Below are 144,179 nucleotides of genomic sequence, written 5' to 3'. Positions count from 1 at the left end.
GAACCGTCATGTGCAGAGATCACATAGCAAGAGAGGAAGAAAGAGAGAGAGAAAGGAGGGAGGCCCTGGGCTGTTTTACATAATCAGCTCTTACAGAAACTCACTGATTAGTATGAGGATGGCACCAAGCCATTTATACCCTCATGGAATCTGCTCCCATGACCCAAACACTTCTCAGTAGACCCCACCTCCAACATTGGGGATAAAATTTCAGCATAAGACTTGGAGGGATTCTATATCCAGATTATAGCAATAGTAATAGATATATGTGATACAAAAGTGGTATAGAAATAAAAACAAATTTAAACAAAAGTAGATCTTTTGAAGTCATTTGGTCTGTTATTTTCATGATTTTTTGTAATTGAATTGCTAATTACCTTCATCTAAGACTACTTAGCTCATGCTTCTTGTCCTACCATGTAAGTGTTTCTGGTTGTAATTCAGCAGATGCTCTTTTGACTTCACTTGGAAAACTGACTATCCTTTTTTCTGACAGTTGAAAACTTATACTGTAAATTTGAACTATTTAAACTTGAATTAATTTAATTACAAAACTATGGCATCAAATTTCTCTCCAAGTGAAAAATTTCTCTCAAAAGGAATTTGTAATTTGCCTGTTTTCCACAATTCCATTGATTTCAAATACTAAATTACACTTAATGCTAATCTGACACAAGGTAGTTCTCTTAACTGGAAAAGTAAAGTAAAATTAACATTGTGATTTTTAAATTTTAGACCTATAAGAATCTAAATTTATTACGAAAATATGAGTTTGGACAATAGACTTAGCTGGGAGGTATATGCAGGATGTGTTATGCCAAATGACTATGAGTGCTTATTCAGCCCTTTCTTTGCAATAATACCCATGTCTTGGGATTTTTAAATGTTCCTATAATTTTAATGCTAGAAAGACACCATAATTCATTGTTTTGTATATTATCCACTGGAGTATAAAAGTACTTTCACTTATTATTTTTTCCTCCCATATTGCTTTGTAAAACATGCACTATAATATATAAGTTTCATCATTTTAATGTACTTTTCACTGATTCTTGTACTAAACTAAAAAAAAAAAGACATGAGATGAATAAAGATAAAGGTGGGATAAATATACCAAAAAAGAGAAAGCTATTGTTGTCACTTTAGCATAAGAAAAAATAGAATTCAAATGGAATTTAATAGAAATTAAAAGGTTATTTTATAATGACAAAAGGAAAAGTACCACAAGATTTAATAGTTATTAATATTTATTTACCCAATAATATAGCTTCAAAATATATAAAACAAGAAAAAACGATAGAACTTCAAGGAGAAATTGTTGAGTCCACAATTCTGGTAGGAAACTTGAATTTTAAAATCAACGATCTTAATAAGATCATTGTTAAGCTTAACTAATGTATATGCAGTATTTTTTCAACCACTCATGTAAATTTCATCATGTGCTAAACTAGAAAGGAAGTCTCAGCAAATCCAAAATCTAATACAATTAGAAGCTCTGGTGGTGCAGTCAGTTAGCACATGGTACTGATACAAAATCTACTGCAATTAGAAATGAAAACAAAAGTCCATCCCCTGCTAACACATGCACACTTGCACACACCACAGAGGGAGCACTTATACTTTGAAATTTTAAAATTCACTTCTAAAAATTAACAAACTAAAGAGAAAACTAAAACAAAATGTATAAAATAGTTATGACAAAATTAGAATTAAAATACTTCATATCAAACCTATGGAAAAGGAATTTCTGTTTGAAGATAATAGCATAGTTTTCTCTACTTGCTCTCTTAAAGCACTCAAAAAGTGATAAAGAGTACATGAAAGAGGGATCCCATTTTTTGTGAACCTAATAGACAGTGGAAATTCAAATCATAATACCAATGTAAAGGCTACCAAAAGCAGTGACAACCAAGGAAGAGGACAAGAGCATGAGGAAAGTGGATGTCTGTGCTGTAACTCTCAGAACGCTGGTCCCAAAGGACATTTCTCCAAGCTGGAATATATATCCACTAAGCTGCAAGGGCAGAATCCAGTTTTTTGTAATAGAAGGAAACAGGTATATGGGATCGTGACAGGAGCATCCCTGGACCTGATTTAGTACCAAGAAGTGGAGGAGATAAGGCTGAATAAATGATCAATTAGATAAATCAAATGTATAGGAAGCAGTCTGTATTCATCTATTCTCATATTTCTATAAGGAACTACATGAGACTGGGTAATTTATAAAGAAAGGAGGTTTAATCAGCCCATGGTTCTGTGGGCTGTACAGGCTTCTGCTTCTGGGGAGACCTCACGAAACCTACAATCATGACAGAAGGTGAAGGGGAAGCAGGCACATCTTCACATGGCTGGCAGGAGAGACAGAGAGATAAGGGGAAAGTGCTACATACCTTCGAACAACCCCAGATCTCATGGGAACTCACTCACTATCACGAGAACAGCAAGGGGAAAATCCGCCCCCATGATCCAATCACCTCTCACCCAGTCCCTCCCCCAACATTGAGAATTACAATTCAACATGAGATTTGGGTGGGGACACAGAGCCGAACTATCTCACAGTCTCATAGCCTTTTATATCCCTTTCTCTTCATTGGCTGTCTAGGAAGGAAATGGACAAAATAACTCAAATTGAGAACTTCGGCTTACTATGAAAATTTCTTCTAGTTTATAACGCAGCTCTTTATTTATTTTCCCATACACAAAATTTCCATAAAAAATAATCCAAGAGATTCAAAAAAAATCAGGATTAATGTTAAGATAATAAAACATGAGGATGGAGGAGAGAAAAAGAAAAGGGGAAAAAATGTTAGATAAAGCTAAAAAAAAAAAAAAAAGCCACAGATAAAATTTTGTGACCCATAACTTTGCACGAATTAAAATAGTAAATAATGATTTTTAAAAACATCTATTTATAAAGTGATATAGCACACAGCAGAGGTGCAAAAGCTTAGGAAAGAGATGATAAAACAAGAGCTGGCAGAACCCAGAAATAAAGTGAAAGAAAATCACAGAAACAAACTGGAAGCATCGCTAAGGAGAACAGACCCATCTAAAATTTCAGTAAGGGATATAATGAATCAAAATGAGAAAGGTGAGAAACTAAATTTAACTAGTAAAAAGGTGCTGAAGAAAGAGGAGGAGGAGGGGAGGAGGTGGAGGGGAGGAGGAGGAGAACATACTTTACTGATTGAAAGGGCACATCATATCTCAAAGGGAAAAATCATACAAAATTGTCAAATTGGGTCATATTCTAGCAAAATTACTGAACTTGAAACATAAATTTTATTTTGATAGCCAAGAAATAACATGAAATCACTCAAATATAGGCTGAATATATCATGTAACTTCCAACCTTTTGAGAATAGATGTTACAGATAAGTATGCCTAAACATAAAGGCATAAATTGAGCCTGCCCTACAAAAGCCATTAAGGGAGAAATTCAAGATCAGACTAGTCTCAAACCTTCCAAGTCAACACTCAGCACAAGAAAGTAGTTGACCATTGCCTATAAATTATGAAAGGAAAGAAAGTGCCACTTAAGAAAAGATTATACCTGGCTGTTCTGCAATAGACATTTTTAAACAAAAATATTGTTCGTATAACCATGTTTGAAAAAGAAGAAACAATTAGATTAAGACTTTATCCAAGTAAGAATGAATGGCAAAAATATGTGCGCAATATTGATTGAATGTAACCATAAGCTTGAGACTAACACAAATGTGCGGTTATGGTTACAGAAACACGTGAAAAGGCTACCATCCTTCACAATATTGGAATGAGCTCTCTCACTAAAATTGGGAAGTGAATTGGTTGAAAATTTGGAGAAAAAAATTGAAGCATACTGATAACTTCATCTCATTTAGCTGGAATGTAAGATATATTACATTAGAGAAATGCAAATTAAAACCACAATGAGATACCATCTCATGCCAGTTAGAATGGCGATCATTTAAAAAGTCAGGAAACAACAGATGCTGGAGAGGATGTGGAGAAATAGAAACACTTTTACACTGTTGGTGGGAGTGTAAATTAGTTCAACCATTGTGGACGACAGTGTGGCGATTCCTCAAGGATCTAGAACTAGAAATACCACTTGACCCAACAATCCCATTACAGGGTATATACCCAAAGGATTATAAATCATTCTACGATAAAGACACATGCACATGCACGTTTATTGCAGCACTGTTCACAATAGCAAAGAATTGGAACCAACCCAAATGTCCATCAATGATAGACTGGATAAAGAAAACGTGGCACAGGCCAGGCGCAGTGGCTCACGCCGGTAATCCCAGCACTTTGGGAGACCGAGGCAGGTGGATCATGAGGTCAGGAGATCGAGACCATCCTGGCTAACACGGTGCAACCCCGTCTCTACTAAAAATACAAAAAATTAGCCGGGCGTGGTGGCGGGCCCCTGTAGCCCCAGCTACTCCGGAGGCTGAGGCAGGAGAATGGCGTGAACCCGGGAGGCGAGGTGGAGCTTGCAGTGCACCAAGATGGCGCCACTGCACTCCAGTCTGGGCGACAAAGCTAGACTCCGTCTCAAAAAAGAAAAAAAAAAAGTGGCACATATACACCATGGAATACTGTGCAACCATAAATAAAGAATGAGTTCATGTCCTTTGTAGGGACATGGATGAAGATGGAAACCATCATTCTCAGCAAACTAACACAAGAACAGAAAACCAAACACCTCATGTTCTCACTCATAAGTGGGAACTGAACAACGAGAACATGCGGGCACAGGGAGTGGAACATCACCCACTGGAGTCTGTAGGGGGGTGGGGTCTAGGGGAGGGATAGTATTAGGAGAAATACCTAATGTAGATGATGGGTTGATGGGTGCAGCAAACCACCACAGTACACGCATACCTATGTAACAAACCTGCACGTTCTGCACATGTGCCCCAGAACTTAAAGTATAATAACAAATAATAAAATAAAGTAAAATAATAATATCATAGAGTAACAAGAACTTGCAAGGGTAAAAGTTAAACACCAAGAAAGATATTATAACCTATAAAAATTGAAAAGGAAAAAGAATGGGTAAAAGGATGGAAAGAAAGAAGAAATAATTGTATTTGCTATTCACAGATACTGTTTAAAGAAGTAGGGGGTTAGAGCATTATGTAAAGTTACAGCTATCAATGTCACAAATAGAACACAAATACAAACCTTCCAAATGCAGACACATATAATCAAAAGAATGAAAACACACCAAAAAAAATTTAAAGCCACAAAAACATTTTAAGGCATAATGGATTATAAAAGTATGACCTCAAAATATCTGTCATTTCAACAAAAGTCTAAATTAATCTGCTACAAGAAGAAAAATACTTTCACGTTTATTTGTCTCTGGATTTCTACTTCTTACCTTGGGTCATTCCTCGATTATATGTCCTTTAAAAAAAAGTCTTGCAAAGGCAGTGTGGACATGGCATGCCAGGAGCTGTGAAAGTATCTGCAAATGAAAGTATCTGTATGCACTTCTGACTGTGTGTCTTTCTGTGGGTACATAAGGCCTTGCTTAGCATGCGATATTATCTGTTTTGTACTATTGCTTTTGTACACAACTAAATCTCACTTTATAGCCATATATATCTTTATGTTAGAGGGGGTAGGCTTTGTTAAACATGATTGGACCTCTAAAATGTCTTAATTCCGTTAAAAAGGAGTCCTTTTTCACACTCCACATTTCTATACAATTATTTCTATCAGCAAAACACATATTCCAAAAACGGGTAGTATTAATTATTGGTCATCAGTAAAACTTTGGCAACTAGTTCTTTTAGTATGTGGTAATATTGATCTGGAAATCCACTGAAGTGTCTAAATCCATATTTGGTCTGTATGATTTGCCCTGAGTTTCAAACTGACTTTCATCATGTGAATCACCTTGGCCTATCCTTCCTAACATCCTTTATTAAATCTTTAATATTAGTTCTCACGGGTGACTGAACACAGTCAAATGGCTCTGACTTCAAGGCTTTAATGGAGGTCAGCTTGTTAATATGAAGTATCAATCAAAACAAAAATTCCAAGCATATCTTAAAGGGGTTGAACTACATTAAAAAATCTTGGAGAGGCTCTGAATTAATTTGCTCAGAATATTTATTTCTTTTCCATTAACAAGGTTGGGCCAACACTACGTGGGTGGTAAATTTTGTTTTTTTTCTTAATGGATCACTGATCCTTCATAGTCTTTTAAAATCCACTCCACAAGTCAACTTTGCAAAAATACTAGGTTCTGAAGACATCTGCATACACTTGCAAATGTGGACCTCCAAAGGAAAAGAGACAACTACAGAATGAATGTCATGTCTAAAATGAGGCACAGGATTTAGGAACTATAAACTGCAAATTGAACTTCATGTCCAGGACTCATTTCATCCACAGGATTGTTTTAAAAGGTAATGTTTGAAGTTGCAAGCATTTTTTAAAGAGTTCTTATTCTGAAGAAAGAAAGAATAATAATAAAGATGTCTAATATTAACATTTTGAGCCCATGTTTACCACATTAAAGAACAGTATTTTACGGTTTTCTTGGAGTATGTACAAGAGGGGTAGGTCATTAATATGAACAATTTAACCATATTATATATGATTATTTTTCTGTCACTGATAAAATTATAAGCACACTAGTAAACAAAATGTCACATATTGACTGTTTCATTAAATTTCTCTATCCTTTTAACTTTGAAACTTACAGTTTTCTAACCTGGATTAATAATTTATATTTGTGCTCTTTAGAATTTTTAAATAATTGCTATCTTTTATCTCATTTATTTCTCACACAGTCTTGTAAGGTAGTCAGAGCCAATATTTTCCCCATCTTACCAGTGAGGAAGTGGAGTCTCTCACTGCTGAGAAGATAAGATCTTGCTCCCCAAGTATAACTGGTCTGGGAGCTTTTTGCTACCAAGACCTGTCTCTCTTAAAGCTCACAAACCTGCTACCTTCTATCCAGGAAGTTCATGCATTGCACATGTTTGAAACAATTCTTAGGTACCTTGGGAAAAAGCAGAAGAGATGAAAAGTAAAATAAAGTCTTGTTCCCCACCCAGGAGGAAATTTAGTACAAAAAATATTTGGAAACGCAGACTCTCACAAACACAACCACTTCTAACCTTGTTATACATGGCATGCAGTCTAATTCTTGCTAAAAACCCATCCACAGAGGGCAAATCATTGCAGATTTCCCAAGGGCTGAAGCATCGTTTGGCTGTTCTGAACTCCATTCCGAAGGTTAAAAGAACAATCTAACCAGTAAGAAAAGTATATTTAACCACAGAATATAAGTGCTTGCTGAAGTTTTCTTGCACATATTTCAATATATACATAAAACCGGGATATGAGTTGCACTTTCTACCTAGCATAAATTTGTTATAAATTTGTCTATTTTCAATTCCAATTCCAATGTTAATTTCAAAGTGGGAAAGTGAGATTTTTCTGTCAAATCATTATATTTAAATAGTAATTCTGTATTTCTCTACTTTTACTTCCATATGGACTGTCAGAAATTGCCTCAAGTTTATAATACTGTCTAAATTTGAGTAACAGAATGCCTGTTAAGGTGAAGGTTATATCACGTGCCAGTTGAGGGAAAAATTTAAAACTTAAGGTACCTTCTCCTGTGCCTAGAGATGAGAACTGCAGTTTGCATTTGACCAGACTGTCTTTGTTCTGGGTTGAGTCCCTTGAATGGCCCTACTGAGTTATGCAAAGGTAATGTGAGCTGCAGCCTTTGTTGTCAAGGAAGTTGTAACCAGACTATTTATTTATTTGTTTGTATGTTTGTTTCGTGGATTAGCAAAAGCAACCTCAGTAGAACCAGTTACTGGGGAAAGGCGGATAAACTTGTATGAGAAAAATTCATCTTTTTTGAAGAAAAAAGTGAAAGTTACCATCCCGACTGTTCCTACTTCTCAAAATTCAGCATTTGGAAGTCTTGTTGATATAGAGGAGACCACAGTGACAGGAGTAAGGCCCAGGTGTAGAACAGATTAAGTAATCAAGTAAATTAAAATTGCCAGTAGAAAATGAGGATTCTGGGCTAAAAACTGGAGTTCAGAAACAGAACCAAAGATTTTGTCGAGGAAGGCTATCATGGTACCAGAAGTTTCACTGGATAGCATCCGTCTAGCATGGTTGCTGGGCAGTGCAGAGCAATGGCTGACTGTGGGAACATGAAACAGGGAGTGTTGTAACACAGGAGCTCAATGAGGCAACCACAGCCTGAATAAGACCTGGATCAGAAGGACCACCCAACAGGAGTGGACCAACACCTATTCTAACCCATGGCCACTCCTCGGCAGGGAGAAGCAAAAGCAATAGTAGACTGAAGAGGCTCCATGTATTTTTTTCTTTCCATAGCATTTGGAAAAAGACTAACCCCTGATTGATTGTAAAAGGCCTTGGAATTATTGAACAATTCAAAAATTAATGGATTTTCAAGAGAATATAAACCACCTGATAATAAGTAAGTGAAATTGAAAAAAAATACAGTTTATTGAAAAAAAAAATAAAAGAAAAAGCAATGTGAAATTATTCTACTCAAGTTTAAGACATACATGATCTATTTTGAAGTGCTGCCACATATAAAAATATCCCAGTTATGATTCAATAAATACTTTATAAATAGTATTTGTAGGTCTTCAGTAAATAAGTTTTTTTGAGAGCAAAATACATTTTTAATTTATTTACATGGGTGATTCTTACATGGAGGGGAGTTGTGTCATAGAGCCCTTTACAAAAATCTTAAGAAAACCATGGACTTCTATACGAAAGTATATCTACAAATAGCATATGTACCAATTTTGCATGTAATTTAAGGATTTCATGGATTCCCTGAAGCCCATATGTTGATCATGTAGGAAAATGCTCCTCAAAGTTTGGACTAAGGACCACTGTTGTAAAAAATCACTTGGATTGATGGTTAAAAGTGAAGTGGTGTACAGAGTGGTTGAGACAACAGACTCCAGGCCTGGTCTGCCTGGCTTAAAAGCCTGGCATTACCACTCACTAGCTCTTAGCCCTCTCTGTGTCTGTTTCCTTCTCCTCTTTGTACTAAGGATTAAGTTAGTAACTATTTGTAAATTAGTGCCTGGCATATAGCAAGTACTATAAAATTATTAGCTTAAAAAATTAAAATATCTGGATTTCACCCTATAACTACTATATCAGAACCTTCAGGCAAAAAGCCCTGGAATCAGCATTTTAAACAAGCTCCCTTGGTGACCTTATGTACTTTCATGTTTATACACTTCTTTGGCACTTTTATCCAAAGCCATGTAAACTCCAAAAATATCTATCAAGAACTTGTTCTTCATATGGCAACCATATGGTATTGCCGTCTTTCTTGTCTAAATTTACAGATTTACCATCACAGATTAAAAATTGGTTAAGAATGCTTTGTATCACTTATTTCTATTGTCAATAAAATAAGTAAACTTACTATATATTACCCAGAATGTTTTTGTTTTCACTGTTTTTTAGAGGTGGGGGTCTCCCTGTGTTGCCCAGCCTAGTCTGGCTATGTTGCCCAGGCTGGTCTGGAACTCCTGGCCTCATGTGATGTTCCTGTGTTAGCTTTCCAAGTAGCTGAAATTATAGGCCCAAGGCAGTATGCCCGGCACCAGTATGTTTTAAAATACAAAACTTCTCCAGCTTGAACGCAGCAGGTGGAAGTTGCAGTGAGCCAAGATTACACCATTGCACTCGAGCCTGGGCAATAGAACAGACTCCATCTTCAAAAAATAAAAAATAATAAAAAATAAATTAAAAACTTCTCCAAAATATCTGGGCCACGTAGCAAAACCCTGTCTCAAAACAAACCAAACAAAAAACCTCTTCAAAATGGATGAAATAGTTAAGGAATTTTATGTTATGCTCCTCCCTTCCTCTGCTCTGTTGTTGTGGGCTGAAGTTCATAAGTGCCATTGTGGTTACCCTCATCACACCACATTTCAAGCCATCATTGTTAGCACAATGGTCCCTGTGGCTGAAAGGACTAGTGGTATCCTGACACGCCATCAGTATTCAGCTAGTGAGAACTCAGATCATCTCATTCAAAACAAATACCTATGGAGCACTTCAACATACCAGACATGAGGGATTCCTCAGTGAATAAAACATATTATTCTGATAAGAAGTAAAAAAAAAAAAAAAGTCGTTTTCTTTAAGAGGTGTGACTTCAGATTGGAAGAGACTAAGGATTATCTGAAAACTAAACACAATGTGGGATCCTGGAATAGATACAGGAACCAAGAAAGTCTGTTGATGAAAAAACTGAGGGCATTTGAATAAGGTTTTTAGTTCAGTTAACAGTATTGTACTGATGTTACTTTCTTGTGTTTAACCATTGTACTACAGTTATGTAAGATGTTCACATGTTAGGGAAAGCTGAGCAAAAATTATATAGGGATTCTGTACTACTTTTATAACTTTGCCTAAAATTATTTCTAAATACAATATTTTAAATTTAAAATATTATGTATTTTTATTTAAAAAAATACAAATTTTTTAATTTTTTTAAAATTTATTTTTGAGACAGGGTTTTGCTCTGTTGCCCAGACTGGAGTGCAGTGGCATGATCACAGCTTACTCTAACCTCGAACTCCTGGGTTCAAACAATCTTCCTGCCTCAGCCTCCTGAGTAGCTAGGACTATAGGTATGTGCCACCACCCCTGGCTAATTTTTTATATTTTGTAGAGACAGGGTTCTGCTATGTTACCCAGGCTGCGACGCATATATTTGTTTAAAAAAATTATCGTCTGGAAAAGAGTGAATATGTCAAATACTAATCCCTAAATAACACTGCAATGGTTAGGGAAAAAATACCTGTAGAAATACTTCTGTGATGTCACATACCATTTCCACGGCAGGCATGTTGTTAACAGTTTTAGACTGCCCGTGACTTGACTGTCTGCCTGGCGTTTCAAATAGCCCTATAGCCTACACACATGGAGAGTGGCTGTATTACTCCATTTTAGTCTCCTCTTATTGATTGTTGGCCTGGATCAGGTGCAGACACGGGCAATAGCTCTTGAACACTGTGACTGTGTATTCTACTCTAACTTTTGCCGTAGATCTGTCCCTAAGCACCTCTTTCACCCTAATAGGAGTAGCTAGCTGAGTCTGTCTGATTTCACATACATAACACTCTGAGGGCTAACACTTTCCCTCTTGGATTCTCCACACCATGATTAGTCAAATCTCTTTGCTATAACATTGGTATTTGCTACCCCTATGTCTTCAATCATTTAACATATATTTATTGAACACCTATAACATTATATGTCATGCACTGGCAAAACAATGAGAACACAGAAAGTAGACATGATAGACATGGATCTTACACTTATGGAGCGTGGTGAATAAATAGTTGGCTCTGTTTTCTTTCCATTTTCTTCCTTTCATTCCCCTTTATTTCAGATCCTGAATGATGACTTCTCTCTGGTTCCTAAAAAGGTTTTTGAAAAAACTTACTTCAAATCTTAGGTTATTGTGTAAAAGAATCCTGATTGTATGTGATTGGCTCAACTCTGCTATATTGACATCTGTGACTTTTGTTTTTGAAAAATATTGCATTTCGGCAAGCGTCACTGTACACATCTTCCCATCTGAAACCACAGTTTGTGTATTTTTGAGTCTGGACATAAACACGCAAAGACTTGGAGGCTTTGGTTATTGCCCTTTCAACAGCCTGCTTCCATGGCAACAAGGCCTATTAGAGAGAAGCAGCCTTGTCACCACAAATTTAGGTCCAAATAATTTTACAGAAAAGATAAAAAGGTATGTGGCAACTCTATCTTCCTCCATCTTTTACATGAAGTAATTTCTCAGAAATATGATCAGCATTTGAGAAAGAAGTGATTAAAAATTAAAAGGCCCTGGGAGAGAGAAAAAGTCTATTCATATCAAGGATTTTGAAAGCTTAATGAAAGGTGAAAGAAAACATGATAGGACTGCAATCTTTGACATTTTTGCACAGTGAACAATTGATCCAAAGAATCAATTGAAGATGTAAATCATCATTAGGAGACTCAAATGTTCATCTTTAAGAGTTTGTAGTTTGAGGCCTAAGAAGAGCAAAAAAAAATTATCCATTAAGATTGAAAAAGTCTGATATTTATAATGTCATTTATTACTTGAGCTAGAAAGCAAAATATGACTACAAATACTTCATTAAGTTCTTTGAACTTTTAATGTTAGAGCACTTTCTCCAAAACCACTGTACTAACTTACTGGTGGGCAAACAAAGGTAGAGTGCCTAGTAAGACACAGAGGTAGTGCAGAATTGTCAACCCAATACTTTTATTCCTAGTTCACTTGCTTCCCACATCTCTATGCTATAAAACAGTCTATTTTAATTTTGTTGGATGTGGTTGATCAGAGAATCTTCTAATAAGACTAAGGGCATAGAATTAAATTCTATATTAAGTGTTATGACCACAGACAGCAACAAAAGTTCTCCATGAATCACAAGAAATATTGGATCAGGAAGCAAAACTCAAGAACTGCAACTTCATAACTGGTTATTGAAGCTATCATAACGATTAAATATAATCAAGTGCATGTTACCTTATTTGGACTTAGTTTTATTAGGGAATTTGACTTGTGTTATGTGATTATTTGTTTTGCCAGTCTATCCCCTTCAGAGATAACAATAATTTTTATTGATACATAATAGTTGTACATGTTTATGGGGTATGTGTGATATTTTGAGACAAGTATACAATATGCAATGATCAAATCAGAACAATTGAGATACCTATCACCTCAATTATCAATTTTTGGGTTGAGAATATTCCAGATTTTCTCTTCTAGTTATTTTGAAACATACAACAAATTATTGCTAACTATAGCTGGCCCTGCTATGCTATCAAACACTGGAATTTATTCCCTCTATCCAAAAGTATGTTTGCACCCACTAACCAATCTCTCCCCATGATCCTCTTCCCCCTGTCTTCCCCACCCTCTAGTAACCACCATTCTACCCTCTACCTCCATAAGACCATTTTTTTTTAGCTCCCACACATGAATGAAAATATGCAATATTTGTCTTGCTGTGCCTAGTTTATTTCACTTAAAATAATCTCCTCCAGCTCCATCTATGTTGCTGCAAATGATATAACTGCATTCTTTTTCTAATGGCTGAATAATATTTTTCTTTAGCCACTAATCCATTGCTAAATACTTATGTTGATTCCATTTCTTGGCTATTGTGAACAGTGCTGCAATAATGCAATGAGAGTGCAGATATCTTTTTTGTTTTGTTTTGTTTTGTTTTTGAGACAGAATCTCACTGTGTCACCCAGGCTGGAGTGCAGTGGAGCTATCTCGGCTGACTGCAACCTCCACTTCCCAGGTTCACGTGAATCTCCAGCCTCAGCCTCCCGAGTAGCTGGGACTACAGGTGCTCACCACCAGGCTCAGCTAATTTTTTGTATTTTTAGTAGAGATGGGGTTTCACCATGTTGGTCAGGTTGGTCTCAAACTCCTGACCTTAAGTGATCTGACCTCCTCAGTCTCCCAAGGTTCTGGGATTACAGGCATGAACCACCTTGTCCAGCCAGATATCTCTTTGATATACCGATTTTCCTTCTTCTGGATATATGTCCAACAGTGGAATTGCTGGATTATATGGTAGTATAAGAATACAATAGTTTCTGTAAAGAATAATACACATGGCCTAGTCACTGAATATTCATTTTTTTACTTATAATGTAAAATAGATAGAATATAGATATATATATGCAATCGACATCTAATATTGTCTGATGTCCCCAGCAATATATACACACATGCAAATTTGTGATTTGTGTTTCTTATTTTGAAAGCTTTCTATTTATTTTGTGGAGACTTTAGGACTCTGTTTTACCATTTTGTGAATTTCAAAATTCATGTACAAATTTCAAGCAGTTAAATGAAACTTAAGAAACAAGTATTTATTTGACATTTATTGAATACTGGACACAAAGACCCGGGAAGATGCAGAGACCAAAGAGCAAGTTAATTTCATCTTTTATTGCCTGTTTGGGGAGATGCCCTTGCCCCACAAAAATAAGGTGAATATGGGATGATGAATAAGTGCTGAATATAGACTGAATCTGGTAGGTAGACTTAGGGCTTAAAATCAGAGTATTAGGATTTAATTTACAGTGTTCGAATCAAAGTTATGGTGCTTTTATTTATTTTTTTAATGTATATATTTTTTCTTTTTTCAGAGACAGAGTCTGGCTCTGTCACCCAGGCTGGGGTGCAGTGGTGCAATCATAGCTCACTGCAGGCTCAAACTCCTAAGTTGAGGCAATCCTCCCACCTCAGCTTCCCAAGTAGTTAGGACTACAGGTGTCTGCGACCATGCCTACCTAATATTTTTAAAATTTTTTTGTAGAGTCGAGGTCTCACTGTGTTGCTCAGGCTGGTCTCAATCTACTGGCGTCAAGCAATCCTCCTGCCTTTGCTTCCCAGAGCACTTAGATTACAGGTGTGAGCCATCATACCCAGCCCCAGGTGCTTTCAAATCTTGCCCCAGCATCTTAGTCTGTGGTAAAGAACCTTAATGGCAAAAAAGCAATCTACATTCTTGTAAATTTTTATTTAATTAATGTTTTCCCCCTTCAGAATAAATGCTCCAGGAACAAAGAGGCTGGATCTTCTTCCAACTCAGCATAATAACTAGCAGATAGCAAACATCCCGTAACAATTGCAGGCTGGCGTAAGTCAAGCGCAAGAGCTACTTTTTTGCTTAATCCTTTTAATTTCTCAATTTGAGATTTTTAAACGTTTTATTTTGAATAATATCAGACGTACAAACAAGTTGCAAAAATAGTACAAAGAATTCCCATATACCCTTCACCCACACGCCACACATTATCTTGCCTAACCTCAGTGCCATCATCAAAATCAAGAAATTAATATTAAAAATTAGCCTTAACAGTAAATAATACTTTTATCTAATTTATAGACCTTATTCAAATTCTGTCAATTACCCACTAATGTCATTTTTCTGGCTCAGGATCTAGTCCACTATCACATAATGCACCTAGTTGTCATATCTCTTTATTCTCTTGTAATCTGGAACAGTTCCTTAACCTTTCATTGTCTTTTAAGACCTTGACACTTTTAAGAATACCAGCCAGCTATTTTTCAGAATGTTGCTTAACTGGGGTTTATCTAATGTTTCCTTGTGATCCAATTTCTGTCATTCATTACTAGGAAGAATACCATAGTGGTGATGATGTTGTATCCTTCTCAGTGCATCATATTAGGAGGTATACAATGTCAATTTATCCCATCATGGCTGATATTAACTTTGATCCCTTGGTGAAAGGAGCTAACAGTTACTTTTAAATATTATTCTAGCAAAATTGGAGAGTCTTACCTAGGTCTAAAGGCATAGTATGCTTAATTAATTTTTCAGATTCTTCAACAAACCTTCAAAGTCCTGTGTTTGGCTTTAGGGAATACCAGAATAAATAAAGACATAGTGCTTACCATGTGGTGATAGACTCATAAGTATTTGCAGCAGGCTGTGAAAAGTGCAATGGCAAATATCTACAAGTGATATAGAAGTAAAAGCAACTATTTGTACCTTGACAGGGATGATGATTAAGCAGCACATCACAAAAAGTGTTGATAATCCAAGTCAGGCCTACAAGGAACAAATAAGCTTTGGCCTTGTTGAGGAGGGAATAGAAGCTTATGGGCTTTGATAAGCAAGAACCAAGCAAGGTAAGCATGAAGATAGTTGGTGTAATTAAGGAATAATGAGAAGTTCAATGTAACAAGTACATGTGGCAAAGCAACTAAAAACAAGATAGAGTGAGGCCAAGATATGGAGGGTATTTTGTCATAATTACCAATTTGTAGTTTACCACATAGATGCTATGTGGACCCATGAAAGGATTTTCACAGCAGAGAACAAAATATTGTCTCTCTCTCAAACATGCACAGGAAAGGCAATTACGGTGGCAATGGAGAAAATATACTATGGTGGAGGCAAATGAATATTTGAGAACTTCTGAAGTGTGGACTGATTGTAATGGTCTGGGTCAAAGATAAAGAAGTTCTAATCTGAAAAAGAAGTACACTATAATTTAAGGCAAAACTATAAAGAGATAATTTTTCAAATGGCATTGGTGCTCAATTTAACATCATCTCAGTTCCTAAAAACTGAATTAATTGGATAAATTGGTGCCAAGAACTGGCATAGTCAGAAATTAGAAATTCAGGAAAGAATAAATTTCAACAAAAATGTATGTGAGTTTCTGTGTTAGTGAGGACCATTCAAAGACAGAGTCTTTACAGACAGAGCTCAATTTTTCTTTTTTTTTTTTTTTTTTTTTTTTTTTTTTTTTTTTTTTGAGACAGAGTCTCGCTCTGCTGCCCAGGCTGGAGTGCAGTGGCCGGATCTCAGCTCACTGCAAGCTCCGCCTCCCGGGTTTACGCCATTCTCCTGCCTCAGCCTCCCGAGTAGCTGGGACTACAGGAGCCCGCCACGTCGCCCGGCTAGTTTTTTGTATTTTTTTAGTAGAGACGGGGTTTCATCGTGTTAGCCAGGATGGTCTCGATCTCCCGACCTTGTGATCCACCCGTCTCGGCCTCCCAAAGTGCTGGGATTACAGGCTTGAGCCACCGCGCCGGGCCCCAGAGCTCAATTTTTCATGACTAACACCGTGATAGCAATTAACCCAGTGCATCAAATATATCATGCAGATAGGTAAGCAAGGATAGCAAGGACGAGTCCTATAATTAGCCACAATATCCAAATCACCAGATTATTTATATTGAATAATATTGTCAGCTAACATAACTAATGTAAGGTGGTTTTGGTTATTGTTGATATTGTTTGTAAGAAACTGTGCTTAAGTTACAAATTGATTTTCTGATAGTTAATTATTGTGTATCCATTTTGGTTTTGCAAAATACAAATTGGTGGCAAAAAGAAAGCAATCCATTCTGTTTTATGATATTCTGGCAATGCTAAATGTATTTTTCACCTAAATCTGGTCATGGAAACATAACATTATTTGTAAAAGAGAGACAATAGAGAAACCATCCTGTTAGGCTTGAGAAGTAAACTGCCATGTTGTGGAAGGGCCTACAGAGATAGCCAGAGGGCCAAGAACTGCAGGCAGCCTCTAGACACTGAGAGAAGCCTCCCAGCCAACAGACAGCAGGAAAACACGGATATCAGTCCCACGAGCACGAGGACAAGAACTCTGCCAACAACCTGAGGGAGCTTGGAAGTAGATCTTTTTTTAGTTGAGCCTCTGGTGAGACTGCAGCACTGGCTAACACCAGGATTTCAGCCTGATGAGACCCTGGAGCAGAGAATTCAACTATGCTGCACCTGGACTTCTAACTCATGGATGCTGGCTGTAAGATACCCAATATGTTGTTTTAGACTGTAAATTTGTGGCAATTTGTTATGCAATATAGAGAACTGATATCTGGAAGTATGATGCTGCTGTAACAAGTACCTAAAATGGCAGAGCATCTTTGGAACTTAGCAGTGGGTAGAGGCTGGAGGAATTTTGAGGAGCATGATAGAGAAAGCCTACCTCACCCTGAAGAGTGTTAATAGAAATATGGACTTCAAGGAGGCCAGGCGCAGTGGCTCCCGCCGGTAATCCCAGCACTTTGGGAGGCTGAGGTGGGTGAATCACTTGAGGCCAGGAGTTCAAGACCAGCCTGGACAACGTGGTGATGCCGTCTCCACTAAAATTACAAAAAAAATTCGCCAGGTGTGGTGGCATATGCCTCTAATCCCAGCTACTCAGAGGCTGAGGTGGGAGGATCGCTTGAGTTCAGGAGGTGGAGGCTGCAGTGAGCCAAGATATCACCAATGCACTCCAGCCTAGGGCGAGACACTGCCTCAAAATACAAACAAACAAAAAAAGAAATATGAACTGCAAGAATGCTGCCACAGAGGGCCCAGTGGAAGTGCAAAACATATTATTAGGAACTAGAGAAAGGGAGATAAGGGCTGTGTAGTGGTGGGATGTTTAGTGACATTATCTCTGCAGTTATGTGGAAAGCAGAACTTTTAAGTTATAAGTTTGATTATGTTGCTAGAGAGATCTCCAAACAAAGTATGGTAAATTGCAAGAGGAAAGAGAAAGATTGAGGGATAAGGCATAAAACAAATAGCAACCAAGACTGAATGATTTCAGAAATTCTTCATCTCTTCACATAGCAAAAGATGCTATAATTAAGAGATTTATGGTCAGGAAAGTATACTCTAGGGGAAAAAAATTGCTAAGGTTGTGACTGTAAAACTCTGCTTAAACCACAGATTTTTTTAAAAATCAGCATATTCAGTCACACAAAAGACTATTTCAAGAAATTAAGGGTCTTCCATACAGATTCTCTCAATGTGACCATAGGGCCCCTAGGAAGCTTAAGGACATTGTCCTTTAGCCCCATCAGCAGCAGGTAGCAAGGGCAGAAAGAGATTTTCTCCAAAATATCTGTAGGGATAACTTTTGTTTAATGGAGAGAACACCTTTGAGATTCAGAGAGGACCCATGAAGTTCTTGAGAAGATTATTTAAGCAGAAAGGTTTCCAGCCTGGAAGAGTTTCTGAAGTTATATTTTTTTGTTAAATTTGTTTTATTAAACACAGGGAAGAAATCTGAAAATGAGGACATTTCACACTCTCTTTCTTTCCCCCTAAGGACAGAGAACGCAAAAGAAAAGGAGGCTGTTGGACCCCCAAACTTCTACCGGCACAAAGTAGGACGATGAAAGTACTCAGTGGCATACCCGTGCTGCCATGCGTAAGAAGAGCATTACTCAAGGGCAGGACCAAGAGACCAGAGGATGGAGACAGACCCATAAAGAATTAAATCAAGACCCTTGAAACCTAATAAGGGAACTCTGGCTGGAGTTTTACCAGCTGGATTTGATAACTGTGTTGTACCAATGATCCTTTTTTATCTTCTACTCCCCCATGTTTTGAACTAGAATGTCTTTTGCTGTTATCCTATGTCTGCCCCACCATCGGATGTTAGGTGTGTTAGAAGCAGCTAGTAGTTTCAGAGATCACACATAGAGAAGAATTATGCCCTAGGAAGTGTACTTATTGCATTACAATGGAACCTTATCTACACTTGGGTCTGGTATAAATGGTGACCCTTGGACCTTGAGCTGATACTGAAATGGGATGGGATTCTTGGGAATATTGGAAGGGAACAAATGTGTTTTGAATCTGGGAGGAATATGAATCACTGGTGGCCAGAGGACCATTATAGCATACAGATCCTAAGGTGATCCCCATGTTGAAACCCCACAAATTACCTCTCCTAGAGTGTGAATGGGACCTGTGGCTTGTTTCTAACCAATAGACTACGACAAAGACAACAGGGGAAAAGAAAGAGAAAGAGGAATGTCCTCACTTTCAGATTTCTTCCCTGTGTTAAATAAAACAAATTTAAGAAAAAAAATATATAACTTCAGAAAGCTTTACTATTCATTGGCTATTTATTTTGCCCTCACTTAAACACTTATTATTGCCCTCTCTAAATTACAGAGCCTAGGTTCTTCATTTTTCCTCCTCTCATCCTTGCATTCAATGGGAGCCCCCAAACTCTCTGTCTTTAAAGAGTAAAAGTGTTGAATAGTATTTTACTAACATATATTTCTTGACCTAAGACAATCATATAGGTGTAAAGGTATCTATAAACCCAATTCAATGGAAAGGGCCATATAGCTATTGTTCTGCACACTGTAATGCTAAGCCAGAGAATGTCAAAACCTGGTAGGACATTCTAATCTGATTCCATATCATCTCTTCCTTTTTGCCTATGCTGATAGAAAGTTACTTAGAATCTTGTATCTTTAACTGAACCTTTTCTTCAGCTATATCTTTTATCTTATTGCTTAGTCTCCTAGTTTTAAAATATAGTCTATCAGTTTTGCATCTTTTTTTCCTGATTGTCCTACAAGCATCCAGGCCCAAGCCCAGGGCAGACATTAATTTATCAACAATCTGAAAAAGACAAAAACTGACTTCATTCAAAAGAGGGGTATCTGGGGGACACAAAGTCCCCAAATATCTATGTATAGGAAATCCATGTAAAGTGTTAAATAAACAATAAAAATAAGTATAGCAAGAGAAACAAATTTGCTTTGGTATACTCTGAAAAACACATCTTAGCTCTTATTTCATATGTGATAAGGTGTTAGAGAGAGAAATTTCTACTATATCCAAGCTTTGTATTTCTTTCTCTTCTGCCATTTTAAAATCTGAATCATTCTTTTATATTTTGCCTTCTTTTTAGGGCAATATTATCATATCCTCCATCATCCCTCATTCAAATATTTCTTTGCAGGCTGCTGGTGGTGGCTCACACCTGTAATCCCAATGCTTTGGGAGGCAGAAGCAGGAAGATTGCTTGAAGTCAGAAGTTCAAGACCAGCCTGGGCAGCATAGTGAGACTCTGTCTCTAAAAAATAAAACTAGCCAGGATGCTAGGGTAGGAGGATTGTTTGAGCCTAGGAGTTTCAGGTTACAGTGAGCTACGATTGTGCCACTGCACTCCAGCCTAGGCAAAAGAGTGAGACCCTATCTCAAAACAAAACAAAACAAAACAAAACAAAAACCCACAAATATTTCTTTGCAAAATGCATATAATAGCAATGTGATACACTTCATCATCCCAGATTTCTTACTCCAGAACCAAACTCTGTTCCTGCTAAAGAAAGACCTCAAGTCTTTATGTGAAATAAAATGTGACCTCTAGATACAAGGTTCTAGAACTCTCACAAAAAGTTGGTATTCTTAGGCAGATCTGATTTCTGTGACTATTTTTAGAGTACACCAAAAAGCTATGGTAAAAAAAAAAAAATTATCATTATTATTATTATTAAGCACCTTTGTAAGTAGGAAACATTTGTTCATATAATTTGCATACATGGAACATTCATAAAGAACATCTGAAACAGGTAATAATGATAAAAACAAATTAAAATAGGGTATAAAATACCAACAGAAACCCCAGATGTTTTGATATTTTATTACTGTTATTGCAGATGCCTCAAAATAGCATTTACACTCATCACCACTTTGAAATAATGATAGTTATTAGATCCACCAATAGATCTTACTACTTAACGTGTTACTAAAGAAGCGAATAGGCCGGGCGCGGTGGCCCAAGCCTGTAATCCCAGCACTTTGGGAGGCTGAGACGGGCGGATCAAGAGATCAGGAGATCGAGACCATCCTGGCTAACACGGTGAAACCCCGTCTCTATTAAAAAATACAAAAAACTAACCGGGCGAGGTGGCCGGCGCCTGTAGTCCCAGCTACTCGGGAGGCTGAGGCAGGAGAATGGCGTGAACCCGGGAGGCGGAGCTTGCAGTGAGCTGAGATCCGGCCACCCCACTCCAGCCTGGGCGACCGAGCGAGACTCTAATCCCAGCACTTTGGGAGGCCGAGACGGGCGGATCACGAGGTCAGGAGATCGAGACCATCCTGGCTAACACGGTGAAACACCGTCTCTACTAAAAAATACAAAAAACTAGCCGGGCGAGGTGGCGGGCGCCTATAGTCCCAGCCACTCGGGAGGCTGAGGCAGGAGAATGGCGTGAACCCGGGAGGCGGAGCTTGCAGTGAGCTGAGATCCCGCCACTGCACTCCAGCCTGGGTGACAGAGCGAGACTCCGTCTCAAAAAAAAAAAAAAAAAATAATAATAATAATAATAATAATAATAATAAAAAGAGGCAAATAAAGTACCATATATTTTTGGTAACTGTATTTTAATGTAATAATTTTCTTTTGTAATCATGTGTATTTTTATTATGCATGAATAAATTTTCATGCATTATTTTGAGAGTAATCACTTGACTGTTAAAGAAGGGGTCAATGGCAGACACAAAATACATTGACAACCTGTTGTATAAAACCAGGTAAAAGGTTTTAAAAAGAGGGAAAAGTTAATTTTCTAATCAACTGATAAATGTATAACAGTATAGGACTCTTCAAATTTTCTGTTATATCTTGTGTCAATTTGGGCATGCTGTATTTTTCAAATAATTTATCTATGTCATCTAACTTGTTAGATTTATTGGCATACAGTTGTCCACATTTTCTCTTATTATCCTTTTAATAGTTATAACATCTCTAGTGATATTCTCTAATTCCTGATATAGGTATAATTTATGTTCCCTCTCTTTATTTCTTAATCATTCTAACTAGGAGTTTATCAATTTTATTGATCTTTTAAAACAACCAGCTTTTGCTTTCGTTATATTTCTCAAGTGATTTTCTGCTTTTCATTGGTATCACACCTTTCTGCTTTTCTAATACAGGTATTTGAAAGCTACACATTTCCCTCTAAGCACTACTTTAGCTGCATTACACAGATTTTTATAATTCTTTGTTTTCACTGTTAGTTAAAATATCTAAATTCATTAGTGAGTTCTTTCACTCATGATAATTTAGAAGTATATTATTTACTTTCCAACATCTGAGGAATTTTCTTTTTTTTTTTCAGGTCTTTTTTTATACTTTAAGTTTTAGGGTACATGTGCACAACATGCAGGTTTGTTACATATGTATACATGTGCCATACTGGTGTACTGCACCCATTAACTCATCATTTACATTAGGTATATCTCCTAATGCTGTCCCTCCCCCCTCTCCCCACCCCACGACAGGCCCTAGTGTGTGATGTTCCCCACCCTGTATCCAAGTGATCTCATTGTTCAATTCCCACCTACGTGTGAGAACATGCAGTGTTTGGTTTTCTGTCCTTGAGGTAGTTTGCTCAGAATGATGGTTTCCAGCTTCATCCATGTCCCTACAAAGGACACAAACTCATCCTTTTTTTATGGCTGCATAGTATTCCACGGTGTATATGTGCCACATTTTCTTAATCCAATCTATCATTGATGGGCATTTGGGTTAGTTCCAAGTCTTTGCTATTGTGAATAGTGCCACAATAAACAACAAGTGCACGTGTCTTTATAGCAGCATGATTTGTAATCCTTTGGGTATATACCCCGTAATGGGATGGCTGGGTCAAATGGTATTTCTAGTTCTAGATCCTTGAGGAATTGCCACATTGTCTTCTACAATGGTTGAGCTAGTTTACAGTCCCACCAACAGTGTAAAAGTGTTCCTATTTCTCCACATCCTCTCCAGCACCTGTTGTTTCCTGACTTTTTAATGATTGCCATTCTAACTGGTGTGAGATGGTATCTCATTGCGGTTTTGATTTGCATTTGTCTGATGGCCAGTGATGATGAGGTATTTTTCATGTGCCGTTGGCTGCATGATTGTCTTCTTTTGAGAAGTGTCTGTTCATACCCTTTGCCCACTTTTTGATGGGGTTGTTTGATTTTTTCTTGTAAATTTGTTTAAGTTCTTTGTAGATTCTGGATATTAGCCCTTTGTCAGATGAGTATATTGCAAAAATTTTCTCCCGTTCTGTAGGTTGCCTGTTCACTCTGATGGTAGTTTCTTTTGCTGTGCAGAAGCTCTTTAGTTTAATTAGATCCCATTTGTCAGTTTTGGCTTTTGTTGCCATTACTTTTGGTGTTTTAGACGTGAAGTCCTTGCCCATGCCTATGTCCTGAATGGTATTGCCTAGGTTTTCTTCTAGGGTTTTTATGGTTTTAGGTCTAACATTTAAGTTTTTAATCCATCTTGAATTAATTTTTGTATAAGGTGTAAGGAAGGGATCCAGTTTCAGCTTTCTACATATGACTAGCCAGTTTTCCCAGCACCATTTATTAAATAGGGAATCCTTTCCCCATTTCTTGTTTTTGCCAGGTTTGTCAAAGATAAATGGTTGTAGATGTGTGGTATCATTTCCAAGGGCTGTATGCTGTTCCATTGGTCTGTATCTCTGTTTTGGTACCAGTACAATGCTGTTTTGGTTACTGTAGCCTTGTAGTATAGTTTGAAGTCAGGTAGTGTGATGCCTCCAGCTTTGTTCTTTTGACTTAGGATTGTCTTGGCAATGCGGGCTCTTTTTTGGTTCCATATGAACTTTAAAGTAGTTTTTTCCAATTCTGTGAAGAAAGTCATTGGTAGTTTGATGGCAATGGCATTGAATCTATAAATTACCTTGGGCAGTATGGCCATTTTCACAATATTGATTCTTCCTCTCCATGAGCATAGAATGTTCTTCCATTTGTTTGTGTCCTCTTTTATTTTGTTGAGCAGTGGTTTGTAGTTCTCCTTGAAGAGGTCCTTCACATCCCTTTTAAGTTGGATTCCTACGTATTTTATTCCATTTAAGAAATTTTCTAAATACCTGATATTTTCACTGAACATAGAAGTCTGAGTTGACCATTTTCTTTCAGTGTCTTAAAAATGATATACCACTGCTTTTGTATACCATTGTTTTTGATAATAAATCATTTATAATCTTGTTCCCCTGTATTCCATATGTATTTTGGCTCTCTTAATATTTGTTATCTTTAATTTTTAGCAGTTTGAGTATAATGTATCTAGGTGTGTGGTTTTATGTTTTTTCAGCAGTGAGACTTTTAAATGTATAAATAAGATCTATAGATTTATAAGATTTATAGACTTTTAAATTTATAAATTAAGATCTTTTGAGCCATTATTTGTAATATATTTTACACTCTAATTAACGATCTGTTAGACTGTTTGATATTGTCCCACAGATATTGAGATTTTATTTTTTTAATCTTTATTCAATCTTCAGATTGAATAATTTCTATTGCTCTACTTTCAAATTCAGTGATAATTTATCATCTCTGATCTTCCTTCATGCTCTCAGTATTTCTTTAAATATGTTTATTTCAGTTTAATAATTTCCAATTGGTTTTTTTTCATAGTTTCTATTTCTTGGCTGAAATTTCCTATTTGTTAACTCATTGCAGCCATATTTTGTTTTACATCCTTGAACATAGTTATAATAATTGCTTTAAAATCCTTATATGGCTGGCTGCAGTGGCTCACACCTGTAATCCCAGCACTTTGGAAGCCCAAGGCAATGAACTGCTTGAGCCCAGGAGTTCGAGACCAGCCTGAGCAACATGGTGAAACCCCATTCTACAAAAAAATAAAAACTAAATTAGCCATGCTTGTGGTGCACATCTGTAGTCCCAGTTATTTGGGAGGCTGATGTGGGAGGATCACTTGAGCCCAGGAGGTGGAGGTTGCCCGGAGGCAGAGGTTGCAGTGAGCCAAGATTGTGACACTACACCCCAGCCTAGGCAACAGAGCAAGACCCTGCCTCAAAAAAACAAACCTTATTCAACGATTTCAGTATCTGAATCACCTAAGAGACAAATTATTACCTTTTCTCATAAGTAAGGATTGCATTTTCCTGTTGTTTCATTTGTCTAGTAATTTGGAATTGCATCCTCTGAGTGATATATTATGAATATTTATTGTATCATTTCAATGAAATATTATAAAGACTCGGGATTCTCTTACATTCCTCCAGATAATATTGTGGGGGTTTTTGATGAGTTTGTTGTTATGTTAACTGGCAGTTAATTTGGCTGAACTCAAACTTTAAACTCTCTATCCTTTGTGGAGTGATGCAGCTGAAATCCTGTTAAATTATTTAGCCTTAGCTACTCCATGCATATGTAATTCATGGGTCAGCCAGAGACAGTAGCATATTTTATACTCAGAATTTGGCATGCCCCTCTCCTTTCCTGTATTTTCTGCCTGTATTAGTTTTTTAGAGCTGCCATAACAAAGTATAACAAGCTGGGTGCTTTAAAACAAGAAATTTATTCTCTTGTAATTCTGGAAGCTAGAAATCCAAAATGAAGGTACTAGTAAGGTTGATTTCTGCTAGAGGATCTGGAGGAGATTCAGTTCTATGGTTCTCTCCCAGCTTCTGGCCATTGCCAGTAATACTTGGCATTCCTTGGTTTACAGCTGCATCCTCCAATCTCTGCCCCCTTCTTCACATAGCCATCTTCCCTCTGTGTATCTGTGTCTGCATTTCCTTCTTCCTATAAGGCTAGATTAGGACCAATCCTAATCTAGTATGACCTTATTTTAACTTTACTACATCTGCAAAGATTCTATTTTCAAATAAGGTCACATTCACAGATTCAGAGTAGACATGAATTTTCAGTGGACACTATTAACCCAGTATGTTACCTCACTTCCCAGGGGCTGTGGCAGCCTCAAATTCTGTCCTGAGTCTTTGAGTCATTAAGATTGCAGATTTCCATCCAAATTTTAGCTGCCACTTGCATCACTGAGTGAGCCTGCCCTTGGGAAAATTAAAAAAAAAAAAAAGAAAAAACCCATAAACCAGAAATTCATGGCTGTTCCCTTCCTCCAAAAACCAAGCTCTCTTCAGATTTTTCTGCTTTTATTTACTCTACCATGTCTCTGGTGGTTGTTTTTTTGAATCTTGCTTATTAGTTAATAGTTACTCTTAGTGAGAGGGTTGGTCTCATAAGAGTTACTTCATCATAACCAGATGATATGATTTGGAGATTTGTGTCTCCACCCAAATCTCACCTTGAATTATAATTCCCACAATTCCCACATGTTGTGGGAGGAACCCAGTGGGAGGTAACTGAATTATGGAGGCGGGTCTGTCCTGCACTGTTCTCGTGATAGTGAATGAGTCTCACGAGATCTGAGGGAGTTTCCCTCCACAGGCCCTCTTCTCTTGTCTGCCACCATGTGAGACATGCCTTCACCTTCCACCATGATTATGAGGCCTCCTCAGTCACATGGAACTGTAAGTCCAATAAACCTCTTTCTTTTGTAAATTGCCCAGTCTCAGGTACGTCTTTATCAGCAACGTGAAACAGACTAATACAATGAATTGGTACCAGTAGAGTGGGGCGTCGCTGAAAAGATACCCCAAAATGTGGAAGTGACTTTGGAACTGGGTAATAGGCAGAGGTTGGAATAGTTTGGAGGGCTCAGAAAAAGACAGGAAGATGTGGGAAAGTTTGGAATTTCCTAGAGACTGTTGAATGGCTTTGACAAAAATGCTGATAGTGACATGAACAATAAGGTCCAGGCTAAGGTAGTCTCAGATGGAGATGAGGAACTTCTTGGGAACTGGAGCAAAGGTGACTCTTGTTATGTTTTAGCAAAGAAACTGGCGGCATTTTACCCCTGCCCTAGAGATTTGTGGAACTTTGAACTTGAGAGAGATGATTTAGGGTATCAGGTAGAAAGAAATGTCTAAGCAGCAAAGCATTCAAGAGGTGACGTGGGTGCTGTTAAAGGCATTCAGTTTTAAAAGGGAAACATAGTACAAAAGTTTGGAAAATTTGCAGCCTGACAATATGATAGAAAAGAAAATCCTATTTTCTGAGGTGAAATTCAAGCTGGCTGCAGAAATTTGCATATGTAACAAGGAGCCAAAGGTTAATCCTCAAGACAATGGGGAAAATGTCTCCAAGACATGTCAGAGGTCTTCACAGCACCCCTCCCATCACAGGCCTGGACGCCTAGGAGAAAAAAAGTGGCTTCATGGGCCAAGCTCAGGGTCCCCATGCTGTGTGCAGCCCAGGGACTTGGTTTCCTGTATCCCAGCCACTGTATCCCAGCCACTCCAGCCATGGCCGTAAGGGCCAATGTAGTTCTCAGGCTATGGCTTCAGAGAGTGCAAGCCCCAACCTTGGCAGCTTCCGTGTGGTGTTGAGCCTGCTAGTACACAGAAGTCAAGAATTGGGGTTTGGGAACCTCTGCCTAGATTTCAGAAGATGTATGGAAACACCTGGATGCCCAGGCAGAAGTTTGCTGAAGGGGCAGGGATCTCATGGAGAACATTTGCTAGGGCAGTACAGAATGGAAATGTGGGGTGGGAGCCCCACACAGTCCCTACTGGGACACTGCCTAATGGAGCTATAAGAAGAGGGCCACCATCCTCCAGCCCCAGAATGGTAGATCCACTGACAGCTTGTACAGTGTGCCTGGAAAAGCAGCAGACACTCAATGCCAGCCCATGAAAGCAGCTAGGAGGGAGGCTCTACCTTGCAAAGCAACAGGGGGAGGAGCTGCCCAAGACCATGGGAACCCATATCTTGCATCAGCATGACCCAGATGTGAGACATGGATTCAAAGGAGATCATTTTGGACCTTTAAGATTTGACTGCCCTGCTGGATTTTGGACTTGCATGGGGCCTGTAGCCCCTTTGTTTTGGCCAATTTCTCTCATTTGGAATGACTGTATTTACCCAATGTCTGTACCTCCATTGTATTTAGAAAGTAACTAACTTGCTTTTGATTTTACAGGCTCATAGGCAGAAGGGACTTTCCTTGTCTCAGATGTTGACTGTGGACTTTTGAGTTAATGCTGAAATGAGTTAAGACTTTGGGGGACTGTTGGGAAGGTGTAATTGTTTTTGAAATGTGAGGACATGAGATTTGGGAGGGACCAGGGGCAGAATGATATAGTGTGACTGTGTCCCTACCCAAATCTCTTCTTGAATTATAACTCCCACAATTCCCATATATTGTGGGAGGAACCCAGTGGGAGGTGAATGAATCATGGGAGCAGATCTCTCCTGCACTGTTCTCATGATATGGAATGAGTCTCACAGGATCTGATGGTTTTAAAAAGGGGAGTTTCCCTACACAAGCTCTCTTCTCTTATCTGCTGCCATGTGAGATGCGCCTTTTACCTTCTGCCATTATTATGAGGCCTCCCCAGCCATGTGGAACTGTAAGTCCAATAAACCTCTTACTTTTGTAAATTGCCCAGTCTCAGGTGTGTCCTTATCAGCAAAGTGAAAACAGACTAATACACCAGAATAGAGTTAACTGTTTCTCTAACGAATTGAATAGGGGGAAAAATGATACAAAGAATTAACATTTTGCTGCATATTGATGAATATGAGTTATGTTACATTTCAAAACCATTATTTTAACTCTAACAAATTAAATTGTTTTTCCACGTTATACAGCCAAATATTTAGCTAACAGTGGGCATGGTTGTGTGATTAGTAAAATATCAATAGTAGTAACACATGTATATTTAATGTTTCAATTGCTCTTCTAAGAACTCTTTTATGTGTATTATCTCAGTAAATCGTCACATTAACACTACAATTTAAGTGGAAGTTTTATGGATGAGTAATTCTCATTCTACAAGTGACTAAACTGAGGCCCAGAGATTAAGTAATTGTTAAAGCTACACTGTTAGTACATGGTAGAATGAAAAAGTCCATGAATATAACCACTATGTGTACTGCTTCCTAAGAACGTAAATCTTTCTGTCTCTTGTACTACCTGAAATCATTATTTGTAAGGCTGCATTTGTCTACTGTTTCCTAATTTTTTTTTTTTTTTTTTTGGAGACAGAGTCTCGCTCTGTTGCCCAGGCTGGAATGCAGTGGTACGATCTCAGCTCACTGCAAGCTCCACCTCCCAAGTTCACGCCGTTCTCCTGCCTCAGCCTCCCTAGTAGCTGGGACTACAGGCACCCGCCAACACGCCAGGCTAATTCTCTGTACTTTTAGTAGAGACAGGTTTCACCGTGTTAGCCAGGATGGTCTCGATCTGGTGACCTCACGATCTGCCCACCTTGGCCTCCCAAAGTGCTAGGATTACAGGCGTGAGTCACCATGCCCGGCCTAATTTTTCTTAATTTTTAACATGTGTGAAGTAAATAAAACGTAAATAGAAGTATATGCACTTTTTTTATTCAACATAATAGCTGGATTTCAGAATCCATTTATTTCATAATTTGTGATTTTTTTAGTGTCTATGATTGGCATATTAGAAATTCTTTCTGCATTAAAGTAAGCTCCAGAAATCTCAGGCTCATACATTCTTTTAAATTTCTTATCTGCAAGTCAAGAAGTTATTAGTGCCTACTCCTCAACTAGTTACATTATATTTTATGTTATAACTTTACATTTATGATTAAGCAAAGTCTCTGTGTGTGTGTGTGTGTGTGTGAGAGAGAGAGAGAGAGAGAGAGAGAGAGAGAGAGCTGTTTTCTCTTATCATAAACATGACATGATGTAAGACATGAACAAGTGTGTACTTAAGTAAAATAGTTATTTCCTTAAGTTGACTCACCATGGCACCCTAGAGATTAGTACTGTTACTGATTTCACAGGTCTCTTGTGCATGTGAATTTCCATGAGAGTCTATTCAACTGGAGTAACTAAGAAGAAAGAACAATGTCCCTCTATACAAGGTGGGTTTTGCATTGTCCCACACATAGCCTGCTGATGGCCGTGGGATGGCAAAGTCATCTTCATTAGACGGAATTTAATAGTGAATCAAAGTTCTTGTGGAGAATAGACTGATCTAAACTTTAGCCTCCCTTGGGTCCTGCTGAAAGATTAGAGGGAAAGAGTAGGGCCTTAGTAACTTGAATGTATCAGATTGTTTTTCACTAATAGTTCTCTTGTAAAACTCTGAAAAACACCCAGTTTAACCCTTTAAAAATGGATAGAGAGAAAGGGGTAGGACAGGGGGAGGGAAAACAACTCAGGTAGTATACCACGGGCATAGATTTCATTGATTTTTGAGATGTGCTATTATCCTTGTAGCAAGTTTCACAGATTGAGTATGTACGCATGACCAAAATTTGTCAATCAAAAATAAAACAGTTTTCCTGCTACACATAATCATCCGTAGCAGCTGCCACAATGTTATAGCTTTCATAAAGAATTTATAAAATCAAATTACCTTTTAGTTTTGCTTTTAGTTTGTTCTATGATGGGAGAGTCTAAAACTCAATCTAAGGATGCAGTCCTTTGATAAAATCTTGTCAAAAACATTAGGAATCCAGGAAGAGTTAATGGCAGGAGAAAAAGGAGGAGCAGCACAGGTAAAATGCATCAACCGGCACCTGTACAGCAGGATCAGACATAGTTAACAAGAAAAAAGAAAGGAGAAACAAATGTGTTAGGTGATCTTTAGTCTAAAGAAATCTCTGTTGGGCAACTAGGCATTTTGCTCCTTGCCTTTGATTTCCAACTTCCTTTCAAAGAATTCGTTAAGTGAAAAGAGAGATGATGGCAGCTCAGTATATCAAAGCTCAGTTATCAGTTTGGCTTATTCTAGTATCTTTAGTCTTTTGTGGATGCCTTATGATGTGTTGTGTGGTAACACTGGAAAGTCAATCTTATACCAGCAATTGCCACATAAACGTTAAGGAATCCAAAAAAAAAAAAAATCACAAAATAGAAGTTGTTACTCTCTCGAGTATAAAGTGGCACTGATAAGAATTAATGTATCCAAAAAGATTTGGGTGGGTTTCCTTTCCTTTTGGGGAAGCAGAGTGGAGAAGGGATTGATTGGACTTTTTTAGGAGGGTGAGAAGGAAGCTGTAAGAGAAGGAAAAGGTATCCTGCAGACTTTTCCATGATCAGCTCTTTAGTATTGGCTGTGAATACGTTGTCCAAGTTAATGACCAAAAACAAACAAATAAAAAACTGACTACCACTACGAGAAAATCTGTTTCTCTTTATATAATATTTTTGTTTTTAAAAATTCATAGGAACCATAAAAAATTAAGTCTCATTTTAAAATCAAAGTACACCACCTTTTCCGGGCTAACTGCCTAATAGAAAGACTTTAGAAACCCTGGAAAGATAATGTACTAGTCCAGGCCTCCCTAGTCAGACATCCCACTCTGGGATCCTGAAAAGAGTGGAATGAAAATACTATTCTCAGAGCTGTGGGCAAGATTCAAGGAACAGAAAGAGATGAATCAAAGAGAGACTAGCTGGAGCAGGAACACGATTACCCCTAAGGCTACTGGGTAAGTGGAGGAATCAGTGTTTCTGGACCAAGTGAGAGCTCCACCATGTGAGAAGGCACAGCTACAGAGCTAAAGGCAGAGGAAACAGGGAAGAAATATCAGAAAGGAACACTTCTTTCTCCTCCCATCTGCTTATTTCCTGCCATGCCTCCCAGAGCCAAACCTACCAAAAGCCAGAATAAACGTACGCTGTCTTCACAAACAGGCGCTGTCTCTTGCACAGGCCTACTGCACAGATCAGAGCAAAGACAGAAAGAAAATTAATGATGGGGTTTCCAAACACAGAACATCCAACCAAAACAGTGAAAGATAAATCATTTCCTATCTAGAGGAGGAGAAGAAAAAAAATACAGCCGCCTGAGTCCCAGACTTCAATACATGAATGTATGAGGAGTCAATTTCCTGTAACTAAGATTTTATTCCTGACCGTAGCCTCAGTAATGTTCTCTTAACTGTGATGGATCACAGGTTTAATACAATTTACCATTATGAAAAATGTTTTAGAAAGGGAATGCAAAACAAAAAAGAGATTTCAGATTTTATTTATGCGCTACTTGTCCCGTAACAGTGACAGGTATAAACTGTTTTCTTCTATTTAACCACATTGATTCTTATTTTTATTTGCTATATCTATGTGAGGTACTGTTATTTATTTTATCATATCTGTATGAGATAGTATGATATATTTTCTTCAAAATCACTTTTATCCTCTCCTTGGAATGTTTCAAAACTGGACAGCGTTATATATTGATTTTAATCTGAAAATCTCTTAGCAGGGCAGAACACACTGCAATGAAATTAACATTTATGTGAAACGCTTCCCCAGGGTAAAGAACATAAATCATGCATTATAACACTTTAGAGCTGAAAGGGACTTTAAAGATCAATTCTAAAACCTTTATTTTATAAATGAGGACAAAAACCTAGAGATAGTTGTAGTTTTCCCATAGCAGCACATTGCTGGTTTAGAGCAAAGTTAAGACCAGAACTTGGGCTTCCTTACTCTCTATCTGGTTTCCCACCTTTCAGTGGTGTCATCCCACTTACATTCCTATTACATAGAAGTACCAATTATGTTTCAAGGAAATAATAAATTCCCTTCTAAAATTGCCAGTGCAGAAGTGTACTGAAAAGGTATAAGTATCACTTTAATATTTCTCAACTAAGGTTGAAAGACACTGTATGGGGTAGAAAGCAGCACCCTCATGGACATGTCGGAAGCTCTTCAACTGCCTGTACTCAGCATCTGTCTGTGGATGAGGACCCTTGGATCAAAGCCCATTGGCCAACTGTGCATTCAGACCTTCAGGCTCTCTTGGCCTCAAGTTTTCTCCTACAAACTCAGTTTATTATTTTGAAAAATCTACAAAAGAAAAAAATTTACATTGATGTGTTATTTTTTTTCAACACCATGAAGAAATTTTCAGGATTCATAGGGAGTTTCCTGAATTTAAATCAACTTATTTGACCGTTGGTTCTGTCTTACCCTTTCCCTGTCATCCTTTCACTTAATCTTATCAATCACTATTCCTATTTCCTTCTAAAAAATATCTGCAGTTTTTAATCCATGCTATCTTACTTTATTATATTTCCTTGTATTAAGCAAAGGCATGTAAACAGAGGGCCCAATCTTTCAGGCAGGTGTATGCTTGCTGTGTGCTTGCATATAGGTCACTGAAAGTCCATGCAAATTAGGGCATTTTGCTGAGCTACAGAATTTCATGTGGAGTAGCAGGTGTGTTGCAGAACTATAAATGACTTGGTTTGAATGATGGCTGTTGATGCTTCTCTATGCTTTATTCTTGCTGTTCACCGAATGGGTCATGTTATTGACATCTGAACTGTACAAAAATCGTCGTGGAAACCTCCCATGTCTAATGTTCCACTAGATGCGACATTGATTTTACGACAGAAGATCACCAAGTGTTCTGTTTCCAGTACTCTCAAAATAAAGATGTGTACATTTTATTAATAAAACAATGATTTAAAGAACATTGCTGTTTGGCCTCTGGTAATAAAATCTTGGAAAGTTTTAGTTTTCTACTATAGGAGATTATAAAATTAAGATAAATTAATGTGTATTAAAGCAGAGACTATTTGGCATGTAGTTAAATAAATATATCTGTAGTTAAGAATAATATTATATTTTTGAAAATACCCATAAAATCCATAAAGACTTTAAGAGTGAAATAGACACACATCTTTCTAGACTATCATAACTTTTTGCTTTTTATAAGATAGAAGGTTGGAAAATCTGCAGATTCCAAATGCTTATCTGTGGACTTAGTGTCAGTCTGAGGCAAAGATTTAACCAGCCTGTATTGAAAAGCAAAAAATAATATTGAGAACAATGTAAAGGGTGTATTTGGGTGTGTGAGTGAATGTGTGTGTGTGTGTGTTTGAGAGAGAGAGGGAGAGAGGTATCTGTAAAATTGTCAACCGTTCTTTCACGGGGATGGCCCTAATTTCCTCTGGAATTTTGCCGTTCTTACTCTTGGGGAATTAAATGATTATAGTAATAAATGGTAGCTGACTGTTTTAATGTTCTTACTTAACAGGAAGTACTTGGCAAAAGCCATGTCAGTACCCTCCCAATTTTTTTTAAATTTAGTTTACTGATCTGTGAAATGTACATATCTGGTGTCATGAACTGAAAGTCTGTGAGCTCCCCAAATTCACATGTTGAAGCCCTAATCTCCAAATACAATGGTATTTGGAAGTAAGGCCTTTCGGAAGTAATTAGTTCATGAGAATAGAGCCCTCATGAATGGGATTAGTTCCCTTATAAGAAGAGACGTGAGGCCAGGCACGATGGCTCAAGTCTGTAATCCCAGCACTTTGGGAGGCCAAGCTGGGTGCATCACTTGAGGTCAGGATTTCAAGAACAGCCTGCCCAACATGGTGAAACCCTGTCTCTACTAAAAATACAAAAAAAAAAAAAAAAAAAAATTAGCTGGGTGTGGTGGCTTAGGCCTGTAATCCTAGCTACTGGGGAGGCTGAGGCAGGAGAATCGTTTGAATCCAGGGGGGCAAAGGTTGCAGTGAGCCGAGATCACACCACTGCACTTCAGCCTGAGAGACAGAGTGAGACTCTGTCTCCAAAAAAAAAGAAAGGAAAAAAAAACAGAGAAAAAAGAGATGTGAAACAGGTGATCCCTCTTACCATGTGAAGGCACAGCGAGAAGGCAGCCATTAACAAGCCAGGAAGAGAACCCTCACCAGACACTGAGTCTGCCAGCACCTTGATCTTGGACTTCCCAGCCTCAAGAACTATAGGAAATAAACGTCTGCTGTTAAGCCACCCAGTCTAAGGTATTTGTTGTAGCAGCCCAAGCTAACTAAGACATGTAGGAAGATTCTTATGAGCTCCATGACGTGGAAGCCAGCTCTGCAGAAGTGCTAGACAGTAAAATGAAACTGAATTATTCTTAATCTGATTTGTCACAACTGTTATTACGAATTCCAAATACTGTAGCCAACAAGAGGATACAATTTCTTGTAATCCTCTTGTAAAAGTAAATTACAACTTTTAATTCTGTTTAAAAATACTCATATGAAAAAAATACTCATACCTAGCTGAATTTTCCACATTGTTCTCACTCTTATTTCATTACCTTTGTTAACTTTCTCTTTATTCCTCAACAAGCCCTCTCAGCTGTCTTTTCTAGCAAATATTGAAACTGAAATTGTCCAAATGATTTCAAATCAGTACACATTGCTTGTATTTATACTACCTAACAAAGCAATGCTTGATAACTTTAAATGATTATCCCCAAATCTCTTGCATGAGAGAATTAAAACCAATGGGGGAAGTTAACAACTCAGGGAAGCAGATGTATGAGACAAGAAAATAGCTTTGCCAATTATTAGGGGGAAAATAACTGAAGCTGAATGTAAAGAATTATCTCCAGTTTCCCAATCTGCTTAACAAAAAAAAAACTTTAGCCTTTTTACAAAATCACTGATATTCATTTGTATAAAATTATTGCTGGATGAAGAGAAGTTCAAGAAGCTCTAGTCAGAGTCAATCTGCTAGCTCCTAAACAGAGGAGTAAAGACTTTGGACTGGGTTAATTCTTTGGACTGGATGCTCTTAAAAATATATTCTATATTCTTCTCTGAGTACTTGGATACTTTAAACAGGGCCAGGGCTAAGATAGGCAAACGCTGTATGGCCCCATTTTAAAAAGGACACTCACTCTCCCGGTCCTTCAGGTGCAAGGCTGGCACTTGTGAGGCCTTGCTTCCTTAAGTTGTACACTCTAGATGCCTTGTTTGCTTCATCCTACTCCTGGCCCTACACTGATAAATTAGTCCACACACTAATAAATTTGAAAGACCAACAGAAGTGGGTGGTGGTAAGATTTCTCTCTGCTATACATAAAGGAAAGGGAAGAATGAATATAGAAGTGGTGCCTCGTGAAGAATGGGAGGACCTTCCCCACTTGTCAGTGAGGGAGAAAGTAAAAAGAAGCTATAAACTTCATAAATGTCAATATGTACACAAACTACCTTTTAAAAAATGACTCAAAATATGCCATTTTTAGAAAACATGTCCTTCTCAATCCTACACCCACCACCTTTAAGAATTGTTCATCCATAATCAGCAAGTCCCCGTTTAGCCTTACTGTCTGTGCATTTTCTGAACTTCTTTGCTTGAACTGAAGCACTTCCCCCGTAACCTATTCTTGCATTAGTCTGTTTTTTCTTAAAAACATATTTTAAGATGTGGTTATAAGCCAAAGATTTTCTTAGGGATAATGCTTGTACTATGGTTTGAATATGGTATGTCCCCACCAAAACTCATGTTGAGGGTTGGTCCCCAATGTGGCAGTGTTGGGAGGTGGTGCTATTAGGAGATTAGGTCATTAAGATGAATTAATGTATTTCTCAAGAATCTGGGTTAGTTCTCAAAAGTTGTTATAAAGTGAGGTTTCCTCTCATGTTTTACCCTTTCTGCATATACCAACTTCAATTTCCATTTTTTCTGCCATGATATGAAGCAGCACAAGGTCTTCACTAGATGCTGCCTAGTCTTGAACTTCCCAGCCTCCAGAACCATAAACTAAATAAACCTCTTTTCTTTATAAATTATCCAGTCTCAGATATTTTAATATAACAGAAAACAGACCTAAATACCTTGTGTGAGAGAAAATGAAGAGGGATCCAGCAAAGGCTAGGAGAGCCACAGGACTGTGCTGCAAGTCTGACATAGAGTGGAGGAGAGAGAAGGGGAGGGTTGGATGGAAGCATACTAGACTATTGCACAGACCAAGGTGGGGTTAACAAGGGCATCAGCAAGTCCTTGAACCAAAATTAGCCATCATGGCAGGCCCATGTCTCTCTAAAGTTGTCTTGCCTTAGTATTTCTGCTGCACTCCATCAGCACTGGCGGCATCCTATAGGAAGCCTGGCCTTGATGCCAGAGCTCAGTAGCTCAGACCCTTGGTTAATTAATCTGCCAGCAGTTGGGGTCTGCAAGGCACATTCTCATAGCCACCACAACTCTGGTTGTGGCTTTTTAATCTCTTACATCCCTCATACCTCAAAATTAGGACTGGTGTCCCCTACTTCCCTGATACAACTTTTAGACCATCACTCCTCTACTTTCTTTTTAAGAGCAATATAAAACTCATGAGCTAATCAAAGCAAACAAAACCCAGTAGCTTTCAGGTTCATGCCATTCAGCCTGTCTGTCTTCTGAGCACTCCTCATCCACTGAAGACTTCAATAGCTGGCTATTGTCTTCCTCACTCTAATCCTTTCTGATATACAAGGTAAGTTCAATACCTGAACCTCTCAGAACTTCTCCATCTTTTATGACCTTTTCCTTTACCCTCACTTCTACGTACCCTTCAAAGATCTGCTCAAAATCAAGCTATCTTGGAGCCTTCTCAGACGCCCCAGCTATATCAGATCCTCCTGATATATACTTCACAGCATCTATGCTACTAATTCAGAGCTCGATCAAGTTTTGAAAGTATATGTTTATCTATATTACTATTTGATTACTATTTTCTCTCTATCATTAGACTATAAGTTCCATGATGAGTAGTTAGGTCTGTTCTACTCATCCCTTTATTCTCAGCACGTACAAGGTAACCACCCATAGTAAGTATTCGACATATATTTTGTGCATAAGTAAATGATTAATTAACTAAGTAAATGAATGAATGATTTGATTGAATTGGGTTGAGTTGAACTGAACAGAGATATATGAATAGATGCTGTTGCCAAGGCTTATGTTTGTCTACATTCGAAACATATATCAATGTAATTAAAAACTTCTGAAGAATTAAAACTTTTCTTCATTATTTTTATCCTATAACAAAATTCATCATTAAAAAATTATGCTTAATTTTATAATATAACCCACTTTTGAACATGTTTTTCATTTTATATTAAACCGTAAACTTAAAAAAAAAAAAAAAGACAGGGTCTTGCTCTGTCACCAGGCTGTAGTGCAGTGGTGTGATCATAGCTCACTGCAACGTCGAACTCCTGGGGGATCCTCCTACCTCAGACTCCTGAGTAGCTGGGACCACAGGCACCACCACATCTGACAATTGTTTTTGTTTGTTTGTGATAGAGATGGAGTCTCACTATGTTGCCCAGGCTGGTCTAGAACTCCTGGCCTCAAGCAATTCTCTGGTCTAGGCCTCTTAAAGTACTGGGACTATAGGCATTAACTACTACACCCAAACTGAACTGGAAACTTCTTGACCTTTTCAATTCATTTGAGGCTTCCTTGAAGTTCATAACACAGATTCTTGCACATAATAAAATTACATATTACATTAATGTAGCAATGCATTAATGCAACTGCTCTAAAATCTGATATTTTGTTCTGCCCAATAAAATTAACCATTTGTCTGGTTTCTTTTTAATATTTATTTTCACCCAGAGACATCGTGAGATTGACTTTTATTTATATTTTAGGATTTTATCTTTGTAATAAGACTTTCATAGACCTTTTTTCTGATTTTCTTTCCTTTTTTATTTGTCTATGTTATTATGCTTCTATTTATTTTTCATGTTTGTTTAATTTTTAGGATTTAACTATAATTAAGTCTAAAGATTTAAATGTAGATTTTTTTTTGTTACTGCCTTAGGAGATTTTCTTTAAAGGGGTGGGGTGGAGCAGGGTGCTACTAAAAGGAGTATACCACTTTAATTACTTTTTCATATTTAATCTATATTTTATGTCTCTCTTCATTTAAAATGTTATTATGAAATAATACTTCGTGATTTTCTGAAAATTGGAAGAAAAATCTAGTTGCAGCAACTTAGATTTTCTAAGATTTTTAGTCAATTGCATTTTTCAGATATCTTGTTAGTTAGATTAAGGTAAATCAAGATGTTATTCTTCTGCTTTTAGTTCTATGTACTTAGTTTTTAATATGGTGTAGCACAGATGAACGGGAAAGGAAAAGATATTATGCCTTATGCCAATAAAATTTATGCCAATTTTATGAGGTATTCATAAATTACCTCAATTTACCAGTGGCTTTCACCATACATCCAAATTGGTTTATTATGTATTATCAGTTCTTTCTTTTTTCGAAACAACTTATTTTTACTATTCTACATGATGCTGTTTTCTTAACTTTTTTAGTTTACCTTGATAAAATTGTTGTTTAAAAAGTAAAATGAAATGACAGGCAAATCACGTTAACCAGGACAAAGCAGCATCTCACAAAAGACACACAAACCTGCACAAAACCAACCTGAATCCATTCATCTGAAAAAAGAGAGGCAGTCAAAGTATCAGATGCAGGAAATCTAGCAGGCAACAAGAATCTAGCACAATTAAAAATATAGCGGAGAAAGAGCATGCAATTGGCTGTAACTTACCATCTTTCTATAGAAGAGTTACTTTGAATTCCAGTCAAGACAGCTCTGTCTTATAGATGGGGAGCAATTTTGAAGGGTGGGCTCATGGGAGTATTACTAATTCTCTAACTCACAATAGCAGACCTCAACGTACTAACCCTTCACAATACACGGCTCTTACTAAGTTGTAGTAAATTTACTTACTGTGTTTCAGGTTGATTAAAATAAGTTTGCAGGAGCAATTTTCCTGAAATTCTAGCTAGCCTAAAGCAAAAGGAAAATTTTAATTTGTCATTTACCTTATCTACTGAGCAGGAACCAAGGCCAATTATAGATCTGTCATAGTGCTCAGTGCATTGATTACACTCCACAAAGCCAAATAACAAACATCTTTTAAATTATTTCACACAAGGAATATTGTTCATATTCACCAGATTTCACTGAAAAGAAATAAGGCAATTTTTTTTCTTCACATCTAAATCAGTAAATATTTACTAAATACCTATGATGTAGAGAACATTTTGGTAACTGTTGAATTTAAGTGAGAGGCAAGAAATATTTATAGTTTTTCATTGTACCTTTAAAATATTTTTATCATGAATATTTTTGTCAGTTAAACATAGCCTGTTATGTTTTCAAAACATTATTTATCTTGTAAACAGTTTCTTATATAAAGAGAAAATATATTCTTCTTATAACTGATCTAATGAAAATCTGTGATATCTTTTCCTTTCTCCTAAAGAAAAGCTTTTGGAGAAGATACACTTTTTTTTATTCTGGAGATATTCACTCATACCATGTTCTAGTCAGTTGTCTGATTTTAAGTATTTGACCACGACAAAGTCACAAGTAAAGTCACAACGGTACTCTGTTGGCTGTTTCCTTCTTAAAGTGTGTCAGTAGAAGTCCAATCAATCAGGTAAGTACTTAGAAAAGCAGAAACTGCTCTAGATATTTCAATCAGAAAAGTCAAGTCACTTTTAGAAAAAGTAGTTCAGAGGCTGCTGCAAAACCTCATATATACGGAAGCACACATGTCTGCCTCGCTGCTGCCAGAGAAAGAAAAGCACGGCTTCCACTTCCCTTTCACTTTGCAGATCTTGACATGAATGCATCCCCTAGCAGAATCAAACCCAGAGCAATGAACTGGCAGGGATTCTGGGAATGTACTTCCCAAAGGTCCTGTCATCCTCATATAAAGGTGAAAATAAAAGAGTATGATGCTAAATTGTGACCAGATAATGTGTAGAGAGAGAATGGGGGAATGAAGCAAATTCTTTTTCAGTGGTATTGGCCGAAGAGTTTTAAGCTGTGATTTAACAACTCATTTTACAATTCTGAGGTGAATGATAGTTATAATCTACCCTCAGTTATCCATTTAAGGATTTTGCACTTTGATCCTCCCATTTTATTTCCTTGACCACTTGGACAGAAAGTTTACATTTCAATAACTTAACAGTAAAAACCATACTTTAACTATATATGAAATTACTTTTTTATATATATACACACATGCTGTGGATTTAATTGCTCAAGATTTAGCCCCATCTTCATACAAGTAACAGCTAGTCAGATTTCCTCTCTTTAGCTTTTATAATGTCTTTCCCATTACATGTATTTATCCTCTTTCCAAATAAGAGGGGGAGAGGAAAAGGAGATATAACTGGCTTAAAATTAAAAATACAGAACAAAATGCAATTAAGTCATGCCTACCAACTATTGTGAGACATAAAAAGAGTTTTACTTGTATTTCATTCACTCCTCACAACACCTCTGTGGGTTTTGTTTCCTAAATAGACTAAAAAATTACTGGCCAGGCGCGGTGGCTCAAGCCTGTAATCCCAGCACTTTGGGAAGCCGAGACGGGCGGATCACGAGGTCAGAAGATCGAGACCATCCTGGCTAACACGGTGAAACCCCGTCTCTACTAAAAAATACAAAAAACTAGCTGGGCGAGGTGGCGGGTGCCTGTAGTCCCAGCTACTTGGGAGGCTGAGGCAGGAGAATAGCGTGAACCCGGGAGGCGGAGCTTGCAGTGAGCTGAGGTCTGGCCGCTGCACTCCAGCCTGGGCGACAGAGCAAGACTCCGTCCCAAAAAAAAAAAAAAAAAAAAAAAAAATTCCTAAGGTATAGATAAAAGATAAAAATCAAATAATAAGGAAAGCCAAGAATTATTAGATCAGAAATCTAGATTCAGGAAAGTATCCCAAGTAATCACAAAACCTGTATGGGAGCTTCTGAGCACCTAAGGCACATGAATGAAGGATGCATTATAGACTATTGATGAAAGCCTCAGGATGTCAAGGGTGGGGGAGAAACTTTCTCATGTTTTACTAATAAAGAATATAATGTTTGAGCTGGGCATGGTGGCTCACGCCTGTAATCCCAGCATTTTGGGAGACTGAGACAGTGGATCTCTTGAGGTCAGGAGTTCGAGACCAGCCTGGCCAACATGGTTAAAGCCCCTCTCTACTGAAAACACAAAAATTAGCCAGGTGTGGTGGCGTGTGCCTGTAATCCCAGCTACTTGGGAGGCTGAGGCAGGAGAATCCTTGAACCTGGGAGGCAGAAGTTGCAGTGAACCAAGATAGCACCACTGCACTCTAGCCTTGGCACAGAGAGATTCTTCTGGAAAAAAAAAAAAGAAATGCAATGTTTGGCAGAATATTTTAAACAGAAAATGGGAAGACATAAACCAGGAGTTAAAGCCTCCAGGATTCTTGTCCTCTTTCCCTTCGTGACAAACGCCAAGTTAATTCATTAAATTTAACTCCACAAACATGTTTTGAGAACTTACTAAGTACAGGGTATTGTGCTGGAAGTCACTTGTGAGTTGCAAAACTGGGCCCTGCCCTCCAAGCATTCACAACTTTTGGGGCAGCAAGATGCAAATACAATCAATATAAGTAAAGGCACATTGTGTGCAACTAACAAGGGAAGAGGCAAAATGAGAACAGGAGAGATTCCTATGAGTTGATGAGTGACTAAAAAAAGCTATGGGGGGAAAATGCTATTTGAGGTTTAAGGATTTAAGCAACAGACATGACCAAAAGGGGGGCCAGTGTGAACAAAGTGAAGAGGTAGAAGAACTTGAAGGAATTAGACTGGAAACAAATGCCATGATCTCAGATTCCAACAGTAATGAAGAGGAATGAAGTCGTCCATGTGAGGACTGTGGCCAACAGAAGAGTGCACAAGCCATCTACGGAGACATCCTTTGTGAGAATGCTGGTCCGGTGTTATCAGAGCTCCCCAAAGAAGGTGGAAATCCATATTCTAAGATAAAACTTCAATTTTTAAACGCTAGCACACGATTTAAGAAAAAGAAAACTTAAGCTTTGTGTGGATCAAATAAAAGACACGTACACCCATATATGGCCCAATGGCTATCCATTTGCAACCTCCTGGTCTGATGTGCTCTAAGATTCTATCCAACTAAGGAATTCTAGTTTTAATAATGAACCACATTTTCATTGAGCAATATATATTCATCTTGTAAAATTATACATATTAAGGAAAACCACAGAAAGTTTATTTCAATAAATTATGTCTTTGATTTTCTTCATAAATTATTGTAGAGCTCTTAGGACTTTCACTTGTAAAAGGCCTAGATCGAAGAGAGGAAATAACAAGAAGGGGAAAATGGAAAGAAGATAATCAGACATGCAAATACAATAGACGTTTGCCAGTATAACTAACGTTTATCAATCTCTGAGGATTGAAGACTGCTGATTTTTGTTGTTTTAACTAGCTGGGGAGAAAATAGTAAAAAAGTTTTTGTAGCACAGGAAATGTTGACCTTTCCAGAACAACAATTATTAGGCTACCTTAGAAGAACATACTCAATGATAGCTGGGCATGGTGGCTCACACCCGTAATCCCAGCACTTTGGGAGGCTGAGGCAGGCAGATCACATGAAGTGAGGAGTTTGAGACCAGCCTGGCCAACATGATGAAACCCTGTCTCTACCAAAAATACAAAAAAAAATTATCCAGGCATGGTGGCACATGCCTGTAGTTCCAGCTACTCAGGTGGCTGAGGCAGGAGAATCGCTTCAACCCAACCCGGGATGTGAAGGTAGAAGTGAACCTAGATTGCGCCACTGCACTCCAGCCTGGGCGGCAAAGTGAGATTCCATCTCAAAAAAAAAAAAAAAAAAAAAAAAAAAAAGAACAACAACAACAACAACAATATACTCAATGCATGTGGTTATTTAAAATCCAGTCTACTGTAACATAGTAAATATCTCCTTACATTTATGGATATTCTTATCTCAAAATTTTTGATCAACTAGTAATTGTTCCAAAACTGTGATCATATCCTTTAAAATAACAGGAAAAAAAGAATAATCAGAGGGCACATGCCAAAAAGTAAAACGAAAGCATAAGAGCTTTACAGCTACTTTGCTTCACAAGCAGTTTTAAAGTGTGAGTTGAATGCTGCTCCAGTGAAAAATACTAGATTTTTTTGCAAGAAATTTAGCAAAAGAAGCAAATAATAACTTAAGCCATTACATAAAGAACGTTTCCATTTTCAGTGAAACAGTCCAATCATCTATGCTAATACTTCTGGTCACCTAGGTCTTACCTTGTGATCTACCACCAGGGGAAATTACATTTATCTGAGTTCCAGGGCGGGCCAGGGCTCCTCAGGAGACTCTTTTAATAGTGTTGTTATGTGCTCTTAGTAAACAGCTCAAACTAGAACTTAGGTAGATTTTTGAGTTGAGGTTTTCCCAATAGTGGTGCCTTTTCAATAACATAGTAGAGTATCTAATGGAATATAAAGAAAAAGATTAACAATAAAACCGACGGTTTCAGAAAAAATACCCACCCGACAATGTTCTCTTTGCTTATGAGTTACTACTTCACAGAACAACCTCTATAGAGTGTATGTAAGCATATATACTTTCAGTTTCAGAACAAAGAATAAAAATATAAAAAGGTAAAAATGAAAATGTGTGCTATTCTGCTGCAATGTAACTGAGTGTTATAAAGGCCCTGTGAACAATATTGAGTTTGCAGTGGCACAATCACATCACGAAAGATTTACCTTCACTCTGCAAACTCAATATAGGGCAATAACAGTCTATTACAAGCTGAGCAATACAACATGAAAGGAATGTTTAAAAGAACTAGACAGAACCTTTAAATCAACACAATTGAGTTATCTTCCCCCAAAGGAAGCACCATGAGAGAGCTCATAGCAGGATTTTTCAAGAGGTATTACTAATTTACCATAAGTTATATTTAATACACTTTTAAAATGTAGTTTGTAATCTCTCTTCACTTTTTAGAACACAGAGCAATAAATTAAAAGAGAAACGATCCCCAAAGAGCAAGAGACTGGGAGGAACAAAAATGACAATAGTTTTATTCTTTGGGGGCTAACACTTCAAATAATTCTCCCACAACTTAAAAGGCTCTCTTTTCTGGATTTCAACAAACATCTCTCCTTTCCCAATTTCAATAAAATTCTTCAAATATGAACCTGGAAGAATAACATCAAAATATCAAATTAATCAATATTAAGATCTTGTTAAAAATAGCAACACATCATAAAATTTTAGAAAAACATGGTAAGAAAGTCTCTTAGTATCTCCCATAGAAAAGTAAACAATTTTATCCCGCCTTTTTATGATTAAAATGTACCTTTGAGAGGTTGAGATTCTTATCCAGACTGTGTCAGAAATGGTAATAGCATTTATTTTGGGATGGTACTGTTCATTGTTGGCAACACTTAGACATTTTCTTAGCATTTTACTATTTCCCTATACATTTTCATTTTTAATGTATTTAATATTTAAGAGTATGTTTAGTTTAATTGAGTGTTGAGACAAGACGTTACACTTATACATACATAGCTAAGACTTTGTTGTTACAAATTTTAGTCTAAATTCACATGTTTGCATTTCTTGTGAAGTGGAACTATTGAGTATCACTAAAACATTCATCATCTATTAACGTCTGATATTTGTACACACAGCGATAAATTTCTATATGACACTTATAGAACCACTCCTCCAATTATTTGCAAAGTTATACTCTTTTTCATTTTTGTGTGGCATTTTTGTTTTGACTTAGCTATCCTAATACCAGAAACATATGCAAAAGGTTTTAAATTCTAGAAAAATTGTACTTATAATGGATTTTCTATACATGAATTTTCTGCTTTAGTGATGAAAACACACCCACAACAGGTGCATGAAACCGCCTGCAACACATGGCAAATGGGGGAAGTACTAGGGTTTGTCCCTATTGATATAGAATGGTTTTATTGGTGTCATACAGTAAGATTTTATAATAAATCAGATTGTACATGGGTTTATACTTATGTATCTGGTGTTAGAAAATATTTAATTCATGTTTATAATGCTTTTAATTTTATAACCAGCTTCCGAAATTTCTTTACAATTGACCTTTATGTCAAGACTATTTTATTTGAAATTGCCCATTACCTGATAATTTTTTTCAGATATTTGAACTGTATTGTCGTTTCTCTTTTTTAAATTCTGCTCTTTTTTTTTAAGTCCATTCAACTTCTTCATGCCAATATTGTGATTTTAAAGGTAGCATTCTGATTCATATTTTTATAATCTTGACTGGGCAATAGAAAACTAATTTCATCAGTTATTACATACTTTTGGTGAGTTTCTCTGGAGTTCCATTATTTGAAACATTGGTGTGACTATCATAGAATTTTTATGTTTAATATTATGTGATCAACAACATATATTGACAGATTTATCAAGGTTTGCCTGTTTATAATTGTCATAAGTAGTTCATGCAAATCACAACTGAGAATTCTAATTTTGTTTCCTTTTCATTCAACTTAAGTTAATAATTCTATCACTAATATCTAATGTTCAACAATAAGCTGTATATCATGTGCAGTTCTAGTCTCATAAAAACAGTACATTGATGTTTGTTTAATGCCTGATGTAAACAAGTTTACATATTTTAACAGTGGTTAAAAAAATAGATACGTTGTAGTCAAACCTGGATTTGAATTACTAATCAACTATAACAGTTGTATGATTATGCCTCAGTTTTTCTTTTATGAAATAGAGATAGCAATGATAATTATAGGATTGCTGTAGGGATTGAATTAGATATTACTTATAAAATTTCTAGCACTATGGCACATAGTATTCAAGAAATGTTGGCTATGTTATTGAAAAAATATGTTCAGAAATGCTCTGATGGCTTCTAATCAGTGTCATGAATATTGTAAAGTTTTACCCAACCACGGAATCCACTGGCTGTGATAAAATAAGTTTGTTGACTCTTGTGCAGAGATTATAGAACCAACACCTGTTGCCTAACAGTAGTGGGACTCATACCAAATATCAATGAATGAGTAACTGCCCTAAACAGCTATCACAGCCATAAGGCAGTTGGTTCTATAGTCTAGACCTGTTTAAGAGTTGAATCAAGTCACCTGCCGACTATAATAGCCATCAGGAGAGTAATACAAAATTTAATCTTAGTGATTATCTGTTATAACATGACGTGATATATATATTGCCTTCCAAGTTCTTGCTTGAAGGACATTTTAGCAATGGTACCTGGGAGTGATTCAGAGTTAGGGATTGTATTAGTCAGGGTTCTCCAGAGAAACACAACCAATAGGAGAGACAGAGACAGAGAGAGAGTGGCGGGGGGGTAGATAGATAGTTCTATTTGAGAATACTGCAGCTCCTGTACTCATAAGTCCCTAATGTCCTTAACCACTTCCCATAAAGTGGCAGAAATAGATCATCTTTTCATTATTTTCAAGTGGTCCTGGAAGCAATGTTCCCTCCTAGAACAACTCTAATCCTGTCAGTGGCACAGAAATAACTATATTGGTACACTCAGAGTTTATTTAATATATATTTATTGTGTTCATTTGTGATTACATGCATTTATTTGGGCTTAGTCTGAGTCTGTTTTTTTACTTCAAATTCCCAGTAGATAGAATCTATATTTTCTACTTTTTTTCCTCTTATTTCCTAGGTATTTGGCATAGTGCTCTTCAAAAGCACTTAAGTATTGGTGAATAACAAAGGGTAGACCTGTCTAAAATGCATTAAAGGATCAATATATCTTTAATAACTGAAGTGGTTTATATTTCTACCTTTTTTATTTTAATATGGATCAAAACATTTAAAGACCTACTATGCTGACATGTTTTCAAATAGCAAATATGAATAAGTAAATCAGTAAATTAATGATTGAGAATAGACACGAGATTTTCAGTGTCCTTCTAAAACTCACAGGCAATTATTGCAAACTAATATGTTTAGTCATTAAGACTAATGATCTTGGCAGGACACACTATAATCCCAGCTACCCATGTAGCTGAGGGGTCAGGACCACTTGAGCCCAGGAATTCAGGACTGGCCTGGGCAAGACCCAGTCTAACATAGCGAGACCCAATCTGAAACAAAACTAAATTAAACTAACAGTCTTTTTGGCCTTCTCAAATATAAAATAAAGTGTAAACATTACCTTACTTTATATCTAAATGGTAGCTGATAAACAGGATGAGGTTCCCATTTGCCCCCAATGTAGAGACTATGTTGATCATAAAATAAGCACAAGGATTTAAAACTTCAGTGAAATGTAGCCAATGGCTTCAAATAATTAATTCTGAATCTATTATCCTTGGATCTGAGAGATTGCTGAGACCCTGGATGTGTTAGAGGATTACTTCAATCAGGGGATTCATCCCATCTAAAGCCCTAACATTCATCAGGATCATACTAATTCTTTGAGGTAGTTTTGGGTGGGATGCCAAAATTTTTTCAAATTAGAGGCTGACTGACTAGTGAATCTCAGGCCACCCTTACTGCTCTAACAGTCTCAGTTGCTGACCATGAAGTGGTATTAAATGGCAGATGATAGACTATCCCATTTTCCACCCATGTTTTATCTACTCTCTCCTTCTATCTCTCCTAATGAAAATCTAGGCATTCTTCCAAATCTTGTTAAAATATCACCTCTTTTCTCAATTATTTCAGGAGTTATTTCCAAACATTACAGTTCACATGCCCATCATCTCCCTCATTCATTCAGCCATTTGTTCATCCAACAGATATTTATTAATAACCTGCTACATACCAGGCACTGTTCTTGACATTTGATGTGAACCAAACAGATAAAATACCTGTCTTTGTAGTGCATAATTTCTAATGGAAGAAAAATCAATTATTATTTTTATGGCCTCATATTAGTTTATTATTGCATTTGTCATGTTTATCATAGATAGTTGTTTATATGTCTTGCTTGCTGGGTTGCAAGGATGAGATAACGTTTATCTTTTCGGTCTTTATCATCAGCACTCAGGACATTGCCTGGCACTGCCACATAGGGAAGAACCAAAACATACAGCTTGGAGCCCCTCTATTACATTTATATTTGGTCAATATTTGTTTTTGTTATATCCTATGGCTTAAGAAACTAGCCCAAGGCCAGGGGTGGTAGCTCACTCCTGTAATCCAGCAATTTGGGAGCCCAAGGCAGGAAGATTGCTTGAGGCCAGGAGTTTGAGACCAGCCTGGGCAACATAGCAAGACCCAATTGTACAAAAAAATTGAAAAAAAAAAAATAGCCAGGTGACATGCACCTGGAGTTCTAGCTATTCAGGAGGCTAAGATAAGAGGATCACTTAAACCCAGACACTCAAGGCTACAGTGAGCTCTGATCACAACACTGTACTCCAGCCTAGGTGGCAGAGTGGGACCCTGTGGAAGGGAAGGGAAGAGAACGAAGGGAGGGAAGGGGAGGGGAGGAGAAGGGAGGGGAGAAAAGAAGATAAAAGAAAAGAAAAGAAAAGAAAGAAGAGAGAATAGAAGAGAAAAGAAAGGAAAGGAAAAAAAAGAAAGGAAAGAAAAGAAAAGGAAACTAGCTCAAAACTTAGTCACTTAAAGCAACACTTTTATTTTGCTCACAATTTTGTGGAACAGAAATTTGGAAAGGGCTCTGCAGGGTAGTTTATATCTGATCCATATGGCTTCTGTTACAGCTATGGTGGTTGGGGATGGAGAATCCTCTTCCAACATGGCATCTATTTTTTCTAATAATTTCAATTTTTATTTTAGATTTCAGGGGGTATATACGCAGGTTTGTTACTTGGGTATATTGTGTGAGGCTGAGGCTTGGGGTAAGATTGATTGATCCCATAACCCAGGTACTAAGCACAGTACTCAATTACTTTTCAACCCTTTCTCTCTCCCTCCCTCTCCCCTCTAGTAATCCCTAGTGCCTATTGTTGCCACAAGATGGCATCTTTATTTACATTTTTTTGTACCTTGTAGCAACATGGTCTCTCTCTTCACATAAGTTTTCATCCTGCAGAGGCTCTCCATGTGATTTGGGCTTCACAACACAATAGCCTCAGGGTAGTCACTTCTTACATGGTAGATGGTTTTTGAAGAGGGAGAAACTGCTAGGCCACTCAAAGGCTATACCAGAAATGGGCATAGCATCATTTCTCCCATACTCTAATGCTCAAAGCAGTCATGAACACTGCCATATTTAAGGAGGCAGAGAAACACCTCTTGATAGGGGAGTGTCAGGTTGTTCAGAAGGACAGTGGAATGAGTAATACTCTTGCAACCATCTGTCCACTTGTGCTGCTATCACAAAATATGAGACTGGGTAATTCATAAATAATAGAAATGTGTTTCTCACAATTCTGGAGGCTGGGAACTCCAAGATCAAGGTGATGGCAGATTCAGCATCTGGTGAGGATTCACCCTACTTCCAAGATGATGCCTTATTGCTGGCTGCATCCTCCAGAAGAAAGAAGCACTGTGTCCTCACATGGTAGAAGGAATGGAAGGGCAAAAGAGCCTAGTTAGTTCCTTCTAGCTCTTGCATAAGGGTATTCTTGCTATTCTTGAGGGCAGAGCTTTCATATCATAAAAAGGTCTCACCTTCTAATATCATCACCTTGGTGATCAGGGTTAATATATGAATTTTGGAAGGATACATGCATTCAAATCATAGTACCATCTTTGAAAAATAGTCTCTGCCATAATATATGATAGCTTGGTAATGTATTTAATTAGTCATAGTGTGTTTAGCGGAAGCACATCTGCATTGAAGTGCAATTTAATTTGTTATTAAACAAGAAACCTGTCCTCCTACTTCAAAGATTTGATTTTAAAATGCTAAATGGGTGGTGATTAAAAACAATGAGCAAGCAAGAATCTGAAAACTTCTAATATCAATATTTTTAAGGACACACATCTATTAAAGGGCATTTATCACATTTTTAAAACTTAAAATCTTTGACATCTAAATAGTGTCTACTCTAAGACCTACACAATTTTGATTTCTCTGATATGTATTTCTCATTCACATTTAATACAACTGTACAGTTATTGGTTAAGACATTCCTTGATTCTTGGACTGATTTGAGAAATTTCCCCACATCAGTCCCAACAGGAATAAGAAGCCCATGCACAGGTCATCTCATTTTCTACACTCTTTTCATAACATGGTATGTTATATGCCTTGATTTCTCCTCCCTGATTTATAGTCCATTGGGGAACTCAACTATTTATTAAAGATTGTGTTTCCCAGGAAATGCGGGTTATGTATATTCAACTGTGGTGTGTGAATGTATTTATATTTATGGTGTTTTAATTTAGCTCATCAACTTTGCATTACGATTATATGGCAAATTGTTCATTGCTCTTTGTGTTCTAATCATGTTATAGTGCATATAAGACTAATTGATACTGCATATTTAAAGTCAACATCTATTTGCTTTTAGTAATCCAGGGTGGCATTTATAACTTTGTTATAATCTGAATTAGTATGAATTTATTATCTTAACATTAGAAGCCTACTATTAGTTACATGACTAACAGTATTCATATGAGGAAAGGCATTATCATAATGCCTAATAACTTTGGGTTATTACCTGAGGTTGAAACGGACCTTCATTTATAATTCTCAACAAAACATTCAAATTGAAAATAAGCCAGATTTCCTTAGGAAGCTACTGGAATGTCTCTCTAGAGAGGAAAATCAACTGATAAAGCAGACTTTTTAAAGAATCAAATTAAGAGCTTTGGCCAGAAAAAGGAAACGTATATTTTAAAGTCAAATTGGATCTAAGGAGTTGAGGTAATTACCTTGAAAGCAAGAATCCTGTTCACCCTCTGTATATTTGCAGCACTGTAGGATGGGCCACAGGAGTCCTGTCCTGCTGACATTCATTCCACTGCTAGGACCCACTGAAGACAGAACCCTGTGATGAGAATGACATCATTTCTAAATGTACTTGTGTTTCCTGGGTGCCAACATTAATGGACATTACCAAAACCAAATCAATAATTTGACAATACTACTTGAAAACCAAGCTTCCTAGGGGTGTCTATACCATAACAGTAAAGGAAACCTAGGCCGCTAGAGCTGAACTCTTCTTGTCCATGTTGCTTTACAAATATTAAACAAAGCAATCAAAAACATTCCAATTAACTGTCGTTTATGCCTGCCTCAATACTTTAAAATCTAATTGTTCTAAACATTCAGAATAGTCAAGCTGAAATAATTGAATAATATCTTAAGTGAAATCTCAGGATATCTTTCTTCTTGTTAGTTTTAAAAACAGCCCTCTTGGCATTCCTAGTGCCAGATCTTGGTCTCTAATACTGTTTCCCACTAAAAAGAATAAGTCCCCCTTGAAAAAAATGACAGAGTCCACAAGTGGAACAGGAAATAGACAAAATGAGCTGAAATATCTTGTTACGCCATGAAGTAAGGAAGTGCTAAATATAATAATGGAGCATGTTACAAACAGTTGGGTGATGCTTGAAGGCATTCCATGGGTCAAATCTGGGACAACTGGAGCAAAAAATAAGTATGTTCTCTAATGAATTATGAACAGTTCTAAAAAGTTGGAATTCACGAGTTCACACCCATAATAAATAGATATGAAAATAAACAGAAGAGAAAGGAGTACTGAGTACTCTAATGTACATTGCAATACTGACTCATAAATGAGGAAGAAGTGTAGAAGCTAGAAAATCAGCACTTGTAATCATCATAGTAAAGATTGGATTACTCAGGAATGATCAACGGGTAACATACCTGGGGAGAAATTTTTATGAGGAGCAGATTATTTGTATAATCTTAAATTGCCTCCCTGTAGATTGTTTATTAGTTACAAGGGAAATTGGATATTGTACAGTGGCAATATCAGACAATATACGAACAGGGTGATCAATATTAACATTACCAATGAGGAGTATATGGACATGGTGTGCCTTCAATGACATATCCTGAGAAGGCCACAATTTCACTTATGTAGTATTCTGAGCAAGAACACCTAACGAGAATCTAATCATAGGTTAACATCAGATAAATGTCATATGAGAAATAAATATCTTTAAAAACAAAAAGATAAGAGATTGCATGCTTCAAAAATGTCTGTCATAAAAGGCAAAGAAAGGTTGTGGAATTGTTCTGGATTTTAAAATGATTATAGAGATATGACAACTAAATGTAATACTAGACTCTAGAAGTGAAAGAAAATGTATTGGGTCAATTGCCAAAATTGAAAGTATATGGATGGTAGATTTAATAAAGATATTCTGTCAATGTTAAAATTACTGAAGCTGTTAAATGAAGTGTAGTTACGTAAGTGAATACCCTATTCTTAAAAAATATCTCCTGAAGTATTAAAAGGTGGCTGGGTGCGGTGGCTCATGCCTGTAATCCCAGCACTTTATAACTTCATTCTTGCATGAATGTTATCTCATTCTACCTCTATGAAGTGGGGATTATTGCGGCATCATCTTAATTGTGCAACTGAGAAACTGAGGCACAGGGAAGTGGAAAACTTGACGAAGGTCACATAGTAAGAGGTAGAGCTGGTGATTTGACTCCAGGCTGAAACTGTTTACCCTTATCCATGTTGTTACATTGCCTTCTAGGGAACATGCAACATAAATAAACAGGGAGAAGTGTTAAAAGACTGTTTAAATTAAAAGGTGGCCAGGTGAGGTGGCTCACGCCTATAACCCCAGCACTTTGGGAAGCCTAGTCGGATGGATCATTTGAGGTCAGGAGTTCGAGACCAGCCTGGCCAACACGGTGAAACCCCATCTCTACTTTAAAAAATACAAAAGTTAGCCAGGTGTGGTGGTGCACGCCTGTAGTCCCAGCTGCTCAGGAGGCCGAGGCAAGAGAATTGCTTGAACCTGGGAGGCAGAGGTTGCAGTGAGCCAAGATAGCACCAGCTACCATACTACAAGCTGGGCAACAGAGTGAGACTGTCTCAAAAAAAAAAAAAAAAGATGGTAAAGGACAATAATACATGTAACCTACCTAAAATAGTTCAAAATATATGTGTAAATGTGTGTACAAGGCAGAAACAAGAGAGACAAAAAAATGAGCCAATGAGAAACTAAGTGAGATTAAAAATTAATAAATGAATCTGGGTAAATAAACAGTATAGTATAAAGATGATATTTGAACTATACTTATTCTTGCAACTTTTCTGAAAAATTTTTTTAAGCAGCTCTGCTGAAGCAGTATGTACAAGAAGAAAACGTTACTGTTTCCCACTGGCACACTCTCCAACATGTAATGAAGCATGCCTAAAGTCATCCTGCAGAAAACTAGGAATTATTGTGTGCCCACATTTCAGGTGAATTTGATTCCAAATAATCCAGTAGGCAGCCTTGGTAGTTAACTAAACTGCCTTCAAATCAAAGGCAATGTAGTACAGGTCATGGGATTGGGTTAAATGTAAAAAGCCTCGTTCTTAAGTCCCTAGGTGATACCTGACACACTCAAGCACTAACTTTGTAGGCTTGGGTACAGAAGATAAGTGAAAAGTCACACAGTGGTTCCTTTGCATTTGGCCCAGTAGCCAGGTTTAAAAGGACAAACAGGCTGTACTGCATAGAAGGTGAAGTGCTTAAATGTCAGAGCAGCATTGTTAGGAGCTATCTGTATGCATAGCAACTATCATGTGTTCCAGAAAAAACGAGAGAGAGTACATTTCATGAAGGGAAATGAGAATAAAAGGCTGTATCCTGTTTTACCATTCCCAAAAGACCCAGGAAAATCTTTTAACAATTTAAATGTTGTTGACTTTACTGACCTATGTATTGTGTTCATCTCAAAACCAAGGGAAAATATACAAAGTGTTTACATATTTATCATCTAGGGGCACAACAGGAAAGCCAATCAGCATTAGTCTTCATTTTCTTCATTTTCAAAAGTAGCATCTAGCATCTAACAAGTTTCTATGCACTCCCAAATACAGGCTTTTGTGAAAGGCTGGTAAAAGATTTATTTTCTTTAAAAAGACATGATGTCACATGAAATTGTTGGGTATTTTTTTCTTTCTGACAAGATAATTTTACTCTTTGTTTTTTTTCTTCCAACTTTTAAAAGTATATTTCCTTTACAAATAAAATAATTTAGCTGGAATTATTTGTAAAGTAAATTGGTTATTTATTATACAATGATGAATAATTATATTTTTTCCTCAATAAATTGAGCATCTTTGGATGAGATCAAGAAGCTGTTCAAGCTCAAGTGGAAGTAACAGGGAGAAGTTTTAAATGACTGACGGCTGAAATTGTCATAAGAGAAAGGAGATAAAGAATAGCAACACTCACCTGCTTGGATCAGATGACTGGGCACCCACCACACAATCTTAGGTACCCCTCAGAGCCAGTTCCACAATACTCTCTCGCTTTATAAAGTTCTTTGTTCAAAACGGTGAACTTTGTCACCTTCTGATCTTTTGGGTTGTTTTGAGAGGTGAGAAGATGGCAGTTTGGTTAATTCAATGAAGCAGAGGTGGAATAGAGATGAAAGAAAAGTCAGGGCCTTCGTTAGCCTCAGCAAACTAACGCAGGAACAGAAAACCAATCACTGCATGTTCTCACTTATAAGTGGGAACTGAACGATGAGAACACATGGACACAGGGTGGGGAACAACACACACTGGGGCCTGTTGTAGGACAGGGGAGAGCATCAGGAAGAATAGCTAATGGATGCTAGGCTTAATACCTACGTGATGGGTTGATCTGTGAGTCAAATCACCATGACACACGTTTACCTACGTAACAATCCTGCACATCCTGCAGGTAAAGGACAGTAACACATGTAACCTACCTAAAATGGTTCATGATGTCACATAACTGCACATCCTGCAGGTTTGTCATAAAGGTAACAAACACGTACCCCAGAATTTAAGATAAAAGTTGAAGAAAAGAAAAAAAAAGAAAGAAAGAAAAGTCAAGGCCTTAAATTGCAATCTTCTCTCTCTTAAAAATGTTTTAAAAATATTTTTTCCCTATGACAAGTCACTTTATTTCTTTAGGATTGTTTATTCATATTTAACATGTGAAACCTAAAGAATATAACTGTTGAAATGATTAAAACATTTTACATGAGTTTTATTTAAATAATAAGTCAATTCTGAGGCATATAGATTTGAGTCAAAACTCCCACATTTTTAGTTAAGTTTCTCTAAGCAGGTTACTTTGCCTCAATAAGTTCCAAAGTTTCCTAGTTTATCAAATGGAGATTATTCAAATATCTATCTCATAGGTTTTCTGAGAAGACTAATTAGATCATGAAAAGGATCTGGAAAATAGTGTAAACTGACATTATTGGTTGTTTTCATGATGATATTAAGGTCATTTGTTGGTCTTCCATCAGTTATGGTGATGAGTCTGCTCACTGCACTTGAACTGTCCTTTCAAGACTCCTTGTGCCTTCATTGTGTCCTTCTTTTTTCCAGGTGCTATTAGAGAGTCTCCAATACCTTTGGGGATTAGATATTTATATGTGTGGTTCTTCTTACTTGTAGAACAAGTTCCTCCAAGGAAGGAAGGGTGTCTGTTTCATCTCTCACCCTTAGCAAAGTGCCTGGCCTGCATTCAACTCAAAACTTGTCAGTATTAATTAGGCACTAACAAACGCTAAGTCCTGTGACATATATCCAATTCTTGCATGAATGTTATCTCATTCTATCTCTAGGAGGAAGGGATTATTACAGCATCATCTTAATTTTGCAGCTGAGAAACTGAGGCAACAGGGAAGTTGAAAACTTGATGAAGGTCACATAGTAAGAGGTAGAGCTGGTGATTTGACTCCAGACTGTTTTTCCTGAAACCTTCCACCCTTATCCATGTTGTTACATTGCCTTCTAGGGAACATGCGACATAAATAAACACTCGGACATGCTCTTGTCCTGCAGGGGCAAAGGATAAGACCAAGAATATATGTTATAAAAAACAAACCAAGTGAAACTTCCTGGGGCATATATGTATACCTTGGTCTCAGAAGAATAAAACAAAAGGGTTCTCTTCCCATTAGATTAAGTAGAGAGCAATTATTAATCTTAAATGAGAAAACTGAGTCCCAATAATGCAACCATTTATCTCATATTATTCACTTGATTCAAGTTAACCATCCTCTGGTCCAGAGGCTCTCAAATTTTAATATGCATCAGAATTACACAGAAGGCTTGTTAAAACACAGACATGAAGACCCCAATGTCAGAGTTTCTCATTCAGTTTATCTGGGGTATTTGCACTTCTAGTAAGTTCTCAGATTATGGTGATTATACTGGGCTGGAGCAGTGTTCCAGTGCAAAGCTCAACCTACACACCTGTACTGCGATCCTTTGTGATTCCTTGAGTTTTGGCATGAGAGGATGACATATCAAGAGAAGGTAGTAAGTGCGGCGATCTGTGGGTTGTGCAGGGAAGAACCCTGCATTCTATTCCTGGACAGATTTCTTTGGAGTCAGAGAAGAAATGCTGCACAGAACTTTCAAGAAGGTAGGCCACAGTCTCATACATGAATTTCCACACTTTCATGGTGCTTAGAAGCAACAGAGATATTTGCACACACAGCAAATCATAGTGGAAAGTGATAGGAGTGCTGGCCAGTCTGACAGCGTTCATGGATGAGAAGTGGTTAGTAACTTGCGTGGGTGAATGGGAAGAGGCCATCACTCCACAAATGATGCCTTGATCAGGTGCACCCCACTCCAATGCCTCAGACTATGTGACCCCATCCAATTTAAACAAATCCCATGCTATATTATAGGAGACTCCAGATTGACAGAGAATAATTGTCTATCACACTAGAAATTAGTTTACACAGTTGAATTTTTGGATGGAGAATTATATTCAATAACAACCTAAAACAGGAGAGCTCTAAGCCTACATAGTTAGTAAGGAAACCTAAATGGCATTTATCATTTCAGGAGGAAACACAAAGGTTTTAGGAATTCTAGGAAATATTAGTAAGCATCAATATATGAAATATAGGTTCTTACAGGGACTCCTACTAGATGGCTTGCATTATTTGGGTCAGATACAGTTTTTCTTTCTTTATCTCCTAAAGTCTTTTCCATTTTACACCAAAATTTAAGTCTTAGAAAATCACACAGACATACCTAAAATTCTAAATGGTAATTTTTAAAATAGTTTCTTTCCGATGTTATTTCACTATTCTTCTCCATTTTCTACATTCCTTCCCCAGACAATACCAGGGTGTAGTTAGTACTACACTTAGGGAATTATAGATCCCAAAATTGGGTATAAACTCATATCAAGTTTTTAACATTTTTACTGTAAACTGCAGTGATCCAAATTCTTTACTAAGGTACTCAGTAAAGTCTTGTACAATATAACTTTGCCCGTTTAATGTTTCAAGTTTTAAAGGCTGTGAAATAAAACTTAACCAAAAGGAATTAGAGAAATATTTATTCTTCACTAAGGGTTCTTAGTATTTGGCTTTTCCTTCTTGGGTGCAAAAAGTTTTCTTCTCCAGTTTTTTAGCTAATTATTACCTGTTCCTTGCTCACTAGACAACTGAAAATACAGCTACTTCCAGGGATCTTTGACATCCAGGTAGACATCTTGGGAACACTGATTAAACTGATAACAGGCCATTTTATAAGGCCCTAAAAGCTACTCAAGAAACTAACAAGGTCCATTAGACTTTCTGTCATGCATATGATGGGAAAAAATATACCACCATAAGATCCACTCAATTGTCCTGCTGCGACAGCAGTAGCTATTGTGTGTGAGAGGTTTTTGGAAGGTGGCTCCACCTTGGTGTTTATGCTCTGCTGGCTAGTGGGAGTTTCAGGTACACCGCCATAACAGAAGGGGCTTTGTGATAGGCTATCAGTGACAAACAGGAACGACAACATGCAGCCCAGGGGTTTGACAAGGAGGAGAAACTCAACAAAGGAAGAATGACCTGCTTCAGTTTCCCATTTCAGTCTAACATTTACTTCCTCACACAAAGCTTAGCTTGGTGTGTTGGTGTTCAAATCACATTCAGACCTTGTACAGAGTGACAGGAGTCAAGCTGAGATACTTTAAGTGGATTTCTTTTCTTTCTACCTTGCTTTGAACTTCTTTTAAACCTACAGATGTTTGGCAGAGCTGTCCATACTAAGAAGCTGAAAAAGAGAAAAAATGGAAGATATGTTCCCAGGTTAATAACTTGTTTTTACATCTATGGAGTGTGCATGTGTGAGTGTGTATGTTAAATACGTTCTATAGGCCTAGGCTTTGCTATATATAAGTGAGGGTCTAGTAGGTAAGCTTCCTTTCTATCTTATTAAAAAAAGAGTGCTTTTTAAAAATCAAGAGCCATATAAACTCTTAATTTAATAAACATTTGTTGAGCACCTACTACTCAATATTATACTGCATCCTGATGGGAGAGACAGATGTAAAGGTGATTAACACATGGTATAGCAACTTGTTCTCTGGTAAGGAAACTGAGATGTGTAGCCAAATAATTATAAGGCGTGCTATTATTACGATATTGTTACCAATGCACATTTTCTATCCGGGCATTTCCAGAATTTTCTTATAGTTCTTAACTTGCCAATTTCATCTCATACCTTCTCACTTATGACACATAGCATCATCTCTTACCTGAGAAACCCTAACATGAGAAAAGGCATTTCACCTGTTATTATATAGGAGTTTAAAAAGGATAAAACTCATATAGGTGCCTGGTCAAATGGAACCCAACAGAACCATATGGAACACAGAGCTAGTCCTCAGATTTATAGGTAAAAAATGTGGGTGCTATACCAACATGTCATCTCCCTATTTTTGCCCATCAATAATTCAGACTTTTGTTTCATTTTTATGCTCTCTTAAAAGGAAAAATGAAGAAAGCTATTCACATTCTGTATGCCAGGCACTGTGCTAACATTTCAGACATTGTGTCTCATTTAAGCCAGTATTATTATCTGCACAGATGAGGACACAGGTTCAGCATGGTCTCACAGCTAGTAGGATTCAAATGTATGTCAGTCTAAATATTATATTCTTTATCCAGCACACCAACACTCTTTGTAAAGCTGGTTCCTTCCATTTTATATAGTATAAAAAAGGAATCAGGAAGGATGGTAGCTGCTTATGAAGTATTTCATGCCTTTTTCATGAACACATGCTCAAGCATTTCTTTTATTTAAAAAAAAAAAGCACTTTGGCCTATTTGTGCACTATCTTACCTCAAATCTTGCTTTTGTTGCCAAATTTTATTTTTAAAATGTTATTGATATTGTTTGGCTGTGTCCCCACACAAATCTCATCTTGAATTATAGCTTCCATAATTCTCACATGTCATGGAACGGACCCAGTGGGAGATAATCAAGTCATGGGAGCAGATTTTTCCTGTGCTGTTCTCATGATAATACATAAGTCTCAGAAGATCTAATAGTTTCATAGAGGGGAATTCCGCTTTATGCAAGTTCTTTTGCCGGCCACCATGTAAGACATACCTTTGCTCTTCCTTCATCTTCCACCATGATTGTGAGGACTCCCCAGCCATGTGGAACTGTGAGTCCATTAAATCTCTTTACTTTATAAATTACCCAGTCTCAGGTATGTCTTTACTAGCAACATGGAAATGAACTAATACAGCTGTTGACATTTTTTACTATAGTTTTAGATTCACAAAATAATTGAGCAGATAATACACGACATTTCATAAACCAACCTCCAACCCCACCATACACAATTTCCCCTGTTATTATCATCTTGCATTCGTGTGGTTCATCTGTTACAATTGATGAACCAATGTTGATACATTATTATTAACTACACTCCATAGTTTACATCAGGGTTCACTCTTTGTGTTGAACATCTATTGGTTTGATAAATGCATACTGACATGTATTCACAGTCTCATACAGAATAGTTTCACTGTCCTGAAAATCCCCTGTGCTCCACCTACTTATATCATCTTTCCTTTCTCAAATCACCTGCAGCCATTGATCTTCTTACTATCTCTACAATTTTGCCTTTTCAAAAATCTCATAAACTTGGAATCACACAGCCTTTTTATACTGGCTTCTTCCACCTAGCAATATGCATTGAAGGTTCCTTCATAGCTTTCCATGCCTTGATAGCTTATTTCTTTTTATTGTTCTAAATTTTGTTTCTTTGAAAAAATATTTGGATGCAATATGTCACACTCTGCAATGACTGCTAAGGATACAAAGATTAATAGGACACAATTCCTACCTTGCAGATCTTACTGCAAGGAGTTTAGCGTTAGGAGAAAGGAACATTTCTTAGTCCTTTTTGTGTTGCTATAACAAAATACCACAGACTGGGTAATTTATAGAGAAAATAAATTTATTTCTTACAGTTCTGGAGGCTGGGAAGTTCAAGACTGAGGGTCCAGCAGCAGTGAAGGCCTTCTTGCTGTGTCAGAACATGGCCGAGGGCATCACATGGCAAGAGGATATGATCATGCCTACTGACTTAGGTTTCTCTTTCTCGTCTTGTAAAACTACCAGTCCCATCCTGGGGGCACCACTGTGATGACCTTACCTGATCCTAATTACCTCTCCAAGGTTCCACCTTCGATCAACATAAGTGTTGTGATTAAGTTTCCAACACATGAAATTTGGGGGACACATTCAAACCATACCAGTTTGAATGAACCATAAACCAAAAAAAAGTAGTATCTTTTTATGGGTATTATAATAGAAATCTATGGGGGTAAAAAAAGGAGGACAAAGTGGGGAGAATTTCATCTTACTCCAGGTACAGAACAGTCAGGAATGACTCCCTACATGATTTAGTGTTTAAGCTGAGAGACCAACAAGAGCCAGGGTAGACACTGTGAGCCAAGCTGAAAAATTTTAGGTAGAATAGCATGACATGTTGTAAGAAAAGCAAGAAGTTCAACCAGAAGATGGTAGAAGTGGACACAAATATGCTCAACTCTCAGACTCCACCTTTATTTTTCCACAGCAATTATCAGCTTTAATACACCAAATGTGAATATGTATTTTGTTTTTGTTTTTGTTTTTAGTTGTCTTCCTCCTGCCACCGGAAGATATAGCCCTAAGGGTAGGGACTTCAGCTTTGTTCATGTCTGGCCAATAGGTAGCTCGAAATAAATATTTGTTGAGTGAATGAATACACAAAGCAAAGTTTTCTCAGTGTCCGAAGCCCTCCCTGTAGGGATAAAAAGCACCATAAAAGGATGGATTAACTCTTTCAGGTAAACAGGGGACCATTCTAATCCTAATTTATAGATTTCCAACAGCTGCTATAAAGTTTACACTACTTTCTAATTCCACACATTCTAACAGTCTTACTGATAGGGATATGCTCTGAGAAATGTGTCTTTAGGAGATTTCGTCATTGTGCATACATCATAGAGTGTACCACCACACACCCAGGCTATATGGAATAATCTATTGCTCCTAAGCTACAAACCTGTATGGCATGCTACCGTACTGAACACTGTAGGCAATAGCACCACCATGGTAAATATTTGTGTATCTAAACAGAAAAAGTACAGTAAAAATATGATATAAAAGTTAAAAAATGATAGATCTGTATGGGGCACTTACCATGAATGGAGCTTACAGGACTGGAAGTTGCTCTGGGTGAGTTAGTGAGTGGTGAGTGAATGTAAAGTTCTAGGACATCACTGTACTACTGCACACTTTATAAATGCAATACACTTAGGCTACACTAAACTTTTTTTTTTTTTTGAGACAGAGTCTCGCTCTGTCACCCTGGCTGGAGTGCAGTGGCACCATCTTGGCTCACTGCAACCTCCGCCTCCTGGGTTCAAACAATTCTCTGCCTCAGCCTCCCCAGTAGCTGGGATTACAGGTGCCCGCCACCATGCCCGGCTAATTTTTGTATTTTCAGTAGAGATGGGGTTTCACCATCCTGACCAGGCTCGTCTTGAATTCCTGACCTCGTGATTCACCTGCCTTGGCCTCCCAAAGTGCTGGTTTAACAGGTGTAAGCCACTGCACACAGCCTTATATTTTAAATAAAGTAATTATGCTATGACTTTATGACAGCTAGACATCACTAAGAAATAGGAATTTTTCAGTTCCATTATAATCTTATGAGACCACAGACATATACCCATTCCATTATTGACCAAAATATCATTATGTAGTGCATGACTATAATTGTTTTATTTCTCCAAATTATACCAGAAGACAGAAAAAGAAATCTCCAAAGCTTTCAAAAATGTCAGATAAACTTGCTGACCTTTGCACACTGTTATTTAAATAAAACTTTTTCTTCCAGTACTAATTCAAGGTTTATTCTCATAAATACCTCTTGCTATAACCTAACATAATATGGCAGGTACTCAAGATAAGGATGTATTAAGTTAAATAATTATGCTAAAGAAAAGTTGAGATAGGCACTCAATTCCTTATTTTTATACAGCACATCTTATGACATCCAGAATTTGAAATTTTAAAATTATCTCTTTTGTGGTTAGACTGGAGGGTCAACTTTTAACTGGGAATGCTGTTGTGGAGGGATGGGCATGAGGAAGTGATATTCTCTGAACATGACTGTTCTTCAAATACCACTGCTCCAGGATAAGATGAATGCCCTGAGCACTGACTGCAGTGATAGGAATGATAGAGAGAAGATTCTGTTCTGTGACCATAGTGACTGTTTTCATTTTTAGACAGAAATGCCCAGGTTATTACTTTCCCTGGGGAGCATTTTATTTCTTTTTTGTATTTTTATAAGTACATAGTACGAGTGTCTATTTATGGGGTATATGGTCTACTTTGGTACAATATGTAATAATACAAAGCCATACGATGTGTAATAATCACAGCAAGGTAAATGAAGTACCCATTATCTGAAGCATATACCCTTTGTGTTACAATCCCATAATACTCTTTTAGCTATTTTTCAATGTACAGTAAATTATTATCAACTGTATTCATGCTGTTGTGCTATCAAATACTAGATGTATTCATTCAAACTATATTTTATACCTATGAATCATCCCCCCACATCCTCCCCGACTCCCTTTGCACTACCTTCTCAGCCTCTAGTAACCATCATTCCACTCTCTATCTCCATAAGTTCAATTATTTTAATTTTCACCTCCCACAAATAAGTGAGAACATGAGAAGTTTGCCTTTCTGTGCCTGGTTTATTTCACTTAATAAAATCACCTCCAGTTCAATCGGTGTTTTTGCAAATGACAGGATCTCGTTCTTTTTTTAGGGCTAAATAGTACTCCATTGTGTATATGTACCACATTTTCTTTATCCATTCACCTGCTGACAAACACTTGGGTTGCTTACAAATCTTCGCTCTTGTGAATAGTACTGCAGTAAACATGAAAGTGCAGACGTCTCTTCAGTGTGCTGATTTCTTTCTTTTGGGTATGCACCTAGAAGTGGGATTGCTAGATCATATGGTAGCTCTATTTTTTTTTGTTTTTTTGAGGAACTTTCAAACTGTCCTCCATAGTGGTTGTAGCAATTCACATCCCCATCAACAGTGTCCCTTTCACACTCTCACCAGCATTTGTTATCACCTGCCTTTTGGATAAAAGCCAGTTTAACTGGAGTGAGATGATACCTCATTATAGCTTTGATTTGCATTTATCTGGTGATCAATGATGTTAATCATCTTTTCATATGCCTGCTTGACATGTGTATGTCTTCTTTTGAGAAATGTCTATTGATATCATTTGTCCGTTTTCAGCTGGATTACTAGATTTTTTCCTGTAGATTTGTTTCACCTCCTTATATATGCTGGTTATTAATCCCTTGTCAGATGGATAGTTTGTAAATATTTTCCCCTGCAAACATTTTATGAAAAGAACTGGTTCTCTTAATCCCTTGTCTTCTCAGTTCTTAGATTTTTCCTCAAATCCAACCTCATTCATCCGTGTTTAATGCCATAACCTTGGACCTTGACACCACTAGTAAATACACCAGAGTGAGAAAAAAAGTCTTAATGTCAAGCTCCCACCGAGATACATTATTTCTGTATTCCTCCCCTTTCCCACTTCCAATGTCAGCAATTATCCAACTATGGGGAAAGAAGTGAAATATTTTCCATTCCCATTAACTCACTCATTTATTGCCTCTCCCAGTCTAGAGTCTATGGATAATCATTATAATCAATTCATTTTAACTTCTTTGTCCTTCTCTCTCTCTCTCTTATTCTACATTATTCCCATTTAAGTAAAGCCCAACCATGGTTAAACTCAATTGTCCTTGTACTCTTCCCCTCTGCTTCAGAAGCTGAATTTTCCTGGAGAAAACAAACAACCACGTAGGTTGACCTTTCTCTAAACTCTGACCGCTAGTCTTGGAGGAGCACTCACCACTGCCCAGGAATCCTTCTATACCTTCCATTCTTTGGTTCAAGTTTCAGATCTCCTTTCTCTTCATATCTCTAATAACCCCTCCCTTCCACAGCTCATGAACTCACCTCATTCTTCCCTGAGAATAAAGTAGCGACCAGATGGGAACTCCTTCAACTTTCCACCCCAACTTTATTAACTTATCTACATCTACACTCGCATTCTCTGACTTCCTTTCACTACAACAAATTTTTTTTTAAAGTTTTCCATGTGCCTAAAAATGCCAACCCCTCCCCTTTCTTTCTAAATATCATCTCTTCCCATGTTCAAGAAATTCAAGCTGTGATTATCCTATGACGCCCCTGGTATCAGTAGCCTCTCTTTGTCTACTGGATCATTTCAATAAGCATAAAGACACAAATTATCCATTTTTTTTAAATCTCCTTTGACCTCATATTATACTCCAGTTATTACAAAATTTTTCTAACCCCTTCACAGCAAAACTTATTAGTAGATGCCTATATTTACTGAGTTCCTTTTATCATCTCTTTTACTTTCTATCCACTCCAGTGAAGTTTTTCTCCCCTTTCATTACAATCCACTAAAATGGTACTTGTCAAGATCACAATAATGTCCATAGTCTGAAACAAATGGTCACTTCTCTGTCCTCATCTGACTTGACCTTGCAGCCATTTTCCTCCTTCTTGAAGTGCTTTATTCTCTTGAATTCCATGTCACAACATTGTCTCTTTCTCTCTGCATCAAAAGGGACTCTTCACTTAGCCTCTTTTGCTCGCCGTTCTGGGCCTCTTTCACTTCTTTATTATCTAGACCAGGGTTGTTCAATATTTTGGCTTCCCTGGGCCACATTGAAAGAAGAATTGTCTTAGGTCAAACATAAAATACACTAACACTAACAATAGCTACTGAGCTAAAAAAAAAAAAAAAAAAAAAAGTGAAAAAAAAAATCTCATAATGTTTTAAGAAAGAATTTGTGTTGGACTGCATTCAAAGCTGTCCTGGGCCACATGTGGCTCATGGGGCGTGGGTTCAACAAGCTTGACCTAGACTGCCTGCTGAGATGGCTTCCAATTCCATGGCTTGATTATGTGTGTGCTGTAGACTCTCCATTTTGAACTCTCGCCATGACCTGTCCCTCTGAGCTCCTAAACGTGTTTCTCTCTCTGTCTTCTCTAGCTAATAAAGGGCATCGCCTTCAATCCACTTGTTCAGGTAAAATTTCTTGAAGTCATCCTTGACTTACTCTTACCTCTGACACCTCCTGTATCACCTACACACATACTTACTAATCAAGGATCAAGCCTGATCAGCTCTGTCACAAAAAAATATCCCTGTCCACAAATTTGTCTGTCCACCTCCCTTCAGCTCTGCTGCTACATCCTTGTCTATGCCACTGACATCTTTTTGTTGATAGTACAGCAATAACCTCTAAACATTCTCCTTGCTTTTCTTTTGGAGCCCCTAAAATCTATTCTTCATTCAGCAATCTTAGTGAACTTTCTACAATGTGAATAAGATACTGTTAAGCTCCTTCTTGAAACTTACCAATGGCTTCTCTTTGTACTTGGACTCAATTGCAAACATCTTTCTCTTTCCTAAATGGCCTTCTATGATCTATCCCAAGCTAGTTCTCTAACCTCACCATATCCTGCCACCCCTATTTTGGCCACACTGCGTGGTCTTTTTTTAGTCTTCAGGTCCACCAAACTCCTCCCCAACTCAGAGTCTTTGAAATTGCTTTTCTTTCTGCCTAGCATAATCTTCCACCCAAACCTTCCCACAACAGGCTCCTTCTAATCATTCAGATCTCAGCTCAATCAGGAGATGTCAACCCCAGGCCCCATAACGTGAACCTCCCCCCAAGTCACTATTATCAAATGACTATGTTTTATTTTCCTCATAGCATTTATTATTATCTGAAATTATATTATAGCTTTAGTTTACTGTCTGTCTCCCTCCCTTTAGAATACATATAAGTTTGAATGTAGATCTTGAGTCATCTCTTTCACTCGCATATTCAGCTTATCTAAAGCAGTTCCTACCAAACAATAGCTGATCAGAATTATTTGTTGAGTGACTAAATGAATACTGGCTCTCAATTGTTACTATCTAATATTAAATATACATTCTCTAGAGCTACAGTAGTTTACAGATAGACTCTAAAACTACAAAATGCCAGAGTTTTCACAGGAAATAACCCTCAAGACCCATAATACTACCATCGACATAGAGCTAAAGCCAAAGAAAAATATTTTGAAGCTACTAATTGCTTTAGAGTTTTAGCCTGTATCAAGGTGACTTGAAAAATATTTTTGTCTTAATGTTTCAACCCCAGTATTTGCTATATGCTCCACTAACACCACGACCACTTTAGGATTCTCTGCAAAATCAATAGTCAGAAGCATATTGAAGAATTAGTATGACATTGTAATATTCCAAATAATGGAAACAGAAAAAAAGAGAATTGCTCACAATTTTTCATGGATTAGCTAAAAATAACTACAAATTATCATTTGTTCATTTTAAATATATTCTAGAAAATGACAATAAGACCAAAACTGACCAAATCTATAGACAATAAAAATCTGACCTATACATCTTACTTTTTTTTTTTTTTTTGAGACAGAGTCTCGCTCTTTCACCCAGGCTGGAGTGTAGTGGTGCCATCTCGGCTCACTGCAAGCTCCGCCTCCCAGGTTCATGCCATTCTCCTGCTTCAGCCTCCCGAGTACGTGGGACCACAGGCGCCCGCCACCACGCCTGGCTAATTTTTTGTGTTTTTAGTAGAGACGGGGTTTCACCGTGTTAGGCAGGATGGTTTCGATCTTCTCACCTCGTGATCCACCCGCCTCGGACTCCCAAAGTGCTGGGATTACAGGCATGAACCACCACACCCGGCCACATCTTACTTTTAAAATTTTGGTACAGTTATTAAATAGAGATAGAAAGTTTATTATTAAAATTGATATCAGTTGTAAAGGTTCACAATATTGTGAATGTACTAAATGTCACTACATTGTAAAGTACTCTACTATGTAACACAAAGTAAATAGTATAAATCATAGCAAATTTTTTAATTGTACAGAAATTATTTCAGCTGAAATAATTAAATCAACTTGTCTTCTGTTCCAAGATTATTTCTAATAAAATCAACATTGATTTCTTTTTTAAACTGATATCAAAATGCAAAAAGAAAAACAATTCTTCCCTGTAAAATGTATGTAAAAAGCATTTACACTGGTGAAACTTATTTCAGTATAATAAAATTGAAATACAAAATACAGGACATAAATTAACTGCAAAAAAAAATTAACAAATAAATAATTTGGTTTTGCCATAGTCTGAATGCATCCCCTAGCCAAATATGGTGGCTCATGTCTATAATCCCAGCACTTTGGGAGGCCAAGGTGGGAGGATTGCTTGAGGCCGGGAGTTTGAGACCAGCCTGGGCAACATAGCGAGACCGCATCTCTACAAAAAAAAATTTTTTTAATTAGCTGGGTATGGTGGCATATGCCTGTAGTTCCAGCTACCCAGGAGGCTGAGGGCAGGAAGATTACTTGAGCCCAGGAGTTGGAGGCTTCAGTAAGCTATGATCACACCACTGCACACCAAGGCGGGTGGATCACCTGAGGTCAGTAGTTTGAGACCAGCCTGACCAATATGGTGAAACCCCGCCTCTACTTAAAAAATATAAAAATTAGCCACGCATGGTGGTATGTACCTGTAGTTCCAACTACTCGGGAGACTGAGGCAGGAGAATTTCTTGAAGCTGGGAGGCAGAGGCTGCAGTGGGCCGAGAACATGCCACTGCATTCCAGCCTGGGCAATAGAGTGAGATTCTGTCTCAAAAAAAAAAATGAAAAAAATGTAAATACGTTGTTTCTTAGGCCCATGATTACTTTGCAAAGACCTCTTAAATGCAGAATAAAAGCCGATTATATAATATTTGGATAGGGAGGAATGGAGAATAAACGTTCTTTGTTTTCTTTTCCCACATCTATTTCCCCTTAACCCTATACCCACTTCCTTCACTATCACCACTTTAAAGAATTCTCAGGAACAAAACTAGAGTAATAAATGAAAAGGAGAAATCTACTTTTATTCAAGATGGACTGAGGGCACTCCACCATGTCCCACCCACTAAAAGCAACTAAAACCCCTGGATGAATGCATAGAACAGCTAAAGAGAACTCAAAGGACCAGTGAACCAGATATGAGCTTAACATTTCTTTTTTCCCCTGGTATCTTTCATCCTGCATTTGCAGCCAGAAACCCAGAACCATCCCCTGGGTGCAATAAAAAGAGTTCCAAAGGAAGCTCTCATCCTTGAACTTCTAGTCCAAGGAAATGAAAGGGGACTCTCTACTGGTGACAAACTGAAGCAAATACCCTGGCAATATTTTCCCATTTATTTTCTTGGTCTAGGGAGCAGGCACAGTTATGAAAAGTATGCAGCAAAGCACATAACTAAGACCCAGTGTGCTAGCAAGATGACCAAGAAGGGAAACTCTAGGCACCAGATGTGTCAAGGAGATTGACAAGAGGCAGGAGCTCAAGAAAGCAATCTAATATATTTATTTATGAACTCCTGAACTTCATTATGAGCTGCACATATACATCTGATCCTAAACAGAATATGAAAGGCTTTGAGAAATGAACTACAGAGTAAACAACTGCCTACATTCAAGAGTCTCCTTAAAAGTAAAAGGAGAAACATTTCCCAAATGATTTATCAACCCAAAAATTACCCTGATATCAGAATCAAACAAAAACATTAGAAGAAAAGAAGACTATGAAACAATTTCCCCTATGAAGAAATTGAGAACAGAAAAATAATATAGAAAATCAATGAAACCAAAAGTTGATTATTTGAATAATTCAACAAAATTGACAAACCAGACTGAACACAATGGCTCCTACCTGCAATCCCATCACTTTGAGAAGCCAAGGTAGAAGGGAGGATCCCCTGAAGCCAGGAGTTCAAGACCAGTCTGGACAACATAGCAAGACCCCCATCTCTACAAAAAATGTAAGAAGTATCCTAGCATGGTGGCATGCACCTGTATTCCCAGCTACTCAGTAGGCTGAGGCAGGAGGATCAAACAGGGTTTTGAGGTTACAGTAAGCTATAATCACACCATTGCACTCCAGCCTGGGTGATTAGAGCAAGACCCTCTCTCTTAAAAAAGAAAAGAAAAATTAACAAAACTTCAGCTGGATGAATAAAGAGGAAAGAAGTCTCAAAATCAAAAATGAAAGCGGGGTCATTCATCAATGGTAGACTGAAAAGGAAAAAGGGTACATATACATCATGGAATACTATGCAAGCCATAAAAAGGAATGAGATCATGTCCTTTGCAGAGACATGGATGGAGCTGGAAGCCATTATCCTTAGCAAACTAACACAAGAACAGAAAACCAAACATCACATGTTCTCACTTATAAGTGGGAGGTGAACAATGTGAACACATAGACAGAGAGAGGGAACAACACACACTGGGGCCTGTCAGCGGGGCAGGGCGAGGGAAAGCATCAGGAAAATTAACTAATGCATGCTGGGCTTCATACGAAAGTAATGGGTTGATAAGTGCAGCAAATTACCATGGCACACATTCACCTATGTAACCAACCTGCCCATCCTGCACATGTACTGCAGATCTTAAAATAAATTTTAAAAAAAAATCAGCTGGACATGGTGACACAAGGCTGTAGTCCCAGCTACTCGGGAGTCTGAGATGGGTGGATTGCTTGAGCCCGGAAGATGGAGGCTGCAGTGAGCTGGGAGACAGAGCAAGACCCAAACTCAGGGAAAAAAAAAAAAAAAAAAAAAAACTGAGGTTATTAATACAGACCTTACAGAAATAAGAGAATTTTTAAAAATACTATGAATAATGGTATGCCAATAAATTAGATAACCTAGGTGAAATGAACAAATCCCTAAAAACAGACAAACCGCCTATACTGAATCAAGAAAAAATGGAAACTATGCATAGACCTATAACAAGTATAGAGATTGAACCAGTAATCAAAAAACTACTAACAAAGAAAAGCCTAGGAACAGATGGCTTTACTGGTAAATTCTACCAAACGCTTTAAGAAAAATTAATACCAATTAACATCAATCCTGCTCAAACTTGTCCAAAAGATAATAGAGGAAGGAACACTTTCTAACTCATGCCAGGAAGCCATGAGTGTTACCCTGACACCAAAGCTAAACAGAGACATCACAAGAAGAGAAACTACAGATAAATAGACCTTGTGAATATAACCCAAAAATTCTCGACAAAATACTGGTAAATCAAATCCAGCAGCATAACAAAAGGATCACACACCAGTACTAAGTAGGATTTATCCCAGAAATACCAGGTTGGTTCAACACATAAAAATCAATCACTGTAATATACTGTATTATTAGAATGAAAGAGTAAAAAGTACATGGTCATTTCAAAGGATACAGTAAAAGCATTTAACAAAATCCAACACCTTTTCGTGATAAAAAACATTCAACAAACTAGGAATTGAAAGGAACTTCCTTCCTCAATGTGATTTAAAAAATAAATAGTCTACAGAAATACCCATAGTTAATGGCATACCTAGTGGTGAAAGACTGGATGCTTTCCCATTCAGGGCAGAATGAAGCAAAGGATGTCCACTTTTGCAACTTCTGTTCAACACTGTAGTAGAGGTTCTGGCCAGAGCAATTAGGCAATATAAATAAATAAAAAAAGACCCAAATTGAAAAAGAGGAAGTAAAACTCTCTCTACTCGAAGAAGACATGATCTTATATATGAAAATCTTTTTTTAAGTCTAAAAAATAAATATTAGAATTCATAAGCAAATTCAGTAAAGTTGCAAGATTCAAGATCAGTATACAAAAACCAGTTATATTTCTATACACTAGCCATGAGTAATCTGAAAATGAAAGCAAGAAAACAATTTTATTTACACTGTCATCAAAAAGAACTTAATACAGGAAAATACATTTAATCAAGGAAGTGCACGTCTTATGCACTAAAAACTACAAAATATTATTGAAGGTAATTTTCAAAAACCAAATATATAAACAAAATATGTGTTCTTAGATTGGAAGATTTTATATTTTTTGAGATGACAATACTCCCTAAGTTGACTCACAAATTCAATGCAATGCCTATGAAAATACCAATGGCTTTGCTTTTGTTTGTTTGTTTGTTGTAGAAGTGGAAAAGCCTGTTCTCAAATTCATATATAAATGCAAGGGGCCCCAAATAGCCAAAAAATCTTGGAAAAGAAGAACAAAGTTGGAGGCCTCACACCTCCTCATTTCAAAACTTATTACAAAGCTGCAGAAGCCAAAGCAGTATGGCACTGGCATGAAGATGGACATTAAAACCAACAACAGAAAGAGTCCAGAAACAAACCCAAACATCTATAGCCAATTGATTTTTGACAATGGTGCCAAGACCATTCAATGGGGAAAGAATACTGTCGTCAACATATGGTTCTGGGATTACTGGCTAATTACATAAGAAAGAAAGAAGTTGAACTTGTTACCTTACTGCATATACAAAAATTAGCTCAAAATGAAACAAGAGCCAAAATATAAGAGATAAAGCTATAAAATTCTTAGAAGAAAACACAGGGGTAAGTTTTCATGAGCTCAGCTTTAGTAAGAATTCTTAGATTTGACACCTAATGCCTGAGCAACAAATTAAAAATAGATACATTGGATTGCATCAAAATTAAAAACTCGTTCATCAAAGGACATTATCAAGAAAGTGAAAACACAACCTACAGAATGGGAGTAATCATATACCTGATAAGTGTTTAGTATCCAAATATGTGAGAGCACTTAGAACTCAACAACAAAAAGACGAAAAACTCAACTAAAAAATAAGCAAAGAACTTGAGCAGAGTTCTTGTGTATCTTGTATATACAAGAGAACTTGTATATCTCCAAAGAAGATATACAAATAAAAACAAGCATAGGAAAAGATGTTCAATACCATTAGTCATCAGGGAAATGCAAATCAAAAGCACAATGAGATGTAACTTTATACCCATTAGGATGACTAGAATCAAAAAAAAGCAGACAGTAACAAGTGTTAGTGAGGATATGAAGATATTGAAACACTTTGCATTTTGCTGGTGGGAATGTGAAATATTTTAGCCACTGTGGAAAACAGTTTAGCAGTTCCTTGAAAAGATAAACAAAAAGTTAAACATAACCAAGCAATTTCAATCCAAAATAATGAAATAATCTGTATGACAAACCCCCACGAACATAATTTACCTATGTAAAAAACCTGCACATATACCTCTGAAACTAAAAGTTAAAAAGTAATAAAATAAAAGGTACTCAAATGCTTACAAATGAATGAGTCAGAGGCAACTTTCTTCTCTCTCTCTCTCTCTCTCTCGCTCTCTCTCTCTCTCTCTCTCTCTCACACACACACACTCTCTCTCTCTCCCTCTCTCTTTCTCTCCCCCCCGCTTTCTCTTTTCTTCCATTCATGTCTCTGGAGAATACAATTCATAGTCTGGTAGAAGTGCCAGGCATGAGAAAAATAATTGTAAAACAATTTAATAAGTGCTAAAAGAAGAGAGTTAGTTTTATAGAAGTTTTTGGTGTGTTTTCTGTGTAAACTTAGAATTGTGTTTTCCTTCTACAACATATTTAAACATAATTTCCTACACGAAGAAATGAAGAAAAGTTTAGTCCAGATAGATGTTCTTCACCAGCTTTTGTTTGTGGATATGTGAGGACAACAAAATTGGCCTCTTTCTTTTCTTCTCTTTCTTCCTTCTCATAAACAAAGGCAGTCATTTATTTTAAATTTGGATATTATTTGTTCTTAAATTTTTTTCAGTATTTCTTCATTATTATCACATATGTCATTACTGCTAAGCTTAGAGAAAAATCTCCAATAGCTAAATTTTAAAGCTTTACATCTTCATTCTGATAATTCACTTTCAACACCAGAGTTCACTCACAATCTTAATGTGTTCTTATTTGACTTGGGAAGTGTTCTTGTGGATATATGGGTACCAAAGCATAGATTCAGCTATCACATGTTAAAATTTATACTAACCCTTTAATGGGCATTGTGATATTTACTCCACACTAAAACGTACAAACATGCGAAAACTTATGAGCTATAAATTACTACCCCATTGAACAGATAAGAAAAATGGACCTTAGACAGACAAGTCGGCTCACTCCAGCAAGACTTTACTAGTAGTAAGTGGCAAGCCAGGATCCAAACCTAGATCAGGGAATTTCTATTACAGTGTTTTCTCCACTTCATCATAGCTCTTCTGTTTTCTGCATTATCAAGGCATTTCATCATTGAATGCTATAACTAATGCATTTGTTTCATTGCAAATCTGTTACCATAACAACAACAAAAAAAACTCAAAGAATATGCCTGATTGCTAATTGCCCTAAATTTAATTTTTATATAAAATATTATTGAACTTCCTTCGATATAAGGCAAACGCCATTTTTCATAGCCTAGTTGAGTATATTTACATTTATATTGTGTCCATTGGATTTAATTTTTGTGCTCATAAGTGCTTGATGAAAATATAACTGATCAAGCCAGCACACTGGTGCATGCTTATAGTCCCAGTTACTTAGGAAGCTGAGGGCTGAAGTGAGAGAATACCTTGAGCCCAGGAGTTCGAGGTCAGCCTCGTTAACATAGCCAGACCCTGTCTCTAAAAATTTTATATATATATATTTTATATATATACACATACACATATACACACATATAAATATACACATGCATATATGTATACATATATTTACACACACATATGTATATTAAAATGTTTAAAATGTAAGTATCACAGCAATAAAAACCTGTTGGCCTACAACAGGTTTGACTACACCTTAATACTGATAAAAAATGTAATAGCAATGGCTCACTCTTGTAATCCTAGGACTTTGGGAGGCCGAGGCAGTCAGATCGCTTGAGCTCAGGAGTTCCAGACAGCCTGGGCAACACGGCAAAATCTCGTCTCTACTAAAAAAAAAAAAAAAAATACAAAGATTAGCCTGGCATAGTGGCATGTGCCTGTAGTCCCAGCTATTTGGTGGGCTGAGGTGGGAAGATCACTTGAACCCAGGAGACGGAGGTTTCAGTGAGTCAAGATTGCACCGCTGCATTCCATCTTGGGCAACAGAGTGAGACCCTGTCTCAAAAAAAAAAAAAAGTAATAGCAGGAAAAGGCTTACTTTTTGTTAATGTTGAAATTTATCTCAGTAATTGAGAATTTTTTCTGTAGGCTGTCAGCATGAATTCTGAATTGTGAGTCACAACTGGAATCTTTGTAATAAATACACAGAGGAGACACTGTCTAAATTGAGAGAGAATAAAGGAATAGAAAGAGAAAGTGAGATGAAAAATTAGATATATTAGATCAAACAAAAGAAGGTATATTTTCATCCCATATTTTGAATAGCTATAACTTTGTGATCTTTTTGTTTCTTTTATTTCTTCCCAGTATTCAATCACATTTTCAATACAAATTATCGTATTATTTTGCAGAAACACTCTGTTCCTTGGTGGATTTATTCAGCTAATTAATGTTTTAAAAAGAATTACTGAAAGCAATATTGCAAGAAATAATTTCCAAACTGAAATTTATACACTTGAAAGCTGAGTCCTACAAAAATGATTTGGCTCTATAAAAAAAGAAGCAATCTATCCGCTCCACAGACCCAGACATGAGCCTGATAGGATTTCTTTTTCATAGGAAATTACTGCTATGACTGATTCTCGTTAACCCTGAGGGGGAAAATCCAGTGGCAAGGTCTAATCAGAGACTGAAATAGAACATTCTATTGTCTGAAATTGTTATCTCTGTGTATTAGTTGAAAGACAAATTAAATGTGTTAGAATCAAGTAAAATATTCACTTCCCCTCTTACCTCACCAGGCTACCTCACTTTAACTGAATTACTACTAAGTTCCTTTGCTCCCTTAATTCCCCTCACATCCTGATAATTGAATATGTATCTCATATTTCATTGCTCTTCAGATCCACAGTGGAGGAAGGATGTCTGCTGGTGAGAATTAATGTAGCCTGTCCTAGTACCCCTGCCTACTTACTCAATGCCTGAACCATTTCCTCAAACCATTCCATGCTGCTTAAAAGAATCATGACCATGAGAATAATTGTAGCTTGTCTTAGTACCCCTGTCTACTATGCTGTGTCTGAACCATTCTCTCAAACCACCCCATGCTGCTAAGGACCGTGACAGAGAGATTCCCTTTTCATGTAGTCATTTCATAGGTAGCTTTTTCCTTGAGAGCTGTTACCACAACCACCACCCCTCCTGCTGGAACACTAACCAGCTCTGGCAGCAGGGTGGAGACAACGTGAGAATATTTACATCCGGTAGCCTGTTTCGCTGATTGTGTTTTCTTGTGTTCCTATGGGTGTATGATAGCTAAGAAGCAAGTTATAGCTTTCAGTTGAAAATGCAGAAACCTAAAAATTCCTCAAAGCTAAACGTTCTCTATTTTTTTTTCTGATTTCCCAAGTTTACTAAATATGCAGATAGGGTTTTGAATGACACAAACAATTTTCCTTCATTTTCATCAGGAAGTGTTTGTCACGTAAAACAATGGTTAACCGAAATCAACACCTCTGAAGATATATTTAAACGAAAACTCATGATCCAGTGTTTTGTTTTGTTTTTTCTAGTTAGAATAAACTATGCACGGCCGGGTGCAGTGGCTCACGCATGTAATCCCAGCACTTTGGGAGGCCGAGCCAGGCAGATCACGAGGTCAGGAGTTCGAGATTGACCTGGCCAACATGGTGAAACCCCATCTCTACTAAAAATACAAAAATTAGCTGGGCGGGGGGCAGGCACCTGTAATCCCAGCTACTTGGATAGCTGAGGCAGGAAAATGGTTTGAACCCAGGAGGCAGAGTTTTCAGTGAGCCAACATCGTACCATTGCACGCCAACCTGGGCAACAGGGCAAGACTCCATCTCAAAAAAAAAAAAAAAAAAAAGAATAAACCGTCCACTTACCTGTCATATAGCAATTAAGCATGAACTTTGGAGACAGGCTGCGTGAGTTCAAAACCTGCCTTGGACTCTAATGACTGGCTATAAGACATTGAGCAAGTTACTTAAACTACCTAGACTTATTTCTTCATTCTGTAAAATGGAGATGATAATAGTACCCACGTCCCACTGCTTCCTACAATGAGAATTCAGTAAGTTAACACATGTAGAGCACGTGAAACATTACCTTTCATGGATTTAGGTTTTTACAAGTGTTACCTGTTACAATTAATAATATCGTAAGTGAAAATTTTTCCAACATGTTATTCTTTAGTTTGTAGACACTGAAGGCACAATATGAATTCCTAAATATTTTTTAATAAACACTTTGCTTATGAGTTTGTATTTACCTCAGATGGGTTCTCAAATTAGTTTTACTGATTTTTTTTCCCAGGTTATCAGATCTTACTCCTCAGAACTTGCTCTGTCGTCATATAGCTATTATGAAGGAATGAAGCTCAGGTTAAAGACTAAAAGCCTATTCAGGAATCATTAGTATTTATAGTAATAAAGCTAATAAGTAAAGCCTCCATGTTAACTAATGATGCTATTTCCCTTGTGTTTCTCAGTTAGTATTATCTCTTATGGGATAAACATACTGTTTGCACAAATAAGACATCAAGCAGTTAAGACAATGTTTAAAAGAATTCCTCCTTCTAGTCCTTATCTCCCTGCCACTACTTTTCTCTCTGTTTATCATCTTAGAAAATACAGCAGTAGCCTATTTCTTCTCACCTGATCAACTGGAAAGCCTATATGTCTAAGGACACTTTACAATTGTTAAAACATTTGCCAGTATTGTGGTGTTTTTTCAAGTTTCCTCTCCTTGTGAATGTTTCTATAATTTCTGCTTTTTGTTTTTGCTTAGAAAGTAGAATCCGAGAGCATTTTACAACAAGTAAATTTTTTGTGAATTGACCTTGATGTTTTCCATCTGTGTTTAAAGTGAATGTGGTTAGTGACATCAGGTTTTTCCTATGACATACAACATCTGTGGTACAATGTAATGTTCTGAACTCATCTTTTTAAATGTCCGCTATTTAGGTTTAGGTTTAGTCTTTGTGAAATAAGTAGCTGGTGAGATCATTGTTCCTTTTTTTATACTGGTTAAATCAACATTTTCTCATCTTACCCTTGAATACAACACTGATTACACTTTTTTTTTTTTTTTTTTTTTTTTTTTTTGAGAGTGAGTCTCACGCTGTCGCCCAGGCTGGAGTGCAGTGGCCGGATCTCAGCTCACTCTAAGCTCCGCCTCCCCAGGAGCGAGAATGGGTTCACGCCATTCTCCTGCCTCAGCCTCCCCAGTAGCTGGGACTACAGGCGCCGCCACCTCGCCCGGATAGTTTTTTGTATTTTTTTAGTAGAGACGGGGTTTCACCGTGTTAGCCAGGATGGTCTCCATCTCCTGACTTCGTGATCCGCCCGTCTCGGCCTCCCAAAGTGCTGGGATTACAGCTTGAGCCACCGCGCCCGGCCCGATTACACTTTTAAAAGACATTGCTTACAAAAATGAATGAATTCATTTTCTTCTCAATCTTAAGCCAAATCTTCATGGGAATATTGCACTTTTTTCACACCAACTGCTGCTATTCTTTATTCAACATTGCAGAGAGAATTGGCTTTAATATCATGTCTGTGCCTAATAATGAATGGCTGCTTTTTTTAAAAAAAAAAAAAAAAAAAAAAAAAAAAAGCACAGACTTCCCATCAGAGTCTTCTGTAAAACAGAAATCAAAGTTGCTCAGTTGCTGGCTGACTTGAAAACAGTTCATACTGAGTCCCATGTGCCTACATAGGATCATTTATTTTGATGTATAAACCACAGAAGTGAGATAACCGAAGCTGAAGGTGATGGTTTAAGATAAATTCTTACTTCCAAGCCCAATGGACCACAAAGTGTCAGGGCCAGTGCTAATCTTAGTAGTCCCTGTGGTAGCTGCAGCTGCCTCGAACCACGTTTTACATTTTCACTTAAGTGCTTATATCATACATGTTTTTCGCTTTCTTTCCCCCACAGTAATTCACAAATTGTGCATGGCTTTCTTTGAGACCTCAAACAGTATTTCTCCTAGAAGGACTATTCTTGTAGAAACATATATTGTGGGTTTGGGTTTCATTAATCAATAGTTCTCTAACCTCTATGCTCTTCTTTTATTTTTTAAAGGCAGTTTCTCCACTGCAATACTTAAATGTTTTGTATTTCACAGTCTCCTCTTACATAGGTAGAAGTTTTGTGCCTAAGAATTTATTGCTGTTCTGATAACCAGCCATAACAAAATAACTCTACCTGGCAGAGTTCAATACCTACATATTTATCTCAGTCACTGTTACTGTGCCTACTTTAAATAATGTTTTATTTAATATAACAAAGCATGTGATGACACAAATTAAAAACTTATAGCAGTAAATTTTCTATCTGGCAAAAACAAAAATTAAATCCTCATTCCACTGTCTTTCTTCCTGTTAAAAGTTTCCATTGAAGGAGAGTTTTTAATCTTGTTTCTTTGTATTGGTGGGGAGTAGAACTGTTTATTTTTTTAAATTTTAATATACCAAAATAGCATGTACATCATAAACATTGTATTTGTCATGTTCTACTTTTGTTTTTTTGTTTTTTGGTTTTGTTTTTGTCTTTAGCTATGAACAGCATTCAAATTGCTCCTATAAACATTTTCTCTCTGGTGGTGTCACATTTTCCCCTTAGTTCTTTGGTGCCAACAGAATTTTGTTATTCAAAATATGTGCATATGTACAATATTTAATATGAAGTATAAAACAATATACATGTTGATTCCATGTATGTTGTTCATATGTTGATTCCATGTATTTTAATGTGAAAATTGCATAGGAATATTGAAAGTACTTACATTATAAGATAGTCCCATGCTCTCAAATATTTCTTACCATAACTGTAGTTAAAATGCTCCTTAAGAAAATTCATGGAAACTTAGGGCAATATCATGCTTTCTCTATACTATGACTTTCTCCATGTCCAGGAAAAAAAAGATGAACTAAAGATCACTCTAATTTTATGTGCTGTTATTAAACATATGGCAACAGTAATATCTAATTTTGAAAATTAGTACTTTATAATAAAATAGTCCTGAACCATTTTTGTTTCTCAACAATATGTGCTATGATTTTCTAATTTTACTTACAATTAGATAAAGTGCTACCATGAATTTATATATAATTACCCTATGTGCGTTATATCTTCTTTTCTTCATCCATTCATGCTTACATTTTATTTGTCTTCTTGCATTTCCATTAAGCCAAATAAATTGAATTCTTTCTGAAACAAAGGATGGTAGTAACAAATTAAGGTGAAATAAATAATAATTTCTGAAATAAATAATCACTTTTCAAGTGGAAAATTAATAAAGTTATGAACTTAAAACAATATTGTAATAAAGTTATGAACTATAGCTTATAAAAGAAGTACATCACCTTTTTGGTTGGAATTTATGTCTGTGTTTTATAAAATGGACTATTTCCCTTGTTCAGATTCTGGCTATGCAGTGACAACCTTCACTCAAACTAAAACCCAGGGCTGTCACAAGGAAGCTTGGCCCACTACTAATTGTGTGTGAAGTTCAGTTCTAGGCATCCTCAGTTGGATCATAAGTTACAGCCACTATATTTCTGAATCCTGACACAGCAGGCAGGCAGGGAACCTGCTCTTCAGAGCAGATGCTTCTGCGCCCGCCACCCCCACAGGGAAGACAGCATAGTCACCACCAAGTGACCTCTTGCTCTAGTCATGGCTCAAAACAACCAAGAGATGTCCCAAGAACAAGCAGCAGTCACGCCCTTTTGAGCTAACAATAACATTTGGCCATGAAATTTAAGGCATATATTGAGCAAAAGTTAATGAGAAAAAATATTAAAAGTTACTAGAACTTTTGAGCACATAAAATGAGGAGATTTTAACACTTGCTCTTCTGTAAGTAAATAGTTGTGACTGAGGATCAGGTAGCTTTCTAAAACAAAACAAAACAAAAAAAGATAAACCTTGTTTCAGAAGCAACTAGTCTTAGAAAGGATATAATTTATTTTGTACACCATCAGAAGATGGTTGAAATCTTCCTTAACAACGCCAGTTTGGAAAATAATAAGCCTTTGAGGAAATATGCCTTTTTTTTCCTAACTGGTAGGATGGTGTTTCTATGCGGGGAAAAAAAAAGATACAAAAAGAAAAAGAAATGAATAATCCAACATAAATTGATCAAGATTTATTATCTAGCAAGATTGTCATTGTTGAGACAATTTGGAATTATTTTCTGAGAAACTGCAATAAGCTTTAAGTTAATAATTATATTTATCGGCAAGCCTTATTCTAAAGATATAAATCAGTCAGTTTGGTCCCAGAAAAAGGGCTGAGTTGTTCGTTTGTTTTTTTAATGCTTTCCTTTTGTTGTCAATGTATTGACAATAGATGTTTGCTTGCTGCAATTAAGAAAAAGGAAGCCCCTTTTACAGCAAAAGTTTATACTGGATTTATTTTCTACAAATAACAGTGTTAAAGTACTTTGAAATAACTGTCACCAATCACCTGAAGCCAGTGCAACATGGGTTAGTGACACCTGAAACTTCCATTGCTTATAAAATCACGATCTTCAAATGCATTGCCTCTTGGATCGCTTGTCTCTAAACGCCATCACTAAAAACAATAAGCGAGGTTCTCAACTCAAAGAGTTCTTTTCTTCTTTTGAATCTCACAGAATGAAAATCTGACCCGCTCTATAAAATGCTCACTAGTACATCTTTTAAAATGTACGTTGGATTGTATACAGTTTGGGCTTTGAGCTTTTTTTTTCTTTATCATGTCTAATAGAGATCTCTGAGAAGAGTAACTTAGCCCTTACAACACAACCATTTTCCAGGATGCCTGCCAAGTGAGTACTTAGGAGGATGGCCTTCAGGCTGGGAGGAGTGTGTTATCCCCTATCTGGGGACTAGACACAATCCAGGAGGCTCCCAGGAGAATCGGCCCTGTTATCTGATAATAGCTCTTTTCCATTTCTGACTAAAGAGATATCTGCTGTTTCCAAGGGGTTAATATTTCAAGTTATACCAATAAATACACCCCTTTGCCTGCTGCCTTGAATTTAGTATGCCATATTTTTATTATTTTTAGTTTCTTATTCTTGGAAATGTTGACTCTATACCTGATTTCTCTAATTAAAAAAGAAAATGCAGATTTTCCAACCCTTCATTGAGTCCAATTAGCAACCTCCCCAATGCTGCTCCATCTGGTTCATTAAAAAAAAAAAAAAGTGGTTTTCTTCTTCACATTGGAATTTATCATATTTACAGATTGTTTTTGGCCTTGGGGATTCTGCTTTGCCATAGAGTTTACAAACAAAATTTTAAAATAATATATTCCCTTTCTACACTTTGTCCATTTAATTTTCCCCTGGTTCATGTCCTTTTTAAAGTTACCACACAACTATTACTATCAATCAGACATTGCATGAACATCATAGTGACATTATTATTTAGACCAAACTTTTCAATCATTACTGCAATAACTTAGAGATTTTTGTTTTAATACCAATGTCAAGGCCTCATCCCTAGAGATCCTGATTTAATAAGTCTAAATTGGGGCCCCAGCATTTGCATGTTTTTAGAAATTTTAAAAATAATTGCAGTAAGTGCCCCAGGTAATTCAAACGTGCAGCCAGTGTTAAGAACTACTGATTTAGCAGCTGTGGTAGTGTGTTCTCACACTGCTTATAAAGACATACCCGAGACTGGGTAATTTATAAAGGAAAGAGGTTTAATGGACTTACAGTTCCACATCACTGGAGAGTCTTCATAATCATGGCAAAAGACAAAGGAGAAGCAAAGGCATGTCTTACATGGTGGCAGGCAGGAGAAGTTCTAAGCAAAAGGAGTAAAAATCCCTTATAAAACCATCAAATCTCATGAGAACTCACTATCAGGAGAATAGCATGAGAGTAACCACCCCTATGATTGAATTACCTCCCACCAGGTCCCTCCCATGACACATGGGGATTATGGGAACTACAATTAAAGATGAGATTTGAGTGGAGACACAGCCAAACCATATCAGGACCTAAAGAGGAGCTTGGATGCCTTTCTTGGAGTTAATAATTTCCAAAGGACAGAGAGCAAACTGAAACAATGGAGCTTCACAAGCTTTCAGAAAGAAAAATCCTACTATAAGGTTTGATGACAAGCTTCATAAAGAATTTCAAAACATACTCCTCAGCACTTTAAGTATACGCTTTCTACTTCCAGTGAGCAATGGCTCTATTATGCTCCCTTGTATTTCTTCTCTCCTTTACTCCTTATATTTGGAGAATTTCATAGCCCATTAACAGTTGAACCAACAGGTAGGAAGAAAGGAGAAAGTAAGGGAAAAGGAGAAGGGAGCTAACACTTGCTGAGCTAGACCTACCAGGCATCAGCATTGTCCTCTTCTTTGTTTCCTTCAGTCCTTTGAACCACTGTGAGATGCATGCTATTAAGTCCATTTTATGGATGAGAAAACTGCTTCAGAATGATTGTGCAGTTTATTCAAGTTTACATCACTAGTAAAGGGTGAAGGAAGAATTCCAACCTAAGATTCTCCGGCTCCCAATTCATGTTATTTCCAGCAACCCCAAGGAAAGATCAAATATTTGTTTGTTATTCTTCACTGGCAGTGGTTAATGGGGAAAGAAAAAGACAGAGGAGAGAGAACTAAAAGAAATCTTCAGCAGAAGTTTCATGATTATGGATATACTTTGAAGATATTGAAGATTCAGTTCCAGACCCCCACAGTAAAGCAAATATTGCAATAAAGTGATAAAAATTAGTCACACTGATTTTTTTTGGTTTTTCAGTTGGTGCACATAAAAGTTATGTTTACACTATACTGTAGTCTATTAAGTGTACAATAATATCATGTCTAAAAAACCAATATGTACATAACTTAATTTAAAAACAGTTTTTTGTTTTGTTTTATTTTGTTTTGTTTTGTCTTTGTGCGTGTGAGACGGAGTCACGCTCTGTCACCCAGGCTGGAGTGCAGTGGCACGATCTCGGTTCACTGCGAGCTCCAACTCTTGGGTTCACGCCATTCTCCTGCCTCAGCCTCCCGAGTAGCTAGGACTACAGGCGCCCGCCACCACGCCTGCCTAATTTTTTGTAATTTTAGTAGAGACAGGGTTTCACCGTGTTAGCCAGGAAGGTATTGATCTGACCTCGTGATCCACCCGCCTTGGCCTCCTAAAGTGCTGGGATTACAGGCCTGAGCCACTGTGCCCGGCCCAATTTAAAAACAGTTTTGATTAAAAAATAATAATGATCATTAGCCTTCAGCGAGTCATAACATTTTTGCTTATGGAGGATCTTGCCTCCATGATGATGGCAGCTGACCAATCAGGGTGGTGGTTGCTGAAGGCTGGAGTGGCTATGGCAGTTTTTTGAAATAAGACAATGAAGTCTGTGGCATCCATTGACTCTTCCTTGAACAAATGATTTCTCTGTAGCATGTGATGCTGTTTGATAGCATTTTACCCAGAGTAGGACTCCTTTCAAAATTGGAGTCAACCCTCTCGAATTCTGCCACTGCAGAATTCAGCAGTAAAACTGTTTCATTTTCTTATCATTTGTGTGTTCATTGGAGTAGCACTTTAAATTTCTTTCAAGAACTCTTCTTTTGCATCTACATGGCTAATTGTTTGATACAAGGGGCTTAGCTTTTGTCCTATCTAGTTTTTAACATGCCTTCCTCACTAAGCTAAATCATTCCCAGCTTTTGATTTCAAGTGAAAGGTGTGTGACTCTTTTTTTCACTTGAAGACTTAGAGGCCATTATAGAGTTATTAAGTGGCCTAATTTCAGTATTGTGTCTCAGGGAATATGGAGGCCCAAAAAGAGGAAGAGAAACTGGAGAATAGCTGATTGGTGGAGCAGTCAGAGTACACACATTTATCGATTAAGTTTGCTGTCCTGTATGGGCAGAGTTCATGGTGCTCCAAAGCAATTACAATAGTAACATCACATATCACTGATTACAGATAGCCATAACAGATATATAATAATAAAAAAGTTTGAAATAGTGCAAGAATTACCAAAATGTGACACAGACACAAAGTGAGATATGCTATTAGAAAAATGGTGCCAATAGACTTGCTCAATGCAGGGTTGCCATGAATCCTCAAATTGTAAAAAGGTCAATATCTGCCAAATTCAATAAAGCACAGCACAATAAAATGAGTTATGCCTGTACTTGGGGATTGGAAACCATCAAATCTTTATACCACCACACACAATGATTGCTTGATTTTACATTTGTGCAAAGGGTAAGCTGCTGCAGCACATTGCAAACCATGGAGCGTGAGGGAGTTGTGTGTGTCTGTGTTCAGACAACACAGAGAATGGGCTCTCCACCTGATGCAAAATCTCCTACAGCAGCCTCTCCATTAGTGCCATTCCCTCTCACCCCATTGCCTAGATGGAGACAGAGCCTGGAGACTGGGAGTAACAGACAGAGGAGGAAGTTCTTGTGTCATGTCACTCAACCTCAAAACCTTGGTTGCTTTTCCTCATTTTTCACCACCCTCCCATGTTCATACAGCTCTTAATTCCCCACTTTGAAGGAGATATTGGAAAGGCTGTGAATAAGTGTGTGTGTGTTTGTGTGTGTGTGTGTGTGTGTGTAATAAAAATACAAGAAGCCTCCATTAATTTCCACAATCTCATATTGAGAATATATGAAAATAGAAAAGTCTGAAATTAAACTCCCATGCAGCAGTTAGTACATATATAAATACCTAACTCTAGTAACAAGGTCTTCGAACTGGAAACTTTGAAAAGTCATGCAAGGCCATTTTTTGCACAGATAGGTTACATACCTTATCCTGATGAGAAGGTGGACAATGTCCACGCTGTCATGGAGAAAAGAAATGTCAAAAATGAACGTGCAAATATAATTTACATGTGCTTCCATGATTTGGTTTAAAATATATAGAACCTAATATGTGTTGGTCATTGTACTGAGTGCCAGGGATCTAGAAGTGATGGAACAAATACCTGCGTTCAAGAAGCTTACTGTTTAATAGGAAAGGTAAACATATAATAGGACATTTCAACAGATAGCATTAACCTCATAAAAGTGACAAGAACTAAATACCAAAATACCTCATAATGACCCTGATGAGGGAGGTTGGACCAGAGAATGCTTCACATTCTACAACTAGGTCTTGAAGATAAATGTTTCCCAGGTAGACAGGAAAACAAAGTTAATCTAGAAACAGAGAATATGTTGAAAAATAGAGAAATTAACCCACGTGGAACTTTCAAGGAACAGAAAATAATTCTATAATATCTGAGCACATATTTGATCAGATGAAACTAAGCATACTACGGGATGCTGTAGAATAATGAAATAAGCCCTAGAAGTTTGGGATTTAGGAATTAGCTCTGCTACTTTGTAGCTGTGAGCCACTGGGACGTCAATCTCTCAGAGTTTCTGTTTTCTCTGTTGTGGAGACAATAATTCCTGCACAAGACACTATGGAAGTAAATATGGGGTACACAATTGAATTTTAGGCAAAGGGTACTCTTGGGGAGGTGTGTGAGTCTGAGACCAGTAGGATGAGAAGGTGGGATAAAATGTTTAGGCTGAGACATAAGGCAAAGCTGGGAAGTGAAATAGAAAACATGGCACTTTAAAAGGGTTAAAAGATTAATTCGGCCAGGCGCGGTGGCTCACACCTGTAATCTCAGCACTGTGAGAGGCCGAGGAGAGTGGATCACCTGAGGTCAGGAGTCTGAGACCAGCCAGGCCAATCTGGTGAAACTCTATCTCTACTAAAAATACAAAAATTAGCTGGGTGTGGTGCTGGGTGCCTGTAATCACAGCTACTCAGGAGGCTGAGGCAGGAGAATCACTTAAACCCGGGAGGTAGAGGTGGCAATGAGCCAAGATAATGCCTGGGTGACAGAGCGAGGCTCTGTCTCAAAAAAAAAAAAAAGTAATATGCCTGGAGCATGAAGTAGCAATAGTGAAAATTGAAGCTGTAGTGGTTAACATGGAAAATCATGAGTTGGGACTTCAATCAATAGGTTAGTGGTAAAGTACTAAAGATTTTGTTTGTTTGTTTAGTTTTGTTTGGTTGTGTTTTGCTTTGACTTTAAAGCAGGGAAGTGATTGAATAAGATGATCCCTTTAAAGCCAATAGGTTCCAAAATGGCTGAATAGGAAGAGTTCCAGTCAGTGGCTCCCAGTGTGATCCATGCAGAAGATGGGTGATTTCTGCATTTCCAACTGAGGTACCTGGTTCATCTCATTGGAGCTGGTTGGACAGTGGGTGCAGCCCATGGAGGGTGAACCAAAGCAGGGCAGGGCATCACTGCACCCGGGGAGGGCAAGGGTCAGGGGATTTACTGTACCTGGAGAAAATGACACTCCTGACTAACTAATGCACTTTTCCAATGGTCTTAGCAAACAGCACACCAGGAGATTATACCCCGTGCCTGGCTCAGCAGGTCCCAACCGGCGGAGCCTTGCTCACTGCTAGCTCAGCAGTCTTAGATCGACCTGCGAGGCAGCAGCCTGACTGGGGGAGGGGCATCTGCCATTGCTGAGGCTTGAGTAGGTAAAGTAGCCTGGAAAGCTAGAACTGGGGAACTGGGCAGAGCCCACTGCAGGTGAGCAAGACCTACTGCCTCTGTGGACTCCGCCTCTGGGGACAGGGCATAACTGAACAAAAGGCAGCAGAAACTTCTGCAGACTTAAAGGTCCCTGTCTGACAACTCTGAAGAGAGCAGTGGTTCTCCTAGCAAGACATTTGAGTTCTGAGAAGAGACAGACTGCCTCCTCAAGTGAGTCCCTGAACCCCATGTAGCCTAACTGGGAGAACTTCGCAGTAAGGGCCAACTTACGCCTCATACAGGTGGGTGCCCCTCTGGGACGAAGCTTCCAGAGGAAGGATCAGGCAGTAATATTTGCTGTTCTGCAGCTTCCGCTAGTGATACCCAGGCAAACAGGGTCTGGAATGGACCTCTAGCAAACTCCAACAGACTTGCAACTGAGGGACCTGACTGTTAGAAGGAAAATTAACAAACAGAAAGGAATAGCATCAACATCAACAAAAAGGACATCCACACCAAAACCCCATCTGTAGGTCACCATCAAAGACCAAAACTAAATAAAACCACAAAGATGGAGAGAAACCAGAGCAGAAAAGCTGAAAATTCTAAAAACCAGGGCACCTCTTCTCCTCCAAAGGATCACAACTCCTCACTAGCAACAGAAGAAAGATGGATGCAGAATGACTTTGACGAGTTGACAGGAGTAGGCTTCAGAAGGTCAGTAATAACAAACTTCTCTAAGCTAAAGGAGGATGTACAAACCCATTGCAAGGAGACTAAAAACCCTGAAAAAAGATTAGATTAATAACTAACTAGAACAAACAGAGTAGAGAAGACCTTAAATGACCTGATGGAGTTGAAAACTATGGCATGAGAACTACGTGATGCATGCACAAACTTTAGTAGCCAATTCGATCAAGTGGAAGAAAGGATATCAGTGATTGAAGATAAAATTAATGAAATCGGCAAGGCGTAGTGGCTCCTGCCTATAATCCCAGCACTTTGGGAGGCCAAGGCCGGTGGATCACAAGTTCAGGAGATCAAGACCATCCTGGCTAACATGGTGAAACCCTGTCTCTACTACAAATACAAAAATTAGCTGGGCTTGGGGGCAGGTGTCTGTAGTCCCAGCTACTCAGGAGGCTGAGGCAGGAGAATGGCGTGAACCCAGGAGGTGGACCTTGCAGTGAGCTGAGATCGCGCCACTGCGCTCCAGCCTGGGCAACAGAGTGAGACTCCATCTCAAAAAAAAAAAAAAAAATTAATGAAATAGAGAAGTTTAAAGAAAAAAGAGTAAAAAGAAATGAACAATGCCTCCAAGAAATACAGAACTATGTGAAAAGACCAAATCTACATTTGATTGGTGTACCGGAAAATGATGGGGAGAATGGAACCAAGTTAGAAAACACTCTTCAGGATATTATGCAGAAGAACTTCCCCAACATAGCAAGGCAGGCCAACATTCAAATTCAGGAAATACAGAGAACACCACAAAGATACTCCTCGAGAAGAGCAACCCCAAGACACATAATTGTCAGATTCACCAAGGTTGAAATGAAGGAAAAAATGTGAAAGGTAGTCAGAGAGAAAGGTCAATACTCACAAAGGGAAGCCCATCAGACTAACAGCAGGTCTCTCTGCAGAAACCCTGCAAGCCAGAAGAGAGTGGGGGCCAATATTCAACATTCTTAAAGAAAAGAATTTTCAACCCAGAATTTCATATCCAGCCAAACTAAGCTCCATAAGTGAAAGGGAAATAAAATCCTTCACAGACAAGAAAATGCTGAGAGATTTTGTCACCACTAGGTCTGCCTTACAAGATCTCCTGAAGGGAGCACTAAACATGGAAAGGAACAACTGGTACCAGCCACTGCAAAAACATGCCAAATTGTAAAGACCATCAATGGTAGAAAGAAATTACATCAACTAATGAGCAAAATAACCAGCTAACATCATAATGACAGGATCAAATTCACACATAACAATATTAACCTTAAATGTAAATGGGCTAAATGCTCCAATTAAAAGACACAGACTGGCATATTGGATAAAGAGTCAAGACCCATCAGTGTGCTGTATTCAGGAGACCCATCTCACATGCAGAGAAACACATAGGCTCACAATAAAGGGATGGAGGAAGATTTACCAAGCAAATGGAAAGCGAAAAAAAAAAAAGCAGGGTTTGCAATCCTAGTCTGTGATAAAACAGACTTTAAATCAACAAAGATCAAAAGACAAAGAAGGCCACTACATAATGGTAAAGGGATCAATTCAACAAGAAGAGCTAACTATCCTAAATATATATGCACCCAACACAGGAGCACCCAGATTCATAAAGCAAGTCCTTGTAGACCTACAAAGAGACTTAGACTCCCACACAATAATAATGGGAGACTTTAATACCACACTGTCAATATTAGATGGATCAATGAGACAGAAGGTTAACAAGGATATCCAGGACTTGAACTCAGCTCTGTACCAAGCAGAGCTAATAGACATCTACAGAACTCTCACCCCAAATCAACAACTATATGTTCTTCTCAGCACCACATCACACTTATTCCAAAACTGACCACATAGTTGGAAGTAAAGCACACCTCAGCAGATGTAAAAGAACAGAAATCACAGCAAACTGTCTCTCAGACCACAGTGCAATCAAACTAGAACTGAGGATTAAGAAATTCATCCAAAACCGCTCAACTACATGGCAACTGAACAACCTGCTCCTGAATGACTACTGGCTACATAACGAAATGAGGGCAGAAATAAAGATTTTCTTTGAAACCAATGAGAACAAAGACACAATGTACCAGATTCTCTGGGACACATTTAAAGCAGTGTATAGAGGGAAATTTATAGCAGTGAATGTCCACAAGAGAAAGCAGGAAAGATCTAAAATCAACACATTAACATCATAATTAAAAGAACTAGAGAAGAGAGAGCAAACAAATTCAAAAACTAGCAGAAGGCAAGAGATAACTAAGATCAGAGCAGAACTGAAGGAGATAGAGACACAAAAAAAAAAAGAAAAAAAAAAAAAAAAAAAAAAAACCTTCAAAAAAAATCAATGAATCCAGGAGCTGGTTTTTTGAAAAGATCAACAAAATTGATAGACCACTCCCAAGACTAATAAAGAAGAAATAAACAGAGAAGAATCAAATAGATGCAATAAAAAATGATAAAGAGGATATCACCACCAATCCAACAGAAATACAAACTACCATCAGAGAATACTATAAACACCTCTGCACAAATAAACTAGAAAATCTAGAAGAAATGGATAAATTCTTGGACACATACACCCTCCCAAGACTAAACCAGGAACAAGTTGAATCTCTGAATAGACCAATAACAGATTCTGAAATTGAGGCAAAAAAATCAATAGCCTACCAAGCAAAAAGAGTCCAGGACCAGACGGATTCACAGTCGAATTCTACCAGAGGTACAAAGAGGAGCTGGTACCATTCCTTCTGAAACTATTCCAATCAATAGAAAAAGGGGGAATCTTAACTCATTTTATGAGGCCAGCATCACCCTGATACCAAAGCCCGGCAGAGACACAACAAAAAAAGGAGAATTTTAGACCAATATCCCTGATGAACATCGATGCAAAAATCCTCAAAAAAATACTGGCAAACCGAATCCAGCAGCACATCAAAAAGCTTATCCACCACGATCAAGTTGGCTTCATCCCTGGGATGCAAGGCTGGTTCAACATTCACAAATCAAAAAACGTAATCCATCACTTAAACAGAACCAACGACAAAAACCACGTGATTATCTCAATAGATGCAGAAAAGACCTTTGACAAAATTCAACCGCCCTTCATGCTAAAAACTCTCAATAAATTAGGTATTGATGGGACGTATCTCAAAACAATAAGAGCTATTTATGACAAACCCACAGCCAATATTTTATTGAATGGGCAAAAACTGGAAGCATTCTCTTTGAAAACTGGCACAAGACAGGAATGACCTCTCTCACCGTTCCTATTCAACATACAGTTGGAAGTTCTGGTAAGGGCAATCAGGCAAGAGAAAGAAATAAAGGGTATTCAATTAGGAAAAGAGGAAGTCAAATTGTCCCTGTTTGCAGATGACACGATTGTATATCTAGAAAACCCCATCGTCTCAGCTCAAAATCTCCTTAAGCTGATAAGCAACTTCAGCAAAGTCTCAGGATACAAAATCAGTGTGCAAAAATGACAAACATTCCTATACACCTATAACAGACAAACAGAGAGCCAAATCATGAGTGAACTCCCATTCACAATTGCTTCAAAGGGAATAAAATACCTAGGAATCCAACTTACAAGGGATGTGAAGGACCTCTTCAAGGAGAACTACAAATCACTGCTCAACAAAATAAAAGAGGACACAAACAAATGTAAGAACATTCCATGCTCATGGATAGGAAGAATCAATATCGTGAAAATGGCCATACTCCCCAAGGTAATTTATAGATTCAATGCCATCCCCATCAAGCTACCAATGACTTTCTTCACAGAATTGGAAAAAACTACTTAAAGTTCATATGGAACCAAAAAAGAGCCCGCATGGCCAAGACAATCCTAAGTCTAAAAATAGAACTAACTACCATATGATTCAGCAATCCTACTTGCGGGTATTTATTCAAAACAATTTAAAGCAGTATCTCAAATGGGTATCTGTAAACCTGTGTTCATAACAGCATTATTCACAACAACCAAAAGGTGGAAGCAACTAAAATGTCCATCAAATGATAAATGAATAAACAAAATGTGATAGATACATACAATGGAATTCTATGCCGCTTTAACAAGGAAGGAGATTCTGTCACGTACTGCAACATGATGAATTTTGAGGACATTACATTACATAAAATAAGCCAGGAACAAAAAGACAAATACTGTATAATTCCACTTGTATGAGTATCTAATGTAGGTATATGCTTACATGCAGAAGGTAAACAGTAGTGGTTACCAGGGATTGGAGGAGGCAGGAGAAAAGAGAGTTGCTGTTTAATGGATATTGAGTTTCAGTTCTGTAAGATTAAAAAGTTCTAGAGATCTGTTCCACAGCAATATAAATATACTTAACACAATTGAATTATACAATTAAAATGAGTAAAATGGCAAATTTTTATGAGACGAGTTTCTTACCACAATAAAAAAAAATTATCAGTCATGTAAATAAGCAGAAAAGTACAACCCATAATGGTGAAAAAACATCAATAAATAGAAACAATGCTTGTAACACAGATTAACCAACTTTGATAGACGAGCACACTTATGATAACTATATTCCATATATTCAAAAAGGTAGAAAAACAATGAGCATATTAAGAAGAGATATGAAAAATGCTAAAAAGACCCAAACTGAACTTCTAGAAATGAAAAAGGCAGTGACTATGATACAATATACATGAACAAAGCTACACCAAAATACTTTTTTGTCATATTGCTTAAAATTAGTGATTAAAAGAAAAAATTTTTAAATAGCCAGAAAATACACATTGCATACAAAGGAATAAAGTGGAGAATGGCAGTGAACTTCTTGCCTTAAAGGAGGCAAGTCAGAAGACAGAATAATGTCTTTAAAGACCTGGAAAAAAGTCAACCTAGAATATCATATCATATCGTATCATATCCAGCAAAATTATGTTTCAAAACTGAAGGCAAATATAAATGTTTTCAGATATACAAAAACTGAAACAATTCATCACCTGCAGACCTGAATAATGCTTTACCTATTTTTAAAACTGAATTCATAATAAATATCCTCCCAGCATTGAGATAAATGAGATATATTATCTACCTTCCACAAATGAACGAGCTAAGACTCTAGTTTGAGAGACAAATACATGCATAAACACTTCCAATACATGAGAAATTTTTTATAAAACTTAGAACACACGTAGAATCTTGAGAATATGGGCAGTAAAAGTAATAACTCCAACTGACAGAAAGCTTTTTTTATTTAGCTTCTTCTAACCAAGATCACCCAAATCTATCTGCATTTATCCCCATCTTTGAAAAGTTTAAAAGGCAAGAGTCCAGAGGAATTACTAGTAGATTTATGATTTTCACAAAAGACAAATTTTGTTCAGAGCAACCTTCTAATCTCAGAAACGTATCTTAAAGGAATTTAAAGGCCCTGCCTGATTCAGATCATCTGTATTTTCTTTAACATAAAAAAGAACATCTTACTTTCCCCTTTTTAGTATCATCTTGTTGATTTCTATTAGTAGAAAGTGTTGTAACCTTTTTAATCCTGTAGCTGGATCTCATTTATTGGCAACCTGCTATGATAAGTTTGAGGCTTCTCCAAACTTGATATAGTCAACATTAATGATTTCATCTAAATCACTGATTTTGAGCAATACCAGACCCTGGACATATCACTGGAGAATGTAAAGAAATGTTTATTTCCTATTGGTGAACTGCACACATGCTCTGCTTGCTATCTGGGGAAAGTTAAATCCAAATCTCTACTTAAAATTAATGATTTTTGGAGTTCTAGTAACAAATGCAGAATATTACTGTCATTAGAAAAAGTAGACAGATGAAATTCTCTCACAACTACCACAGAAGGAAAAAGTACAGTAAGAAGCATTTTAAATGATAAAAATATTATGTAAAAATGTGTTAGGCCTGGGTGGTTGCACTGGAAATGTAAAGGAAAAGACTAAAGTGTGCAAAATTCAGAAGACTTGAAGGCCAAGGCCGATGGATCACCTGAGGTCAGGAATTCAAGACCAGCCTGACCAACATATCGAAGCCCTGTCTCTACTAAAAATACAAAAAATTAGTTGGGCGTGGTTGCTTGAACCAGGGAGGTGGAGGTTGCAGTGAGCCGAGATCACACCACTGCACTCCAGTCTTGGTGACAGAGTGAGTCTAAAAAAAAAAGGGGGGGATGATTGATTTCTCAGAGTATGGTGGTGACTCATTATCTATGAGTATCACTCAGATACGGTTATCGAGGAGGATACGGAAGAAGCAGCGTACCTTCCACCTGGCCTCTCTGAAACGTGGTTTGTCATGGACAGGCTTACCGCAGGCCCTTGAAAGTACTAACAAATGGATGTGGAACATGGAACTACAATACAACGAATGTTTTTTTTAAGCACTAATATAGAGAACATCGATACGGATATAATGCCTCAAGTTTTAGGGTTCTGGGCTCCTCAGTTCCTGTGAGTGCATCCTTCTCTGGCCTTGGAACAGAATTTGCTCACTCTGTATTCTTTATCTTGTGTATCTCCTTTATACTTCCTGCCAGCTGATTTAAAATAAAATAACCTAGTCAGCATCATCACCAGACCAGCTGGACTTCAAACCCATAACAGCCTGTGTTCTGTCCCAGCTTACCAGGTTCCCCCTTCTCCAATCACGGTGCATGCTACTATTAGACTAATATGTCTAACACTATTTATGTGACACTCCCTCGTCAATAATTAGCACTTCCCAACTTATAGAATCCAACCTAAAGTCTTTGCTTATTAAGCAACATTCTCATTCAAAATTATTTCCCACTGGTTCCAGATAAAGATCCTTTACTCTGCACAGGTCCCTATCTGTAACTGTAATTGGGTCTTGCTCAGTCTTACCTCTGCTCCTGTAGTCATGCTCACCATCTTGAAGGCCTTTCCCTATTCCCTTTATTAAATTCCCTTCATCCTTCCAGGTCCAGTTTAACTTCCACTTTATTTAGAAAGAGTTTCCTTGGCAACCAGAGTGTGATTGATATCTTGTCTAAAAAATATCTACAACATTTGAAAATATTCATAATAAAAAAATGAAGAGAATATTTTTTAAAATTTACCTTTATCTAAACCATGTAACTTGATCTTGTATTCTTGCTCTTTCATATGCGATACTCAGGTCTCATCAATTAGACCACACATTTCTTTTTTTTTCTTTTTTTTTTTTTTTTTTTTTGAGACAGAGTTTCACTCTTGATGCCTGGGCTGAAGTGCAATGGTGTGATCTTGGCTCACTGCAACCTCCGCCTCCTAGGTTCAAGCAATTCTCCTGCCTCAGCCTCCCAAAGTGCTGGGATTACAGGCATGTGCCACCACATCCAGCTAATTTTGTATTTTTAGTAGAGATGGGGTTTCACCATGTTGGTCAGACTTTTCTCGACTGTTGACCTCAAGTGATCCACCTGCCTTGGCCTCCCAAAGTGCTGGGATTACAGGCGTGAGCCACCGTGCCTAGCCTCGACCATATATTTCTCTATGTGTAACTATATGTCTTCCTTCTCTGCCTCCTATAATTCTAACCATAAAACAAGAGCTCAGCAAATATATGTTGGCTGATTGGTTGATAGATTTATTATGCCACTAAAAATAATGATATTCCAAATTGATGAGAGGGAAATTTTGGCTTTGTAATGAATGTGACTCCCTTGGATCATGGTTCATTTCTGAGTTTGCCACACCATTCTTGAATGTTGCATTATGTCTACTCGAAATTGGTTTCTTGACTTTCTCTTTGTGACTTTCTCTCCTTAACATATTGGTTCCTCTGAATATGACTTTTCTTTCCTGATATCTTGACCTGTCACTTACATTGCAAGCATCCCTCATAAGTGAGACTAAAATACAATAGGTGAATAGTTCATTATTGTTAACAATGTTTAAAGGTTTAGCTATCAATACAAAACTACAAAAGTGTGATTTCTAGTAGTAGATTCTATATGCACTCCTTTATAATATTATAGATTTTATGTATTATGAAATCTTTTTCTAGTCCTCATGATGTCTTTTCAATAAGATTTGAACACTACAAAGGCAGATGTTTTTCAGCTATATCTTTTCTATTTTGTTATATTTTCATTATATTATATTTTTCTGCTCCCAGTGGATTCTTTGCAAGTAGAAATAAACTGCTAAAATATTTTAAACCACCAATTTTCTAAGGACTAGTAGTAGGACATGGGTTTATCCTATGACTGAAACTTTTACTCTTGATCACTCTCCCTTCTATTTCTATCTCTTTCTTTCTCTCTCTCTCTCTCTCTCTGTCTTTCTCCATCCCCTCCTCCCTTCCCCCCCTTTTTTCTTTCTCTTTTTTTTTCTGGAATTTTAATTATAACTACCTCATCTCATTGTTTATTTATCACATAGTAAACTTTTTATTCCTTGGCTTGATTCTCGTTTCTTTCCTTTACTTAATTCAACCTAGAGTCCATTTTTAATTTTCTTTAAAAGTCTTTCACATTAAAGTGGAAAATGATTATAAGTATTGTGCAGCTACAAGTATATTCAGAGATACATATGAGTGTATTGACAACCAAGAGAAATATATAGCATATGCCTTCACTTGCAAGTTGCAATGTCTGGTTGATTAGCTTAGAAAAGTTGCTCTCCATGTCAGTACACTTCAACAGCTATTATGCAATTTTTGCCCAAAGCAATGTTTTCATGTATATGCTCCTTCATTTATATTACAAACTTACATTTTGCATTTTTATTGCTCTTTGGGGTATAAGTCTTTACGAAACAAATACAAATTTTTCAAAACAGTAACTGTACCAGGTTTACGCTTGTGCTGGACAAGTGGAGTCATCAAGGTTATACCAAATTGCTTGATGATGGATTATCCTAGACAGCATTTCCCAAAATCTTTATACAGTATGTCACAAGCGGTCAAAGATCATGTCACTCTTCTGCTGAGAGCTCCTTCTATAGATGCTCACTCTCACTCTGAGTTATGTACCAGATAAAGGCAAGAGGGTTTATAGAGGTTTCATATAAGTCACAGGAAAAGTCCTAAGAATGCAGGCAACTAGACTGCAATTGTAATGTTCCCTACGAACCTAGCAACATACAGCAAGTCAAAGGCAAACTAAGACATAAAATAATGGAATGGCAAATATAAAACAAGGTGGGCCTCCTTGATTCAGCAAAGTGATAAGTGCTTTCAAATTGACTCATTATTTACAAAAAGCAAAATAGTTATTTTATCAAATGAGAAAATACTACTAATACAAAGTTTCCTTCATTTCTAAGAATTAATACTCTTTCTATGGTGTGCTATTTTACTGTGATATAGTATGCTCTCTCCCTCCTAACAATTCCATATGACTTAAAACACTCGCATATCAAAGTTTATGCCTTGATGTTACATAAAAGGGTTTGAAATTGAAGTAAAAATAATAATTTGACATTTATTAATCTTATTTCACTTCAAAGTTTTAAAAAATGTCCTATATTGAAACTATTTTGGTGAACTATTTTCAATATAGTTCTAATAGCAGCTATTTTGGTCATACACATTGGAAAAAAAAATCCTTGAATTATTCCGGGTAACACTTCACATATACCTACTGAATCTCATATACCTCCTGAAATACGAAGAATGCTTTATTCACTTCTCAGTGAAACTGCATCAAATAGGACCAAAAATTGCTCCTTTATCTCAATTCAGGAGGAAGTAAATTTATCTTACCTATGTTCCTAAATAATCAGCATAGTTTGCTCATAAAAATGTTTTCAAATTCTTAAATATATGTTTATATGTTGTCAGGCCTCTGAGCCCAAGCCAAGCCATCGCATCCCCTGTGACTTGCACATATACGCCCAGATGGCCTGAAGTAACTGAAGAATCACAAAAGAAGTGAAAATGCCCTGCCCCGCCTTAACTGATGACATTCCACCACAAAAGAAGTGAAAATGGCCGGTCCTTGCCTTAACTGATGACATTACCTTGTGAAAGTCCTTTTCCTGGCTCATCCTGGCTCAAAAACCTCCCCCACTGAGCACCTTGTGACCCCTACTCCTGCCTGCCAGAGAACAACCCCCCTTTGACTATAATTTTCCTTTACCTATCCAAATCCTATAAAACGGCCCCACTCTTATCTCCCTTTGCTGACTCTTTTCGGACTCAGCCCGCCTGCACCCAGGTGATTAAAAAGTTCTGTTGCTCACACAAAGCCTGTTGGTGGTCTCTTCACACGGACGTGCATGACATATGGAATCTATTTTTCTGTTATCAAAATGAAACATAGCATTAGAAAAACTTTTATTTTTACTTTGTTATTATATTTTATGCCAAAACTGAAAACGCTAGATATTTTAGAAAGACTATGTTAGTTTTGCCAATACAGAATTAGTTGTTGTGCTTTCAAATTATGAGTTTAAGTGTCATCCCTGACTTTTTAATTAAGTCTATAAAGCCATTTAAGTGTTTACTTATTTGTGTATTATTAGTCTTCACCCTATTCTTTTTAAAAAAGTTAAAACCACACTTCAAAAGGCATAAGAAACAACTCATGCTATATATTTCATTTATAGTATTTCATACTACAATCAAAACTTAAATATGTATGTGTTTTCAAGAGTAAGGAATCTCATCTTCAAGTTACTATTAGAACAGTGATTCTAAAGAAGTTGATGCCCCTGCGGTATGCCCAAGGCTGATCAACCTCCCCTAAGCTTTATACTACTGTGAGTCGACCTGCTGATATTGACAAGACACTATCCAGAACACTATACGGGGCCTGCACTGGAGTGGGTAGAGGGGTGCAGCTACTGTAAAGTTGTCAGAAGCACAGACCTGTGCTTTTTCTATCACTGCTCTACTTTTGCCATACATATGATCTACAGCATACTACCTAACCTCTCTAACATTCAGTGCCCTCAACCATCAGTCAGAGGTAATCATTGCACTTTCCTCTTGGGCTTATTGTAAACATACAATAAGATAATCCATGGCCACAAACTTGGTATAGTGCTTAGCACAAATTGTAAATAGCCCATAGGGAAGATGCAAATTAAACTAAAGATGAAGTCCAGAGTCTTTCGTGGCTGTAAAGTTCTAAAAGCTACTCACTTTGATCTCTCAGGGAACGTTAATTCTGTAGGCATAAAATGAGTAGTCCATACTGAGTGCAGCATCTGAATATATACATGCAAATTAAAAGTGTAGTTCTAATCAAAACATGTTTTTCTCTATTGCTTCAGGGAGAAACAGAGCTGGCCCATTTCAAAAATGTAGCAAGTGAAGAGAGAAAGAAGGTACTCAAAATCTCAGAGCAGATTAATGGCAAGACTGCTCCCCTAGTAATCTGCAATTACTACATTGTTCTTTGGAGAAATACTATGTAAATTCAAGTAAACAAATAATAATCCAAAGTAGGAAACTTGTTTTATTCAACTATCATTTCTGTGGGAGGATTTGGCAATTTATTCTTTATACTTGGGAGTGAAGATAATAATGGTAAGTAATTGCAACTACTTATTGTGAAGTTACTATGTCTCAGGAACTATGTTAATCACTTGGCATATATTATCTAGTATAATTTTCATTAAAATCCTACGATGAAGGCTCAGAAAAACTAACTAATTTTTTTTAATTCGCAGTTAGTAAAAGGTAGAACTGGGATTCAAATTCAGATGTGATGAATTCAAAAACCAGGCTCTTTCTACTATGCCACTTAACTCCCCCCATAATAACTGAACAACTTGCATCTGTCACATGACAAGATACTATCACAGCATTGAAGACCCAATGAGACAGGAGGTGGCATTGGGACTGCCAATGTTGTCCGTTCTGGACACATTTATGGAAGCTATTTTAATACTTTTTTTTTCTTTCTTATGATGCAGAAAAAAATAACATCAAAGGGAAGATCTGTCTTCATTTACAAAATAGAAACAAGGGAAATTTAGCTAATATCAGACAATTAGTCAACTTCATTCTTTTTACCCCAATTGTGAAGAGACAAATGATTTTTAAATGAAACAGAAATTTTGTTTCCAAGCTTGACTTACTCTCTCAAGTTTCTAATATGTTTACAGTATCAATTGTCTTCATCTGTCTTGTCATTCCTGACCACCTGTACTATAACAAATAATTTCCCTTCAAATAGGGTGCTCTAAAGCTAGAGTTACTAAAAAGACTCTGGTCATTTTTACTATTTACTAGGATCTGAGATGATAAAGTAGATAGATTTCTAGTCTGTGTCCAGTCTTCCTGTATCATTTACCACTTGCCTTTGTACTTCAGGATAAACAGAACTAGGGTGCCTCATTGAAATTCAAAAATATCAAAACTTGTCTCAACTCTTTTACAAATAGCACAGTTATCATTCTGATCCGAAACAGATAAGAAGTGCAGCTCAATTTACATTTCCTCTATCACATGAGGGCCAGCCCACAGAATCTTTAGCTTATTCTTAATCTCCAAAGTGTCATTTACTTTGAAGTATCTTGGTTTCTAAAACTAAATGGAATTGCAACCTACAAACCAAAATGTCATAACTTGATACAATTATTCCTGCATATGTTTAGATGTCATCCTTTTAAACAATAAACTAAATGTTTGTGCAATTATAGCTGATAAAAATAAAGCTGTATTAATAAACACATTAACGCCTGTACAGATAAAAATTATATCAAAGTTTATACAAGTAAATATCAAAATATTTGATTGTATTTGCCTTCCTATTAATTTGACACATATTTATTGAGCCTCTAATATGTGTCAGGCATTGAACTTGGCACTAAAGATACAGAAATGAACAAAGCTGATGTTATCTCTGCCCTCCTATTGGCCTCCTCTCTGAATGATAAAGGAGAAAGAGCATTATAAGTAAATTATTTTATCACAATAAAAATGATGAAAATAATGATAATCATAAAGATGTGAACTTACATGAACTTATTAACAGAAAACTGGAAATAAAAATCCAATGGGTCTTCATGCACTAGTATTTGTACTCATACAGCAAGGTTTAATAGAATTTTTTTTATTTTAGGGTAGAAGACATGTCAAATCAGTTTACATTTCTCAGCCAGTAATTATATTTTCTTACAAGTGGCTATTACATTTTTAGAGACAGACACAACAAATAATAAGAGGTTTTATTTGAAAGGAGAAACAAGCATGTGGGGTTTTTTTTAGATGAAAGGGGTATAATAAATTTATGAGACCTCACATACAGCCATAATACAATAAATTAGAAGGATTAATAGAATTGTGAGCTACAGTAACCTGCACTAGTAGAATGCCTATTTTATGGAGCTCGATAATACAGTTTATCATTGACTCCATGGAATTCCCACAATATATTAGCTGTGGTGTAACAATAAAGTACACACAGTAAGGGGTATGTCCCTTTTGACACACATTCTCTTCCCACACTTATTTTACCAGGGAAACAACTCCAGTGCAGTTTAATTAAACTGCAGTGCAATGAATTAGTCCAGGTCTTAGCCCTCTGACAGAGAAGGGCCTGGCAGTACCACAGGGGTTTGTCCCCTTATGACACCAAAGAGACTTCAGAAAACCTGGGAAAAAAAAGTGTAGGTTCCCTCAAATGACAGTGTCACTGGGTAAGCCTAGAGCTGTCAATCAGGTCGTCTAAGGAAGGACTAACCCCTTTGGAGTTTTAACATTTTGCCATTTGTTGACTACGAGTCAATGTTTTGAGGAACATCTAAATGCCTTAGGAAAGTTCTGTTGTATTTTGGTAGTTGGGGACAAGACCATCCTTGCTCACTTTAAACAAAAATAGCCTTTCTATTTTAAAGTCCACTGTGTATTCATAGCTAGCTTTGGAAAGTCAATCCAGAAAGTAATAACTTGAAATAAACTTAGGATGATGATGAGTTCAAACAATCTCTACTGGAAAGAACATAAAAATAAAAACATTTTGTTCCAAGTAAAAATTATCCAGCTAAACATGGTCTAGAATATCCAAGATGGAAGTGTATTAAAGAAGAAATGTTATTTCCCCAGAGTTTCTGATCGACGATGAAGTAAGGTTATATCCCCACCCCACTATGACACAGAAAATCTTGCATTATTGATGAATATTCTTATTTTATCTGAATACTGTTTATTAATTCATGAGAGTGTTTTGGAACTGAAAAATAAAAATTTACAAAACAATTTCATTTTTAATAACTGCTTCTAGCCTTCATACATTGAATATTTAAGTGAACCAATACACAAAGACCTCAAAAGAATTTATTAGACAATGACAATTAGATCTCTAATAACTTGGCTCCGCTGGAATTACTGAGCCCCATTTAAATGCCAGACATGGCACCTTAGTGATGGGTACATCATGTCGCCACCCTGCCTTTGGCCGGGGACCCTGAGAAATGACAGTCCCATTAGGTGTCGTGTAAAGCAGCTGACCTCACACTCTCAGTACTTGATCTTTGCACTGCAAGTTACCATTTGTCACTGTTGCCCAGAGATGGAACTCAGGTGATTCGGTGTAACCATTGCCTTTTCAAAAGGATAGAATAATTAATATAATTTTCCTCCTAGAGTAGAAGATGTAAATCTGCTTAGAAAAAATGATAGGCAAATTAATAGCAAAAAATATAAATTTTTATTCATAAGAAATATACTTTTAATCATTACAAAAATTATCTGGACCTGTAAATTTTGTCCAAAGGAAAGAAAGAAGATTTATCATTGCCTGAAAACTTTCTCCTATTGCAATCTATTTTGTGAATAGGTAAAAGTATTTCTGTATTAAAAGTATTTTTATTAGGGCAAACACATTAACATAAAGCAGCCATGGAGACTAATTCGTAAAAAATAATGTTTCTCTTTCCTTTTCAAACAATGCTTAGTTTTCTGTAAATTGATGCTAACATAATATAAAAACATCACCACAATATTTTTAAGCTATAGGGATAACATTATTTCCTCCTTTTTTTTTTTTTTTTTTTTTTTTTGGTACTTTAGAAATCCCAGAATTTGGACCAGTTAGTTCAAAGAGATGAACTTTTTACATTTCCAGTCTTTTGGAGCCTTTTTCTCTTCAAGTGATTTCTATAAATTTCTGTGTTGATTTCATAATAGTAGCTATTACATATTAGTGATCATCAAATGCAGGTACCATGCTAAGTACTTTATGGAGTATATTTTATGGTTTTTTCATTTTTATTCTCACTAGACTCACGGAATTTTTAAATTATTATCATTTTATAAGTAAGCAAACCGAGGGTAAGTGAATCTAAATGATTTGCTCACAGGCAACAGAGCTAATAGGTAATAGAGCTCAGATTTAAACCGAGTGATTCTAATATAAAAACAAATGCTGTTAAGTTCTTAGCTACACCATATTTTGAAGTTAAAAGTTTGTAGGTATTTTAGCACCAATAAATATTTTCTTACCATATTTTCTTTGAGAAAAATCACCCAATTTTTTCAACAGGATTCTTAAGAGATTGAGTTTATCTCTTGTTTCTCTAGACCCATCCTATTATGTAGTGACAAGTCTAAAAAATTGTCCTTGTTGATGAAGTCACTTCTTTAGTCTGAACTCACTTCTCTTTAGAAATAAGATTTTTCACATATATTGTGCTCTTGCCCCTTCCTTATGCACCTGGGCCTCCACAAAAAGGGAGAAGTAGAAAAATTTCTTTCCACTGGACATGCATCTCTGGCATCAAATAAAAAACATTGCCTTTATTGTTACTGGAAGAAATTTAACTGAAATTCAAAGTTTTGACAAGCTACCTATAACTAACTTCCTCCCCGTCATTCCCTTCCACCTTCCAAAACAACCTTTGATTACACAAATTAGGATTGATTTACAGTGGGAATGTATTATTTAATCATTTTTTAATTTATTGGAATTATTATACAATATCAAGAACCATGCATCAGTGAACTCAGCATCTTAGTTTTAATATCCATGGCCCTTGGTTTCCCCATTTTTTATATTCCCTTCTTTGCTCACTTTACAGTATTTATGAACCAGTGTTTTATATCATTCATTGAATTTTTTATTCTGAAACGCCAAGCATGTTAATGAAAAATAAAAATGTTGACAATGTCAGAGTTTTCATATATTTAGAACTAACATTCTGCTGATTTTGCTACATTGTGGCCTATACAAAATCATTTTCTAAAATAAAATATAACTTAAAAATATATTAAATGCTATGAACAAATATAGCAGGAAGACGATATATAGCTGGTGTCCAGTGAAAGAAAGAAAAGCATTCAGGGGTCAAAGAGGAGCCAAAGCAGGCAGCTTGCAAGATAAACTGAATCAGTCAGAGAAATGTGGGCAAGTTATATGACCTAGATAGAGGCCAGAGGTTAAGGTTTTAATATCCATACAGAGACAAGAGATGTGGCCTTGACCTCATGGACCCTAAAGGGGTAGAAATGACACCCTTTCACGAAGTTAAGATCCTAAACAGGCTGCCTTGTAGGGATACATAAGGACTCCATCCTCCAGTTCAAAAGACACAAAAGGAAATTGTCTTTCCAAGAACACTATAAGGTTTTTAAAAACAAAAATTTATTTGAGAAAGTAAAGATTCAGCCTGTGTTATTGTATGGCATACAAATCCCTAAGACAGAAAGTTAGCACAAAAATTCATTCCCAACTATTCAATTTTTTAAATACATGGTAGAAGAAAATGTAGAACTACTCTGCATTAGTATATAGAGGTTGAAATTATCTTCCTTCAGCATTATTATCTGGATTTAGACATACATACAAACACACACACACACACACACACACACAGTCGTCAATAAAGCTGATCTGATCTTCAAAAAGTGCAAATCAGAAGAGGAAATACTCCAAAATGAATGATAATAAGCAATATAACAACAGGGTAAATATAACCCAAAAGCTTCAGATAATAGGACAATATGAAAAAAACTATAAAATAGGTAAATTTTAAACTATTAAGGAGACAAAAACTATAAGGAAAGAAGAGATACTATTTTTAAAATCAAGACAGAAAACTGAACTTCAGGAAAAAGAAAAATGTGAAGATTAAATACTGAAATTAAAAACATAGAGGATGAGTTAAATAGCAGAGCAGATGGAGCTCTGGGAGGTTTAGATTAAAGAATTGGAAGACAGTTCTGAGGAAATTATCCAGGAAAAATGTAATGAGAGAAGTGAAGGGATGGGAAATATGAAAAAGAAGAGAGGAAGCATGGAAAATGAAAATGTCCAACATATAGAATATGGGAGCTCCAAAAGGAAATAATAGAAAGAATAGAGTGGAAACATATGCAAAGTGACAATGTTTGATAATTTACATAATTGATGAATAAAGCTGATCCAGTCTTCAAAAAGTGCAAATCAGAAGAGGAAATACTCCAAAATGAATGATAATAAGCAATAGAACAACAAGGTAAATATAACCCAAAAGCTTCAGATTCATAAGAATCCTGGTTTAAAGTTTATTATTGTTATCTTCTCTTTGGAAGAGCCCAAAGCACAATAACAAACATAAATCTACTCCAAAACACCTTTGGCTGAAACTACAAAACACCAAGGCTAGAAATAAAATATTAAAAAACAATCACAGTGAAAAGACAAGTTGTCTGCAAAGGAACAATAATTAGTCTCTCAACAGACTCATAATCAGTCAAAAATAGAGGACAGAGAATAATGCTCAAGAAAAAACACTGTCAACCTAGAATGCTGTAACCAGTTCAAATATCATTCAAAGGTAAAATGAAAAAGTTACAGGAAACACAAAAAATAGGTTAAAAGATCCTATGAAGAAGTAATCAAACAAATGCAGTAAGTGGATCATTTTCAAAACAACTGGTCTGATATCTTCAAGAAATCAATGTCATGAAAATAATAGAGTGAAGATCTTTTTCTGGATTTTAAAAATTTAAGATATATAACAAATAAACATAGTGTGTAGTTTTTGGTTGGATCCTGGTTTTCAAAAAGAGGTTGAAAACCTGTTTTGGAACAACTTAAAATATGAATATATAGTGAGCGTTAGTTGACATTAGAGAATTGTTGCTTATATTGTATAATAAAATTTTGTATGTATTAGAGCTATCCCAAGTTTAAAGAGGTACATTGAACAGTCTCGCACTGTCTCCCAGGCTGGAGTACAGTGGTGCTATCTCAGCTTACTGGAACCTCTGCCTCCCGGGTTCAAGCTATTCTCCTGCCTCAGCCTCACCAGTTGCTGGGTTACAGACATGTGCCATCACACCCAGCTAATTTTTGTGGGGTTTTTGGTAGAGACGGGGTTTCACCACACTAGCCAGGCTAGTCTCGAACTCCTGACCTCAGGTGATCCACCCGCCTCAGCCTCTTAAAGTGCTGGGATTACAGAAATGACTCACTGTGCCCAGCCTATTTTTAAGTGTTTTAGTTAAAGGGTGTGTGTGTTTGTGTGTATAGAGAATGCACGCATGGCAAAAAGTCAAGTAATTTGAGTCTATTATCTAGTTGTATTATCTAGACTCAAATTGTTAAAATCTGGACTCAACAATCTAAGCCTAGATAATACAACCATGGGTGTACACGGTTATATTTTTTTCTACTCTTCTATGTGTTTGAACATTTTCATAATAAAAAGAATTTAAGCGAAAGTGTGATATAAAGATATTCTCATTCAAAGACTGAGATAGCTTTTTGCCAATTACAAACTGCACCAATAGATTTATTAATAAGTGAACTTTGGTAAGAAGGAAACTGAATTCAGGAAACAATGGAGAACAAAGAAATTAGTAAACATAAAATATCAGCAATGACAGCAATGACTAGAAGGTAGTAGGTAAAACAAAGATGGAAACAAAACATTCACTTGGAAGTTTGAGGGGTGACGCAAAGAATGTATGCTGAAATTCTAAAAGTTCCTTACAAGAAATGTAAAGATGCTTATTAACTTAAAGATTTTTTAAAAACTTGTATGAATATTTAAAAGTTGAGGTGTTCATTAGAATGAAAAATATATAACCTCAAAATAAAGAAGAAAAAAAAATAAAAATATCCAATTATTCAAAAATCCAAAACAGGAGGAGAGAAACAAGCATGAGAAAAGTAAATGAAAAATTAAATATAAAATAGTATAAATTAATAAAAATACTTCAGTTATGGCAATAAGTACAAATACACTTAAATATGGAGTTTAAAAATTCTCAGATTGGATGTTTAAAACTAGATGCTATTTATGAAATAGGTAACAACTATCAAAAACATAACATTGAGTTTTCTAATAGTTGCAAGAGAATAAAATAGCATAATACAATTTATATAAACTTTTTTCTCTCTTAGTAGGGAGACACCAGGAGAGATATAAACTTTTAATACACACACAAAAGCAATACTAACCACATAATATTATTTGGCAATAGAAAGGAACAAACGTCTGGTCATTTTTGAAAAGATGAAATTACAGATAAAGCAGTTGCCAAAGGCTAGGGATAAAGGGTAAAAGGTGAAGCTATAAAAGAGTAGCAAGAAGGAGATCTCTGTGGTGATAGAATAGTTCTGCATCTTGATTGCCTGCACAAATCTACACGTGATTAAAGTAACAGAACTATACACGTATGTAGTACCAATGCCATTTTCCCAGTTTTTATATTGTATTATAGCTATATAAGAAGTCACCAATAGAGGGAACTGGGTAAAAGGTATACAAGCTCTCTCTGGTCTATCCTTTTCAATTTTCTGTAGACTGTGAATCTATAATTATCTCAAAACAAATGTTCTTTTTAAATACTATATGCTGCTTTAACTAAAGATGTATATAGTGAAAGTATTAAAATGTCTTGGTATTGTTTGAATATTTCTGAAAGTTACATGTTTGATACTTAAAATTTACAAAATAATAAGAGCTGTGATGCAGGAAATAGAAACTATAAATAGCTTACAAACAAATGAAAATGTTGGGGCCTGATATTGTGTCAGAAATTGCATGCATGTGCAAATTAAACACATAGTTAGACATTCTCTTTGTTTTGTGATCATTCTTCATTCATTTCACTCCAATCTCAAACTCAGAGGGAATTGTGATATTCCAGTTTAAACAGGGAATACAGGCATTCCTGACCCAGCATGGTTCCCACATACATGAACTTCAGTTACCATGGATTGGTTAAATAACAACTGTCCCTCAACAACATGATTCAAATTTCAGTTACCACGGTATATTAAATGTGAGTAATTGCATAAAGTATAAACTTCACTGCCAGCTCTTCACTCCACAAATCACTACATAAATAACAGATGTGTACCATGATCAGTGAACAATCACATCACTTCTTTCAAAGTCTGTTGGTGATCGATCACTGAGCATTTGTTATTCAGTTCACGCACAGTCACATTGTGTCCTTGTCTCACGGCGACAAACAGGTGACTCTTTACAAAAATGGATAATCAAAAGAGGGAATTAGCCACAAAGATGCAAGTGCTGGAAATGATAGAAAAAAAAATGATAAAGCTGGAAGTGAAATTAGAATCACACATAAATTGAGTTATAGAAGAAATAGACAATTGTGTGTGTAGACAATTGCCATTAGAGAGACTCTAGCAAGAGGAACTTAGTGAAGGCAAACAAATGAGAAAAATGATTGTAGTGAATTCTATCCCAGGCGAAGTAACTCCAGCAAAAAGTTTCACATAAAAGGAATTCTCAGAGATAATTTACAACATCAAAAGTGAATAGAATAAAATATTAGAAGCTGAACCATCTACTTAAAAAAGGTGTTTGGAAATTTGCCACGGCAACTGTAAGTTATGCAACAAGAGGACAAGTACTGGTCAGCTACAAACACATGGGAAGCTTTTACAGACAAATGAAACACCTTGATTCTCAATATTTTTAATGTTTTAAGCTACAGTGCACTAAATATGAGTTTTACTCTCTTTAAATTTCCCTATACATGTATAACCATGTGTATATATAACTTTATGCATCATAACCCTATATATGTATATATAACCAATAGTCAGACAGTTTTTAATGTTTTGAGGAAAGTTGACAGACAATTTTCATTTTTCCCATTGATTATTAAAATCATTTTGCCAGTTATTTTTATTGCCTCATATTCCTGTGTAAACAAAGACTTCCTGTATACAAAGGGGAGAATCCAGTGGTGCAAAAATTAAGTAAGAGCTAAAATTAAGTAAGGCAGTAAGAGCTCCCTTCTTCTTTTTAAAAATATATTTTCTTTCTGACTTGTAAGGAAAATAACACAAATAGAACCTACTTATGCTTCAATATTAACCCTTGATGGTGTCATTTGACAGTCATATTCCCTTTTTAATGGTCCTTCAAATATTTTAAGCAATAGAGCCCTTATATCGAACAAAATCTTAAGTGGAACAATTTGTCGGATTATACTTAAGGTTTTTGGTTTATGAAGCTAATTAGTGAGAATTTTGATGAATTGATGACTATACATGAGAACTGTAGTCCATTTCTCATGTATAGTCACCAGCATCCACTTTTTCCCTGCATTTTATCTCCATTATTTAAAGCTATATAGGCACAGCTGCAAATGCTACCAGTTCAAGTTACCCTTGAAATCTCTGAATACTCAATTAAACTGAGATGGCTAGTCTACCTATTTGAGCACATGTATGAAACTTTTCATAATCGTAATCATAATAAAACCTTCCCTGGCAGCTTTAATCCATAATGTGCACAAAAAAGTTAACCTAGCAGCACAATTCACACATTATAGCTATTAAACAATTTATAGCATACATGAATTTATCTTTTTTTATAATTTTTAAGTAAGCTAAAAATTTTGTTAAAATATTCTAAGAACTGCTGAAGCATTGAGGAACTTTATGGAACAAAATTCGGAATTCATTATGCATACCTCTGATAAATTTACTCAAAAGTAAATTTTTACATAATGGTGAAGAAGTATTCTTAATTTTTATTTCACTTGATACTTCTTTCACAAGCTTCTATCCCTGTACTACAATGTTATTCATTTCTGATTGACTACATAATATGTAGCCATCAAGGAGAAACTGGTTTCACCTTGCTGTGAAAGACATCACAGTTTGTTTTTAAATAGAGGACCTACATATAATTCATTATTAAACTATTTGAAGTATATAATTTGAGATTCAATTATTAAAATTAAAGAAAATATTATAAAGAAACTATGGGCCGGGCGCGGTGGCTCAAGCCTGTAATCCCAGCACTTTGGGAGGCCGAGACGGGCGGATCACGAGGTCAGGAGATCGAGACCATCCTGGCTGACATGGTGAAACCCCGTCTCTACTAAAAAATACAAAAACTTAGCCGGGCGAGGTGGCGGGCGCCTGTAGTCCCAGCTACTCGGGAGGCTGAGGCAGGAGAATGGCGTAAACCCGGGAGGCGGAGCTTGTAGTGAGCCGAGATCCGGCCACTGCACTCCAGCCTGGGCGACAGAGCGAGACTCCGTCTCAAAAATAAATAAATAAATAAATAAATAAATAAATAAATAAATAAATAAATAAAATAAATAAAGAAACTATGTTATAAGGAAAGTAAATTTGTGTAGCTGTTCCAGAAGCAGTTGACAACATGATTCAAAGGTCTTTAAAAATCTTCAGTCCAATGACCAATGTTAGCATGAGGCATGTATCCTGAAGAAAGAATCTGATATATGTAAAGACATGGACATATAAGGTTCATTGTTGTGAAATAATTTATAAAAATCAGTCACTACCTAAATTACCCAATATTAAGGAACTGGCTAACTAAGTCATGGCATTTATATACAATGGAATGGTATATTGATAAGAACAGATGTTCACAAAATATATAGAGAGTCTTATATAAAAACAGAATGATTAGTAGTATAAACTTTAACTGTATTTACCTGCAGGTGATGCAATAATGAATGATTTTTCTTTCTGCCTATCTATATTTAATATTTTTCTGTAGATAACTAGAACATACTGTGTTAAAATTGTGTTTAAAATAAGTAATAAATGGATTTGTTTGTTCATTTGCTTTTAATGAAAAAGAAAACTAAAGGAAATAGCAGTAACTCTATATAGGCAGAACCGAGTCCTGTTCTACATAATCTCCTTATCCATAGGAGATATGATTGGGGGTAAAGGGAAAGCAGGAAATTGTGAAGTTCAGTTTAAAGATGTGTGGTGATTCTAATACGTCTTTAAAATGCTGGCCAACTCTCAAGGGAATGACATTTGAAAGGTAAGATGTAATATTACACTTTAGGAGGTTCAATAAACAATAAATAAATGAAGGTTTAATTCCGAAATGGGTAGGACTAAGACTGTTAGTATCAAACTCTTTTTTAAAATGAGAAAAAAAAAGAAAGAAAAAAAAAAGAAAGTAAAACACTAACAACAGAAATTAAAGATAATGTCACAAGGCTTGCCAAATTTTGAGTATTACAGAAGTACCAATTATAAAATATAAGCTTCCTAAAAAGCCAAAGAGCTGCTGATACTGATTTTAACAAAAGTATAGGCTGGGTGCGGTGACTCACGCCTGTAATCCCAGCACTTTGGGAGCCTGAAGTGGGCGAATTACCTGAGGTCAGGAGCTCAAGACCAGCCCGGCCAACATGGTGAAACCCCGTCTCTGCTAAAAACACAAAAATTAGCCGAGTATGGTGGTGCGCACCTGTAATCTCAGCTATGTCGGAAGCTGAGGCAGGAGAATCGCATGAATCCAGGAGGCAGTGATCACGCCACTGCACTCCAGCCTGGGCAATATAGTGAGACTCCATCTCAAAAAAAAAAGCAAATAAAAATTAAAAATAAAATAAAAAATGAAAGTATAGATGGCCTCTCTCTCTTTTGTTGAGGGTGTGACAGTCATCTGTGTAACTCAGAGGACCATCCATTTAACTTAAAATTGATTCCAAATTTGCTCTTTATATATTAGTCTCAATATAATCTTTAATGGTTCTTAATATCTAATTATAATAGCTCTAAATGCCACAATGTGTTATGACTTTTCCTCTTACTTGTTCACTTTCCATCTGAGGGAAAGATTGTGCGACCCAGGAATTTAAAAGCTGAAGATATCGCTGTCCTTCCAACTCTGCCTTTTATAAGTCACTGGCGACTAAAAGAGAACAACTGATTGCCCTATATTCATCAGGGGATTAAATCAGAAAGAGTAGATTAAGAAAATAAATATAATTGAAAAATCAACTGTTTTTAAAGATTACTTTTATTAAAATGATAAATAACATTTCTGCTTATACATTTAATAAAACTATTATTGATAATTTTATTGGTAAATTAATTTTACCAAACATTAATACATTCATATTAGGAGTGAATTTGTAGACAGAAGACAGATACATATACAGAGGCAGATGCTGTTTATTTATTTCATTTATACATTTTAATATTGAGGTGTGTATATAGAGACAGATATATACAGATGTATAGGTATTTATCTTAGAGTTTCTCGAACTCAGCACCATTGCTATTTCTGGACTGGATAATTCTTTGTTGTGGGAAGCTGAGTGGTTAGTAGCTTCCCTGGCTTCTACCCATTAGGCAGGAGCAGCAGTAGAACCCCCAAGTCATGACAATCAAAAATGTCTCCAGTAATGCCACATGTCTCTTGGGTAGGAGAGGAGGACAGAGGAGCAAAATTGTCCCTGGTTGAGAACCACTGATATAGATATATAATGTATAAATATATACATATATATATATTCAGATCATTTCAAATGCTCATGCACTTCAACGCTAGTTATTCTAAAACTAAAACTACTAAACAGTCTTTTCAAAATTAAAAAAGGTAAAGGAAATAAATAAAAATGATAATCAGAACTATAAATAAAAATTATTAATAAAAAGGGCTTGCGGTGGCATTCTTTACAATGGCTAAATTGTTTTAAATGAAATTGACTTAAATATCCAAATTTAGATGATTACCCAAATTATGATAAATTCAAAGTGAAATATTAAAAATCCATGAAAAAATATGTGTAGGAAAAAGATTTTAACAGTAACAGGAATGCATATCATAATTTAAGCAAAAAGACTCTAAGATGATGCATGTAACACAGGTTTTTTAAAACGCACTAAAATACTGAATGGTTATATCATGAAATAGTAACACTTGTCTCTGGATGGTAGGATTGTGAGTGTTTGACTGATTGATGAACAGAAAGATTGCCTTTTGCCCCTTTATGCTTTTCAGCACTTTCTAAAATATAAACTACAATAAAAGTATTTTAAAATATTTCTCTAATAGAAATTTCATAAAACAAATAAGCTTCTCCTTCTAAACTAGAAGTGGTTCTCAAAGGACCCATGTAACTTTGATGGAAAAGCAGGACCCTTCTTGGTGAGGAACTTTCTGAGACAGTTTATTTACATCATAGTTAGGCTACATCTTCAGAGCCTAAGTACAATAAGGAAAGACAGAAGTCCATCATGCCCACCAAGGCCGCTGTCAACAAATCGCAAGATAACTCCATGGCCCCCCATCATTGTACTCACAATGGAGAACATGCCAGAATGGAATTTGCCTGTGGCTTTTCTTATATTTACTGTTTTATAACAACATAATGGAAAAATACTAACACATTTCTGCTAAATTTGGTTATATCTTATATCAGATTTCTTTAGTAAAATAGTACAATTTTATAAGGAAAGGATCAGGACAAATCTCTGCAAAACAAAACTAAATAATCAAACCAAACCAAATGGAAAGAAATAAACTTAGAAAGAATAGAAAATTATCAAGTATAGTTTTACCTAAGTCTTTTCTTAGGGAAGTTATATTTAAATAATATTAGCGTATCAGTGAGCTGCTGTTTCTGTGTTTCTCCATATTCCCTTTATTAATAAGTTGGTGGTCTATAAAAATAGCTATTTTTCAAAACATGTAACTGTTTATTTTTTCATGCACATGATTTTTTAAAAATAAATTCAAATAGGCTGAAGGCAGCAAAATAAAAATAAAGAGCTCACTCTACTTCAACCTCCAGTCTCATTCTCTGAATATTAATAGTTTCTGGGGTCTCATTACAAAAATGTTGGGTACATATACAAATTAGAAACACACAGATTCACAAACACACATATACTTATTTTATACTTGTGGAAATATAATGTGCTTGTTGTTCTGCATCATCTTTTCTCCCTTAAAAATATATCTTGGAAAGCCTTTCATGTTGGCACATAAAACTAAAATTCATTCTCTGTAGTAGTGAAACGTTATTGCATGTATGGTTTTGCCATAATTTACTCAACAGTTTGCTACTGATGTATACTTAAGTTGCTTGAAGTTTTCACATTATGATTTGCTGAAATGAGCATCCATGTACTCATATTTTTGTACTTTTTTATAATACAATATTTTGTAATATTTTGTATTATTGATTCAAGTAGGATAAAGTTGCAGATTGCTGAGCCGAATACATTTGATTTAATTTTTGAGAGATATTATGAAATTACTCTATATGTAACTTTACACCGACTAATACTCCTGTAAACAGTGTATAGAAATAACTCTTCCCACAACTTTATCTTGCAGGATATTCTATGGTTATAAAGTATATACCCTGAAAGCAAACACCAACACCATTTTATTCTGTTAGCTATCACACTTTGATCATGTATTCTTCCATGTATTCTGCCATTAGAAGTGTTTACCTAGTTGTATAGTTGATATTTAAATGTCCAATATTTTAGGAATAAAGGGCATTAAGGCATGGCTTGGGCATTAGCTACAAAATCTAGTAGGAATGGATTTTGCCACTCCCATTGTAATGGAGGAAATAACTACATAATCTAGTTTCCAGAATCTTAGGTGGTATGTTAAAGCTAGTTTTGATGGTACATCCAAATGTAGTAATCAGATAATTGTTTTCAAAAAAAAAAAGAAAGCGGTCATTCATTTTTAGCGGGATTCTTTGGTTTCCATTTATATTCCTTTTTCTAAAAATAATTTCAAAATATTTTTGGCATTTCCTCATGTCCCTCTGAAATAACTTTGCGATGTTTATCAGATATTTTACTAATATCTCCCAAAATGTGTATTTTTCAAATTTTTGTAAGAAAATACCAGCCTCCTAATTGTTAGCAGTGTAAGGATAAATAATTTCTTACCTGAAATTCTTGAACTTCTCCAATACCTCTCTTAAAAGCTCTACAGAGTAGAAGCTGTGAAACATATGCTACGTCCAAGAAAGAAATCTTTAAATTGTGGATGCAAGCACAAAGTGGTTGCTCTTTTAGAAGACAATTTTCTTCACTGCAAACCAGCAGTGGGCACAGTCTAGTTATAGCCCTCAGAAAAGCTGTGCTGTGATATATTAATTTACACCTACTGTGCCCTTAAATGAGAAGTCAAAGGCCACATACTGAGCACATAACTTTTACTCCAACATGAAACAGATTTTATATTTACTAGTACAAATATTTAAGGTATGATGTCTGGGAATTTGCAGTACGACCAAAAAAATAAAAAAATAAAAATTTAAATAAAACACAGAATTTATGGTACAATTAGCTAATCCATGATGCCAGAATGTCCAAAATAAACAGTGAAAGAAATCATCAACTACAGCTTGAAAATTTAACCAAATAATGAAAGAGTTGTTAATTACTTAAATTACAACCATGAGTCAATGTTTTCACACTAAATTTTTGAAGTTAATGTAAATAAATCAGACTTTGTGGCTAAAAAACTACTATGCTTATTCTTATTCCATAAAGCAGTATTCTTCATTCTGTATATACCTTTTAAAAAGATGGAGTCCCATATCTCAGGAACAAAACAATAAAAATTATAATTTCCTTATTAGAAGTAGTCCATTTTAATTACAATAGCTATGCTATTTTTACTTGAGAAAACGTACTTCTAAGAATAATATGCTGTTACTGAAGCACCATTTATGCCCCCCACAACACTGACTACTTCACCTGCAGCAGCACATGGTGATAGTTTCCAGAATGCTGACAATTTTGTTTGGGTAGCAAATACCCTGAGGAGGAGACACCCTCATCCAGTGGGTAAGAGTCAGTTGGTAAATGTCTTTGCATCTCCACCTACTGATGGGTGATTTTAAGGGGAGCTTCTTGGAGGATCCCCAATGGCATGTGACCACAGTGGTTACCCACACATTACTGCATTCTTTATTACCTTATCTCTCCTGCCTTTGCTTCCTAGGATGACTTCCCCCAAAAACTAACTGCATCCAAGTCCTCGCCTCAAAGTATGCTTTGCAAGTAACCCAAATTAAGAAAAACAGCTTAAATGTGGTAGAAGCATATTACTCATTCTTTGTACAGTTCAGAGGTATATAGTCAAAGGCTAATAGGGTGGCTCTGCCATTCTTGACATGTAGCTTCTGCACCCAATTACAGAATGGCCCAAGTTGACTGGTCCACTTCTCACCAGCTCCCAGACTGTGGAAAAGGAGGAAAAGCAGAGCACCCAAGACCATTTCTTTTAAGGGCACAGCTCATCCTAGAAATGGTACATAACACTCCTAGGTCTTTGGTAAGGACCTAATTACATGGCTACACTTGGCTACAAGGGTGGCTGGGAAATGTAGTCTCTGTTTGGCAATCATGTACACAGGTAAAACTCAGGAGTTCTATTTTTTTAAGAAAGGGATAAAGGATATCAGTGACAAATACCTGCACCTTTATAATGCCCTGTATTACCTTAGACCAATTATATTTCATGTGATTATTGGTAAGATTGGGTTTAAATGACTAACTTGAAGTTTGTTTTCTATTTGTCCCCTTTATTCTTTGTTCTCTTTTTCTCTTTCTCTGACTTCTTTTGGATAATTATTTTCTATGATTCCATTTTTTTCTTTTGTGAGCTTATTAGCTATACATCCTTGTCTTATTATTTTAGTAGTAGCATAAAGGCTTACAGTATATATCTTAAACTTACCACATTTTGCCTTCAAGCAATATTATGCCACTTGACATACAGCGTAGTACCATTCTATTCTACTCTGTACTTCTATGAAATCGGCTTGTAGATTCCACAAATGAGTGAGATCATGCAGTATTTGTCTTTCTGTGTCTGATTTATTCTACTTATCAAAATGTTCTGTAGGTTTATGCACATGGCCACAAATGATTTAAGATTTTATTATTTTATGGCTGAATAATATTCTACTGTGGATATATATCAATTATTTTTATCCATTCATCTGTTGATGGACACTTAGGTTGGTTCCATACCTTGGTTATTGTGAATAGTGCCACTGTAAACATGAGAAAGCAGATATCTCTTTGACAGATGGATTTCATTTTATTTGAATAAATACCCAGTAGTGAGATTGCTAGATCATATGGCCATTCTTTTTTTAATTTTTTGAGAAACCATCATAGTTTTCCATAATGGCTATACTGGTTCACATTCCCACTAACACTATATAAAGGTTCATATTTCTCCACATCCACATCAACATTTGTTATTTTTTGTCTTTTTGATAATAACCATTCCAATTGGGGTGAGGGGTGATACATCATTGTGGTTTTGAATTGTACTGCCCTGATGATTAGTAATGTTGGGCATTGTCTAATATATTTGTTAGCCATTTGTGTGTCCTTTTTGGAGAAATGTTTATTCAGGTCTTTTGCCCATTTTTATATCAGATTACTGATATTTTTGCTATTGATTTTTTTCTTATTCTGGATAACAGAATAAAGTTGTTTGTTCTTATATATTCTAGATATTAACCCTTGACAAATGCACAGTTTGCAAATATTTTCTCTCATACTGTAGGTTTTCTCATCATTCTGTTGATTGTTTCCTTTCTTATGCAGAAGCATTTTAGTTTGATATAGTTCCATTTGGTTATTTTTGCTTTTGTTGTTTGTGCTTTAGAGTTCATATACAAAAAATCCTTGCTCAAACAAATGTGATTAAGTACTTCCCCTGTTTTCTTCTAGTAGTTTCATAGTTTTGGCTTTTACACTTAAGTCTTTAATTCATTTTGAGTTGATTTTTAAATATGGTGAGAGATAGGGATCTAGTTTCATTCTTCTACGTGTGAACATCTGGTTTCCCTAGCACCATTTATTTAAGAGGCAGTCTTTTTCCTCATGTGTGTTCTTGGTGACTTTCTTACTAATAAGTTGACTATAAGAGCATGGATTTATTCTTGTGTTCTCTATTCTGTTCCATTGGTCTACATGTCTATTTTTATGTCAATACCATGCTGTTTTGGTTGCTATCATTTTGTAATACATTTGAAGTCAGGTAGTGTGATGCTTCCAACTTTATTTCCTTTGCTAAAAATTGCTTTAGCTATTTTTATGGTTTCATGCAAAATTTAATATTGTTTTCTCTATTTCTGTGAAGAATGTCATTGGTATTTTGATAGAGATCACATTGAATCTGTAGTCACTTTGGGTAGCATGGAGATTTTAACAATGTTAATTCTACTAATACATGAACAAAGAATATTTTTCCATTATTCGTGTCCATTATTTGGGAAAGGACATACCCAAACCATATGATTCCACCCCTAGTTCGTCCCAAATCTCAAATCCTCACATTTCAAAAACAATCATGCCTTCCCAACAGTCCCCCGAAGTCTTAACTCATTCCAGCATTAACTCAAAAGTCCACAGTCCAAAGTCTCATCTGAGACAAAGCTAGTCCCTTCCACCTATGAGCCTATAAAATCAAAAACGAGTAAGTTACTTCCTAGATACAATGAGGGTAGAGGCATTAGGTAAATACAGCCATTCCAAAGGGGAGAAATTACCAAAACAAAGGGGCTACGGGCCCCACGCAAGTCCAAAATCCAGTGGGGTAGTCAAATTTTAAAGCTCCAAAATGATCTCTTTGGCTCCATGTCTCACGTCATGGTCATGCTGATACAAGAGGTAGGTTCCCATAGTTTTGGGCAGCTCTGCCTCTGTGGCTTTGCAGAATACACTCCTCCTCCTGGCTGTTTTCACAGACTGACATTGAGTGCCTACAGATTTTCCAGGAGCACAGTGAAAGCTGTCAGTGAATCTACCATTCTGGGGTCCAGAGGACGACAGCCCTCTTCTCACAACTCCACTATGCATTGTCCCAGTCGGGACTCTGTGTGAGGGCTCCAACCCCACACTTCCCTTCCACACTGCCCTAGTAGAAGTTCTCCTTGAAGGCTCCACCCCTGCAGCAAACTTCTGCCTGGACATCCAGGCATTTCCATACAACATCTGAAATTTAGGTGGAGGTTCCCAAACTTTAATTTTTGACTTCTATGAACCCAAGGGCCCAACATCAGGTATAAACTATCAAGGCTTGGGGCTTGCACCCTCTGAAGCAACAGCCTGACAAAACCTTGTCCCCTTTTAGCCACAGCTGGAGCTGGAGCTGAAGCAGCTGGGATGCAGGGCGCCATGTCCCAAGGCTGCATGGAGCACGGGGGCCCTGGGCCCTGCCCAGGAATTTTCCCCTCCTAGGCCTCCAGACCTGTGATGGGAGGGGCTGCTGTGAAGGTCCCTGACATGCCCTGGAGACATTTTCCCCATTGTCTTGGTGATTAACATTTGGCTCCTCATTACTTACACAAATTGCCACAGCCAGCTTTAATTTCTCCCCAAAAAATGGGGTTTTCACTTCTATTGCATTGTCAGGCTGCATATTTTCCAAACTTATATGTACTGCTTCCTCTTGAACACTTCACCACTTAGAAATTTCTTCCCCAGATACCCTAAATCATCTCTCTCAAGTCAAAGTTCCACAAATCTCTAGGGCCAGGACAAATTGCTGCCAGTCTCTTTGCATAGCAAGAGTGACATTTACTCTAGTTCCCAAAAAGTTCCTCATCTCCATCTGAAACCACCTCAGCCTGGACCTTATTGTTCATATCATTATCAGCACTTTGGTCAAAGCCATTCAACAAGTCTCTAGGAAGTTCTAAACTTTCCCACATTTTTCTGTCTTTTTCTGAGCCCTCCAAGTTGTTCAAACCTCTATCTGTTACCAAGTTCCAAAGTCATTTCCACGTTTTGGGGTATCTTTACAGCAGCACTCCACTCTACCCTTTACCATTACCAATGTACTGTATTAGTTCGTTCTCATGCTACTATAAGGACATAGCCAAGTCTCGGTAATTTATAAAGAAAAGAGGTTTAATGGACTCACAGTTCCACATGGCTGAAGAGGCCTCACAATCATAGAGGAAAGCAAAGAAGGAGCAAAGGTGTGTCTTACATGGCAGCAGGCAATAGAGCTTGTGCAGGGGAACTGCCCTTTTATAAAACCATCAGATCTCATGGGATTTATTCACTATCATGAGAACAGGGTGGGGAGAAGCTCACCCTGTGATTCAATTACCTCTTACCGTGTCCCTCCCACATGTGGGGTTTATGGGAGCTGCAATTAAAGATGAAATTTGGGTGGGGACACAGTCAAACCATATCCATAATCTCAATAGATGCAGAAACAGTATTTGATAAAATCCAGCATCCCTTCACAATAAAAACCCTATACAAACTAGGCATAAAAGAAACTACCTCAAAATTATAAAAGCTATATATGACAAACCCACAGTCAATGTCATACTGAATAAGAAAAAGTTGAAATCATTTCCCCTAAAAACTGGAACAATAGAACACCACTTCTATTCAATATAGTACTGGAAGTACTAGCCAGAATAATCAGGCAAGAGAAAGAAATAAAGGGCATCTGTATTAGTCCATTTTCATGCTATTGATAAAGGCATACCCTACACTGGGCAATTTACAAAACAAAGAGGTTTGTTGGACTCACAGTTCCATGTGGCTGGGAAGACCTTCATCATGGCAGAAGGTGAAAGCCATGTGTCACATGGCAGCAGACAACAGAGGAGAGCTTCTCAGAGATGGTATCTCATTGTGGTTTCCATTTGCATTTCTCTAATGATCAGTGAGGTTGAGCTTTTTTCATGTGATTGTTGGCCACATAAATGTCTTCTTTTGAAACGTGTCTGTTCATGTACTTTTCCCACTTTTTAATGGGGCCGTGGGATTTTTCTTATAAATTTGTTTAAGTTCCTTATAGATGCTGGATATTAGAACTTTGTCAGATGCATAGTTTGCAAATGTTTTCTCCTATTCTATAGGTTGCCTGTTTACTCTGTTGATAGTTTCTTTTGCTGTGCAGAAGCTCTTAAGTTTCATTAGATAACTTTTGTCAACTTTTGCTTTTATTGCTATTGCTTTTGACGTTTTCATCATGAAATCTTGGCCTGTTCCTATGTCCAGAATGGTATTGCCTACATTATCTTCCAGGTTTTTAGTTTTATATTTAAGTCTTTAATCCATTTTAAATTAATTTTTGTAGATGGTGTAAGAAAGAGGTACCATTTCAATCTTTTGCATATGGCAAGCCAGTTATCCCAGCACCATTTATTGAATAGGGAGTCCTTTTCCTATTGCTTGTTTTTGTCAGCTTTGTGGAAGATCAGATAGTTGTAGGTGTGTGGCCTTATTTCTGGGCCCTCTATTCTGTTCCATTGGTCTATATGTCTGTTTTTGTACCAGTACCATGGTGTTTTCATTACTGTAGCTGTAATATAGTTTAAAATTGGGTAGTGTGATGCTTCCAGCTTTGTTCTTTTTGCTTAGCATTGCCTTGGCTATTCAGGATTTTTTGGTTGTTCTTTCATATGAATTTTAAATTAGTTTTTTCTAGTTCTGTGAAGAATGTCATTGGTAGTTTAATAGGAAGAGCACTGAATCTATAAATTGCTTTGGGCAGTATGACCATCTTAATGATATTGATTCTTCCTCTCCACGAACACAGAAAGTTTTTCCATTTGTTTATGTCATCTCTGATTTCTTTGAGCAATGTTTTGTAGTTCTCTTTGTAGAGATCTTTCACCATCTCCTTGGATAGCTGTGTTCCTAGGTATTTTATTCTTTTTAAGGCAGTTGTGAATGGGATAGTGTCCCTGATTTGGCTTTCAGCTTGATTGTTGTTGGTGTATAGGAATGTTAGTGATTTTTGAAATTGATTTTGTATCCTGAGACTTTTCTCAAGTTGTTTATCAACTTAAGGATCTTTTGGATTTAGACTATGGGGTTTTCTAGATATAAGATCATGTCATCTGGAAACAGGGATAGTTTGACTTTCTCTCTTCCTATTTGGATGCCCTTTCTTTCTTTCTCTTGCCTGAATGCCCTGGCCAGGACTTCCAATACTATGTTTAATAGGAGTAGAGTTTTCCAAGTTATTTCTGCTATTGATTTCTACTTTCAGTCCATTATGGCCAGAAAAGATGCTTGTCATTAATTCTATTTTTGTAAATTTTTTGAGACTTGTTTTGTGCCTAACATGTTATCTATCTTAGAGAAAGTTTAATGTATTGATGAGTGGAATGCGTATTGTGCAGCTGTTGAATAGAATGTTCTGTAAATGACTGTTAGAACCATTTTATCTAGAATGCAATTTTTTTTTTTTTTTTTTTTTGAGACAGAGTCTTGCTCTGTCACCCAGACTGGAGTGCAGTGGTGTGATCTCAGCTCACTGCAGCCTCCGCCTCCTCGGTTCCAATGATTCTCCTGCTAGAGTGCAATTTAAATCCAATGTTTGTTTGTTGATTTTCTGTCTGGCTGATCGGCCCACTGCTGAAACTGAGGTGGTGAATTTCCCTACTATTATTAAATTGAAGTCTGTGTCTCTCTTTAGATCTAATGATATTTACTTTACATATTTTAGTGCTCTGGTGTTGAGTGCAGATTATTTGTTTATTTTTTCTTTTTTTCTTTCTTTACTTTTTTTTATTCTTTTATTTTTTTGAGACAAGGTCTCACTCCATTGCCCAGACTGGAGTACAGTGGCACAATCATGGCTCATTTGCAGTGTTGACTTCCTGGGCTTAAGCAATCCTCCCACCTCAGCCTCCTGAGTAACTGGGACCACAGGCGTGCACCATCATGCTGTGCTAATTTTTGTATTTCTAGTAGAAACAGCATTTGCCATGTTTCCCAGGCTGGTCTTGAACCCCTGGGCACAAGCAATCCACCCTCCTTAGCCTCCCAAAGTGCTAGGATTACAGGCATGAGCCACTGCACCTGGCAAATGTTTTTAGAGTTGTTATATTCTCTTGCTAAATTGACCCCTGTATCATTATATAATGATAGCTTTGTCTCTTTTTGCAGTTTTTGTCTTAAAGTTTATTTTATATACCATAAATATAGCTACTCCTGCTCCTTTTGGCTTCCATTTTCCTGGAATATTATTTTCCATCCCTTTGCTTTCAGTCTATGTGTGTCCTTATAGGTGAAGTAAGTCTCTTGTAGGCAACATATATATATATATGTTTTTTTTAGATCCATTCAGCCACTCTATTTTAACTGTAGAATTTAATACATGTACATTTAAGGCTATTGTTGGTAAATACAGACTTACTCCTACAATTCTGTTGATTTTTTTCTGGTTATTTTGTAGATCTTTTGTTTCTTTCTTCCTCTCTTGTTGTTAACCTTTGCAGTTTGGTTTGTTTCTATAGTGATAAGCTTTGATTCCTTTCTCTTTCTCATTTGTATATCTGCTGTAAATTTTTTCCTTGTGGGTACTCTGGGGCTTACAGAAAAATCTTATAGTAATAAAAGACTACTTTCAGCTGATAGCAATTGAACTTTGGTTACACACAAATATTCTAGACTTTTACTCTCTTCCCCACAATTTGTAATCTTGTTATCTTAATTTATATCTTCTCATATTGTATATTCCTTAACCATTTATTGTAGCTGTGTTATCACTGACCATTTCAACACTTAACCTTCATTCTAGAGATTTGAAAGATTATATACTATCATTAAAGTAATGGATTATTCTGAATTTGACTATGAATTTACCTCTACCATTGAGTTTTATACTTTCATATGATTTTATAGTGATTAATATCTCTTCACTTCTGTTTGAAGCTCTTCTGCAATACTCAGTCTGCCATTATTCCCCACTCCCCTCTCCCCCGACTTGCTGCTTCCAGTGTATTTTTCATCTTAGAAATTATGTATATAATTTTCTTCTCTCAAAATTTGGAGAAATTTTCATCTCTTTTATGTCACAACATGTTCTATCTTTCCTTTAGCTTTTTAAATTTATGGCATATAGTTCTAATAACTGTCCTTATCTGCTAATGCCAATAGCTGTGTCATTCTGGATCAGTTTTGAATTATTTTTTTCCTCATTATGCACGATATTTTCTTGCTTCTTGATGTGCCTGGTAATTTTTTATTCAGCGCCAGCATTGTGAAATTTATCTTATTGGTCACTCGATATTTTTTGTGTTCTTATAAACATTTTTGAGTTTATTTAAACTTTTGGGTCTTGCTTTTAAGATTTGTCAGGTAGGGCTAGAGCTGTGTGTAATCTAGAACTAAACAACTTTATCCAAGACCCTATAAATTAGGAGCTTTCCTAGTCTCACTGAGGCAGCAAGTCCTATTCCTACCCCTATGTGAGCCCTGGGTATTGTTACCTCTAATCCTTTTCATAGATTATTTCCCTAGCTTCAGGCAGTTTCCTCACATGCCTGTGCTGATCAATACTCAGCTGAGGATTCTAGAATGACCCTCTGCAGATATCTGGAGGTCACTGTGCAGCTTTAATCTAGTCAGATTTCTCTCCTGCAAACTCCAGCCACTTCCATCTCTCTGGCCTCTTAATTCCATTTCCTTAACTCTGGAAACATGCTAGGCGCCACCTGAGTTCTCCCGTCCTGTGCCACAGCCTGGCAATTCTCTCACAGCAATAAACAGAAGCAGTCCTAGGGCTTACCTCTGTTCCCTCAGGTATCATTGTCTTTTGTGGCCTTATGTCCAATGTCTTGCAAATCATTGTTTCATGTATCTGTCTATTTGAGATTTTCATTTTAATTACTTCTGGCAGAAGGAGCTAGCTGGTCCCTATTCACACATCGTGATCAAAAGTGGGAAAAACACTATACAGTGTCATAAAATAAACTATAGAGTTTGTTTCAAAATGATATAATTGTGTTTATTTTTACTGATGGAATTTTAAAGATACCATTTGTTACCCATCCAGGAGGAAAGAAATGAATCTCTAGGAAGGAGTACCCAAACTCCCATATAGTGCTATAATCAGGAAAAGGAAAAAAGAAGTCTATTTTAATTATATGGAAAGGTAATTGCATCATCTCAATTAAGTTGTATGGCCTGTTAGTGAGAGGAAGAATATGTTGCTGCTCTTCAGCTCTTACACATAAAAGGTGGCAATGAATACATGCTGCTTATGATAATGGTAGATAAGATCAAAAGAGATCTTTTTCAGTTTTCTTAATAATATGATATATATTAAGGTTTTCAAACTGAAAATATTGAGATTTAATAATCTTAAGGATTAGTATGTGAGATACATGTAGGTATTTGTTTGGTAATATCACATGCCCTCTGTACGTAGACGACAAGTACCCCATAGCAGTTTGTCACTTAAAGGACTTGCCCTTTGCCAAGGACCATATTACAACATGCAAAAGTTCCTGTAGTTTCTAAAATCTCCTCAAGAGAAACTAGGATTCTGTTTCCAGGCTGGCATAAACTACTAATGATTTATGAGATACTTTTCCTATGCAAGGGCAATGGAAACAACTAGCTTTGCCACAAGACTACTGTCTCATTTTTCTGAGAATTATAAGATCTGGAGAAAGAACAGTAAACCTAATATAAGACTTATTGTTTTTATCAGAATTTTTTTGAAAGGAAGCAGCTGGCTCGGATAGCCAGCAATGTCATAGCAAATGAAAAACTTGTTCCTGCTTTATTTTTTTTAAGTCAATAACAAAATCATCAAGTAACTATTGTTGAAATAAGATCAAAATTCCAGAAATTTTGGCACATCTTTTTGTTGTTTACTTAAGTCTTCCACACAGGAAGAAATGAGAGAGAGTGACTACCAAATAGAAGTTGGTGACTATAGCACTTAGTTCTAACACAGCAGTTCCACGGGTTTTATACTGAGTACAACCCTAGATCCCCCACATATAGATTTCCAAGAATTGTTTGTTTTGGAACCCACAGGAGAGAAAGGCTCTTGTACTCACATGTAAATAAACTTCAGAAGACTGATAATACATGTTTGGAAATGGATGAAGCATATATTTTCAAAGCAAGAAGAGTCACAGTATATGAGGGAAAATACACATCTGAATATAAATTCAGATATACATATGAAAAAAACACACAGGATTTGCAGTATTTGTTTAGAAGATATTGAAAATATCTAAAGATTCAAGAAATTTGTTCATGGGAGTACAACATATATTATAGATACCTTTGGTTATTGAAATCTATTTTTTAAGAATACCTCTAGTAATTTCCCATGGCTCCTGTAACAAAGTACCACAGACTGAGTGGTTTAAAACCAAAGAAGTTCATTTTCTTGCTGTTCTGGAGGCTTAATCAAAATCAACATGTTGGCAAGACCAAGCTTCTTCTAAATGCTCTAGGGAAGGATTCTTCCCTGACTCTCATCTTCTGATAGCTTCAGATATTTCTTTCCTTGCGGCAGCAGAGCCCCACTCTCAGCCTCCATCTTCCCTCTGTGTCTCTGTCCTCACATGGTGTTCATCTCCTTCCAGTGTGTCTGCAATCTCTTTTGTTTTGTGTGTGTTTGTTTGTTTGTTGGTTGGTTGTTTTTGAAACAGGGTCTTGTTCTGTCACCCAGGCAGTGGCACGATCTTAGCTCACTGCAACCTCCACCTCCTGGTTCAAGCAATTCTCCTGCCTTAGCCTCCCACCAAGTAGCTGGGATTACAGGTGCCCACCACCACACCCAACTAAATTTTCTATTCTTAGTAGAGACGGGGTTTCACTGTGTTGGCCAGGCTGGTCTCGAACTCCTGATCTCAAGTGATCCACCTGTCTCAACCTCCCAAAGTACTGGGATTACAGAAGTGAGTCACAATGCCCAGCCTGGTTTTCTTTTTGTAATAAGCGCCCCAGTTATACTGGATTAGGGCCCACCCTAATTAAGGATGGCCTCATCTTAACTCAATTACATCTCAATGATGCTATTTCCAAAAAAAGTCACATTCACAGAGAAAATGTGTTAGGACATCAACATGTCTTTTTAGAGGACAAAATCCAACCCTTAACAATACTTGACATAATTCTTTTGATTATGAAGAGGTTATTTTTTTCCTCATTATTGCATATTAGCATTCAATGCAGTGCATTCCCTGAGTTACTGTGCCCATAGTTTTTTTTTCTTTATAAGCAGATAGTCAAGAACAGACTTTATTGGAAAAATTGAGGGAAGATTCAATGGAATCAGCATTAATATTTCAGGTACAAATCTGTAACACAATGATAAATGATCCCACTGGATTTGGCCTCCATTTTTAAAAATTTATGAGGAAAACACAAATGTCCCATTGGCGTGAATGAGGAATGTGAATATTTGGATAACCTTCTAAGAAATAAATTATAGCCACTAAGGCAGTGGGCATTAAGGCAGTCTGGAAGGCAATTCCTAGAGTTGCAGGAAGGGCACTGATGACTGAAAATGGTCACTACATGTATATAAAACACAGGCCAAAAGTGAACAAAGCAAATCAAGGTGATTGGCTGAAATAATTAAAGCCAGAAGGTACCTATTGAAAAAAGCTCCCTCTCCATTCCTTAGTCCAGTGCATAGGTATCACAGCTAGATGAAGAGAAAGAATTCTGGGACAGAATCCGAGGCTTTATTCCTGACCTTCCTTGAAACTGATTCAGAGAGTAAGGACCAGACAACCCAGCAACCGGGATATCCCTACCCATTCACTTCTCTGAAACACTCTATTACCACCTTTGCAAAGGCTGAGCCACCCAGGGGGAAGAAAGGGGTATTCTACCTCTAAAACAGGAGGAAATAGTCACCTGTTAGAAGGGGAAAAGGAATTAATGTGGGTGACTGAGATGTTAAAAGTTCCCTTTATTCATGCTCCAATCACATGTGTCTGGAGTTCTAAGTACTAAGTGCAGGTACAGGAACCATGAAGCCTCAGAAGAGGGTAAATCATATGTGGGAGTCACTGCCCTTTGACGAAGTGTCACAGCACACACATGCCCTGTTATCCCTGCCATGCAGTCCCAGACTCTGAAGATGAATTCTTTGACTATAATGGACACTTCTGCAGGAGTCCACAAAAATTTAAATAGAAAAGTAGGGGGTGCACAGTGGACCTTTTACCAGATTTACCAACACCAGGGATTATTAGTAAAAATAGTATTTTTCAACCTCCATCCCCAAAACCTACTTAAATCAATTGATGTGTCTAGGAGGTTATTTCATTTTTGGTTATTATTGTTGTTGTTGTTGTTAATAGAAACGTAGAGTTTGATATTGGAGCAGAGCCCAGAGAACAGATGAGGAGACAAAAAGGAAGGGTTGAGTCTGTCTCCTACTGAGACTCAAAGGCCAGGTGTCTGCACTCTGTGGAGAGGGCTTACAGAAAGAAATTATCAAAATTTGCTTTAAAAGATGTAGAATACAGTGAAAGCTACTTTAAGGCAAAAAGAAATATATTCTATCTGTCTCTTTTTCCAACAGAAGGACAATTTTTTAAAATTGTAACAGTATGTGTTCGCAGGAATGTAAGGAAACAGGCTCTCTCATGCAGTGTTGGAAAGATGGTAAATGAATGTTTTTGGGAAGACCATTTAGCAGAATATTCTAAAACATATAAAATACTTACCATCTGATCCAACAATTCGTCTTAGGAGCCTCTATCTGAAGACTGTCATACACATACACAAAGATGTACACATAAGTATTTTCATTGTGTTAATGCCTATAGTAGCAAAAACTGAGAAAGTCACTGTTATAGGTTAAAGTGTGTCCCCCAAAAAAGATGTGTCAAAACCCTAACCCACAGTACTTCAAAATGTGTCCTCATTTGGAAATAGGCTCATTGCAGAGTAGTTCAGATAAGGTCATACTAGAGTGGGATGGGTCCTTAATCCAATATGGCTGGTGTCCTTATAAAAGAGAATACCTTGTAAACACAGGCACGCACAGAGGGAAGACAATGTGAAGATACACACTGAGAAGATGGCCAGGTGACTAGAGTGATGCATCTACAACCCAAAGAAAACAAAGGATTGCTGGCTAACACCAGAAGCTACAAGAGACAAGGAAGGACTCTCCCCTGGACCTGTCAGAGAGAGCATGATCCATTTGGCACCAGGATTTCAGGCTTCTAGCCTCCAGAGTACCTGACAAATTTCTTTGTGTGAAGTAACTCAGTGTATGGTATTTTGTTACAATAACCCTAGAAAATGAATACAGTCACATACTGTATAATGGTACAATTATACCAAAAATAACACCCTTAAAGGTAGACCAACATGCAGGCACAGCAATCATAGCAATGAATTATTTTCAAAAAAGGCAAGCCACTGAAAAATGCACATAAATAAGACAAATATATATACACTACTTGCATATATCTGTGTGTGTGTATATATATATACCTATTCATATATATGGATTATATACAAACATGCACACACATGCATACACACACACATACACACACATGTTTATATTTGTAAGTGGATTAGAAGGATCTAAACCAAATTTTTAACTGTGTTTCATGCTATCGTCTACATTGCTTCAAACTTTAACAATAATAATGTAGTTGAGCTGGGCATGGTGGCTCACACCTGTAATCCCAGCAGTTTGGGAGACCAAGGTGGGCAGATCACTGAGAGTCAAGATTTCAAGACCAGCCTGGCCAACATGGTGAAACCATGTCTCTACTAAAAATACAAAAAAAAAATTCGTTGAGCATGGTGGCGCACGTCTGAAGTCCTAGCTACTCGAGAAGCTGAGGCTTGAGAATCACTTGAGCCCAGGAGGTAGAGGTTGCAGTGAGCTGAGATCACACCGCTTCACTCCAGCCTGGGTGATTGAGCAAGACTCTGTCTCAAATAAATAAATAAATAAATAATAAACAAACAAATAAATAAATAATGTAGCTGTAAAATATTCATGTAACTTTAGAAATAAAAGTATTTTCTTGAAACTTTTTAAACAATTTTATATATTGTTGACTGGATTGACTGGACACTGTAAAACTAAAGTCAAAAGAACTGTACATAAACATTATACCTAGATGGTAAAGTCATTTCTCATGGGAAAACAGATTAATAATTCTGAAACTGCTCCACATGTATACTGGTTGAACAAGTAAGTAAAAAGTAGCTGATAGTAGGAGCCTAGCTTCTACTTGTTGGAAAAGAAGGAAATAAAAATGCAAGAGGCAAAGACAAGAATGAACTATGTGGTACTAGGTTAGATTTGACAACATCAGTATGAACTCATTTTAAGTTAACAGGATAAAGAATTATAGATATGTATGTATACACAGATTAGTGTATATATATGTACATTTTCCAATTCTGTTCACTGAAGAGGGCCTACAAACAATGACATCCTAGTTGCAACGAACATACCCAGTACCCAGAATTTGGTTTCTACTACTATTTGTCAATAAAAGGAGCCAGGGATCCATTTGTTGAAGAGATTGTCCTTTCCTGCTTGAATGGTCTTGGTATCCGGGTTAAAAATCATTTGACAGTACATGTGAGTGTGTATTTCTGGGCTCTCTATTCTATTCCATTGGTCTATATGCCTCGTTTTTATGCCAGTACCACACTGTTTTGATTACTATAGCTTTATAATAACTTTTCAAATCAGGAAGTGTGAGACAGCTAATTTTGTTCTCTTTTTTTCAAGAATTTTTTGGTTATTCAGAGTCCCTGAAATTCCATAAGAATTTTAGCACAATTTTTTAATAAATCTAAAACTATTCTAAAACAAAAGTTTTATTCATAAAATAATTTATTATTTGTAAAATATTTTATTATTATTTGTAAAATAATTTATTATTAATGGTTTTTTCTGTCAACAAATAGATATTGCTATTTCTTTTAACAACTACAAAATGCACTATTGTATGTATGCACTATTTACACAATTTTTTATTGATGGACTTTGGGTGTTTGCCAATGTTGTGCTCTTTAAACTGCTTCAGTGAACATCCTTGTACATATACCTTTTCTAACAAGTGTAATTATCTTTTGAGAAGGCAGTACTTGAAGTAGGATTACTAAATCAAAGGATATGCTCATTTTAAATGTTGATTTCTACTACCAAACTGCACTATAAATTACTATTATCAGTTTATATCCTACCAACAGTTAATAAGAGAGATTGCCCTTCTCTTCATGTGAGTTTCATCTTTTTCATCCTTGCTAATTTGATAGGCTAAAATTTGATATCTCTTTCTTGCTTTAACTTTCTTCATTTAAAATCAACTAAAACCTTAAAGTTGAGCATTATATCCTCAGATCATCATGTGAACGTAAAGCTTTAACTTTTTCCATTTTCTCCAGTAGAAATGCTTTCAGAGACTAGCTCTTGATCTAGCATAGAGAAGTTATAATTTTATAGAAATCACAATGAGGATTCTTTGCTACATGCCATAGAAAGCAACTGTAATTAACTTTACCAGAAGATAACATATTGAAAGCATATCACAAGAATCACAGAAGTGACAGAAGGCTGGAGAATTAGTTTTCTTAAAAAGGAGGCAAGGACTCCTGAGAGTAAAGCCACAAGAACCCTTAAGCAAGGAGAATGTGACCAGCATATTGCCACAGATGTAATGAATAAACTTCTGCTATCCTTTGTATCTTTCACTCAATATTCAAAAGTCCTGAGAGTCTCTAATTGGTCAGGTCAAAATCACATGGCTATCCCTTGACTGCACCAAAGAGGGAAAACTGACCCCTTCAGTTTCCACAGGGTCACTGGTGTAAATACATTATTAAACTAATTTATTTAATGGGCAAAAAAAATAACCAACAAATCTATCTAAAAATACTAACAGGCTGGGCACAGTAGCTCATGCCTGTAATCCCAGCACTTTGGGAGGCCGCGGTGGGCGGATCACCTGAGCTCAGGAGTTCAAGACAAGCCTGGCCAACATGTTGAAACCCTGTCTCTACTAAAAATACAAATATTAGTCAGGCGTGGTGGCATATGCCTGTAATCCCAGCTACTCAGGAGGCTGAGACAGAAGAATTGCTTGAACTCGGGAAGCAGAGGTTACAGTGAGCCAAGATCACACCACTGCCCTCCAGCCTGGGTGACAGAGCAAGACTCTGTCTCAAAAAAAAAAAAAAAAAAAAAAAAAACCTAACAAAAAAATTAATTATATTTGACTTTATCAATAATCATGAAATATAAATTGAAATATTTCTTTCTAATTGGCAAAGTATAGTTTTAACTCTGAATAAGTAATTTAAAATAGGTGAATATGTGCCTTTTATATATAACTCAAAAAGAATAAATTCAATGTGAATCTCTCCAAATCATGTATGTAGTATTCTTGCCAAAAATAATTAACCTGAATTTAATTATGAGATAATAATCAGAAAAAAATCCAGATTGTGTAACTTTACATAAGACAACTGACTGGACTCTTCATAAACACAAAGATCATGACAAAACAATAAACAGTGGGAGCAGGAATATTCTAGACTAGAGGAGACCAAGTAGTGTCCTTTAATCTAATGATATGCAATGCACTATCCTTGATTGGATCTTGGATAGGAAGGAAGGAAGGAAGGAAGGAAGGAAGGAAGGAAGGAAGGAAGGAAGGAAGGAAGGAAGGAAAGAAGGAAGGAGAAAAGGAGGAAGAAAGGGAGGGGAGAGGAAAAAGGGAGAAGGAAAGGTGTAAAGAAAGGATGGAAAAGGGGGGGAGGGAAGAAAGAAAGAGGGAAGAAAGGAAGTTATAGCTACATAAAAGGCATTTGGGGGACAATTGAAGAAATTTGAATATGGACTATATATTTTATAAAGTATTATTATGTTACTGTTAAATTCCTTTAAAAATAGCATTAAGATTTTGTAGAAGAGTTTCTTTGCTTTTAGGAGACACATGCCAAAATAGTTAAGAATGAAATATCATGATATCTGCAACTAACTTTCAAAGGGTTCAGCAGCAAAAGTAACAACATGAGATTCCATTACAAGGCATTAATCACAATAATACTTAAAATAGAAAAATAATGGTTATAGTCCAAATGTCCTTAGTGGAAATGTCTATATAATGAGATTACAGACATTAAAATATTTTTATGATTTTGGTTGTTTCGCCTCCAAAGAAAATGTATTATTTAAGGGGATCTTTTACAAAAGGTTGCTTTTTCAAAAGGAAATATTTTTAATGTGATTTCTTTGAAATACAATAAGCACAAAAGAATCACCAAGCCTAATGCAAAGGCCAATACATTTTTGAAGTAGCATTCCAATATCTTATTCATCAATTCTTTCAGATTTAAGGATTGCATACAAACAAACCCATTGGCAAAAATGTGATTTTCAAAACTTACATGGTTTCTTCTAACTTTGGCTTCTGTAGTCCAAACAAGAACTAAGTTCGAAAGACAGAAATGAGACTGTGAACAGTCAGTTATGTACTATGCAGGTTAGGATGGCTGAAATCATAGATTTGAACAAACTTTAAGATATTTTGCAATAGGTTAGACACTAACCATTTATCAGCTAACATCTAACTCCTAAAAGGCAAGAAATATTCAAGAAGGGAAACAATATGGAAGGAAAAATTAAGTGCTGAGGCATAAACAGTCATAAAGATAAACTTTACCTGCCACTCTTTTTTCCTAGGTTCAGTCCTGGCATTTACATAAAACTCTCCCTAAACTCCTTTACACTGTACACTTAACAAGGATTTCATGTCATCTTCGGTATATGCGCATAGGTTACTGATTTGTTCTATCTCCCTGTTGCCAGACAATAGGAAGAGCAGAGAGAGTTGAGTTGCAATATCTTAGGTCTACAAATGGGACCATTGGGAAAGGCATTTTTCCTGTGGAACCTGTCTTCTCTGACTGAAACCTATTCAGTAAGACTGTTCATTCCTGACCTCCTGGCCCCTTGACACTGATCTGTCCTAAAGAGGATGGCAATATATTGCCTGTCAAATTTATATTAGAAAGCCATAGCATAAGGTCCTTATTTTTATATTGCACACAATGCTTTATGTCAAAGTTTGATAAACATGAAATCACATTTTCAAAGGCTAAAAAACAAGTGTCAGTCAGTCAAAAATAGTTGACCACTGTGAGTGTCTCACTGGTTGACCTTGAACTCCTCCATGACTTGGAGGTCAATAATATGCCATTAAAGAAGAAATTTCTTATAGATTTGTGATAAACTCATTTCTTAGACTAAGATCTTGACATTAGAAACAATTTTAAGTTGTCCATCTTTAAACACCTACCTAGTAAATTAAAACATGAACCTATAAATGGATCAATCTTCCTTTCAATTGTGTAATGAACTAACAATTTTCATGCAATGAAACTGATGTTAGTAGGAGTTAGACATGTATATCTACTACACGAAGAACACTAAGATTTCAATAGAAGTTCAGGCCTAATAAAAGAGGAAATCAAGTATAAGAAAAATAAAGAATGTCCAATATTTCACTACTATTTTATTTATACATGATAGAAGAAAGTTAGCAGGTAGTATTATGCAAGCATATTCAAAAGTCTGAAAGAATTGTGAAGTTTGCCATGTATTATATTATGTCTATTATATACCATTTAAATATTGTTCTTAGGTTTATAATATATCACACAAATATATTAATTGATGCTTTTCAAAGATTTTCAGGGTCAGTTTTTAATATCAGATATTAGGGGATTAAACGTAACCCAAGACAGGCTTACTCTGTTTAGACAGTAGAAAGTATCATGTACAATCCTTAATTACTTTTAAAATGCACTTCTTTCCTAGAAATAATGAGTTTTGTTTGCTACCTTTTTGTTTATTTGCTTGTTTGGTTTTGCCTTTCTGAGGAAAAAAAAAAACAAAACAGAGAGACAAAAGGAATTAATTTGTATTTCCCTTTCTTCAGTTTCTCCAAATATCAAAGTCATGAGCAGAGAGATTTTAAATGAATAGCACAGATCTGTTACAGCCATTTATAGACTATTATAATGGCCATCCTTTTGTGTTTTTTATCCTTCGAAGGCTAAAACTTAGCTTACCATCCTCCCAGGTATGTACAATGGGCACAAAACATACCTTATAATTTCTCAACTATGATTTTGTAAAAAGTTATATCCACCTGAATATTCTGCAGAAGTACAAGGGCATGGCTATAGGTTACCATCCCTAAATATTTGTCAAGTATGTTCTGCAAATGTTTTCAACCATGTGATATTCTGTACTGTGTCTTCCATATCAGATGAACTGTGACGGAAAATGCTGGGCAGCTTTATGACTATTTGGCAATCAGAATTCTTTATCCCACTTGAGTTTCCAACTCAGATAATTAAGTTCACTACACTTTAGTGTCTATGTAGGTTTCCTTACTGCCATTTGTTCAGATTTAAGTAAAGAAAGTCGCTGAGGGGAAAACAGCCCTTAAACCTTACACTTAGTAACTTTAGACTCACATCCACTTGCAGAAGAAATACATGACAGATCTATTGTTCTGTATTAGCAGGACACTGTCCCAGTATATGAACACATGCAAACTACTCAGGAAGGCCTTTGAATATTTAAGGCAAGACACTAGTGGCTCATCCCAGTGGGAACCACAGAAAAGGGGAACCTGATTAAATTTAATGTCATTGTCACTTTTTTTTCATTGCGAAGAATTATATAGGTAGCCATAGCTACCACACTGTTCAGACAGCATGACCACAATATTCCCCCTCAGAGGTTGGCGTCAAGGACTGAATTATTCACTCAAAGAATGTGATTCATTGCTGGATCTGGTTCTTACAAGATTAAAAGAGTCATCAGTACATAAAATGCATATACATACTCTAGGAGCAGAAGTAAAACAAACCATCGCAATCTTTTGATCACTGATTAGGCTTTTAAAGAATAATATGTTAAAAATTATAAATAGTTATTAGCATAATTTAGACTGTGAGCTCAAGTATTTCCTTTTTTCCCATTTAAAATCAATTTAAAGTCAAAAAGTTTTCATACAAACTATTGGAGGAGTTTAGAATGAGATCCTCTTCTTATTCTAGTCCTTTTAAAAGGAAAGTTATTGACTTGATATTTAATTAGCTCTTCTGTGGTATCCAGTATCTCTGGGTAAAACCTAATTCATAAAATTGTTTGTTCAGCAACACCAAGAAGCATTATAATAACAGTGTTTACCATATACATTATCCTTTATTAAAATGTAATTTTTCTTATGTCCCTAAATTTACAATCTTCCTTTGCCTGGATATGTATTTCTAAATGTGCAGTCATTTCCAAACATTAACATTTCATCTGGATAAACCAAATAAATATGTTTTTTAAAGTAAAACTGTTATTAAAACTTCAGAGAGTTTTTACTTATTCATCTTAGCTAATCAAATAATATTATCTCTTACAGAAGAAAACATGCTATTATTTAGCCATCTATGTTAAATTTCTTAGGTGTCATGCCAGATTTCATATTATTTTTTATAACTATCAGGTCCTGCTGTTTAAAAGGTAATATAAAAGTGAATGCTAGCTGCTGCGTAAGGTAGTCCACCAAGGAAGTAATTGATGGCTTTTGATAAACTCAAGGGACTAATAAGAAGCTTTCTCTTGCAGAATGTCAGTTCATCAGTTCCAACCCAGTCCATGTGGGCCTGAGTGAAAGCTACACTACCTGAGTGTCACTCACTGGAGTTTATAATGTGAACTGGAGGCAGACCCAGTCTGATTAATCATGGACACAAGTCTGCAACCCAGCGCCCACCATCATAATTGGCTCCCTCGTTTGAAGTCTCAGGAGACTGAACAGGCAATGGAATTTGAACTACCAACTCATTCTGGTCTCACCAGGGATAGATGAAGGCTCCCTGGTGGGGATACTCAGAGAAGCTAGTAATGCTGCTATTGTGCCTTAAACCTGTCCTGTAGAAAGAGAACTTCCTCTGTACAAGTACACACTTAAGCACCTTTAAAATACCAAATAACTCACTCTGCATACACAGGCTTAAAGCAATATTATTTTATGGTTGCCTAAATTAAAATGTATGTGAGCTCCTTTATTTGTTTTAATCTGCTTGGTAACAATTTTTAAGATATTAATTATATAATGAAGACCTTAATTTGTACTCTAAAACATAAACACAGTATCATCCAGTAAAATTTTATTTCCTGAGATTGACCTCACATCTAGAATTTTTTAATACAATCTTATTCCACAGTATAAAAATATGCTAATGTCAAGTTCAGAGACTATAATTATTATTTAAATTAGATGCTTATAGAGAAATCACCTTATGGAGAGTAGGTTGTTTACCATGGAATTTATGAGAAGACAACTGTAAACAGAGGAAGCTTTGGAGATGCAACTTTGTCCCTGAAATACCAAGGGATATTTTCCTCGGTGAAATGTTAAACAATGTGCCTTCAACAATAAACTGACAATGCCTTTCCTGAGGCTTGTAGCCTGGTCACGGTGTTGATCCTGCCTTTTCTTCTTAATGTGCTCCCATACCAGAGACATTACAATGGTCATTCACAAAAACTACAGTACAGAGAAGTTTAAGATGCTTTTTCTGTAATGTTTCTTTCTTCCATCTGCAGCTGGGGGTTTACAGCTGGTGTTTTGTTTTTTTTTTTTTTTTTGGTTACCTGAATGGATTTCTGCTTAACTGTACCAGCTTGCCATTCATTGTGGCAATAGGTCCAATCAGAATATTTTAGTGTTTTCTGACTTCTGAGTTACCTTTTACTCTTCAAACAGTGTTAAGGCTAGTTTTGCTAATGTGAATATTTTGTTCTTTAATGTCTTAGTAATATCCCTTTATAAATATCTGAAACCCATATAGTAACTAATACTTTCAAACAAAAACGATTGAATAAATTTTAACTAAGGTCTATGGGTAAGAAATTTTTCTTTTCAAATTGGCTGTAAACAGAAAAGAGATTATTAAAAATAGAATTAACCACAGATAGCTTCCTAATATTGAAGCTGTAGATGTTTATGACAGTTATAGAAACTAGAAAAAAACGAGGCATAAAATAACTAAAATTAGGTTCTCTGCTTCTTAGTCTATATTCTATCTGGGACTAGCGATGGAAATGACTCAGTCCAAGGCCACTACTAAGATTGTCCAAAACCAAATACTAAAATATCATAAACAAGTGTTTTAATGACTCTGTAACATGCATATTTATAAAAACAATCACTACCATCTATGAAATTTTTCCTATGTGCCAGGCATTATATATAATACTTTATATTATTGTATTAAATTAATTCACACATTATCAAACCTATTGGTGTATATATAAATATGCCCATTTCACACTGAGGAAACTGGTGATTAGGCAGGCTGGGTAAATTGTCTAAGATCTGAAATGATCAAGTAGAATTTGAATTCACGTCTTCCTAACTTCAAAACCCTTGCTCTTGTATGCTGTATTATACAGCTTCTCCATATGTACGTAATTGGATAGTCATCACCTGTGGATTTTTTATATACTACTATCCAAATATTTATCCCTTGGAAGATTTTCCCTGGCATGTGTTAACATTGGCTTTGATTTACTTGACAAACTTAATACTTACCAGATAAGTGACCTTGGGTATCATTTTATCTCTGAATTTCAACTCTCTCTGATCTCCAAAACAAGGTAAATGAACTGGATAGGTCTCTAACAGTCTGAATCAGTTAGCTTCAACAGCATAATAAACTATGCTAGACTAAAAAACAACAAACAAAAACAAAACAAAACAAAAAACTTATGTATGTATTCACTCATGATTTGGGGGGTAAGAAAACTGGATTGAACTTAGACAATGGCTCCTGTGCTAGCCTTGGCTGGGCTCAATCATGTATCTGGGGTAATTGACCATCTCAGTTTTCCTGCCAAATGAAGATGAGTTGGACACCCTACATGTGTCTCTGATCAGCTAGTATTCAAAGTTTCCCTCTCATGTAGGGAGACCAGTTGGTTGTCTACTGAAGCAACATGGTAAGTGAGCCATGAATCTGATCACCCTGCCAGGCTTGCCAGGCTCATTCACATTGTAGTAGATATAGGATTCACAAGACCAGCAAGAGAGGCAAGCCCCCAAAAGCCGAGTCCTTATCTCTATTACACTTGCTACTCTCCTACCGTTCCAAGCAAGTCACATGGCCCAGATTCAAGTCATGAAGAAATAGATTCCACTCTTTATGGAAGGATATGCAAAGTTACACTGTTTAAAAAAAAAAAAAAAAAAAAGGTATATAAATGGATGGAAAGAATTTGTAGCCATTTTTGTAATCTACTACAAGAACATTTCCTGCCCTAAAATCAGGATTTGTATGTTCATCTACAAGCTCTATGTCAAAACACCCATGTGAGTAACAGAAGTTAAGTAACAGCAATTATAGTTTACTTCAGCCAGTTCCAGCTGCTATAATAGAATACCACAGATTGGCTAGTTCAGACAACAGAAATTTATTTCTCACAGTTCTGGAGGCTGGAAAGTCCAAGATCATGGTGCCAGTGTCGTCAGATTCTGGTGGGGGTCCCTTTTCTGATTTGTAAATGGCCCTCTTTTAGTTGTATTCTCACGCAGTGGGGAACAGAGAGAGGGAGAAGCTCTCTTGTTTCTTCTTGTGAAGGCATTAATCCCATTCATAGGCCTCCATCCTCGTAATGTATTCACCTTCCAAAGGCCCCACCTCCTAATTCCATCACATTGTGGGTGATTTCCACGTATTTCAACATAAGAGTTTAAGAGAAACACACTCAGTCCATAGCATAATCTGTCTGTGGCTATACTGCTCTGAATAATAAGTAAACAATGTAGCTAGTTAACTTGTCCCAAAACTGGTTATTCCATTTGATGAGTTTGCTTGGACCCCTTGTGTGGGAAGTGGACTAGGGGTGAGTTTGCAATGATAATCTTAACATCATCTTTCTTCTTTCAACTTCTGTTAAGATTAAATATGAAAATATATTCAAAACCAGGACATGTACACTGAGTAGCATTTTTTATGTAGTTTACAGTGTAATCTAAAGGGGCCCCAAAAGGCTCAGTGACCCCAGGCTCATGACTGAGGGCAACCCAACGATCATTGCTTCCCCTATTAGAAAGTTCTTTGCAACATGAAAGGAAAAAAATGTTTAAAAAGAAGGGAGTGTTTCATACAGCAAAATGGATTGGATTATATTTATAAATAATGAATAAGTATACAAGTACCATATATCTATGCATACAAAAATTTATGTATCTTGCATATATAACATATATTTCTTTTTATATAGTACTTATAATTTATCTCATTTGTTATACAGCAGTCAGGCAGATAATGCAAATGAGTGAAATGAGAGAAGTATCTTGGTGCAATTTTTAAAAACAGCGTAGGGGGATATAGCAAAATGGAAGCAGAAGTTTCATTTAAAGGAAGAAACTAAGTTCTTGGTCTAGGTAATTATTTCCAAATAGAATCACGGCTCACTGTTCCTTTTTATTTTTAAAGGGAAGCCAGAGCTGGGCGCGGTGGCTCACGCCTATAATCCCAGCACTTTGGGAGGCCAAGGCAGGTGGATCACCTGTGGTTGGGAGTTCGAGACCAGCCTGACCAACATGGAGAAACCCCATCTCTACTAAAAATACAAAATTAGCCGGGCATGGTGGTGTGCACACCTGTAATCCCAGCTGCTCGGGAGGCTCAGGCAGGAGAATCACTTGAACCCGGGAGGCGGAGGTTACAATGAGATGAGAAACCACTGTTGCACTCCAGCCTGGGCAACAAGAGTAAAACTCCATCTTAAAAAAAAAAAAAAAAAAAAAAAAAAAAGAGAAGCCAGAAGTAGCCATTTTTTGTGCCAATAATAATTTCTCAATTTTAAGATATTGAAAACTGAATTTTTTAAACATGTTTTTAACAGTGCAAGCTAAACAGTATACATCTAGTGCTGAATTCAGGCCACAGGCACCAGTTTTCAACTTCTATAATAGTTGTTACTGTGGATTATTTCCTTACTTGTAAATGTAGAAAGTTGGGACAAATATTTTGAGGGATTTATTGGTCTGTGGAGTTTTCCAAGCACAGTATATTTGTTATCTCTTGCTATGTTATGTATTACTACAAACTTAACAGCTTAAAACAACACCCATTTTTCTTACCTGAATCGGTAGTTTAGAAGTCCAGCATGGCACCGCTGGTTCTCTGTTCAGTGTCCTACAAGGATGAAGTCAAGGCATTAATGGGGCTGTAATCTATTTAAGTTTCAGGCTCCTTTACTAAGCTCACTGGTTACTAGCAGAATTCAGATCCTTGCAGTTGTAAGCCTGAGGTCCTCCTTTCTCGGAGGCTGCCAAGTGGTGGCCCTTCTCAGCTGTCACTCAGGCTGGAGTGCAGTGTCACGATCTTGGCTCACTGTAACCTCCGCCTCTGTGTTCAAGCTATTCTCCTGCCTCAGCCTCCCAAATAGCTGGGATTACAGGTGCCTACCACGGCATCTGGCTAATTTTTGTATTTTTAGTAGAGATAGGGTTTCACCATCTTGGCCAGGGTGGTCTTGAACTCCTGACCTCGCGATCCACCCGCCTCAGCCTCCCAAAGTGCTGGGATTACAGGCGTGAGCCACCGTGCCCGGCCTCCTTCTCAGCTTTTGGAGGCATCCCACAGTTGCCTGCCACGTGGCCCTCTCCACAACATGACAGTATGCTCCTGTAAGGCCAGGAGAAAAATCTCTCCACCTTATTTAAGCACTTAACTTGATTAGGTCAGGCCTACCCTCAATCAACTGACTAGGGACCTTGATTACATCTGCAAAACCCCTTTTGCCAGGTAACGAAACATAATCAAGGAGTGACGTCCCATTATATCCACAAGTCCTGGCCTCATGCAAGTAGAAGGGATTATTCAGAACGTGTGCACCAGAGGATGGGAATCTTGAAGGACATCTTAGAGTCCTGCCTACCACATATGGCAAACACTAGTTTATAATTCTCTCGTATAAGAATTTCTATTCTTCTGTTTTGTCATTAGCTTTTGGTGAAAAAATGATCTAAGATACAGTCTAAAAAAGATGCAGTCTTTTATTTTTATTTTTTTTCCTTGAAATGGAGTTTCACTCTTGTTGCCCAGGCTGCAGTGCAATGGCACCATCTCTGCTAACTGCAACCTTCCTGGTTCAAGTAATTCTCCTGCCTCAGCCTCCCAAGTACCTGGGATACAGGCACGTGCCACCACATCTGGCTAATTTTTGTATTTTTAATAGAGATGGGGTTTCACCATGTTGGTCAGGCTGGTCTCGAACTCCTAACCTCAGGTGATCCACCTGCCTTGGCCTCCCAAAGTGCTGGGATTACAGGCATGAGCCACCATGCCTGGCCTAATCTAAGACACAGTCTTTCTGTTTCTTGGGATGGGCACAGTGACTTATCCCTGTAATCCCAGCACTTTGAGAGGGCGAGGCAGGCGGATCACGAGGTCAGTAGATGGAGACCATCTTGGCTAACACAGTGAAACCCCGTCTCTACTAAAAATACAAAAAATTAGCCAGGTGTGGTGGCACACGCATTCAGGCCCGGCTACTCAGGAGGCTGAGGCAGAAAAATCGCTTGAACCCGGGAGGCAGAGGCTGCAGTGAGCTGAGATGGCACCACTGCACTCCAGCCTGGCAGAGTGAAACTCCATCTCAAAAACAAACACACACACACAAAAAATGTTTCTTTATGTTTTGTTGCAATAAGAAAAAGATTCCCCAAACCATATTCTGCTGTCCCTTTATGGAGCTCTATGTAATAAATTTCTTGTAAAGCTTACTAGGAGATGTCTTGCTTTCCTGGAAAAATTAAGATTTTTTTTCTCTCTTACACTAGTAATATATAATGGACTTTATCTCTTTTCCCTTTGGTTGCCTTGAAGCTCAAAGTCAAATCTAAATGGACCTTTTTTGTCTGTATCCGGTGGAGGAGAGTTCCTCTCTATTCTTAAATTCTTATTCATATTTTTAAAGTGCTGGCTTTAGTTCTTGATTTTATATATGTTTTCTCCGTGCTCGTCACAAATAAAAAAGAAGAGGCATGACAAATATATAGATTAGATAGACAAAAGAGGGATAGAAAAATAATGAATTAAAGACAAATGAAATAAATAAGTAGTGATAAGAGAAAGAGACAAAGTAATGATCATGTATTCTTCCCATTTTATAGACTACCTATTCAATTCCATAAATGTGTATACCTGTCCTTGTACCAATATCCCATCATTTTATTTTAATAGCGCTATAAGGCTTTATTGTCTAGCAGGGCCTTGTTTTCACATTGCAAATTTTCTTTCATAAAAAAAAATTCAGTGATAAAATCAACAATAATCAATGACTTTAAATATTAATTTTAGCATTTAATATTCACTAATAAATTCTTTTTACTTTGAGCTCTCAATTTTTTATTCTTTTTGAATATATTGGGTCTGATGCCGTATGGATGTGACTTTGCCAAAATTTTGGAGTTATGATCCTTTCCTTGCCACATTCATATCTCTCTAGAAGCATTAAGCCAATTTTGAATCCACAGAGCTTATATCTTTTTCAGACTATTTCTACCTCGCACTTATATAACCAAATGTATTTGGCGTTAGACTCCATCCTATTATATG

The sequence above is a fragment of the Macaca nemestrina genome, chromosome 3, assembly GCF_043159975.1.
Source record: "Macaca nemestrina isolate mMacNem1 chromosome 3, mMacNem.hap1, whole genome shotgun sequence".
Classification (NCBI taxonomy): domain Eukaryota; kingdom Metazoa; phylum Chordata; class Mammalia; order Primates; family Cercopithecidae; genus Macaca; species Macaca nemestrina.
Note: the sequence above shows the minus strand (reverse complement) of the source record.